The following is a 144,179-nucleotide window of genomic DNA, read 5'->3' as shown; positions in this document are numbered from 1 at the left end:
ATCTCAGTTATTTCCCATTCACAGTCCATTTGTAATTCTAGGTATATAAACATTTAACACGTGAGTTATTAGACCTGGATACTGGCAAGAGTTAGCTCTTGGTTGTGCAGCCTCATTTGAAATGACATACTGAAGCTGTCCAGTTCTTGTGCCTGACGTGCCTCATTGGGAACAGTACGTGATATTTGCCGTATAGGAGCTGAGCTGACACCTCATCCTCAAAATAGTCTGTAAAATCTCAGACTATAATAATTTAAACATGCTGCTTGGAGTCCATTGTGTTATGATGTTAACAGACTTGAAGGCATAATCCTGCATGGTTATGGTATTTCCTAAATGAAAAACAACAAAGTATATTACGGTTGTTAAAACCAGAGCACAGGCTTGCGATTGTGCACTTGCATTGACCGTGTTTTATCGGAATAATTCTCCATTGAAGGCCAAGAGGGTCTGGTTTGATACTAAATGCTTTCCCCTGCTTGCTAATTCCACAGGGAAGTTCAAGGGGTAAAAATGAAATCAGCATGCCCAGCTAGAGTAAATAATCAGTCCCCTCTCAATGGATGTCCAATGGCGGATTGATGTCATTTGTTCCTAAGAGCTAATTGTGCCCAATCAGGCCTTGGTGCCAATGGAGTGGATCGAGTGATTGACAGCTTGTGCTGAGTGTTGACTTTGGACTCAGGGTAAGGGGTTACATCACTCAGTTTTCTCTTAGAAGAAATAACTTGTTGGCAATGATAGCAGGCCAGGTGAGCTCTCGAAGACCAGCTTGTTGATGATGATCATTGTATGTAATAGCAGAACGAGCAGAACTTCGTGCAATAAATTACTGATATCTTGTATATTTGGATATGGATATATTTTTCTGATCCATAGAAAGCAAATTTAAATGGTCTCAACTATACTATTTAATAGAAATACACGACAATGTCTTTTTAATATATGTAAGGAATAAAACACTGTCGGTGCTGCTATAATGCAAAAATAATCCATGCTGGGGTGGTGTGCTGCAACTTGAGTTATTTTTCCTGGATTATTGTATTATAGTCAGCGCGGTCTGAAGAATGGCACTTTTTTTTTAATTATAGATTTTGGCATTTAATGTTGTAGAATGTCAAAAAAACAAACAAACTCTAGTTGAATTCTAAAGTCAGAATATCACATCTCATCATCTCTAGCCGCTTTATCCTGTTCTACAGGGTCGCAGGCAAGCTGGAGCCTATCCCAGCTGACCACAGGCGAAAGGCGGGGTACACCCTGGACAAGTCGCCAGGTCATCACAGGGCTGACACATAGACACAGACAACCATTCACACCTACGGTCAATTTAGAGTCACCAGTTAACCTAACCTGCATGTCTTTGGACTGTGGGTGAAACCGGAGCACCCGGAGGAAACCCACGCGGACACGGGGAGAACATGCAAACTCTGCACAGAAAGGCCCTCGTTGGCCACGGGGCTCGAACCTGGACCTTCTTGCTGTGAGGCGACAGTGCTAATCACTACACCACCGTGCCGCCCACAGTAGATTGGAGTTGAAATTAAATAACAAATAACAGCTAACATTGCAGACATTCGGCTTTTTGAGAACATTTGCATCTAAATCTGGTGACCGGTGTAGGAAGGACAGCACTCTGCATATGTCAAACCCCCCCCCACACACACACATTTCTCATCTCATCTCATTATCTCTAGCCGCTTTATCCTTCTACAGGGTCGCAGGCAAGCTGGAGCCTATCCCAGCTGACTACGGGCGAAAGGCGGGGTACACCCTGGACAAGTCGCCAGGTCATCACAGGGCTGACACATAGACACAGACAACCATTCACACTCACATTCACACCTACGGTCAATTTAGAGTCACCACTTAACCTAACCTGCATGTCTTTGGACTGTGGGGGAAACCGGAGCACCCGGAGGAAACCCACGCGGACACGGGGAGAACATGCAAACTCCACACAGAAAGGCCCTCGCCGGCCCCGGGGCTCGAACCCAGGACCTTCTTGCTGTGAGGCGACAGCGCTAACCACTACACCACCGTGCCGCCCACACACACATTTAAAATTTTTAAAGCTAGACAGTCTTTCGATTTCATTAAATTGGTGAAATTGGGTTCCCTCTGAAATTTGGTCATTGTGATATTATGTTTACTTCTGTAATATCTCACAAAATATCAGGCCATTCTGTGGCTGGGAAGTTATTTAATTTGAGGGGATTCCCGAGCAAATAATGTGCATGAAATCGCTTGCTTTGCGCAGTCAAGCAGATAGAGGAAGTCCGTGTGCGCATGCGCAGGTTTACCTTCTTCTTCTTCTTCTTTTGGGTTTTACAGCAGCTGGCATCCACAGTGTTGCATTACTGCCATCTACAGGTTTACCTTGACCGTGCACTGACAGTTACATCATTCTGTCGGTAAACGAACAGCTGATCTCACCGAGGTGCTCGCTGACCGCTGATATTTATTAGTTTGGTCCTGCGTTTCCTTTCCTTCACAACATAACGTCTTTTCTTCTCACTTTCCGTTACTGTAGTCGGTCTTTCACATTTCATTCGCACACTCACGTCCTCCATTTTTCTCTCTGGTTTCAAATTTGTATCCCACAATGCCTTGCGTGAATGGGGAAAGCCCACGATATGACGCATGATGTAGTATCTTGAATTGGGCCATGGTGAAGCAGGAAAAAATAGTGGCGGATTTAGGGCCACGTGGCCTTAAATTCATTAATTGTTCTATTTAAAAAAAATTGGAAGTCTGTGATTCAAATTCAGTAGCTTTCGGTCCATTAAACAAAAATAATTGGGTGTCAGGGAAAATTCTTTTTATGACATACACTTGAAAAATCTGAAAGACAGTCTAGTTTTAATTGCAGAAAGTAACAATAATATATTAAATTTTATTTTTTTTAATTCTTGGCAGCAAATCCATTTTAGTTAAGGACTCTTTCCAGAATTCACAAAAGGTTTTCTATGCTTTGTGGTTTTCAACTCTTTTCAAATCTCCCCTTCTCAATGTTCATTTTGCACTTTTTGTATGCAGCCATGACTAAATATTATTCAGTAAATCAAAATTATTTGCAGGCTTCGTCAGGGAAAAAAGGCTCTTGAATTTTAGCTGCTGTCACTATAAGGTGAAAGGAAAAATTGCAATATGTTGGCTGCTGGGCCACTTATCATACATTCTAATGGAGAAACCATTAACATCTGTCCACAGGCTGGATTTGACCCTGGGGCTGAACTTTGGACACCCCTGGCTTAGGAAAACATGTTATTTAAAAATACTCCACCAACTAAACAATAATGGGTTATTTCATTAAAAAGAGTTCATTTATCTTCTCCAGAAAACTAGGTCCTGCTAAGATTTAAGATTGACGACGATCCAAATTTTTGTAAATTTAGATTTGAGATTATTTCAGATTTCTGACATTATTAAAGTGCTTATGGTCTATATGAGAACTTATTCTCAGATTTGTCAAGACATTATTTGAAGTATCTTCCCACTTTTCTGAGAAAGTCTCGGCAATCATGGGCAGCAAATGAGCCAAATAATGCTAACGAGATTGTGGCTGGCTGGAGTAGAGCAGTTCACGCTACAACAACCCTGCAACAGCTGGACCGCCATTCTGTATGTAACTCAGCCATTTACAACTTAATCTCCTTAACAGAATGAAGTTTTGACTCTGCGGCATTAGTTTTTTGCTGATCTTTAGGAAAATATTCCTCTCTGACATTTAAATTTCCCTCTTTCATGCATATAAATCACAACCAATTATTAATATTCTTCTCAGTTAATACTTAAGATTTTAATAACCTAACATTAATAAATTTACAGTTTAGAATTTCTCTTTAAATTCTCATTAAAATGACAATAATCAAGACCAGGACCACTTTAAAATATTTGCAATGCTAGTTGCATGGTTTATGTCTTCCTCCTCTTATTGTTCTTTTTGTTGAATATCTTCAGTGTTTTCTGAAAGAGAAATGTAGTGGTGTTTCATAATTACATTTTGTGTGTGTGTGTGTGTGTGTGTAAGTAAATAAGTAATGGTTAGAGAAGTAGCTTTGGGACCAAAAGGTCACCAGTTTGATTCCCTGAACCAGTAGGAATGGCGGAAGTGCCCTTGAGCAAGGCACCTAACCCCCAACTGCTCCCCAGACTGCTCTGGGTATGTTGTACGTTGCTCTGGATAAGAGCGTCTGCTAAATGCCTGTACTGTAATGTGTGTGTTAGACTGCTTTGCTGGTGAGAGGATAAATTTAAATATTAAGTGAATACAAAATGTTGTGTATCACATAACTGATTATCAGCACATGTCCAGTTTTCCTTAACGATCCTCTTTGGCTTGTGACCAGCTTCCCTCTCCTTCAGGAGAGCATCCATTTCATCCACCCACACTCAAACGCACACGTGTATAAATTAAAGTGATATACATACAAAGATCGAATGGGGAGTGATATACAGTCAGAAGTTTGGACACACCTACTCATTTATAGGTTTATCATTCATAGAAATTATGTAGTAACCAAAAAAATGTCACATCACATTATCTCTAGCCACTTTATCCTTCTACAGGGTCGCAGGCAAGCTGGAGCCTATCCCAGCTGACTACGGGCGAAAGGCGGGGTACACCCTGGACAAGTCGCCAGGTCATCACAGGGCTGACACATAGACACAGACAACCATTCACACTCACACCTACGGTCAATTTAGAGTCACCAGTTAACCTAACCTGCATGTCTTTGGACTGTGGGGGAAACCGGAGCACCCGGAGGAAACCCACGCGGACACGGGGAGAACATGCAAACTCCACACAGAAAGGCCCTCGCCGGCCCCGGGGCTCGAACCCAGGACCTTCTTGCTGTGAGGCGACAGCGCTAACCACTACACCACCGTGCTGCCCCCCAAAAAATGTTAAAAACAAAATAGATTTCATATTTTAGATTCTTCAAAGTAGCCAGCATTTGCCTTGATGACGCTTTACACGCTATTGGCATTATCTTAACCAGCTTCATGAGGTAGTCACCTGGAATGCTTTTCAATTAACACATGCCTCATCAAAAGGTAATTAGTGCAATTTCTTGCCTTCTTAATGTGTTTGAGATCAAACAGTAAATAGTAAATAATAAAAAATACAGTAAATAGCCCTATTCCACAACTGTAGTAATCCATATTATATCAGGAACCGCTCAACTAAGTAAAGAGAAACGACATCCATCATTACTTTAAAGGAACGGTCCACCGTACTTCCATAATGAAATATGTTCTTTTTTGAATTGAGACGAGCTGATCCGTACCTCTCCGAGCTTTGCGCGACCTCCCAGTCAGTCAGACGCGCTGTTACTCCTGTTTACTCCTGTTACTCGTAGCAATGTAGCTAGGCTCAGTATGGCCAACGGTATTTTTTGGGGCTGTAGTTAGATGCGACCAAACTCTTCCACGTTTTTCCTGTTTACATAGGTTTATATGACCAGTGACATGAAACAAAGTTCAGTTACACAAATTGAAACGTGGCGATTTTCTATGCTATGGAAAGTCCGCACTATAATGACAGGCGTACTAACACCTTCTGCGCGCTTCGACAGCGCATTGATACCGTCACTCCTGAGTGCAGGTATCAATGCGCTGCCGAAGCGCGCAGAAGGTGTTAGTATGCCTGTCATTATAGTGCGGACTTTCCATAGCATAGAAAATCGCCACGTTTCAATTTGTGTAACTGAACTTTGTTTCATGTCACTGGTCATATAAACCTATGTAAACAGGAAAAACATGGAAGAGTTTGGTCGCATCTAACTACAGCCCCAAAAAATACCGTTGGCCATACTGAGCCTAGCTACATTGCTAACAGGAGTAAACAGGAGTAACAGCGCATCTGACTGACTGGGAGGTCGCGCAAAGCTCGGAGAGGTACGGATCAGCTTGTCTCAATTCAGAAAAGAACATATTTCATTATGGAAGTACAGTGGACTGTTCCTTTAAGACATGAAGTGTCTTTTAATGAATAAAAAAAAGAAAAAGATTGAATTAGGTGTGTCCAAATTTTTGACTTGTACTTGTTGTATGTTGTGAATCACAATCAAAAATATTTTAATAATCCCGAGGGGAAATTAAGTAATATAGAACATACATAAATGAAGATAGATATAAATGAGGGAGTGGTGGGTGGAGTTTTGTTTCCACATGGCCAAAGCGTCATCATTTCAATGCCATAATTGTTATAAATTAGAAACACATGGTATATTGCTTGAATATACACTGGTTACTACAACCACTTGAGACATAAATGAATGAATGAATGAATAATAATAATAAAAAAGAAAAAAAGATGTGCATGTGGGGTGGCACGGTGGTGTAGTGGTTAGCACTGTCACCTCATAGCAAGACGGTCCTGGGTTCGAGCCCAGCGGCTGGCGAGGGCCTTTCTGTGTGGAGTTTGCATGTTGTCCGCGTGGGTTTCCTCCGGGTGCTCCGGTTTCCCCCCACAGTCCAAAGACATGCAGGTTAGGTTAACTGGTGACTCTAAATTGACCGTAGGTGTGAATGGTTGTCTGTGCCTATGTGTCAGCCCTGTGATGACCTGGCGACTTGTCCAGGGTGTACCCCGCCTTTCGCCCGTAGTCAGCAAGCTGGAGCCTATCCCACTCCAGCTTGCCTGTGACCCTGTAGAACAGGATAAAGCGGCTAGAGATAATGAGACGAGATGAGATGAGATACACACTCCAGAGTCAGTAAGGGGAAGTGGACAAAAGTTATTAGGAAAGGAATAAAATGTATAGATTTTTAGTTAACTTTGTACTGGTATTCCAGATTGTGAGAATTTGAGCATGCACAGACACTCATTATCACACTTTAATCAATGTTCTTCATGTAGAAGTTCAGACCCTTTAGTAGAGATGGCAGAGTTAGCATCCTTGTAGGATCCTTGCTTGCAGAGCTGTGGGACAGTTAACGTTTGTCCGCTGGCTAATAGTTGGCTCTAGGACTGGACTTTGGAGATGTCTGCTGTAGTAACAGCTCATCAACAGAGACTTGTATGCCAGTATTCCACATAATTTAAGGCTAGTTTTATTCAAAATTAGATAATTGTTTTTTTGAAACAAAGAAAAACATATAATTGTTCATATGGTGAAGATTTCTGTTAGGAGATGTTTATGTAACATTTATGGAAGGAGTCTCCACTGTCAGTGCAGAAAATTGGAAATAATTTGCTTCCAAAAATGAGGTAAAGTTAGTGAGGACCAGTTTTACTGCCTTATTCTTGGGTTTCAGTCACGTGATTTTTCTTAGCGATTTCACTTCCGGTAAGACAGCTGGTGGTCAAGCAAACCAAAACGGTTGCCATTGTGCAAACAACTAGCGATAAGTTATCAGAGTACGCTCGTACTCTAGAAGCCACTGCTCGCTTTAGATATATTCAGAAGATTGCTATGTGCAATGGAATCGACCCCTACAGTCTGGGAAAGAAGGATTTGTCATACGATCTCGAAAACTACCCTTCAGTCGAGTTCCCCGACATCTCAAACTATCTGGTGTTGCAGACGTCCTTCTACACCGCAAAACAGATGAAAGCGTGGAAAAGTATGGAGGCTTACAACTTTTTTGTATGTGGCTGGGTAAAGGACCTCGGTATCAAGTCGCTGCCGAATGAATCCTGTATTGTTTTTGCCTGTGTATGTTTTTTTTTAAGCTTTTCGTTCACGTCTTTACAGTGAAGCGCTGCAAGTTGAAGTGTAAACAAACAACAGTTAGCTTGATTCTCACTTGTGTTGGCTCTTATCTCTCAGGTAAATCATTCACAAAGATCATCAGAAACCCCTTTAAAGACCTGGATCTTAGTTAAACAAGACGGAGAAGTGATCACGGCGCATTGTAACTGTATGGCTGGGTAAGAATTTTGTCATGACCTTCATGCATATGGACTTTGTGAGGAGTAAACAAAGAAACAGCTGGGGACTTTAGCGCTTCGTAACTAAAAAAAGTACCGTAAAATAACGACACATAGCAAGAAAAGTACTTGGAAAACACTAAGGACGTAGCTGAGAGGGAGATACAAACCTTTCACCAAGTGATCACTGCAAACTCAAGTATGCTTTGACTCGGCTCCCTTCAATTTCAGTGAGAGGTTCAAAAGCCACCTTTCTCGACGTCTTTTTGTGAAATCTTGTGTTTGTTCACCCATTTTTTATTCGTTCATGGGGAACCCTGAAGAAACTTTTATCAGGTTCACGGTTTGATCAATTCAAACAACCTAAAACAATGCAAGCGTAAGGCATTTTTCATGCCAGCAATGCACCTTCTTCATACAAATGCTTTGTCAACTGAGCTTTGGTTGACCACCAGCTAAAGTTTTGAATAACTAATGAGGCGGATGTGACGTCATGTGAAACCCAGCAATACATAGCCCTTGACTCATGCTGTTAAAAAGTGGTGTAGAGCTTATCATCCTAATAGCTGTCCAGGGTAACCTTATCAACTTGTGATCTAATATTTGCTTAACCCTTGTAATAAGTGGTAAAATAAACACTTCTACAACTTTCTTTTTCTCACAAAGTTAAAATGCTAATATCCACAGTGATGATTATGTGATGAAAAGGTTTTTCACTTATGGTGATTGACACTAAGAGGTGACACGGTTTCCACCTTCAAGGACCCCACGTCAGCGTCTGCAACCTCACAGCATCACTTTAACCTTGTGAATTCCTCAGATTCCCTCGAACGTGGGCCGCAAACCCCACTGTGGCTATGGCTAAGATGACTGATGATATTTACTACCATTAGACACTGCCAGGCAATTGACCTTCTGACTCCTGTAATTGACCTGTTAGAGTGGCTTTTAGACACATGTTTAAATCTCCATGTGAATGTGCTCCCAAATCCAGGATCAGATCCCAGAGCAATCAACACCTAGAGGTTAGAAAGGTTAGCTTAATGGTTGCTCTCAGTCTAGCATGCTAAATACCTTCTGTCTGTGTGCAGGTGTGTGTGTCTACAATTACTTGATCAGTGTTGCCTTTTGGGGGAACAGTGTGTTAGGTTAAACCTGGTAGAACCTATTAGAAACCAGTATTTTAAATTGGGATAAGATAATGTACTGGGCAGAATATGGAGCTTGCAAGTTGGCAAAAGGTTTTGAAAATTAATTAGCGCTGTCGCCTCACAGCAAGAAGGTCCGGGTTCGAGCCCCGTGGCCGACGAGGGCCTTTCTGTGCGGAGTTTGCATGTTCTCCCCGTGTCCGTGTGGGTTTCCTCCGGGTGCTCCGGTTTCCCCCACAGTCCAAAGACATGCAGGTTAGGTTAACTGGTGACTCTAAATTGACCGTAGGTGTGAATGTGAGTGTGAATGGTTGTCTGTGTGTCAGCCCTGTGATGACCTGGCGACTTGTCCAGGGTGTACCCTGCCTTTTGCCCGTAGTCAGCTGGGATAGGCTCCAGCTTGCCTGCGACCCTGCAGAACAGGATAAAGCGGCTAGAGATAATGAGATGAGATGAATTTTATACTTTTTTAAAATTATATACACATCACATTTTTTTGCATTGGTTGTTTAATAAATGTATGTTTTTTCCCATTATTTTTAACTTGTTGGGGTAATATGGTATTTACCTTTCAAATAAATATGACAGGTTACAGTTTTGAGATTTAAAAAGATCAGAACCCTAAATACAATTCTCAGAAATGTTTTACTGGAAATCCCAGAGCTTCATCTTTTTCTTAATTTATATAAAGTCTCAAAACCTTAACCTGTAATTTAGGTTTATATGTTTTTAATCTGGGATGGCACGGTGGTGTAGTGGTTAGCACTGTTGCCTCACAGCAAGAAGGTCCTGGGTTCAAACCCAGTGGCTGACGGGGGCCTTTCTGTGTGGAGTTTGCATGTTCTCCCCATGTCTGTGTGGGTTTCCTCCAGGTGCTCCGGTTTCCCCACAGTCCAAAGACATGCAGGTTAGGCTAATTGGTGGCTCAAAATTGACAGTGAGTGTGAATGGTTGTTTGTGTCTGTGTGTCAGCCTTGTGATGACCTGGCAACTTGTCCAGGGTGTACCCTGCCTCTCGCCCATAGTCAGGTGGGATAGGCTTCAGCTCGCCCATGACCCTGTAGGACAGGATAAGTGGCTACTGATGGATGGATGTTTTTAATCCAAATCTTACCCAAGATAAAGAAAGAAGTAAAATATTTACTAAATACACCAGAGAAATTTTTTTTTATCTGGCATATATATAATTCGCATATACGTACAAAATTTACCTTCCAACATATTTGTCAGGTTCCAAGCTCCATAACAAGAAGAGATATTTTGGAAATTTTAAAGAATCGAAATAAAATAAATGTGAAAAGTTAAATTGCACTGAATGAGCTTCATAAATTTGCTGTATGTATTATTAATCAATATGTAACGGCGTATATGTTTTCAAGTCAACTTTGCACACACTCAAGCAAAAAATTTATATCAAATTCATCAAAATGAGTCAACATGGTGTTTTTTTCTTTGTCTGATAGCCATCAACACACAGCCTAAACAGAAAAGATGCGTAGTATATTTTCAAGTACTGACAATAAGACACACAACAGCAAAACTCATCTCATCTCATTCTCATTATCTCTAGCCGCTTTATCCTTCTACAGGGTCGCAGGCAAGCTGGAGCCTATCCCAGCTAACTACGGGCGAAAGGTGGGGTACACCCTGGACAAGTCGCCAGGTCATCACAGGGCTGACACATAGACAACCATTCACATTCACACCTACGGTCAATTTAGAGTCACCAGTTAACCTAACCTGCATGTCTTTGGACTGTGGGGGAAACCGGAGCACCCAGAGGAAACCCACGCGGACACGGGGAGAACATGCAAACTCCACACAGAAAGGCCCTCGCCGGCCCCGGGGCTCGAACCCAGGACCTTCTTGCTGTGAGGCGACAGCGCTAACCACTACACCACCGTGCCACCCCCAACAGCAAAACTAGAAAATCTATTTTTTTAAACTTATTTTTCCAGCTAAACAAAATTTCAAGCAAAATACATGCATTTTCTATAACTAATGTTCGCATTTTGTCTGAATTTGTATTGAATTGACACAAAGATTTTATTTTACTAATATAACATTTATTAAATATTTATCAACTTTTTGGATCAATTCAAAGAAGATTTGTGGCGCTTTTATTGAATTTATAATAAATTAATAATTAAATAAATTTTAAATTGTATCATGGTGAGCAATATCATACATAGGGTTATGAAAATATATACTTATATATGTTTTAAACAGGGAGGAAACATACGAATCCATGAATTTGTTGGGATCTTTGGAAAATGGGGGAGGTGGGAACTGATATTGGCTGCAGTAAATATGACTCCAATAATTATATTCCCAACCTCCCTTCTCATCTTTAACTTAGCTGGAGAAACTTCCTTTTCCAGCCTGTTAGTGTCAAAGCACATTTCCGTCTTTCTCATGCGGGATTCAAATGAGGCCTGTCTCTCAAGAACAAGACAGGTTTTGGGTTTCCCCCAGAAGACCAGGGGCTTCACAATCAATAAACACTTTGCTGATTTTTATTGACCATAAAGCCCTATTTCACCTCTGCCACAGGTTATATATATTACGCGTAAAAGAGTTTTGACAATGAGCAGAGCATGCTGGAGGGTGGTAGAGTTCGTGAGCACATTGGAAACTGATCTTAAAAGCATGGTATTGTTAAGACGCAAAGAACCATGCAACCTTGGGAAATAGTTGGAACATGAATGTTTAATGGTCCTTGAAAAGGGTTCAATGGCTGCATTTATTTGATTGCATATATTTCATAAATTTGGATTTTCAGATGTGGTCTTTTCAAAAGCTGACCCATTAACATCATGATATGTTGGCAGAATAATGGTGTGTTAGTAAAACGTTCTCAGTCATGTTAATGCTTAAAATCTGTTTTTGGACTTTCCGTCCTAATAGTAAATATTAGAAATACTATCGGGCTGATAGTATGCTGCTGCTTCATGAGGAATTTGTAATGCAAATATGAATCTAGAACAATTGTTCAAATATTAATTTAAACACTGTTTCTAATATTAAACAAACACTCTGCTCAGTAGTCTCTTGGATTAGCCAATCAAATTCAAGTTCAAATTTTATTCATCACATACACAACTATACACAGTATGACATGCGTTGAAATACTGTTTATTGTTGTCCGGTGACCTTAAAACTAAAGACCGAAAGAATTTACATCAACCAGAAATTATTTGCATACAAGTGGAAAAAGATAAAAATATAAAGGATATAAAAGATAGATGGCAGAAAACGTATGAACTCTATGTGGAGTAAAGTGCAGATATGTGCAGCTGTATGTGCAATACAATGCAGTGCAGGAGGTCTGGGTGTTGTGCAGTGGTCGTGTAACATATTTTCACAGGCTTTCCCGGAAATCTATATCAAATTAGCAAAAATGTTTTCAGGGGCATGTTCTCCCAACACAGGTTTACTTTAGTTTGTCTGGTTTCCAATTGTCCAAAAAAACCCACCCCACACTGGATTGGCTACAATAAATTGCCTGAGTAAATTGTGAATGAATGTGGGTGTGTACTGTATGTGTGGTGCCCTGTGATGTACTGCCATCCCATCCAGGGTGTATTCCTGCTAGTTCACAGCCAGTGTTCCTGAGGCTTGGGATCAACCTGACTAGAATAAAGCGGTAACTGGAGATGAATGAATGTTTTCTGAATGTAACAGTTCTGTCAAGTTGTTTGGGTGTTCTGAGAACGTTCTCATTTTATTTGGAATGGTACCTAACATTTCCATAACATTAGTTCTTGTGTAACTGGATATGTTGTGAAAGTGATATTTGAATAAAGCAAGACATTGTTTTTCATCTGTCCATCCAACTGTCTGTCCGCCTGCCCGCCCATCCATCCATCCATCCATCCATCCATCTTCAGTAGCTGCTTTATCCTAGTTATGGTCATGGTGGATCTATGTTAGTTTGTACACCAGTCTATCAAATGGCACAAACCATTGTTATATTTAATATTATTTTAAAAAACATTATAATTTAACCTTCTAAGAATCTGTTGAATTCTTGGGTTTCACGTGACATCACATCTGCCTCATTACTTATTCAAAACTTTAGCTGGTGGTCTACCAAAGCTCAGTTGACAAAGTGTTTGTACGAAGAAGGTGCATTGCTCACATGAAAAAATGCCTTATGCTTGCGTTGTTTTAGTTGTTTGAATCGAGTAAACCGTGAAACTGATAAAAATGCCTTCAGGGTTCCCCGTGAACTAATAAAAAAAGGGTGAACGAACACAGGATTTCACAAAAAGACGTCGAAAAAGTTGGCTTTTGAACCTCTCACTGAAATTCAAGGGAGCCTAGTCGAAGCATGCTTGAGTTTGCAGTGATCACTTGGTGAAAGGTTTGTATATCCCTCTCAGCTACGTTTTTAGTGTTTTCCAAATACTTTTCAAATACTTATGTGTCATTATTTTACGGTACTTTTTTTAGTCACGAAGCACTAAAGTCCCCAGCTGTTTCTTTGTTTGCTCCTCATAAAGTCCATATGCATGAAGGTCGCGACAAAATTCTTACCCAGCCGTACAGTTACAATGCTCCGTGATCACTTCTCCGTCTTGTTTAACTAAGATCCAGGTCTTTAAAGGGGTTTCTGATCATCTTTGTGAATGATTTGCCTGAGAGATAAGAGCCAACACAAGTGAGAATCAAGCGAACTGTTGTTTGTTTACACTTCAACTTACAGCGCTTTGTTGTAAAGATGTGAACAAAAAGCTTAAAAAAAAAAACATACTTACACGGGCAAAAACAATACAGGATTCATTCGGCAGTGACTTGATACCGACGTCCTTTACCCAGCCACATACAAAAAAGTTGTAAGCCGCCATACTCTTCCACGCTTTCATCTGTTTTGCGGTGTAGAAGGATGTCTGCAATACCAGATAGTTTGAGATGTCGGGGAACTCGACTGAAGGGTAGTTTTCGAGATCGTATGACAAATCCTTCTTTCCCAGACTGTAGGGGTCGATTCCATTGCACATAGCAATCTTCTGAATATATCTAAAGCAGGAGTTTGCATGTTCTCCCCGTGTCCGCGTGGGTTTCCTCCGGGTGCTCCGGTTTCCCCCACAGTCCAAAGACATGCAGGTTAGGTTAACTGGTGACTTTAAATTGACCGTAGGTGTGAATATGAGTGTGAATGGTTGTCTATGTGTCAGCCCTGTGATGACCTGGCGACTTGTCCAGGGTGTACCCCGCCTTTCGCCCGTAGTCAGCTGGGATAGGCTCCAGCTTGCCTGCGACCCTGTAGAAGGATAAAGCGGCTACAGATAATGAGATGAGATGAGATGAGAACCTAATATTCACCAACATAATATAAAACTTTGAATTCTGTCAAAATGTTGAAAATATGAGCTACAATACTGTGGTACAGAATGTTACTTCCATTACAAATACCATATTAAATGCTGGCTTTGTTCAAGAATACATGTACCTCACTTTATGGTGGTTTTATCCCTTTCCTATGGGACACATTCATGCTATAAGTACTTGGGCCGAGCGTTTCTGTGTTAAAACACAGAGACCGTGAATGCTTGGCCAAACTTTATAAAGGTGTATGAACATATCCACCATGCTTGACATTTACAGACTAGTGGATCCTGATAGAATGCTGGCAGTATGTATGTGTTTGTGTGTTTGTGAGGATTGGCTAACCTGCAAGCAGACGTGCAACCTGTATGTCGTTAACGCTAAATCAAAATCTGTGCTCTTTGAAAAAACTCAGCTATTGAGTTATCTACTATCATTGCCTTTTGATGTACAAATACAGTGATATACCGTATCAAAAGGTTCTTTCCATGCACTTATAATTATAGAAAAAGAACATACTCAATCTAGACCCTTCCCATATGTTTCACATTTCCACCACCAATTGACTATAAAGCAAGACTATGGCTGCTGTCATACAAACTTCACGTCTAATGTATAAAAGAAGTCCAGAACTCTTATTATCACTCAGTCAAAACTCATACAAAGAGGTCAGACCTGTCTCGCAGCAACTCTCAGTCCTCTACTAAGGAACCTAATCTACAGTTAGTTAAACCCAGAACAAGCAGAGCTGCTCCTGCCACAACCAAAGCCATATGTTCTTCAGCGCTAACTATCGCAAACATCTGCGTACCACCACATCGCTTTATCCCTTGACAGACAGTGCAAAGCTGCTGGCATGGCTGTGACCTGAACAGCTTTGCAGCAGAGCACCTTCTCTGTCTCTTTGATTCGAGTCTGTGAAGATTAAGATCAGCAAGCAACCAGATCTTTGGTTCTTTGAATGAGCAGCAACAGTTCAGATGTGTTCAGTGCAGCAGGGTACGGAGATGCACGAAGATCTACAAGAATCTTTTTTTTCCTGAAAATGAAATGAGATTTCATTTAAAAAAAAAAACACCAAGGTGTAGGGGATTTTTTTGACAGAAAAGAAAAGCCATTGTCTTGTTTATTCCAATTCTTCTACTTTGGCAGAGCTTTCTATGAAAAATAATAGTGAAATCAAATCAAACTCCATAAAGCTAATCTTTCTCACGTCTAGGTCCAAATCTGGTCCTTCTCCTTGAAGACACAGGAGTCACTATTAGTAATGTTGGTGTCGACAATGCAGTGAGCTTGAATTTTTGCAACAGTACTATAGACTTTTCAAGTCATCTATTAATTTAATTCAATTCAATTAAACTTTATTCCATATAGCACTTTTAACAACAAAACATTGTCACAAAGCAGCTTTACAGAAGTATAGACGTACAGTGCCTTGAAAAAGTATTCATCCCCCTTGGTGTAGTTTGTCCTGTTTTGTCACATTACAAGCTGGTATTAAAATGGATTTTTGGGGGTTAGCACCATTTGATTTACACATGCCTACTACTTTAAAGGTGCACATTGTTTATTTTATTGTGACACAAACAATAATTAAGATGAAAAAACAGAAATCTGGAGTGTGCATAAGTATTCACCCCCAAGTCAATACTTTATAGAGCCACCTTTTACAATTACAGCTGCAAGTCTCTTGGGGTATGTCTCTAGTAGCTTAGCACATCTAGCCACTGGGATTTTTGCCCATTCCTCAAGGCAAAACTGCTCCAACTACTTCAAGTTAGATGGGTTGCGTTGGTGTACAGCAATCTTCAAGTTATGCCACAGATTCTCAATTGGATTGAGGTCCGGGCTCTGACTAGGCCATTCCAAGACATTTAAATGTTTCCCTTTAAACCACTCCAGTGTAGCTTTAGCAGTATGTTTAGGGTCACTGTAATGCTAGACCATGAACCTTCGTCCCAGTCTCAAACCTCTGGCTGACTCAAACAGGTTTTCCTCTAGAATTGCCCTGTATTTAATGCCATCCATCTTTCCTTTAGTCCTGACCAGCTTTCCTGTCTCTGCAGATGAAAAACATCCCCACAACATGATGCTGCCACCACCATGCTTCACTGTAGGAATGGTGTTCTCAGGGTGTTGGGTTTGTGCCACACATGGCATTTCCCATGATGGCCAAAAAGTTCAATTTTTGTCTGATTTGACCAGAGAATCTTCTTCCATGTGTGTGGGGAGTCTGCCACATGCTGCTGGGCAAACTCCAAACGTGATTTTTTTTTAAGCAATGACTTTTTTCTGGCCACTCTTCCATAAAGCCCCGCTCTGTGGGGTGTATGGCTTAAAGTGGTCCTATGGATAGATACTCCCATCTCCACTCTGGATCTTTGCAGCTCCCTCAGCATTATCGCTGGTGTCTTTGTTGCATCTCTGATTAATGCCCTCCTTGCCCAGTCTGAGAGTTTTGGTGGACGGCCTTCTCTTGTCAGTTTTGTAGTGGTGCCATATTCTTATAACCCAACCCTGATCTATACTTCTCTACAACATTGTCTCTGACCTGTTTGGAGTGCTCCTTGGTTTTCATGTTGCTTGCTTCGTAGTGTAGCAGAGTCAGGGTCCTTCCAGAACAGGTTGATTTATACAGACATCATGTGACAGATCATGTGACACTTTGATTGCACATAGGTGGATCTTAATCAACTAATTATGTGAGTTATGAAGTGAATTGGTTGGACCAGCTCTTATTTAGGGGTTTCCTACAAAAGCGGGTGAATACTTATGCACACTCTGGATTTCTGTTTTTTTCATCTTAATTATTGTTTGTGTCACAATAAAAAAACAATGTGCACCTTTAAAGTTGTAGGCATGTTGTGTAAATCAAATGGTGTGAACACCCCAAAAATCCATTTTAATTCCAGCTTGTAACACGACAAAACAGGACAAACACCAAGTGGGATGAATACTTTTGCAAGACACTGTACATTTAGACACATAATGAGCAAGCCAGAGGTGACAGTTGGAAGGGAAAAACTCCCTGAGATGGCATGAATCAGAAATGGTTTCTCTAAAATAAACTCGTCCTCTTCTCTGTGACACTGGATAGTGGAATTATATATAAACAGACATTTAAAGGCAAAAGAGTAGAGTAAAGGCAAACAGTACTAAAAAGGATATTCTATATGGGAATATTGTGAAAACATCTTTAAGATTATAGTAGCAGTTCTTAGGTACAAATCTACACTATTCAGGTTGGATTGTCCACTGAAGCAAGGGTGAGACTCGGTAATAAGCTAATTTTGGGAAGTGGAAATCTTTAGGATACCCATGTGTCATCATCTACAGCAGCAAAAGGTGAGTCACAAACACAGAATTTAATCAGTTTGACAACATTTTAAAGTGGAAGACAGTGATACCATAATTCACACTCATTGTACATTGTGGTGAAAAACAGAGTGAACTTGGTGCATTGTAGCATATTGTAAATATATTGATTGACTGGTTGATCAATGAAGGTATCCTGAGGGCTTAGTAGGCAGGTTTTCATTGCAGTTTTGTACAAAATGGAAGCAATTAAAAAAAAAAAGGTTGACAAAACACAATTGTGAATGGTCTGTTTCAACTGAGTGATGTTATGTGATTAAAGCTGGGTTTTCTTCTTTTGTAATAGTCATTCCAATTAAACATGGCAACGGTGGCTGGTGGTAAATCTTTTTTTGGGGTGGAGTGGGGGCACAGTACTGTGTGTGTGTGTGTATATATATATATATATATATATATATATATATATATATATATATATATATATATATATATATACACTGTGCAAAAGTTTTAGGCACCCTTTTTTCATACAAACTTGTTATAGATTTCTATTTTATAACTTCTACATTATCGAGTCAGTATAAAAACATTTTAGAGTTCCAAATGTTCATTTAAAAAACAAAACATAATGAAGACGACTGGGTTTTGCTGCCAAATTAAGAAGCAAGTGTGACAAAGTGTCCAGAAGAACTGTGGCTGGTTCTGGAAGATGCTCAGTAAAACCTACAGCTCATTTCCTTATCAAACTGCACTCACTGTACCTGAGACTACGATATATATATATATATATATATATATATATATATATATATATATATATATATATATATATATATATATAAAAGCAAAGGGTCGTCTCACACCAAATATTGATTATGGCTTACTGCTGTTTATAGTATTTTTTTAATGTTGAAACATTTCATAATTATAACTGCATTTCATCTGAATAACGATAAGAAGACAGAGTCATCTATATCCCCCGCCCTATATACCAACTATATACCCAGTTTCAAGATATTATTTGTCACATTTTTCAAGTTCTGCTGCAGGAAACCAACCCTACCTCTTTACACTGACCTCAGCAGCCCATGGCATAAGCCCATCAGACCTTTGGTCCAGGTGAGCTAGAAATTAAAATTTCTCACATTTCTTAGCATAAAAAAGCACATAATATATTACTTAATCAACACATATAGCAACTTTCCAGACCATACCACTCATAGTTTTCTAGTTCTGCTCCGGAAACAAAACCTACCCCAAGACTAACCTGAGAGACTAAGTCTGAAATCGTTTCCATGGAAACATGAAAAATATAAATTTCTCAAATGTCCTAGTCTGAAAAAGTGCATCTACATTGCCTTGTTAACATGTATACCAAGTTTCAAATCCGTATCATGAATAGTTTTGGATATATGCTCTGGAAACAAACATTGCTCTTTGAAACTAAGTCAAAATCTATTTTTTATGTAAAAATTTCAAAAATACATTTTCCAAAAATCCAAAATAGCAGAAGACACCAGTTCACATGTTGCTTGATATGTATACAAAGTTTCATGAAGATATCTTCAGTAGTTTTAAAGATATGGCCCGGAAACAAAAACGTGACCGGACAGGTGGACAGCCGGATGGACGGACAGAACCCGTTTCTATATATGGTACACAGAAAAATTGTAACCCTTTTGTTCAAACCAAAAACCGCTAAACTTACGGTTTTCTCATCTGTCCTTTTGTGTAATTTGTACTTTGATGAGACAATATGTGCTCAGCCTATCAACTCTCATTTTCTCCTCCAAACACTAGCAGAAAAATAATGATGAGAAAATAATCTACTTTGTTCATATTCATTACACCTGCAACTAAGTCTGTAACATGCCTACTGGTGACGTATTATGGAAATGTCATCCAAATGAACAAGAATATATTAGTCTATTGCAGCTCAAAAGTAGAGGGAGTGTGAAAGAAACCAGAGAGCCTAAAGAAATCCATGTAAACAACAAAAAAGGGGGAACGTGAAAATGCACACAGATGCTGCGTTCATGTGCTATGGGAAGATGATATTTTCCAGTTGGGAAGTGGTATTTACCAGTGTGTTGTGTTCACATGCTTTTGTTGTTGTTGACAAATTAAAGATGGTGGACCAGATTCAGAATCGTTAGCTATCGTTAGCAATAGCGTCTGCTCTGGATAGGTAAAAACAAACCATAACAACACATTTTTAAAGGAAACGGATTTCTAACGTATTATATTACACTTGTTAATGACGCAACATTGCATAGACACCAAAAACTACCCACTAGTACTAGTAAAAAAAACTTTAGTAGCGTATAATGCTTACCATTCAAGTGTCTTGTACCGCTCGCCGCCATGTTGAAAAGGTTAAAGTTCATCTCATCTCGGCAACTCGTGTATCGAAATTTTCTACGAGTTGCCCAGTGGAAAATACCACATGTGTGCTTTCCATGTCGGCGTTTGGTATTTACCATAATTCCCATAGCACATGAACGCACCAAAAGAGTTACCTGAGTAACAAGTATCGAAACAATATTTACAATATATTGCATACCAATATACAATATATAATTAACAGTTATTCCACGAATCGAGTCATACATGAGCTGATAGCTGACGAGGTGCTATTTTATTTTTTGCAAATTTGAGAAAAAAAAACTTTATACAAAACATCCCACAAAATAATTTCTGCTTAGAATGTAAACAAACCGGCGAAATGACCGGCGCAATTTGTGAAAAATGTGATAATAATAATTCTTGAAAAATAAAAAAAGATATGTTCTTACCATCAAATACTTTCTTTCCATATTTTGCTTTTTTTTCTTTAGGGTTTTTTTGGCAGTCGGCAAACCAACTTAAATGTGAATTACCACCACCGAATGGGCTGGAGTATGGAACAGGAGATATTGGGGGGGGGGGGACAAACAAACAAACAAACAAAAAAACCCTATATTCTTTTAGCTATTTCTGTGTCTTTGAAATACACTATAACAATTTTTGGGATTTTATTTTCAAGTAGAGTTTTTATTTCGTTTTCGGTTGGCCCAACAACACGCACTGCCATTTTGTTTTTCTCTACTCACAGTATATGAGCTGATAGCCTAGTAGTAGAGTAACCAGAGTGCGTGACTGCTCATTTCCAGTGAATGTGGATAGAATAATACAGTATATACACTGTGTGAAAGTGTTCATACATGCAGCATCTTCAGGTACCCATGCAAATCACGATACATTCTGGATATATTTTCCAGAAACATGAAACATGAAACCAATCCCAAAATGTTGATCAACTACAGTTACATTTTCGAACAAAAATCAGCATGTTATAGTCTGAGGCTCTGTGCATGTTTTTTATGCCCAAATCAGAATAGAAGTTAAAGAAACCACTACAAAATCCATAATGTCATTTGAATACAAGTTTAAATCCAAACCAGGCTCTAGCAGGTTCATTAGCTATTTCAGGTCCAATGTACCATTAATGGCTTTATAAAAAGAGCTGGTTGACACACAAAATGATTTTAGTGATTTTGGTTGGGCGGCACGGTGGTATAAGCGGTTAGCACGGTCGCCTCACAGCAAGAAGGTTCTGGGTTCGAGCCCAGTGACCGGCGAGGGCCTTTCTGTGTGGAGTTTACATGTTCTCCCCATGTCTGCGTGGGTTTCCTCCGGGTGCTCCAGTTTCCCCCACAGTTCAAAGACGTGGTTAAGTTAATATGGGACGGCCTTGGGCTGAGATGCCCTTGGGGGAGGCACCTACCGTAACTCCCAACTGCTTCCCGGGCGCTGTTAGCATGGCTGCCCACTGCTCTGGGTGTGTGTGTGTGTGTGTGCTCATTGCTCACATGTGTGTGCTCACTGCTTCAGATGGGTTAAATGCAGAGAGGAATTTCACAAGCATGTGATGAATAAAGTTCTTCTTCTTCTTAATTTCAATGTCAGAAGGCAGTAGTAGTCTTTTGGTGTGTTGTTAATGCAGATCCTTCCAGCTGGCACAGAATCAGTTCTGTTTCATTTATAACAGTTTTATGGTGCACTTACAGCTGGCCTTAAATCAGTAGTTAGTGTGCAGGAGTTAAGTGAGGCAGATTAACCTGCTGCCCTCTGTTCTTCTGTGGCCTACAGCTATCTAAATACACCAGTGCACTTTTCTCTCATGGGTTGACTCTGCAAACCTCTGTTCACCTCTCTGTTTTATCAGTTGTTTTCTGGGTCACTTATATTTGATGCTCTGACAAAAAGAAAAAGAAAAAAGACATCTTCAGGTCAGTGAACAAAAGAGCTGAAATCAGAGCAAACAGATCACTCAGACTTAAACCTGTTGCCTTTCCCCCCTGTCACTCTCATTTAGGTAACAGATGAATTGAGGAGATTGATCTTAGCCCAATTTCTAAAAAAATATTGTATCTGTTGCAAGTTTTAAAAAATAATGGTTTTACAATTAACCATCACATTGTTTTATACAGCAGTTCCATAAATATAAACTAAGTGACATTTCAGACAAAATATGGCCAAATATTCTGTTTAATTTAGCTCCGCTAGTGGAAATAGGTCCTGAAAAATCCAAACTCACTTTATAGCACATCAGCTAGCTAGCTCACATTTAATTGTACTTTCCTGTTGAAGGTGCTTCTGGTGAAATTAGCATCCCTTCTTTTTCATCTGGTAAACTTTCATATTTTATGTCAAAAGTTATATTCCTGACAAGTATCATTTGCTATGTCTGCTGATCATGGTGCTAACACTACTGTCATTACTGTTTCGAACTGGGAACTGGAATTTTACGTGACTGCCAAACCCGATCCGAGCTTGAGGCGAACCATGTTTGGTTGACTTGGCCAGCATTGCAGCAGTAGGGTGGTCAGTTCCTTTCTGCACACTCACACATGGGAAATTTAGAGTAGTCAGTTAACCTAACCACATGTCTTTGGACTATGGGGGAAACCGGAGCACCCAGAGGAAACCCACACAGACATGGGGAGAACATGCAAACTCCACACAGAAAGGCCCCTGTCAGCCACTGGGCTCGAACCCAGAACTTTCCTGCTGTGACGTGACAGTGCTAACCACTACACCACCATGCCGCCTGAGCAGAGTGATACACACAGTGAAATGTCCCTATAAGCACTCTTGGAATGCAGCTTGGGTGGCACGGTGGTGTAGTGGTTAGCACTGTTGCCTCACAGCAAGAAGGTACAGAAGAAGAAGAAACCTTTATTCGTCACTTTACAGTGAAATTCATCCTCTGCATTTAACCCATCTGGAGCAGTGAACACATGCACACACACTCAGAGCAGTGGGCAGTCACACCAGAGTGCCCAGGGGTTCAGTACCTTGCTCAAGGGCACCTCAGCCCAAGGCTGCCCCACGTTAACCTAACTGCATGTCTTTGGATTGTGGGGGAAACCGGAGCACCCAGAGGAAACCCACGCAGACACGGGGAGAACATGCAAACTCCACACAGAAAGGCCCTCACCGGCCGCTGGGTTCGAACCCGGAACCTTCTTGCTGTGAGGCGACTGTGCTAACCACTACACCACCGTGCCGCCAGGTTGGACAGGATAAGTGGCTACAGATAAAGGATGTATGTATGTATGTTTATAGCTGTCCCAATTAGTTTTGGATAATTTTATCCTGTCCTCCTATCAGTGACTTTAAGATGAGCGGTGTAGCAGTGGACACCAGAGGTGGAAAGAGTACTAAAATATTATACTCAAGTACAAGTACTGTTACTCTGATGAAATTTTACTTAAGTACAAGTAAAGTTACCAGACTAAAAATCTACTCAAGTAAAAGTAAAAAGTAGATCATTTAAAATGTACTTTGAGTAAAAGTAAAACGTTACTTTTAACAATGGGTGTTTTCTGCCTCCACTGTGTTGTGCAAAAATGAAAAAGAAGAGGAAACAAGGATATATGTACATCTCAACCCAGATGTTTTATTTAAAGGAAGTGTATCAAATTGAATGCTTAGGATAATGCTGCATTAAAACTGAGACAAACAAAAAAGGTCAATACACATAGTCATGTCGTTTACATCGCCCTGACCACACACAAAGCATCGTACACGAAATATGAAAGTGAAATGTTGCACTGAAATCTCGTAGCTTGCCTGTGTGCACTGTGTGTTATTGAACAATTCAATTCAAACATTATTTGTTTTGCTTAGTATTCCTTTCTGGCCTGTTGGATGTAGAATGGCAGGAGGACTGATCACGTCAGGTTGGCGAGCTAACTTGCTTGCATGATTAGCCAACCGAATAACAGACTAGTTACCGTTATGTTACAGTACCAACAGGTTGCTACTTCAACATTAGCAATGCCATCCACTATTTTTGGAATATAACCAGCCTATTGTCGGTTTTACTATGGAAAGGAAACATTATGATCAGGGGTGCAGATACGTTTTTTGAACTGGGGGGGACAAAAAACTGGGGGGGACAAAGCTGCCAGCAAACCAACCCCAACCCCGATATGCCTGTCAAACTTGTTGTGGGTAATCATAGCAACCAAGCTCGAGCTCGCAACCTGTGCAGTCTGCGCAGCTCAACCAACCGAATATCAGTCTTTGTTTTGTTTTATGTGAGTTGTTGCAACTATGTATACACTGCTGTGCACCTCAATAAACCGAATGGTAATTAGTCTTTTGATTTTTCCGTGAGGTTTGCCTTATGCAAAGAAAGACAGCATAGACGTTTTTTCCTCCCTATAAGTGGGGGGGACTGAACGAGGTGAATTTAAATCTGGGTGGGACGAATCCCACCCGTCCCACCCTCTATCTGAGCCCGTGATTATGATGCCAATGACAATACTTACCTCAACATGCTTGCGCAGATTAGACGTCGAATTTTTGTATGCCGCAATGGTTGTCTTCTTGGGCACACATAATCTGCATTGCATAATGAAACTGTCACCCCTTTTCTCTACGAAGCTGAAGTGATCACGTATGTAGGGCCAGTGGTGCACTTCATTACTGGAAGAAATTGCGTTTTCTGCAGGGTCGTCCACCACAGGTTCCTCGGTCTCCTCCATGTCCGCAGGGGCGCCTTATCAACACCCGTGGCCCAGGGGCTAGGCCCCTCATAGGCTACCTGTCAACCCTACCCTTACCGTTGGCCAGGAAAACACTCTTATTTTATTTGCAATACGTGTCAAGCATTTACAGTGTAAGCGCGTAATTAGCCTAGAAGCCTACGATAGGTTACGTTTGGCTCAGTGTAGCTGCGCAAGGCCCACGCTCACATCGCTCAGCACATCCGACCACAGAGGGAGAGAAGAACACGTGCATTATCATTACAGAGCCGGTTCTGATTATTACCACGGACAGGACAGTGATACTGCGTAACTTTCACGCAGGGGCGTGGCCAGAGATAACCACACAAGCGCACGTGCGCTAATGTAGACCTATGTGTTGTAAACATAAAACACACACACCTACAGACAAGTCCTTTTAAAAAATAAAATACATAAAAATAGCTCGGCGGCATGAAAACAAACATTCACTGCAAGACAAGGTGCCCTAGAATCGCCATCAGTTTTTAATATCTATATGGACTTTGTTGTCAGGATTGCAGAGCATGAGATATCAAAACTGTACCCAGATACAGGCTTCAAGTTCAGATATTGCATTCCAAATGAGGTATCCACAAGAGAAATGCGTACGAAAGCACGAACATCAGGAGAGGGTTGCATAACAGAGATTCTATACGCAGATGATCAGGCCATACTCGCTGGATCCATCGAGGAGCTTCAGAATATTCTTCAGTTGTATGATAAGACCTATACCCGCTTTGGTTTACAAATATCATATGTCAAAACAGAAACAATGGCTTTTAACGTCAATGAGGATATCAAATGTAAACCAAGTATCATTTCCCTTGGCGGCACTAATATTAAAAACGTCCGCACCTTTAAATATCTTGGTTTTAATGTCAGCAACTGTGATGAATCCTCACATTTCCTGCATGCTAGGATAAGTGCTGCATTCATGAAATGGAATGAACTGAAACACGTTCTAACCGACCACCGAATACTACTAAAAACCCGTATAAAGTTCCTAGTGGCATGCGTTCGATCTCGTCTCCTGTACAGCACACAGGCATGGCAACTATCATCCAGTGAAATTCACAAAATTGAGGTAGTGTGGCACGGCTTCCTAAGGAAAATGATTAAAGGTGGATATAAATGAAAGAATGCCCCTGACCAAAAGAACACTACAAATGAAGATATAGACTGGAGCTACAAGATGTCCAATGCTGACCTCCGGAAACTGACAGGAACCCAGGATATAAAACTATCCTGCTACGTACAACAACTAAAATATATTGCTCACGTTTGCCGGATGGGCAATAACCAAGTGCAAAAGCAGCTCCTGTTTGACAAAAATGGTTACAAATGGACGAAATGGGAAAATCTGCTGGGCATAGACACCCAACAGATAAGACGTATGATGATGGACAAATCAAACTTTGAGCAACTGCTGCAACTGCTACAGCAGAAGCACCCCTAGAGAGTTTAACTTTTGACAGGGGAACATGATGATGATGATGAAGGTACTTGGCTTGGCGGCCACATGAAACGTAAACACCATGGACAGCGGCCAAACTCATAACTCTACAGACAGAAATACACAAAACCGAGTCCTACTAGGGTCTATTTTACCGATCTATGTTCAAGCATCATGCAAGTCTTCCTTCTCCTTGAATAAGACCGTGCATTCAACTGCCTTTTTGACATGACTGCATCGAAATACCACTTGCAACAATATTTCACGCACTCCATCAAGAAAAAAGTTAAACATGATGAACACGGGCATACTGTTTTGAGCATACGATTTTTAAAAAAGAAACTAGCTACATCAAAGTCCTTCAATAAACCCATCCTTTAGCGCAAAAGAGCTTAACCTAGTTCAAAGCATGACGCTAGCAGTAGCTGCATAAGGCAAAATCATGTGGGCCTTTCATCAACAACAAGCCACGGCGGGCAAACATTAATAATCAAGCGTCCTTACCTTAAAACGTTGTCTTGACCACAGAACTTCAAGTATTTCACTTAAATCCACACGGGTTAACAACACACCCAGCACAGCTAGCGAGAAATGTGGATATGCGCTAGCTTTGTATTGCTATTCCCCTCAGTATGCTTACTCTGTCTGCTGCCCGAACTGTGAACATTATAGGCTACAATCTTTTCATCAATTTCTTCAGTAGATGCCGTTTTAGACATTTTATTATCCCCATCGAAATATGCTATTATACTAACAGGATTATAACTCAAATCACACGACACGTATTCAAATCACAACTGATTTATTTTACTGTTGGACAGATCATAGCATATCTAGCCTAGCTGCTGGTAGCATACCTGTCAACCCTCCCGTTTTTCCCGGGAAATCCCTTATTTTGACTTATTTCCCGCTGTCTTCCCGTTTTTTTATTTTCCCGAAAATATCCCATATTTTCACATTATATAAAAGTCCCGTATTTTCACAATATAAAAAAGTCGGTAGGTCCAGAATTCATGACGCGCCTCTGACAGGAGTTTACAGCAGGAAGTTGCGCCATGAATTCACGTCCCCGCCCTCTCAGGTATCAGTAATTACAGAACTCCGTCCGGAGGCGAGGCTGAACAAGTGATTAGGTCCAGTGTTGCCAGATTGGGCGGTTTCCCACCCAAGTTGGGCGGTTTCAAGTGCATTTTGGCAGGTTTTGAACATATTTTGGGCTGGAAAACGTCAACAGTATCTGGCAACACTGATTAGGTCTGAGGTGAAGATGGCGATGCTAATAGCTAAGAAAAACATTAGCCTCTCTTTCTTTGATGATTTCAACAAGTGCGTGGCTGGAATGTTCCCAGACTCTTCCATCGCAAAGAAATTTTCCATGGGGAAAATGAAAGCCTCCCAAATAATCAAAGGGAAGCTACACATGTTTAAATTAAGTATGTCCTGGCTAAGACCTCATAAATAGCCTAGTGTAAACTAATTGGTGTATTAACTGTTTTATCCACTCATTGTCTATTTTATTTTCTATCTGAAACTTACCCATTTTAAATCACTCGTGGTTTAATATCTTATATTACTCTTTATCTCTTTATTACTCTATCTATCTATCTATCTATCTATCTATCTATCTATCTATCTATCTATCTATCTATCTATCTATCTATCTATCTATCTATCTATCTAGTGTTCCGAGGCCATGACTATGGTAAAACCATAATAAATTGCAATGGAATTGAATTTATTGACTGGTTATATAATGACCTTTCTTATTTTAACATAAGATACGTATTTTAGCCCTTAATTTGGGAAATAACTGGTACCACTGAAAGCAAATAAAAATAAATGTATAGTTTATTCACAAATGCACTCTATAAACCATAAGCATATGGAGTTTGGGTCTTGGCTATCACCAACATGCACCAGAGTACAGGAAATCACAAATACTAGATAGAAAATTGCCCTCCATTCAACTACACACCCACTTTTGGTGAAGGGTATGACTTTCCGAAATTTTCCCTTATTTTGAGTTAAAAATCTGGGAAATATCCCTTTTTTTCAAACCTCAAAGTTGACAGGTATGGCTGGTAGGCTGATAACTGATAAGTAGCTGATATTCTGAACAGATTGGTGATCCTTACCTTAAAAAAGTCTGTGACTTTAGGCAACGATTCTATCATTACCTGCATCTCTCTCTTTTTTTCCTTTTATGCACCCCGCTAACATGTGAACGCTTCATCTTTCAAAGCCTCTAAATTTGTGTCTCAGTAGTCTGCAGTCTTTGGCGCGCTTTCGTGCGTGACGTTACATTTTGTTCCATTTTATTCTGGTCCAGTTGTGGGTGTTCGTTTCGCGAACCACATCCACCATGTCTCTTACAGCAGGCTACTGTGCGCTCATTTATTTCTAACCTTATTTCTATCCGTACATTAATGTAGGCCCACGATTCCGACAGTTTATTATTTTATTAATATTACAAGGCCCCTGATTGGCTGTGGCCCAGGGGCTTGAGCCCCCCGAAGCCCCCCCCTTAAAGCGCCGGTGCATGTCCGCCATCGTCTGCGTGAGACTCGCGCGCGCGACAACTGTCCTTCCCGTGATTCATTTCCAGAACGCATTTCCCCTTCTCCGTTTTAGCTTTTTTAAATTATTTATTTATTTATTTTTTTACTCAGTAACGGTTGTGATGTAAAATGTACCGAAGTACACTACTTAAAAGAAAACATACTTAAGTAAAAGTAAAAGTACACTCTTTAAAATTTACTTGAAAAAGTATAAGTACACAAAAAAGCTACTCAAGTACAGTAACGCGAGTAATGTAATTCGTTACTTTCCACCTCCGGTGGACACATGCTAATATTTTAATAAGTGTTGTGTTTTCTAACATATGACTGTGATTCGAGCCATTTTTCTTTCATTAGTTTGACCAAAATTCAAACTACTTTGTCCAGATGCCCCATAGAGACAAACTCCCATCTATTGTTGTGAATCAGCTTTGTTGGACAGTTGCTTGTATTTGTGCCTTCTTTTTTTTAAATCATCTTATGTAGTCCATGGAGTAACAGTGTGTCAGAAAGACAGAGGGCCAATCCAGCAGTGTCACACACATTCCTTTCCCTTGTTCTCTGGCTGTGTTGATTGCTTCCTCTTTCTTTACTGCATGTGTACCTTTGAAATTCTCACAGAGGCCATACACAAAGGGACACTCGACCTCTGACCTCTTGGAAAAAGCAAGTCTAATCTGAAAGTAGCATCGTTGGCTTGCTTTGTCTTATCCCAGACAGAGAATGAATGAAACTTTTGGCACTGGGGGTCAACCCCTGTGCATCTGTCCACTCTTTGCCAATATGTGTGCGTATGAGAGAGAGAGAGAGAGAGGGAGAGAGAGAGAGAATATAAATCTATAAACCTTTGGCCATTCACACACCCAGGCCACCCAAGGAACGTGGCACTAAGTATCTGTTGACCCCTTTTTCACCTCTGCTAAGCAGTGAAACTTGCCTTTCGTCTTACATGCAGAAAAGTACATAAATTACCCAGGTTACCCTTTTATCCCAGTACAACAAAAATGTCTACTGACTTTCTGCTTAAAATTTACTGTTTCCTCTTCGTTCTTCCAACTAGCCAGTTGACCTAGACATTATTTCATTATTAATGAGCCATATATCTTGGTATTGATCTTAAGACAGTGATTAATGGAGCACCACTTCAGTAACTAATTAACTAATCAATTCATCTTGAGAAACAGAATACAGCATCACATATCAGTTCTTGATTGTGGAATAGATAGACAAAAATTGTTTCTCAAGAGGTCTTTGGATGGTCAATGGTTCTAGTTGTAGAAGAATGAAAGAGTGCGAGATGGAACTATTTCACCACCAGTAACACTGTTTACACCACAGCGATGTTGAAGTTCCAAATTGGATTGGTCAGAAGAAGTTGATTCATTTTGAATCGATTAACAGCAGCTCTGGTTATATTTAACAGTTATTCCACGGAATCGAGTCATATGTGAGCTGATACGCACCTCGTCGGCTATAAGCCATGTACGACGAGATCGAGTGGAATAACTGTTTTATTCTACCCACATTCACTGGATTTTGAGAAGCGGATAATTTTTATTTTCATTTTTGCAAATTCAATAAATAAAAACTTTATACAAAAGGTCCGACAAAATCATTTCCTCTTAGAATGTAAACAAACCAGCGAAATAACGGTAGCAATTTGTGAAAAATGCGATAATAATAATTCTTGAAAAATATAAAAAAAAATGTTCTTACCATCAAATATTTTCATTCCATACTTTGTTGCTTTTTTGTATTTTTTGTTTTTTTTTCTTCTTCTTTTTTTGGATTTTTTGGCAGTTGGCAAACCAACTTAAAGGTGCATTACTGCCACCGACTGGGCTGGAGTGTGGAACAGGAGCTACTGGGGTAGCCGTTTCTGTTTCTTTCAAATACTTGATAATTTTGGGGGTTTTGTTTTCGAGTAGAGTTTTTATTTCGTCCTCGGTTGGTTCAGCAAAATGCTCTGCCATTTTGTTTTTCTCTACTCGTGGTATATGAGCTGATAGCCTAGTAGTAGAGTAGCCAATCAGAGCGCATAGTTGCTCATATCCAGTGAATGTAGATAGAATAATAATCAAATATACCATACACTGAGAGGCTCTGGTTGAAATTATGGATTCTCTGAGGTGACTGGCGTAGTACTATTTTGAGAGGGGTGCAGCCATGAAGAAAACAGTACTATGCCAGTCACCAAAGACAAGCCGTAATTTCAACCAGAGCCTATCAGTGCATGGTATATTAGATATATATTGCTCATCAAAAAATTCCAAACTCAAAGTGTTAAGGTTGAAGCTTGGCATAAACTCACTGGAGGCAACCATGTTTGTTATGTTGGAGTGACCTTCGACCTGTGCATGTGCAATGTACCATGCTATCAATTTTTTAACCTGTTTTTTTAAATTATTTATTTATTTATTTTTACCATGGTATCACCTGTCTCAATCGGCATGATCATGATCCGTAGATTTATGCACACAGAAATGCTCGCGGAGCCACAGCTGTGACTTTAGTTGGCCGTATAGCTTGAAATTCTAACGTCAGTACATGGTATATCCAAGATATACCATGACTGACTCACACCATATCCATTTTTTTATTTTTTATTTTTGACGCCACTAGATACATTGCTCAATAAATGATAAAATTATTTTATGTCACATGAGCCATCCTTGGCCAAACCCTGCATGGGAATTTTTTGATGAGAGGTATAATACTGGATATAATGAAAGTCACAAGTTTATATTAATTTGTTCATTATGGTTTCTATAGTAACAGCTCATTCACAGGGACTTCTATGGTGGACGATCTCTACATAAGCTAAGGATAAAAATAAGCTGAAAAAGTGCTGTTTAACAAAGAAAAAACATCTAATTGTTGTTGTAGTGATATTTTCTGAAAGGACACAGTTATTTAAAGGAGAACTGAAGGCAATTTTTTTATTATCAAAATTCTATTTATCTCATTTTATTAAATATAGGAATGCGTTTTTGATCGCTATTTTGTCACGGCTATAGCAAGTTATGAGTGTTTGAAATATGCTCTGTAATATATCAGTCCATATGTCAAAGCAATGGCCGTAAATGAGATTCGTTGAGACCTGTGCGAGACATCGTAGGACGGAAGTAAAACATACAGCAGAAATCAAAGTGACCAACATCTGCCAACGTTGTCAAAAGATGCGCGCGCCCTCTTTTGAATGCTGATGTAATCCAGCCGGAAGTTTTGTTCGTTTTGATAGCAATCAGGAAAGCTTGAAAAAAGTAGGCAGTAATCGTCATTTAAACTCGTTTTTGTGCAATATTTCATTTGGAAAACAGTTTTCAAAACGGCGGCACTGACACCTGGCTGACACTTCACGTTTCCAAGTCTCGCACAAGTCTCGTGAAGATCGCGTGGATAAGTGACGCCTGCCGTGGACCAAGCGAACTAAATTCAACATGGCTAAAAACCGAATAGGCCGATAAGGATAATATTTAATTGCAATTAATTGCCAATACGAGCCACGATATAAGATTACTAAAACCAAAAGCGTAATTGAATAACACATTAATTAAGAAATAAAGCAAGTTTAAAAATGACTTCAGTTCCCCTTTAACATTTATAGACAGAGTCTCCAGTGTCAGTGCCTTGGACAAATGACTTTGTGTCTTCTGGGTTCTTGGTAACATGACAAGCTGCTTTTCTGTCCATCTTCTTAACTTGAGTGGAGAGTTGAAAAGAGAACAGCTTCTATTTTTTATAGCTGCTGTAATGTAAGCAATAATAGGAATAAACTGCTATTGTGAATGGTTAAAGGTAACTATAAACAGATGAATAGCATGGCGTTCATTAATAAATGAATGTATTACTTTATAAATTATGTTGAGACTACTTTAACTAATTTATTCAACTTTGAGAGTAGTTCGAGCAGTTATAAACAAATAATCCACTTCAGCGTGGTAACACATCACACCATTCTTTCCTGGATTACTTTCCTATAACAGCACAACCCATTGTGTTTTATCAGTAAACGCAGCTTATTTGTGAGACCACTATCTCTTAAAACAAGCTGTTTGAATTATTAACACATTCTGTTTTAAACAGTAGTTTATTAGAAGAATAAAGCTTCCACATTTGGCTATACTATTTACAGGGATGTTGAAATAAGTCTTCCTCACATTCATATATCGAGAAACATTTAAAAAGCCAAGTTCTTCAATGAGGTAGATACACAACTGCAATCTACAAAAGTACATACAAAGTTATACCTGTATAATTGGTTAGAATAATTTAATACAAATCGACAATGAAATCAATAACTGTACAAGTTATTTACATAATGGTGAATATACTATGTTTTAGGCAGTTTAATGAGTATCTTATAGGGTGACAGTAAATGTATGAGGAAGTCGAATTACCTTGAAAATGATCTCTCTGTTTTTCTATTTTTGTCTGTTGTAAAGACTTGTATTTAAATCCACATATGATACAATAATGGCTTCAGATTGAATCTCACAGTTTCACCAGTGAATCCCATTATGGAATTGTAGCTACTGATGACTGGGCTACGAAATCTCTCTCAGCTCTAATCTTCAACTCTTCAATCATTTATCTTTGAGGCATGACTAAGTATTTGGACTCTTAGATTTAAGGAACACCACCAGTCACCTGCATCCACATGACTCTACCACCATGTCCTCATATTGTTTGTACACTACATTATTCCCAGCATCGATGTACAAGATACTGATAGGGCTAAGTTTGGAAGGCACACAGCAGCTGGGTGGCATGTTGCTGGGGTTCATAGAGTTCATCAAAGTCTGTATAATGGCATGATTAGTTGGCTCTAAATGAGACCGAAGTGGAAAGTCACAGATACCCTCACAATGATACGCCTCATAATCCAAAGGAGCGATAATCCAGTCATCCCAGCCCAGCTCCTTGAAATTGACATGCAGTGGCTTTTTGCTGCATCTAGCCTTGGACTTTCTGCCCTGCCGTTTGCCGTGACGGTTATTTAATGCTGTCCGTCGCTTCCGCTGAGGTTTTACGTGAGGGACTTTCTCCTTTCCAGCCTGGTCAGGATCCAATTTAATTTCCCCCTTTTTCTCATAATACAAGCTCTGCCTCTTCTTTGACTTGGTGAACACCACCAATATGGCTTTCTTCTGTTGTGGCCGCCCGTATCTGTGAAATCCAAGATGCCGTAAGTCGATTTCCCTCTCAGGCTTGTCGAGGGAAACCTTGAGTTCCAGACAGAAGAAGTTCCTTTGTGTGTGCAAATGCCGTTCTGCAAAAATTTCCCACACATCTAGGACTTCCCATCTTGGTTTGTGTGAGTCCTGCAAGTCGAAGATTTTGGAATCCAGATGTTTGTGAGTCTGGCAGGAAAGAAGCTGAATCTCCATGGGACCTGCATCAGAGGTCGGGACGTGTCCCGAGACTTTTGTGTAGATCCTTAGTTCGGCACCCAGCAGCTCGACTTTATCAGAAAGTGTTGAGATATCGAAGAGATACTTCTGGGTCCAGAGTGGAGAGTTTGGAGAGTCATCTAAAAGAGAAAGCAGAGATATGTAACTCGGTTCAGTTTCATTTAATTCAATTTGATTTGCATAATGTTTTTATAGACTGGATTACGAAGCAGGTTTACAGAAATCCAGGGCTTTTAGGCTTTTACACTTTTAGGAAAAATATTCTTTGACAGTTCTTCAAGCGGCTCTGTGTATAGTAGAGAGCATTTAGCTTCTTACAAAAGGTTTAGTTTGGAAAACTTTCCAATAGGGAAACACTTTACTATAGGGTTCTTAATAGAATCTGTATGTTTAACTTACTTGTTTAATCAAAGATAACCATTCCACATTGTTGATTGATATTTTTAGATACAGTGAATATGTATTTTAATATGACATATTTTTTTACATATCATATTATCTCCATTTTGTAAGAGCATTGAGATTTACATAGAATGCACTCAAGAAATAAATTATTATTATTATTATTATTATTATTATTATTATTATTATTATTATTATTATTTTCACCCAGATGGATGCCAAAGATGACTTAATCTTTTTTTTCTGAGTGTTCATATAGTACACACACACACACACACACACACACACATATATATATATATATATATATATATATATATATATATATATATATATATATATATATATATATATATATATATGGCATAAGGAAAAAATCTTGAGAGAATGTTCTTAGACACATTGCATTCACAATTATGCAGTGATGTATATAAACAAACAAACAAACAAACAACATCTTGCTGTATTGTAAAATATTATACTGTAGACTAATGTTATTATAAATGCACTGAAACTGTTGACATCTTGGGACAACACTGATATGCACCTGCACACTGTGAGCTTTATTCTCGAACCCTAAGCAGTTCTCAGGCTTGTCCCTATGTGAGAACCCTGAAAGATCTCTAGCTATAGAAATCTATCCAAAGAACCCTTCAGGAACCATTTGTTTTTCCTCTAAGAATGTGCACACAGGCTGTGATTCTGATCACTGACACGAGATAGTATCTTGTTATTCAAAATGATGATAAAAGCTAAAACCTTTCAGCCAGACACACTTACCTTGTCCATTATCCACAAAACTCGTGATGGTGTTTGCGGCTTTAGACGACCGGAAAAAGCTTGCGTTCAATCCCAGTTTCTCAGCAGCCGAAAAAGTTTTATAAATGGAAAGCATGTACTCATGAGGTTCCACGGAGACCTTTCTTGCTCTTGGGAAGCGCTTGGTGCTGGATGAGGCGAGTGTGTGTGAAAACGAGGCCGGTGATGTGGAGAGCCTGGCACCGGGGCGCAGCTCCACAGCCGCCGGGTGAACGCACAGCCAGTAGTGCAGCAGGAAGAGCAGGCACCCGTGCATGGTGGAGACGTACAGGGGTTCGATTAAAAAAAATCATGGCAAAGTTTTATAACAGCGACTGGAGGAGGTGTGCACAGCTGAGGAGAGAGAGAGAGAGAGAGCAGTATATGCAAGGATCCATCCCATTGCGCAAAGCCAATTGCGCAAACACACACAGTCTTATCAATACTCCAAGTTTCCACAAAAAGATTCATGTGCTTTAATTGAGATATTTAATGAAATTTTGTTTGTTTGTTTGTTTATAACCATTAATAGGTCTACTTCAGTTTGTACATACACACTGCAGGACTGCAGGAATAATAATAATAATGATGGGGTGGCACAGTGGTTAGCACTGTCACCTCACAGCAAGAAGGTTCAGTGGCTGACAAGGGCCTTTCTGTATGGAGTTTGCACACTGTAAAACATTTGAACTTGGAAATGCAAGTTAACTCAATTTGATGATTATCTTTGTTCCAAGTCTCAGTTAGTCAAAACAACTAAGTAATTCAAGTCTAACCTTTGAAAACTTGCACAGATTAGTTCAAATTAAAACACTTTTCAGAGCTCATTGAGTTAAAGAGAAAAAGTAAGTGGACATAACTAAACAAGGCTGAAATGTTTTACGGTGTATGTTCTCCCCATGTCTGCGTGGGTTTCCTCCGGGTGCTCCGGTTTCCCCCACAGTCCAAAGACATGCAGGTTAGGTTAACTGGTGACTCTAAATTGACCGTAGGTGTGAGTGTGAATGGTTGTCTATGTGTCAGCCCGAGACCAACATGTTTAATTTTTATTCATTATCAAAACTTGTAAGAGATGAACTGTATGAACACACAATGCTGGTACAGCGATAGAAAAATGTCAGTTTATCCAAAATCTGACTCAACTAAACAGTTTCATTCTCAAGAAGGAATGAAATAAGATTAATCCTCATGCAGGTACATGCTTGCATTTTTAACAAAAGTTTTAAACAATTGTATATTTGTAAACCACAAGAAAAAACCTGTAACATGAATTTCACAAAAAGAATTTCCCATGGGCGGCACGGTGGTGTAGTGGTTAGTGCTGTCGCCTCATAGCAAGAAGGTCCGGGTTCGAGCCCCGTGGCCGATGAAGGCCTTTCTGTGCAGAGTTTGCATGTTGTCCACGTGGGTTTCCTCCAGGTGCTCTGATTTCCCCCACAGTCCAAAGACATGCAGGTTGGGTTAATTGGTGACTCTAAATTGACCGTAGGTGTGAATGTGAGTGTGAATGGTTGTCTGTGTCTATGTGTCAGCCCTGTGATGACCTGGCGACTTGTCCAGGGTGTACCCCGCCTTTCGCCCGTAGTCAGCTGGGATAGGCTCCAGCTTGCCTGTGACCCTGTAGAACAGGATAAAGCGGCTAGAGATAATGAGATGAGATGAAACCTTACTGCAGTATCCAGCTTCATGGCCCAAAGGAAGTAGGTTACTCTAAGGGGCAACATCTAACTTCTGATGGAATCTAAAACCTGATTGGTTGAAATTAATTTATGGGAAGACAAACTGTCCCAAGTCTCCCTGCTTTCCCCTAATGTAAATATAATTGAAAAGTCAAAACATCCATCCATTATCCATAACCGCTTATCCTGTGCAGGGTCACAAGCAAGCTGGAGCCTATCCCAGCTGACTATGGGCGAGAGGCAGGGTACACCCTGGACAAGTCGCCAGATCATCACAGGGCTGACACACAGAGACAAACAACTATTCACACTCACGGTCAATTTAGAGCCACCAATTAGCCTAACCTGCATGTCTTTGGAGGAAACCGGAGCACCCCCATGCAGACACGGGGAGAACATGCAAACTCTACACAGAAAGGCCCTCGTCAGCTGCTGGGCTTGAACCCAGAACCTTCTTGCTGTGAGGCAACAGTACTAACCGCTACATCACCATAAGTCAAAACAATGATTAAATATTTACGTAAAAAGGTAGTCTAACAAATGTAATCAATATAACCAATAATGCATTTTAACCAATAACCAGCTACCAAATTGGTGAAATTGCTTTTGAAGTTGTTCACATTTATAGTGCAAATCATGGCAAACTAGTCCAGATTATGTCAGCTAAAAGTAAGATAGGCTATATATAAAGCAATAAAGTTGTTATTTTAACCAAAGTACTATAATTTCTATAAAAAAGGATGCCAGGCCACCAGCATCCAATCAGGACAATGAGGCAAATCTGCTTCTCCGTCACTCATGTTTGCTTAAAATTGACAAAGATCTGCATCTACATTCAGACGTTCTGTTTGAGCCGAGGTGCATGTTTTGTGGACGTGACTTTGGAGGCAACACTAAAGGGATGGTCTGTATTTGTAAAAATGAGTGACCTTCTCCAAAATCACTGACTAAATGTTTATATGTTTATCTGGTCACTTTTGGCTTGAGATCAGCATCATTTCCCCCAATGAGCTATAAGTTTCATTGTGCTTATCCACTTTGGTATATCACCACGAGCTAGTGGAGGCTGTGTTAAAGTAGTATGCCAACATAGGTAAGAAATGTACTGTGTAGAATGTAGCAGTAATTTTCATTATAATATGTATTGTAGTAATTCTCTGCGTCACTCCATACTCCATTTACAAGATGAAAAAATACACTTGCAACGATGGACAAATGAAATTCGTAGGAAAAAATTATGGAATGACATAATGGGAATACTATAAATAGGTGTGGAAAAATCCCTATTGAATTGTATTGGGGCGCAGAAAGTAGCACTGCTATGTCACAGCTTCAGGGATCCCAGTTTGAACCTGGGTTAATGCATGTGCAGGGCTTCCTCTGGGCTTACCAGTTTCTTCTTATATTTCAAAATCAGGCAGATTTAAATTGCCTCTATGAATACAGTAGGAATAAGTAAGCATAAGAATATGAATAAGTAATGAGGATGAATAAGTGTGAATGATGCTATAAATGATTGTTTATGATGAGCAGTTATTGCCCGTGAATCTGATTTCCTCTGAATGGTGTTCTTCGAGGTCCTGTACAATCAAAACTGTCAGGCGAGTCAGGGAGGGGAAACTGTAAGGCGCGCCAAGGCTGCGTGCAGTGTGTTAGCGTGAGCATGTAGCCTATGGGAAATGAATAGTGTTTTGGATTAGCACTTATCCCATGTTTTGGAAAATTGAAAATTTTGTCCTGGGCCCTTCTGGGGTGTCACCAATCCATGTGCAAAATATGGAGTCTGTGCATCCAGCTGTGTTGATTTGCAGAGGTGAACAGACAGAGAGACAGACAGCCTTCCTTTAGTAGTATAGATGTCCTGCAGTGAACTAGCATATTATCTCAGGTGTATTCCTGCCTCATGCCCAGTGTCCGCAGCGACAAGGATACAATGATCATTCATTCATTCATCTTCAGTAACCACTTTATCTTGGTCACGGTTGCTGTGGATCCAGAGCTTATGCTAGGAGCACTGTGTGTGTGTGTTGGAAATACACAGTGGATAGGATCTATGCAGATCATACTAACCCTAAAGCTGCAACATAACAGCCCAACCTTACAGTCTCAAACAGCCACCCCAGGGCCCCAGGAACATCTCCCTGTGGGCTCTGAGCCCCTCTAGTGGTCAACTGGTGCAAATTCAACAAACACATTAGACCTGCTCATGCCCCTTTTCCACCAAAGCAGTTCCCAGGGCTGGTTCGGGGCCAGTGCATAGTTTGGAACCGGATTTCCTTTACATTGTTTTGGCTTCAGATTTACTCCCATGTAGGCTCTTATTCTGTTACAAGGAGTCCATAATTTTAAAGTATGCAATTTTATTGGTAGTGCTAATTATAAATGAAGTCCATAATACAATGAAAATTATAACGTACCCAAGAGTGTCAAGAAAAAAAAAAAAACAACAACACAAAAATCATGAACATACATTGTGCGTAGTAATTATAAGGTAGTTGATACCTTAAAAGTATTAAATACTTGTAAAAGTATGAAATAAAATACAGAGTATGTGCAAATTAAATGAAAGATTAATGGATTAAAAATACAGTAGTCCACAGATATTAATGATTATCTATAGAAATATTTTAACATTTTCTGAAAGAACAGTTGTCATCAAGGTATTTATCACAGAGTTAGGTATTTCCTTCATTTGTTTTCTAAAACCACAATGTAGATTAGATGCAGAACACTCAGTAGCATTATTATATACACAGTGTGTATTGTGACAGCAGGACTGGAGTCAAAGATGCTGTTGTAGTAGTCGTTGTTGGTGGACTCTGTGGCTGGTGGAGAATTAGTAAACACATTAGATGATGTGACAGTGCATGCGCATAAAGTTAGAGCATTTGGTAATATGGCAATACATGATAAGAAAATTTGTAGAGAAATTAGTACTGTTAAAGGTAGGCTGCCTTTCAGATTTTTCACGTTTAGGTCATAAAAAGAATTTTCCCTGACACACAGTTTTTTTTAGTGGCGCGAAAGCTACTGAATTCGAATCACAGACTTCCGATTTTATTACTTTTTTTCCCTAAAAGAACAATGAATGTATTTAGAGCCATGTGGCTCTAAATTCTCTGCTATTTTTTTCTTGCTTCACCGTGACCTCATTCAAGATACTACGTCATGCATGATGTGTTGGGCTTTCCCCGTTTGTGCAAGGCATTGTGGGATACAAATTTGAAACAGGAGAGAAAAATGGAGGACGTGAGTGTGCGAATAAAACGTGAAAGACCGACTCCAGTAACGGAAAGTGAGAAGAAAAGCCATTAATGTTGTGAAGGAAAGGAAAAGCAGGACCAAACTAATAAATGTCAGCGGTCAGCAAGCACCTCAGTGTGATCAACTCTTTGTTTAGCGACAGAATGATGTAACTGTCAGTGCACGGTCAAGGTAAACCTGTAGATGGCAGTAATGCAACACTGTGGATGCCAGCTGCCGTAAAACCCAAAAGATGAAGATGACGATGACGACTCAGGTAAGCGTGCGCATGAGCACACGGACTTCCTCTGTCTGCTTGACGGCGTGAAGCGAGTGATTTCATGCACATTATTTGCTACGGAATCCCCTCAAATTAAATAACTTCCCAGCCACAGAATGGCCTAGTCTGGCTAACGCGACTTCAAAGCTCTGCGAGCTTTGTTGCGTCACACTTAGGATGGGCGGGCCCAGGCTAAGAATGGCCCGTTTTTTTAAAGATATTTATTTTTGTAATATATCACAATGACCAAATTTCAGAGGGAACTAAATTTCACCGATTTTATGAAATCAAAAAGCCATCTACTTTTAACACTAAGGGAAACAAACTTACCTGGAAAGTTGACAATGAAGGATCTGGACTGTGTGACCCACTCGTTCAGAGTGAAAGCCAGTGTCATGTTTATCCCTGTGAAAAAAAAGAAAAACGCTCAAGACAGATTGTATGTGGTAGCTGAAATGATATTACTTAAAGGAACAGTCCACCGTACTTCCATAATGAAATATGCTCTTATCTGAATTGAGACGAGCTGCTCCGTACCTCTCTGAGCTTTGCACAACCTCCCAGTCAGTCAGACGCAGTCAGACGTGCTGTCACTCCTGTTAGCAATGTAGCTAGGCTCAGTATGGCCAATGGTATTTTTTGGGGCTGTAGTTAGATGCGACCAAACTCTTCCGCGTTTTTCCTGTTTACATAGGTTTATATGACCAGTGACATGAAACAAGTTCAATTACACAAATTGAAACGTAGCGATTTTCTATGCTATGGAAAGTCCGCACTATAATGACAGGCGTACTAACAGCTTCGGCAGCGCATTGATACGGAGCTCAGATATCAATGCGCTGCCGAAGCGCGCAGAAGGTGTTAGTACGCCTGTCATTATAGTGCGGACTTTCCATAGCATAGAAAATCGCTACGTTTCAATTTGTGTAACTGAACTTGTTTCATATCACTGGTCATATAAACCTATGTAAACAGGAAAAACGTGGAAGAGTTTGGTTGCATCTAACTACAGCCCCCAAAAATACCATTGGCCATACTGAGCCTAGCTACATTGCTAACAGGAGTGACAGCGCGTCTGACTGCGTCTGACTGACTGGGAGGTCGTGCAAAGCTCGGAGAGGTACGGAGCAGCTCGTCTCAATTCAGATAAGAGCATATTTCATTATGGAAGTACGGTGGACTGTTCCTTTAAAGGAGTATTCCAGTGTTTTGAGAGAAAGTCTTGCCAAAGCTTTTTTTTTTAAATTCAACTTTCCATGATGGGGCAATACAAAAAAACAATCAATGATGTGCAATATAATTTCACTTTTCTAAGGTTTTATGATATCCATGCTCAATCAGACTGGCACTACTTGACACAATATAAAGTGCATTTTGACTTGCAGTGCATTTTTTTGGTATTTTAGTTATTTTCTCTGGAGAGGAAAACATGTCATATTAGTTTCTGTGATAAATATACTACAGAGATTAAGTTGAAAAACACTGAAATATTCCTTTAAGCTGGCACTAAAGAGATAACGATTCAGGAGAAAAATCGTATTAAAACAACTGTTGATGAACAGCAAACACAAAGAATGTTAAAATCTATAGTTATCCTGAAAAGCTTGCACTTTTAGCAAGAAAAGCAAATTTGAAGATCCTCACCAGCAGTATCAATGGCCAGGTCGGTGTAATTTGCCCAGCAACTTTTAAAGGGGATGGTTGTGTTTCCGTACAAGCCGTCTACTGGGTTTCCCTGAGCGTCTTTAAGCGTGGCTGAAATCATTAGAGTTGTCACCCCAACTGATACACAGTAACCCTGGAGACAAATATCAGAGGATAAGAGGATACCAGAGATAATCCAGTGTATAGACTTGTAATGTTTTCATTATCAGGGCCGTCATGGCTCACACACACATAGTGAATTATAAAGTGCTTCATGAGCTACAACCCCGATTCCAAAAAAGTTGGGACAAAGTACAAATTGTAAATAAAAACGGAATGCAATGATGTGGAAGTTTCAAAATTCCATATTTTATTCAGAATAGAACATAGATGACATATCAAATGTTTAAACTGAGAAAATTTATCATTTAAAGAGAACAATTAGGTGATTTTTAAATTTCATGACAACAACACATCTCAAAAAAGTTGGGACAAGGCCATGTTTCCCACTGTGAGACATCCCCTTTTCTCTTTACAACAGTCTGTAAACGTCTGGGGACTGAGGAGACAAGTTGCTCAAGTTTAGGGATAGGAATGTTAACCCATTCTTGTCTAATGTAGGATTCTAGTTGCTCAACTGTCTTAGGTCTTTTTTGTCGTATCTTCCGTTTTATGATGCGCCAAATGTTTTCTATGGGTGAAAGATCTGGACTGCAGGCTGGCCAGTTCAGTACCCGGACCCTTCTTCTACGCAGCCATGATGCTGTAATTGATGCAGTATGTGGTTTGGCATTGTCATGTTGGAAAATGCAAGGTCTTCCCTGAAAGAGACGTCGTCTGGATGGGAGCATATGTTGCTCTAGAACCTGGATATACCTTTCAGCATTGATGGTGTCTTTCCAGATGTGTAAGCTGCCCATGCCACACGCACTAATGCAACCCCATACCATCAGAGATGCAGGCTTCTGAACTGAGCGCTGATAACAACTTGGGTCGTCCTTCTCCTCTTTAGTCCGAATGACACGGCGTCCCTGATTTCCATAAAGAACTTCAAATTTTGATTCGTCTGACCACAGAACAGTTTTCCACTTTGCCACAGTCCATTTTAAATGAGCCTTGGCCCAGAGAAGATGTCTGCGCTTCTGGATCATGTTTAGATACGGCTTCTTCTTTGAACTATAGAGTTTTAGCTGGCAACGGCGGATGGCATGGTGAATTTTGTTCACAGATAATGTTCTCTGGAAATATTCCTGAGCCCATTTTGTGATTTCCAATACAGAAGCATGCCTGTATGTGATGCAGTGCCGTCTAAGGGCCCGAAGATCATGGGCACCCAGTATGGTTTTCCGGCCTTGACCCTTACGCACAGAGATTCTTCCAGATTCTCTGAATCTTTTGATGATATTATGCACTGGAGATGATGATATGTTCAAACTCTTTGCAATTTTACACTGTCGAACTCCTTTCTGATATTGCTCCACTATTTGTCAGCACAGAATTAGGGGGATTGGTGATCCTCTTCCCATCTTTACTTCTGAGAGCTGCTGCCACTCCAAGATGCTCTTTTTATACCCAGTCATGTTAACGACCTATTGCCAATTGACCTAATGAGTTGCAATTTGGTCCTCCAGCTGTTTCTTTTTTGTACCTTTAACTTTTCCAGCCTCTTATTGCCCCTGTCCCAACTTTTCTGAGATGTGTTGCTGTCATGAAATTTCAAATGAGCCAATATTTGGCATGAAATTTCAAAATGTCTCACTTTCGACATTTGATATGTTGTCTATGTTCTATTGTGAATACAATATCAGTTTTTGAGATTTGTAAATTATTGCATTCCATTTTTATTTACAAATTGTACTTTGTCCCAACTTTTTTGGAATCGGGGTTGTAAATCAAGTGTATCCATGCTGTCAAGATTAATATGCCTGAATAGCCCTATAAGTGGTAAAGTGACAGAATATTTATTGTACATATATAATACACACGTGCATATGTACATGTAGACAAATGTAACATGTGACATTCAATGATGCAGCTTGTAATATTTAAAATGGATCAAACCTCGAACTATGACGCATTTACAAAGATACTTTTGAAAAACTGTGATATTGTCAAACAGCAGGTTTGACTAGTTTCTCTATTTCAGGCTTCTGATTAAATTTTTCTGGCCCAGAAATGAGCTCCTCTTCTCATCAGAACAGATGCTCAGCTCTATCACTTTTCATTAAAAAAAGGTCATTCATGAGGCGTACATTCTGTTGCAGAAGAAGAAGATAGTGAAAAGGGAAAGACTTGAAAACTTTGTCATGCCAGTTGCAATTTGCCTAGCAGGCAATTTGCCTTTAGAAAGCACTAAAAATTACAACCTGTCCCATTAACCCCTTCAATGCCCTTGGACGAGTCACGTACTTCATTAAATCTTTTACCGCTGTGCCTTATGACGTACGCTACTTGTCATAAACACCTCCTTTTATGTACCTTACATGGCACATTACTTTTACTTCACAGTGGCATATATGAATTACAGTCAATGCCTAAAACATTCTTCCGTCATAAGGCACAGCGGTAAAAGATTTCATGACGTACGTGACTCGTCCAAGGGCATTGAAGGGGTTAAGTAAATATCCTACATCCCTTCATTTAGCTGATCATACCTTGAAGTAAACAAATGCAGACTTTTTCTTGACATTAGCATGTTTTTACATGTCTCACCTGCTGGTCTACAGCCATGATTCTAGGCTGCACACTGAGGGGTCCAGGGTAAAACCCTGCCACTGGCTCCACCATCACCAGTAGAGTAGACACACTGCTCACTGTCTGCACTGATGAATCCTCACGTGTCACCTCTTGACTTGCCACCTGTCCACAGAGAGAATTTCCCTAAATGTCTCAGATGTTGGTGTGTTATTAGATTGAATGACTGACTCGGTGATCACTACTGATCAGACCTAAAGTTGTGGATGCAGAATAATTTTCTAAAACTCAACACAGATAAAACAGAAATCATGCTTATCGGCCCCAAATCTTCATTGTCCAAATCCTCCAGTTTCAGTCTTAACATTGACGGTGCACTTGTTAAATCTTCACCTGTCGTTAGAAACCTTGGCATACTGCTTGACCCCTCACTCAACTTTGATCCCCACATTAAATCCCTCACCAAGACTACTTTCTTCCACCTCTGGAACATTGCCTGCCTTCACCCCTTTCTTTCCACTAGTGATGCTCAAACGTTGGTCCACTCCTTCATTATGTCCCGCTTAGATTATTGCAACTCCCTTCTTACTGGCCTCCCTACTAAATCCCTTCAAAGACTACAATACATTCAGAACTTTGCAGCGAGACTCCTCACCCATACCAAACCATCTGCTCATATCACCCCCATTCTTTCTCAGCTTCACTGGCTACCTGTTCTGTCCAGAATTAAATATAAAATCATACTACTCACCTTCAAAGCTCTGTGTAACCTTGCTCCTTCTTACATCTGTGATCTTCTGACCCCTTATACTCCATTCCACTCTCTCAGATCCTCTAGCTATAATTTCCTTGCTGTTCTTTGCACTAGACTCTCTACCCTGGGTGGCAGGTCCTTCAGTGCCACGGCCCCCAAGCTCTGGAATTCCCTTCCTCAACCCCTCCATGACTGCTCTTCTCTTCCTTTCGTCAAATCTCATCTCAAAACCTTTCTGTTTCATGAACATTTCTCCACCAGTGCATAAACTCACCCCTCTTTAGCAACTCCTTTTTTTCCCTTCTCTGACCTATGTAAAGCGACCTTGAGTGTGAGAAAGGCGCTATATAACTGTATCTTATTATTATTATTATTATTATTATTATTATTATTATTATTATTAGTGATTGGTTATAATGTTAAAAGAGAGTGCTAAAATCTCATGTCCATAATTAGCTTGACAATTAAATGATTAGGTTTGAGTAATCCATATCATGTTAGCTCATTGATGGTACAATAAAAATTGCTGTTACTTGTACACACCAACACATCCATTACACTTGAGACTGTATCTGTTTTTCAGGTGTGTCAACAAAGTGGGCTGAGAAATATCAGCCCAATGAGATACCAAAGCTAGGGAAATGTTTCACTCTGTGTAATCATCTGACAAGACCATTACTGACGAATCTACAGTCTGGGCTAGTCTGAGCCAAGTCAAGCCAATTTATCTGTATAGAACTTTTAATAATAGACACGGTCACAAAACAACTTTATAGAAAAATAAAGATTTCAAACATATGAACTAAATTTTATCACTAATGAGCTAGCCTGAGGCGATGGTGGCAAGGACAAACTCCCTCAGACAACATGAGGAAGAAACCTTGAGAGGAACCAAACTCAAAAGGGAACCCATCCTCATTTGGGTGATAACAAATAGCATGACTATAAATAACTCACTTCTATAATTGTGTCCTATATCGTCAAAATATGCAATTGTGGAACTAGGAAATTCATGATAGTTTTAGTATGAAGTCTATTTTGTTGAAGTTAATCCTAAGGTTATCATGGCAATTGTAGTCCTAAGCCATCGTAGCAAAACTAATTGTCCAGAGCCGTCTTCCAAGTGTATCATCAAGACATCTAAGTGCGGCTCTGCTACCAAAAATGAACCCTTACAGTGATACCTTTTTATTTTTGAGAGACAGGGAGTGGGTGGGTGCAGTTCAGGCATCTGATTTTTCCTGAAACAACCCTTGCGTGGTGAACTAAAAGTGCCCACCACCAAGATCTGCATGAAACACTTAACAGTTATTCCACGAAATCGAGTCGTACATGAGCTGATAGCTGACGAGGCGCATAGTGCAGAGTTGGCTATAAGCCATGTACGACGAGATTGAGTAGAATAACTGTTTCATTCTATCCACATTCACTAGATTTTGAGAAACAGAGCATTTTTATTTTTTGCAAATTTGATAAACAAAAACTTTATACAAAATGTCTGACAAAATCTTTTCCGCTTAGAATGTAAACAAACCGGTGAAATGACAGGAGCAATTTGTGAAAAATGCGATAATAATAATTCTTGAAAAATAAAAAAAGATACGTTCTTTTTTTTTTTAGATTTTTTTTGGGCTTTTTTGCACCTTTATTGGATAGGACAGTGTAGAGACAGGAAATGAGCGGGAGAGAGAGACAGGGACGGATCGGGAAATGACCTTGAGCTGGAATCGAACCTAGGTCCCCAGATTTATGGTATCTTATCCACCTGAGCCACGGCGCCCCCAAAAAGATATGTTCTTACCATCAAATACTTTTATTCCATATTTTGTTGCTTTTCTTTTTCTTTTTTTTTGGGTTTTGTTTTCAAGTAGAGTTTTTATTTCGTTCTCGGTTGGTTCAGCAACATGCTCAGCCATTTTCTTCTTCTTCTTTAGGGTTTTTGGTGGTTGGCAAACCAACTTAAAAGGTGCCTTACTGCCACTGACTGGGCTGGAGTGTAGAACAGGTGATATTGGGGGGGGGGGACGGACACACACACAAACACAACTATATTCTTTTAGCCATTTCTGTTTCTTTTAAATACTTGATAAAGTGATATATCTGACTTGATATGCTCCACCATTTTGTTTTTCTCTACTCACGGTATATAAGCGGATAGCCTAGTAGTAGGGTAGCCAGATGCACAATTGCTCATCTCCAGTGAATGTGAACAGAATAAATAATATTACTTAAAACTGACAATGCCACAAAGTTACATTTGGGGGTAAGAAACTCTATAAAAGCAAAGCTGGGTTGTGCTACTGTTGTTCCCCTAAAATGGTATTACATAATTTCATATGGATTTCATGCTGAATTTGGCTCATAGTTTGCATTAGCAGTCACACGAACTGTAGACTAAACCAAACCTTCATGTTTAGTCACAAAAAATAACATAACATAAAAGACTGACATTACTCTGTTCCTATCTTACCTGGCTCCAGGTTGGATCACTAGATGGTGGAGATGGAAGAATGAAACCCAGTGAGGTCACGTTGAAACCAATGGAATCACTCAGATTGCCCGAGACAGCAGCCTGGCCCAGAGTGTCAGCAATAGTCTGCAATACTGCGAACTGATCCGAGTCTGCAGAAGATAGACATACCACAATATGGTCAGTTTTGAGCACAGAGCAAAAAAGCTGTTTCTAAGTAAAGCTCTAGTATACAGGGCATTGTCGGTGCATACTGACTAATTTTTCATCACCCGTGTGACATATTATAGCTGAAAGTAATTTCAGGAACAACAATTGTGTGTAAATAGCATCCATGCAAAGCCAGATTTGTTTTCCTCCACTACTGGTAGCTGTTGAGTGGCTGCTCACCATTTGTGCTATTGGCAGATGTCTGGTTGTTGGGAGGTTGTTTGATCTCCACTTCCACTGTTATCCCAGTGGCGCGTTTCCGCCTCCGTGCCCTGCCATCCTCCCGGACAATATTGGTGATGCGGATCATGTTGGGAGGAACCTTCAAGAACACAGCCAGGTTGGTGACCAGCTTGTCCCCAAAGAACTCATCCTCTGTCATGGTTGGGAGGTTGAAGGAGATGAACAGCACTGGAGATGTAGTGATCTGGACAGGGGTAGAGCCTCGGAGGAGGACATGCATCATTTTATAATCAGGATCGAAGAAATTGGAGCCGTGCATGCCATTAAGTGTGGGGATGAATTGTCCTGAAGAATAGACAGTGGAGAAGTCAAAGGATGACATTAGAACATTGGTAGGAACTACGTATATTAGCCCAGCAAGCTAACTGCTGTCATTCATTGGGCTTCATTTATCAATCTTTGTAGTAATAATGTATGTGTAAGCTGTGTAAGCTAAAAACTCCCACCATATTTATGAATATATTTTGATGCTTGTGTGAGTATCTTGATAATCACTCATAAAATACTAAACAAGTTCACAGAATGGATGATTTATATTCAGTGCACAAAAAAACTGAGAATTGAAAGCAAAAACACTAAACAGAAAAAGAGCATCCCTTAAGCATGTGGCACGCATTAAATCTTCCAATAATGCAGATCAGCTACTGCAGAGCATTGGTTACCACTGACATTTGTGCATTTCCTCCAGCTGCATTTCTTTTCTTATAACGGAATAGCTAATCGGAAGCATGGTGGTGTAGTGGTTAGCACTTTCTCCTCACAGCAAGAAGGTTCTGGGTTCGAGCCCAGTGGCCAACGGGGGCCTTTCTGTGTGGAGTTTGCATGTTCTCCCCATGTCTGCGTGGGTTTCCTTCGGGTGCTCTGGTTTCTCCCACAGTCCCAAGACATGCAGGTTAGGCTAATTGGTGGCTCTAAATTGACCGTAGGTGTGAATGTGAGTGTGAATGGTTGTTAATCTCGATGTGTCAGCCCTGCGATGATTTGGTTACTTGTCCAGGGTGTACCCCGCCCGTAGTCAGCTGGGATAGGCTCCAGCTTGCCCGTGACCCTGCACAGGATAAGCGGTTATGGATAATGGATGGATGAATAGCTAATCTTATTTTTCATTAGTTATTCATTTGTTTTGGGTCACTTTCAGTAATATTATGAAATGACAATATTTGAAACATTTTTCATTAATTTCAAACTAACTGGATTTTCATGAATACCACATTTCTTATCTGCTTCTGCCAGTGATTTGTGAATAAATTTCTTCCTATTCGGCTTGATAAATGAAGCCCACTTTTAGCAATATGAATGCTTTTTGACAATACCAGGATAAGTAGGTTTAAGCAAAGTGTAGTCGGTTTTGTCCGCATTCCACTGAGCATTATTTGGAGGAACCAGTTGATCATTCACATAGATATCCAAACGCTGAGGTTTTGAGTAAAATACAGCCACTTTGACAGTCTGCAAAAAGAGCAAAAATATCCCAAGTCCCAAACTTGCTAGCTTGCTACTGACCAGTAAATTGTATCACAATCAGAGGTTTGCAACACCTAAAACCAGTAAGAGCTTGTACCTCAGTGGGTGGAGTATTGAGCATCATGAGCCTTAGTTTTTGGGGGGATACACCAGTGAAATAGATGTCAAAGGATTTGTTTGTGGCCACAATGCTGTGGAAGAGGGATAATCTCTTCTGACATGTATAACCAGCACACCAGCCATGGTCCTGTGGGCCTGTGAAAAGAAACCGAATGAGACAAACTGTTAAAAACATCTAATGATAAACAAGCAATAACTATGAGACCATCAAAATAGAGTTAATTAAAATATTTTCTAAATGACATTAATAAATACTGTAAAAATACAATAAGTGTAACATTGGCAGATAATTTACACCTTGCACTACATTACACGGCATTTAGCAGACGCTGTTATCCAGAGCGACGCACAACGAGTGCAAAAGTCAGGTACATGAAGTACTGAACTTCTAGACAAGAACGTTCTAGTGCCAGCTGAACAAGTGACAGCAATACCTAGTGTAATATTCTGTTTAAGTACCAATACTCAAACAGCCAAGGAAACAAACCAACCATATAAAGCACAACTAAATGAAGAACTCAAAACAGCTAAACCCAGGCTAGACAGCACACAGCCTGGGTTGGTCTAGACTGAAATACAGTTGCACAGTGGGCAGGGAAGAAGGGGAGAGGTGCAGCCTGAAGAGGTGAGTCTTCAGTCTGTGCTTGAAGGTGGTCAGGGAGTCGGCAGTTCTGACCTCAATGGGAAGGTCATTCCACTAACAGGGAACCAGGACAGACAGCAGTCTTGAGTGGGCTGGGTAGGAGCAGAGAGGAGGAGGGGCCAGGCGACCAGTTTTACACAAAGTGAAAACAGATAACATGGGGTCCAATCTGGAGTAGTAGCACAGATTAAGGGTCTAAAACAATGCCACTATCTCCAGCTGTATCTGTTTTGCATTAAAAACATTTAACGGACACCTTTATCAAGTGCAGTGGTTAAGGCTCTGGGTTACTGATCAGAACCACCATATCATGACTGACTGACCCTGCGCTCTGGCCCCAACTTCATAACAAGCTGGGATATGCAAAGAATTTCACTTTTTTCAAATGTAATCTTCATCTGTCCAGAGCAACTTACAGGAGTGCTTTGTAATCTCTAACAAAAATATATCCTCATGCTAGTTCACGGGCAGCACGGTGGTGTAGTGGTTAGCGCTGTCGCCTCACAGCAAGAAGGTCCTGGGTTCGAGCCCCGGGGCCGGCGAGGGCCTTTCTGTGCGGAGTTTGCATGTTCTCCCCGTGTCCGCGTGGGTTTCCTCTGGGTGCTCCGGTTTCCCCCACAGTCCAAAGACATGCAGGTTAGGTTAACTGGTGACTCTAAATTGACCGTAGGTGTGAATGTGAGTGTGAATGGTTGTCTGTGTCTATGTGTCAGCCCTGTGATGACCTGGTGACTTGTCCAGGGTGTACCCCGCCTTTCGCCCATAGTCAGCTGGGATAGGCTCCAGCTTGCCTGCAACCCTGTAGAAGGATAAAGCGGCTAGAGATAATGAGATGAGATGAGATGCTAGTTCACTACATCAGGGATTTAGAACAGTGGTTCCCAAAGTGGGGGGCACAGAGCCATTGCGGGGGGGCGCGGATGGAATGAATGAATGAATCAATCAATTACACTGCTAGCATAACATGGAGAAGTTTTTGGCGGGGGGCGCGGGGCTCCCACGTAAACGCAAATCAGAGGATGAAGCATCGCCAAATGTGCTTCCAAAGCAAGTTCATTCCAAGGCAAAGACAAGAAAATATGACGACATATATCTTGTCTTTGGCTTCACCTGTACAACGGTGGGTAATGAGGAGAGGCCGCAGTGTGTTGTCTGTCTTAAAGTGCTAGCTTGTGACCGCTTGAAGCCGAACAAGCTAAGACACCACTTGGAGACAAAACATCCAGAGCACAAAGACAAGCCAGTTGAGTTTTTCAGACAAAAACTCATAAACTGCCGTGCTCAACAGTCCCTATTTACTAAAGCTGCATCCGTGCCGGCAAATGCTCAACTCGCCTCATATAAAGTTGCCTACCGAGTGGCACAGTGTAAAAAGCCGCACACAATAGCGGAGGAATTAGTACTTCCCTGTGCTATGCACATGGTATCAACTATGCTTGATGACACTGCAGCCAGCAAACTAAGGGCTATTCCTCTGTCCAACAACACCATCGGCAGGCACATTTATGACATGTCAAAGGACATAGAGGAGCAGCTTAATGACAGTGCTTGACAGCCGCTTTTCTCTTCAGATGGATGAAGCCACTGACAGTAACAAAGACTGTTTATTAATTACTTACGTCAGATTCATAGATGGAGATGACATGAGGGAGGAATTGCTTTTCTGCAAAAAAATTACTGGCAGAGCCACAGCAGAAGAACTGTTTAAAATCATTGACTCTTACTTGAAAGAGGCCAACCTGAAATGGGAGGACTGTGTGGGGATCTGCACTGATGGGGCACAGGCTATGGCTGGGAAACGGGCAGGGCTGCAAGCGCTCATCAAGCGCGTCTCCCCCGATGTGCAGTGGACGCACTGCATGATACACCGCGAAGCACTGGCATCTAAACAGCTGAGTCCCGAGCTGAATGATGTAATGACTGACGTTATTGCCACCGTCAACTACATCAAAACACGACCTGTCAAAGCCCGGATTTTTTCGGTACTGTGCGAGGAAATGGGATCTGACCACACAGCTGTTCTGCTTCACAGCAAGTCCCGATGGCTGTCACGTGGGAAGGTGCTGTCCAGGGTCTTTGAACTGCGAGATGAAATCCACATCTTTTTGAAGGAAGAGGGCAATGATCTTGCCCACAAATTTTACTGTAACAAGTTCCTCATGAAACTTGCATACCTCAGTGACATGTTTCTGAAGCTCAATGAAGTGAATTTGCAGTTGCAGGGCACAAATACACACCTCCCACATCTGGCAGATAAAATCACATCATTCACCAGAAAACTTGAGATGTGGCTGCAGCGAGTGAAGTTTGGAAATGTGGACTCATTTGAGAACCTGAAATCATTCATTGAAGACAACAAACTGCAGAACACAGTGATCCCATGCATGAAAGCACACATCTCTGCCCTTCAGAACCATTTCCAGAAATATTTCCTGATGCAGGATCCCAAAGAATACGACTGGATCCGTGACCCCTTCAGTGCAACACCACCTGCCGACTCCAGCACATCAGAGGAGGAACAGTTCATTGATGTCACCTCTGATTCAACAATGAGGCTGCAGTTTCAGTCAAAGACACTGGCTGCATTTTGGATTGGAGTGGTGAAAGATTACCCACTGCTAGGTAAGAGCCATACTTCTTCCTTTTGCCACATCCTACCTATGTGAGAGAGGTTTTTCTGCTGTGGCCTCAATCAAGACAAAATACAGATCAAAGCTGGACATTGAAAATGAACTCAGAGCGGCAATCTCAAAACTGCAACCCAGATTTGAGAAGATCTGCAGCATGAAGCAGGCCCACACCAGTCACTGAAAAGATGCGAGGATTAAAGGTGTCATTTTTGCACAACAAATCTTTAGGTTTTTGTTTTTTTCTTCTCAGGGAGTTGGTCATGTTTTAAAATCCATTTTTGCAGAGAGGCAATGTTTGAAAACTGCATTGATAATGTTGAATATTAAAAAAAGAAACCTGTTACACAGTTAAGGTGCTTGAAAACAGTTATACTTAAAATAATTATATTGCAACCTGTAGTTTATGGCAGTTTACTTTTATTTGTTCAAAAAAGGTTGAGGTTTGTATTAATAAACTGCAATGGAGTCTGAAAACAAAATATGTGGATGTGTGTCCTGTTTATCTTTTTTTTTTCCCTCTTTTTGTCTGGGGGGGCAAAAATTTTCTTATCTACCAAAGGGGGGCCCAGCAGAGAAAGTTTGGAAAGAGAGAAAGAATATCTATCAGGGAATAGAAATATCTGTATCTGTATTCAGATTTCAATCAGAAGTGGAGTCGCCTAAACCAGAAAGGGTATTTTATCCTTTCCATGCTTTTCTCCCTTTTTTTTTAACTGGAAAATATATACAGATAGAAATACCAGCTATGTCAGCATGGACCTCAACCTCAGCTACTTCACTCTTTACTGCGGCTTTACTGCTCTACCACTGATGATTTTAAGTCAAACTTAAAGACCCACCTTTTTTCCTCTTGCTTTTAATTCAGTCTGAGGTGGCGCCATGGTTTTTGTTAAGTTCACTCTTAATTGTAATTTTAGTTCTCGTGTTTTCTAACTGTGTATAATCTATTTCTTATTTATCTACATATTTGAGCCCCTAATTTCGAGAAATTTCAATAAAGTTTAAGTTTTGTTGCATCTCTGAAGTACAGAATTTACCAAAAACTAGAATAGAAAGACATCACTAGTAAAGGTAAAATTTTTATGAATTACACTTATATGCCCCACCTCATAGACCCTCTAACTCATTTTTTTCAAAAATGTGGGATGGCCCACCCTGGTTCCTAGGGGCTCATTTATCACACTGCACATTAACTTGATTTTATTGGTTTTATATCCTCTTTTGATTTTATGATTGAGCTTATGATTTCATGATCGATTTTACGATTTTTGATTGATTTTACGATCTTATGTTTGATTTTTATGATTCTGTTTGGCTTTATGTCTTGCCTAATTATTTCTGTCTTTCCATTTTTCTTATTTATGTCCATCATGTATTGAATTGCATTTGCCTCGACTGTAAAGCGCTTTGGGTCAACTCCTGTTATTTTTAAATCCACTGTAGAAAAAAAGTGACTTGACTTCACTCAAGTTCATAATTGTTCTCAAATAGAGATGTGAGGGACTGTTTTTTTTTTAAATCCTGCACACTTATTACTTTGGTTTGCATCTGTTTGCAAGATTTTCAAACAAATTTAGTTCTTTCTATTTCCCAAAAGTATAAAATAGACAACAAGTGTTGCCAGGCAAAACAAACCTTGCCCGGTAGCACTTATGATGAATATGAAGGAAGATATCGTGAAAAAAACAATTTTGACCTTTTTGGTGACCTTGATCTTGACCTTGTGTGTGAACGTACTTGGCCAACAAACATGGTTCTGATTCTGATTCACATTCGCACACCATACTGCTTTCAGCCAATCAGAACACACCGTACTGCTCTCAGCCAATCAGAACACATCTGAATGAATATGAAGGAAGTTATTGCGAAAAAATTATTTTGACCTTTTTGGTGACCTTGACTTTGACCGGATGACCCTCAAAATGTTGGAGGTTCTATTTGAGACCAATGCCCATCCTGAAAGTTTCGTGAAGATTGGTCCAGCTATTTTCCAGTAATATCATTAACAAAGAAACAAAGAAACCCCACCGAAAACAATACTTCGCCCCCTGGTGGACTCCGTCCCGGGCGAGGTAACTAGTAGCCTACTTTAACCTAAGAATCACCCACGTGCAATGAACCGGTGCTACAGGTGCTCTAGCCCCTGCCCCTTTTCTGTTTGCTGTCCAAAGTGCCCTTTTCATAGGGACTGTTGTTGTTGTTTTTTTTTTTTTTAAATATTTGTAAAAGATAAGTTAGCTCCAACATCAATATTCTCTACAATTTGACAATAATATATGAAATTATAGATTTATAAAATAACGTTTTTCTATGTAAATGCGGCCATCAATCCGTGACGTCATGCATTCAGTGACCCTCCGTGCAGAAAGCGCATGCAGGCGGTTGACAGTGGGAGACAGTGCGAGGAACGGCATGGTAAGGTCACACTGAAAGTCTCCTTTCATTTCTTATCTGAACATGCAATATTGTGCAGCTTAGAACACAACAGTAAATGCGTAGGGTTGTTTATCATTTAATGAAGCCGCCTAGGCTATATTTAAACCGTTTGCTCCATCCATTTCATTAACGTGGCAGATTCGGAAACTTTAGTTTGAACGACGGCGTTAATAACATATTCTAGCAGCTTCGAAAACTTAAGGCTGAATGACGACGTCCACAACATATTGTATCAAGACTATTATGTTATAGTAGCTTACACACACACACACACACACACACACACACACACACACACACACACACACACACACACACACAGAATGTTCAGTTGCAATTGAAATTTAGTTTTGAATAAAGTTAACTTGTGTGAAAAATTTGTTCCAAGTGCCCTTTTTTGAATGTTGAGCCCCTGCCCCTCCAAAGGTCTTTGCACGGCCCTGCTAAGAATGAATGAATGACTGTTAGTGCATTACATAGCAACGTATATTCATATTAATCAAAGTGGTCTTTCTTTGTTCCTTGAGCTTCATATCTCACCGCGCCCACCCACATGAAACCTCCCGTTTGCATGTCCTACAGAATCCCAGTCCTGGTGGACACCTCTAATCTTAATCAGATGCTCTGTGAACCTTTAATGTCAACTTTTTTTGGAAAATAAACACAAACAAACAAACAAAACTAATCATGCGCCTCCTATTCGTATCTGCATTTGTTTAGAACACATGATCTGTTCATTATAATGTATTTGTATTTGGTTACACTCCTAGTACACATGTATTTACCATTCAGCAGGTCAACATAGCCATCTCCGAGCACAGCTACAGGGGACAGACGTCTGGTTTCAGTGTCTGAATCCAGACTCTCGATCACTAGCATCCTATAGTTCATCCCAAAGCACTTGTAAGCCTGCCAGGTGCTCATAAATGTGCAGGTTGAGTCCCGGATCACACCTGTATGCATAACAATATGCATTATTTCAGTCTACAATTAGTGCTACGGCTGCTAAGAAGTGTACTACAACAGTTGGAATTCTTGTACTGTATATTGACACATTGTTTACATGAAACAATTAACTCTACAGTTTACTTTTCTGAGCTATTCATCCTATGGATCATCCTCTTCCAGACTCACCTTTGTATGGGGCTATGTTATCCACAGGGATACGGCTGCCATTGAGGTAAGTGAGCATGACTTTGGGGATGCGATAGTCTCCCACCCCGTGTCGGGCATCCCCATCCCACTGATACTCAGAGAAAGGAATCACTGTCCCCACTGCTCCCAGGAAACTACCATCCAGGTCCTTTAGCATGGTCTTCTTCTTAGCGTCACAGTCCATGTCCACGCAGTCAGATGGGTTAACTTTGCTGCAGTGAATTCAAGAGAATCACAGATTGGGAAAACAACAGAAGGACAGCAAAAACATATCCACTGTGAAATGGCTGTTATTGTAGTAGTGGTTCAAATAATGTGGATCGAAATGTGGGAAAAAGATTTTGAGCAAATACTGTGTGCATGTCAGTCTGGGAAAACCTGCCTGTTATAGGTTAAATTCTAAAAACAGTAAAACAGTTTTTGAGCAAACTATTTTTTTGTGAGGAATATACTTTCATATTTCTACTTTAAGAAAATATATCAACATACTGTACAACACCTCTTAAACACAGCATGCACTAAATCATCTAGTAATACAGCTCAGCCACTGCAGTGCATTATCTACAATAGATATGGACTAGATCTTCATCCTTTTATAGGGTATTATTTTTGTTCTAAAGTCAATTGCCCTCATAATATACTGTACAATTATAAGTAGATTTTTCAATGAAATTATGACTAAATCTGTTCATATCCAGCTGGAAAAATGAGGCTTATTTTTTGTATTTATTTTGTGTGGGTATGGGAGGTGAAGGTCACATTAGTGTCTGAAAGTGCACAAAAAACAAAACTGCCATTTGATATTATTATTTTATTATTATTATTATTACAACCCCAATTCCAAAAAAGTTAGGATGCTGTATAAACTGTAAATAAAAACACAATGCGATCATTTGCAAATCATGGAAACTCTATATTTCATTGATAATAGTACAAAGACAACATATCAAATGTTGAAACTGAGAAATTGTATTGTTTTTTGAAAAATATATGCTCATTTTGAATTTGATGTCAGCAACACGTTTCAAAAAAGTTGGGACAGGGGCATGTTTACCACTGTGTTTCATCACCTCTACTTTTAACAACATTGTAAACATTTGAGAACTGAAGAGACCAATTGCTGTAGTTTTGAAAGAGAAATGTTGTCCCATTCTTGCCTGATATACAATTTCAGCTGCTCAACAGTTGGGGGTCTCCTTTGTCCTATTTTGCACTTCATAATGCGCCAAATGTTTTAAATGGAAGACAGGTCTGGACTGTTGGCAGGCCAGTTTAGCACCTGGACTCTTTTACTACAGAGCCATGCAGTTTTAATATGTGCAGAAAGCGGTTTGGCATTGTCTTACTGAAAGAAGGAAGGCCTTCCCTGAAAAAGATTTTGTCTGGATGGCAGCATATTCCTCTGAAACGTGTATATATCATTCAGCATTAATGATTTCTTCCCAGATGTACAAGCTACCCATGTCATGTGCACTAATGCACTTCCATACCATCACAGGTGCTGACTTTTGAACTGTGCACTGATAAGTCGGATGGTCCCTCTCCTCTTTAGCCTGGAGGACATGGTGTTCATGATTTCTAAAAAGAATTTCTACTTTTGATCCATCAGACCTCAGGACAAATTACAATAATGAACTGTGTTCACAGACGATGGTTTTCTGAAGTGTTCCTGAGCCCAAACAGTGATTTCCACTCCAGACCCGTGTCTGATTTTAATGCAGTGTTGCCTGAGGGACTGAAGATCACAGGCATCCAATCTCAATTTTCAGCCTTGTCTCTTGCACACAGAGATTTCTCCAGATTCTCTGAATCTTTTAATTATATTATGTACCATAGATGATGTGATCCCCAAAGTCTTTGCAATTTTACATTGAAGAATGTTATTCTTAAATTGTTGCACTGTTTGCCCACGCAGTCTGTCACAGAGCGGTGAACCCCTCCCCATCTTTACTTCTGAGAGACTCCGCCCCTCTGGGATGCTCTTTTTATACCCAATCATATTACTGACCTGTTGCCAATTAACCTAATTTTTTTTAAGCATTACACAACTTTTCAGTCTTTTGTTGCCCCGTTCCAACTTTTCTGAAATGTGTTTCTGACATCAAATTCAAAATGAGCCTATATTTTTCAAAACAAAAAAAAACTTCTCAGTTTCAACATTTGATATGTTGTCTTTGTACTATTTTCAATGAAATACAGGGTTTCCATGATTTGCAAATCATCACATTCTGTTTTTATTTATGTTTTACACAGTGTCCCAACTTTTTTGGAATTGGGGTTGTATTATTATTATTATTATTATTATTATTATTATGCAAGTTATTCAAATGATTTTGCACCATAAAAAGTAGTGATTAAGCAAAAAATGTAATATTAGTGCATATCTAACTCACCCCACATTTGGATAATGAATGAACACTTGAGCCTCCTCTGTGCTGTTACTCTTTGTGATCCCCTGAACACTGATGGGGTGTTGCAGGTCTTCATTGTTCGGATTGGTGAAAAACATGTAATTCGTTTCGCTTGAGCACACATTCCTAAACCCAACAAATGTGGTATCTGGGAGACATGAAAGCAGGTTCAAACCCCCACAAAGACTGCATGCAACACACAAACACTTTTACATACCACTTTGACATTATAAAAGTTTAAATGCATTTTGTTACTTGTGACAGTCAGGAGTCCACTAATTGTGTTGTAGCTCATGAGTCCATCAAAGGGCTTCAGTGGAGCTTTATTGTGATTAGATTCAAATGTTGGCCAAGATATTCCAGTCCTGCCACCTGCAACATACACAGAGTACAGTGGCAAGCCATTACAGGCAAGTTCTTCATTTTACAAGTTTTATATGGATATGTCAACATACAGAGTCTCTCAGATATACTGGCGTAGTTAAACTACTAAATAATGTTCACACTAGGTGCAAAAGCAAGATGATAAAGAACACAGCATTTATTCTCAAATATACTGTACAAGTACAGCAAAATTATTTCCTTTACAAGTCTCACCTTGCTCTCAAAAAAATGGTACCGTAACTTAGCAGATGATAATAAGTACACTACCGTTCAAAAGTTTGGGGTCACCCAGACAATTTTGTGTTTTCCATGAAAAGTCACACTTTTATTTACCACCATAAGTTGTAAAATGAATAGAAAATATAGTCAAGACATTTTTCTGGCCATTTTGAGCATTTAATCGACCCCACAAATGTGATGCTCCAGAAACTCAATCTGCTCAAAGGAAGGTCAGTTTTATAGCTTCTCTAAAGAGCTCAACTGTTTTCAGCTGTGCTAACATGATTGTACAAGGGTTTTCTAATCATCCATTAGCCTTCTGAGGCAATGAGCAAACACATTGTACCATTAGAACACTGGAGTGAGAGTTGCTGGAAATGGGCCTCTATACACCTATGGAGATATTGCACCAAAAACCAGACATTTGCAGCTAGAATAGTCATTTACCACATTAGCAATGTATAGAGTGGATTTCTGATTAGTTTAAAGTGATCTTCATTGAAAAGAACAGTGCTTTTCTTTCAAAAATAAGGACATTTCAAAGTGACCCCAAACTTTTGAACGGTAGTGTATGAGTACTACAAGAAGATTATTTCCTCTTAGTATTAATACGCAGGTGATTATAGAAAATCATGCACGCTGATTGGTTGAGAAATTCGGGCTATTTCTTGATAACCGCCTCGAGTGACTCAGCAAAATGGCGGCCAATCGCTTTGTCACTGTAAGTGAGGAAAAATTACAAATTATGAAAGAAAATGCTGTTCCAAAAAGCACTAAAGATGTTATGAAGTTTGGTCTAAAACTATTCAAAGGTAAGGTGGAATTGAGATTTATTTTCTCGATTTCAAAGAAAGTATTTTATGTGAGTCGGCATAGATAAGTGACACAAGTCCGTGCTGCGCCTTTATTACATTTACATGCCGCTTTTGAAGTTTGAAATAAATGACTTTTTTAATACAAATTTTTAAAAAATATTCACCTGTATATTTATACTAAAATTATCCATCTCAGGCTCAGTGAATATCGGTGAATAATGACCTTGACTTTGTCTTGGTAATTATTCATCGATATTCTCTTCGCCTTTGGCAAATAATTGTTAAATGTACGATTACAATAATCCAAATACAAGATTATTAAACCTATTTCTAGATGTTTTTTAAAAATAATTTCAAGCATTACATTAATTTCAAACGTGAAATTAATAAAATTTCTAAAAGAAATTTAATTTAATTTATTTAGCTTTTGCCATAGGAAGATCTCTCTCTCTCTCTCTCTCTCTCTCTCTCTCTCTCTGTGTATATATATATATATATATATATATATATATATATATATATATATATATATATATATACATACATCATGGCATGGGAAACCATAACAGCTTGCGCCAATTACAGTGGCCCCATTGTACCAAATCTGCATGTCTTTAAACTGTGGGTGTTATTATAAACCTTTTAAAGGAAATACTAGATAAATTTGACAATTAATCAAGATATTTGCACTTGTTAAGCTAATTTCTGACCCTGACCAGGCAGTTAGTATGGATCACTGCATGTTCATGTTATTTCATGCAATGTGTGCCCACCGTGCATGAAAGTAAAAATCTTCCACTTGAAGAACTTTTTTTATGACATCCCACAGGATCCAGTTCCTGGTTGGATCTAGTCTAAAATAGATGCAACTTCTGGCAAGCTTTCTTAAAATAAAAACAAAACAAACAAATCCAGAATATTCATATCAAACCTAATGTATTTTTTTGGCTATATCCCATGGAGCAGATAGATTTAAAGGCCTTGCTCAGGGGCACAACAGTGGCAACTTAGTATTACTATTGTGTAAACTCACAACCTTCTGAATGGTAGCCACTTTGGCACTAAATATCTGTAGTTTAACTATTTTCTACATTGTAGAACAATACCGAAGACATCAAAACTTGAAGTAACAGATGGAACATATATGGAATTATGTGGTAAACAAAAAAAGTGTTAAAAAACCCCCAAAAATATGTTTCATATTTTAGATTCTTCAAAGTAGCCAGCGTTTACCTTGATGACACTTTGCACACTATTGGCATTATCTTAACCAGCTTCATGAGGTAGTCACCTGGAATGCTTTTCAATTAACAGTTGTGCCTCGTCAAAAGGTAATTAGTGCAATTTCTTGCCTTCTTAATGCACTTGAGATTAAACAGTAAATAGTAAATAATAAAAATACAGTAAATAGCCCTATTCCACAACTGTAGTAATCCATATTATGTCAAGAACTGCTCAACTACGTAAAGAGAAATAACATCCATCAATACTTTAAGATGTGAAGTGTCTTATTTAATAAAAAATAAAGAAAAAACATTTAATTAGAAGGTGTGACCAAACTTTTAACTGGTACTGTATGAATATGAAAATGCAGCATAATATTGAGACTGAGATGATAATTGAAAAAGTGGGAATGTACCATTAAGAGGCCGGGTTGCCCTCTGTCCTTCACTGAGAGCCATGTTGGTATCATTCATAGACAGAGTGTCAGTGCAGTTGAAGTTGGGGCTACTGCCAACAATTAAGGAATCCTCAAAACAAACAAGCAAACAAAACAAGGCACATTATGATGATGAGATACATCGACTATTGTAATGGCATAGATTGGAAATCCATTTTAACAAGATATTAAATATGTTCATAAAATATACTCAGCTTCTTACCTGCACTCGGACAGTTTTATCTGAGTATGCATGAGTGATCGATGGGGGCTCATAGACTAATGGTATGATGCCCATGCCATTGTCAACAAGGGTCACATTAGAAATCACGACACTCATGTACACCTTAAGAAGAGCAGACAAGAGAGAGAAATAATGCAAACTAGAACTACTGCACATGTGAGCTGCAATAGCTATACACACACACACACACACATGCAGAGGTGGACAGTAACGAAGTACATTTACTTGAGTACTGTACTGAAATACACTTTGAGTATCTGTACCGTACTTTACTTGAGTATTTTTTTTTGTGGAAACTTATGACTTTAACTTCACTACAGTTGAAAGACATCGTACTTTTCACTCCACTACATTTCTATCAAGGTCCTCGTTACTCGTTACTATGAAACAGCTTAGAAAGTGGATGTTTTTTTCTTTTCTTTTCTAAAATGTGATTGGTTTTTCGCAGGTCACACTAAGACAGCCTGTCAATAATCACTAGGGTCATGTCACGTCCATAGACTGGATAAAATCAAGTTCAGTGATTTCTCCGCAGCGTTATTTGAACTCGATGAGTTGATGGCAGAATGAAAGGAGGCGGTTCTTCTGGAGAATGCATGCAGTCATGGCTATACTTAGAAATCATGTTTCAGTTTTCTGAAAGGAATAAAAATTTGTTTTAAATGTTTGCTTTGTTTGCCGAAAACAAACCACACCATGGCCTACAAAAACTCGCCGTCCAACCAACGGAAACATATTGAGGGATGTAAATGTTTTATTCCAAGAGAAAGCTTGCAATGAAGTTGTCTGTGCTTTTAGAGCTCGCGATAACGTTGCAATAGCTGTGCAGTCTGGTTAGTCAAATAATTTTCTATAGATTTGCCTGCCAAGTTGCCATCGCCTTGTCCACGGCTAACGTTAACACATAACTAGTTAACTTGGACACTGTTAGTTAGCATGTAAAAATGGAGTTACGCTGACATGAATAACGTTAACTTGTCTGAAGTCCTTTCAGAAATATGTTTCAGCATAATCTTGCCAAATAAACAGAATGTAGAAATATTTCTTTTCTAGTAGCATTAGCTACTCAATATGATTCAGAGTTTGAAAATAGTTTGCTAGCATGTCAGGTGGAGCTTCACTGACTAGCTAGCTTAACGTTAAACCACCATGATGGCACAGCATGCGTTCATTTTGTGAATTCACATTTCTGTCTTTGGTAACGGCATTAGGTTTTGTAAGTGTTGTGGCAATAATACAACGATATGTTGACAGAAATATATACTTTTAATACTTGAGTATTTTTAAAAGCAAGTACTACAGTACTTTAACTTAAATAAAAATTTGACTGGACAACTTTCACTTGTATTGGAGTAACATTCGACCAGTGGGATCTGTACTTTGACTTAAGTAATGAAGTTGGGTACTTTGTCCACCTCTGCACACACGGAGCCCCACTGGTGACAACCTTGCTAAATAAAAATAAATTAATAAAATACCACAAATTAACATGTTTATGGGATCCTAATATGTGGCCATGCCTTTGTAAAGTGAAGGAATGATATCAATAAGTTCTGGGAACCAATTAAATCATGGCTACAGCTTAATATGGTGTGATCACTGTGTTGGACTCCTCAGCTAATGTGTGATTATATACAGGGTTTTACGAAAACCTCACACTCTTGGGGGGAAAAAACCTCACTCATCTGTTTTGGTTAAGATGTAGACACTAGGAAAGTTTACATGCACACTTTTCTATTAGTGTACTGAATAATTAGTGTACTTGCTCGAAGTGTATGCAGTTTTTATGTGAATATACAAAAAACAATGAACATCTTACTTCTAGAATTTACAATAACTAAATAAAATAGATGACAGAGTAATGGTTTCTACTCTATGGTTCTTTAATCCTTCATACTTTTAATCATATTGTAATACTATTGAAACAACTCTTGAAAAATATTTTTCTTGCACAGTTGTCACAGTGATTAGAAAATATCACTGATTTAATATTAAATAATAAAAAGTAAAAAGAGTTTACCATTAATACGTCATCCATTTGGTCTCGTTATTGTCAACTGTAAAACTGAGATGTTCATTTTTTGTGTATTGTTCACTATTTACGATTTATTGTTCACTATTTAACTGAACAAGCTTATACAAAGCAAAACAATTTACAGAAAAAATATGTTCTATAAAAAGAAAACTGGGGCGGCACGGTGGTGTAGTGGTTAGCGCTGTCGCCTCACAGCAAGAAGGTCTGGGTTCGAGCCCCGTGGCCGGCGAGGGCCTTTCTGTGCGGAGTTTGCATGTTCTCCCCGTGTCCGCGTGGGTTTCCTCCGGGTGCTCCGGTTTCCCCCACAGTCCAAAGACATGCAGGTTAGGTTAACTGGTGACTCTAAATTGACCGTAGGTGTGAATGTGAGTGTGAATGGTTGTCTGTGTCTATGTGTCAGCCCTGTGATGACCTGGCGACTTGTCCAGGGTGTACCCCGCCTTTCGCCCATAGTCAGCTGGGATAGGCTCCAGCTTGCCTGCGACCCTGTAGGACAGGATAAAGCAGCTAGAGAGAATGAGATGAGATGAAAAAGAAAAATGTTATGGACAGTAATTAATAATAAAGGGTACATGTAAACTTCTCTAGTGTCTACATTTGATCTTAAACTGATCATTTTCCCCAAAGTGTCTGGTGGTTACCCCAAAGTTGGTGGTCAAACTACAGGCTTAAACATATTCCAGTTTGTGGGCACAACACAATGATCATGCCTTATGAATACTTTGCCGCACCTAATTATCTCATCCCCTTATGTTATATAGACATGCTTCGATCTGTTGATACATCATGGCCATAAATTATTTTTACAGGTAGACTGCCTTTCAGATTTTTCAAATTTAGGTCAGAAAAATAATTTTCCCTGACACCCAATTACTTTTGTTTAGTGGACCGAAAGCTAGTGAATTTGAATCACAGGCTTCCAATTTTATTAGTTTTTTTAAATAGAACAATTAATGAATTTAGGGCCAGTGGCCCTAAATTCTCTGCTATTTTTTCCTGCTTTACCATGACCCAATTCAAGTTACTACATCATGCATTACATAGTGGGCTTTCCCCGTTCACGCAAGGCATTGTGGGATACAAATTTGAAACAGGAGAGAAAAATGGAGGACACGAATGAAATGTGAAAAGACATTATGTTACAAAGGAAACGAAACGCAGGACCAAACTAATAAATATCGGCGGTCAGTGAGCACCTCGGTGTGATCAGCTGTTTGTTTAGCGACAGAATGATGGAACTGTCAGTGCACAGTCAAGGTAAACCTGTAGATGGCAGTAATGCAACACTGGATGCCAGCTGCTGTAAAACCCAAAAGAAGAAGAAGGTAAACCTGCACATGTGCACATGGACTTCCTCTGTCTGCTTTACTGCATGAAGCGAGCGATTTCATGCACATTATTTGCACGGGAATCCTCTCAAATTAAATAAGTTCCCAGCCACAGAATGGCCTGGGTTTTTTTTTTTGAGATATTGCAGAAATAAACATATATCACATCACAATGACCGAATTTCAGCGGGAACTAAAATAACAGGCAGTCTAGCTTTAAAATAGGGATGTCATTATTGAGGCTCTGTATGTAGTATATCAATTGTAGACAGAAATGAAGAAAGAAAAACATTAAAGAAGCAAAACATTGAGTCAGATCGTTATTGTCATTTATTATATTAACCAAGTGCATGGACTGAACCTACTATCGAATAGTATCATGAAGAAGAGGTTGAAGCTTGCAGTGTCATTAATTATACCTGGAAGTAAATGCCATAATCGAAACTTTTCCAAATGGTAAATCCCTGGATTTGAGAACAGTCAGCAAGTCCATCTTTATTCATATAGACTCCAAACAGACCACCATGAGCCTCGTTCTGCTGCCACTGAGCCACTGGATTCAAAGCTCCTATTGACATAGGATATCAAAATTTAATCACTTCATTCAGCTGGCTAGCAGGTTACAGTATATTATATGGAAATGAGTGTTTTACTGGGAAATACACCACTCATTTTTCATACGAGCTACATCCAGGACATGGATAACCAAAACCGTGGCATAAATCTCTATATGTCACTTGTGAGGAAATCGATGAATTGTTTTGGTAAATTTGGGTACTTTTTCTTTGTGAATGTGTCTATATAATAAGAAAACCACACATTAGCTTGAAGATATGAAGTTTATCTTCTCATCTTGAAAAACTCACATTTTTCATATGAAATGCATTGTAGATCTGAGTGACATATTTAAATAATATTGGCTGGCTTTTTTTCATGGTATATCAGATATATTCCATTCAGTGGCGGCTGGTAGTCTTTCAAACAGGAGAGGCTGGTCGGTTATGATATTTCCAGATTTTAAAAGAAAAAACACATCAGTTTTGCCCATACTCTTGCCTCTGATCTGGCTGATTGTTGGCAGGGTCACAAACTGTGAAATAACAGGTTCTTTTGGCCCATTAGCCTACTGTTCAATATACATGATGGTGGTGTTGGGGGGGTATATTTTAACATTTTATATTTTAAAATTGTGGCATGTTGTTTAAAAAGTGATCATTATTGAAAGCAGCTCTTTGTCAGGAACCTCAGCATTCAATGACACTTTCCCTATATTTTACTTATCTTGACTGAGAAATGTTTTATTGACAATTTTGATAACCCTTCACTTTTAATCCAGGTCTGTAGTGTGAAATGTTCTCGGCTGTGTTTTTGTTTAAAAATGTTTTCAGAATTGTAGCTGTGTTTAATTCATATCCAGAGAAATATATATTCCAATATAATATACTCAACATAAACATTTTAAATAGATTCTATATTTTTGGTCCATCCATGACATATTACTAAAGTAGCCTATTTACTGTTGTTGATGTGGGTCACTTGCTGTTAGCCAATTCACTTTCTCGTACCAGGAGAGCTGAAAGGAACGAGTATTATTCCCTACCTTTTTCACCAAGTCAGTTTGAGGCGTTGGTCTACCCTGCTCTTTAATTTTAATTTTTTCCTCGAAAGGAAGACTGGCAAATGGCTTCGCCAAAATTAAATCAGCAATGCTTGGCATCCGTGCGCAGCTTTCTTGCTAGCTGACTAGCCCCCTCAAGTTCAAGTTCAGTCACTCAAGTAAACGAAATTTCTGGAACTAAGATAGCAAACTTGACAACACTATATTTACACTTTATTTACAATGAAAATATATACAAACTTAAAAAGCTGGTAGAAACCGTATGTAATGAATGAAATCGAAATGTAAGCTGATCTCTTACAATACACCACAGCACTTCCGATTCCGCATGGGACTGAACTGAAATTCACTGCTGCCTGTCTATAGTTGAAACGAGCTGTCAATCAAAGAAAATATCCGGCCGCTTTCACCAATCACCAGTCTCCTCGCGGAAACTGCCATGTCCCTCCCATGTGAGGCTGGGAGTCCGTAGGTGGGCATTTTCACAGTATTTGTCCAATAACCGTCTTGCATTTTGATATTGAAAAGTGCATAGCTCCCAAATGCCATTGAAGTCCACTGAGGCTGGGAGTCCGTGAGACTCCGTGGGCGGGCATTTTCGCAGTATTTGTCCAATAACCGTCTTGCATTTTGATATTGAAAGCGCAGAGCTCCCAAATGCCATTGAAGTCCACTGAGGCTGGGCTGCATCGCGCTGTCACGAGGGGGAAAAACTCACGCACACATTAGGCGAACTGGGGAAAGTTATAACGGAATGATTTCGCACTGTAGTTGGGTTGAGCACATATATTTCTATGATTCGATGTTCGTCATTTTTAGAGGAGGCTGAGCCTCCCTCGTTGTCTTAGAGCAATCGCCCGTGATTCCGTTCAGCTAACATGATATTGAAGGAGTCGAAGACTAATTCAATATCATGCTAGCTGAATGGAATATATCTGATATACCATTAAAAAAAGCCAGCCAATATTATTATTATTATTATTATTATACATTCCTTTCAGGTGTTTGACACATCTTTCTCTTTCAAAATTCTCTCAAAATCTTCTGTTTTTAACGAAGCAAACCTGGCGGCCATGTTGTTTACAAATTGTCATAGTCGCTCACTAGCCTGGAAGTTTTATGTCTCCGACATGTGACGTCATGTTGTCTTGACAACCATGCAATATTGCAAACCATATTCAATGATCATTCTCCATTGGGTAGAGTGACGTAATACATGTAAGATAAGCGATATGCGAACAATATTGCATGGTATCAAACCAAATGAATGAACCCGCTAGAAGGGAATAGAACACGTTTTTATTCCATCGAAAAAGTGTCCTATATGTATAATAATTCCCGATATTTCACTCCAATGATGCCACTCCCAGTATTTTCCTGCTGAATAGACGTGTGTTGTCAAAATGGCAAACCGGTTCAAAATTAAAATACTTTTAATTTACTTGTGTATTTCTTTATGTGGATATGTCCATATAATATAAAGAACATAACACGGTGGTGCAAATACATGTAGTTTATCTTCTTGTATTGAAAATGTTCGTTTTGCTCACTCGTGAATATATCCATTTATCACTCAAAGATAAACTTCATATCTTCATGCAACCATGTAATATCCTTTATATACTGTACGTATGAGACAGGATATTCAATTCTATAACATTTTGTCCTAAATATTATCACATTTGTCAATGATCACATTTACTGGATAACACTGCAAACAATGATGTGAAGATCTCATCTCATTATCTGTAGCCGCTTTATCCTGTTCTACAGGGTCGCAGGCAAGCTGGAGCCTATCCCAGCTGACTACGGGCGAAAGGCAGGGTACACCCTGGACAAGTCACCAGGTCATCACAGGGCTTGATGTGAAGATATTTTGAATAAAAGGTTCTCTAATATTTGCTATTAATATTGTTGTTATTAATATTTGTAATTATAGGATTATTAAAGGGCGGCACGGTGGTGTAGTGGTTAGCGCTGTCGCCTCACAGCAAGAAGGTCCGAGTTTGAGCCCTGTGGCCGGCGAGGGCCTTTCTGTGTGGAGTTTGCATGTTCTCCCCATGTCCGCGTGGGTTTCCTCCGGGTGCTCCGGTTTCCCCCACAGTCCAAAGACATGCAGGTTAGGTTAACTGGTGACTCTAAATTGACCGTAGGTGTGAATGTGAGTGTGAATGGTTGTCTGTCTATGTGTCAGCCCTGTGATGACCTGGCGACTTGTCCAGGGTGTACCCCGCCTTTCGCCCGTAGTCAGCTGGGATAGGCTCCAGCTTGCCTGCGACCCTGTAGAACAGGATAAAGTGGCTAGAGATAATGAGATGAGATGAGGATTATTATATCATGAATATAAGACCATTAAGCCTATTTCTATACATGTTTACTAATTCCAAGTTTAAAATGGGCGGCACGGTGGTGTAGTGGTTAGCGCTGTCGCCTCACAGTAAGAAGGTCCTGGGTTCGAGCCCCGGGGCCGGCGAGGGCCTTTCTGAGTGGAGTTTGCATGTTGTCCGCGTGGGTTTCCTCCGGGTGCTCCGGTTTCCCCCACAGTCCAAAGACATGCAGGTTAGGTTAACTAGTGACTCTAAATTGACCGTAGGTGTGAGTGTGAATGGTTGTCTGTGTCTATGTGTCAGCCCTGTGATGACCTGGTGACTTGTCCAGGGTGTACCCCGCCTTTCGCCTGTAGTCAGCTGGGATAGGCTCCAGCTTGCCTGCGACCCTGTAGAAGGATAAAGCGGCTAGAGATAATGAGATGAGAAGTTTAAAATGGTTTTATTCTACTGGCATTTAATTTTGCTTCTTTCTCGAAAGAAACTGCCAATAGAGAAAGGCAAATATCAAGCTGGAAATGAAGAAAAATATTTACAAATCTAGATATGTAGAAAGAAAGCCTTTATATACATGTATATATTTTATAAACAACCTAATACAGAGAATTATTCATTGAATTTGCCTATATTCAAGATATCTTTACTTGCTAAGAAATCATTTTTAGCGTGCATATAAAGTACTAAGGACTCAACGATCATGAGAACGCTGATGGTCCATTATCTTTACCTGGACATGGTTCTCCATTGATTCGAAATCCGACTCTTTCATACCCAGCAACAGTGTTCCCTTGAAGAACTACATTCGTGCCCATGTTAGCCTTGAAAAATGAAAAACAAAATGTTAAACCCTTGACAGAGCACCTATTTTCGGATGGTTCGGAGACATTCCATTGTGCAACACACCTCAATAGCTGCAGGCCAGTTGATATTCATGATCTCTTTTCTTCCATTGTATGATCCTGGCCAGAGTGTCAGTGTAACCAGATTCCTCCGGAGTGTGACGTTATTGCCCCAGACCCTGATTCCTATCAGAACAAAGATATTTTACATATAATGTACAGTGTTCTTTAAAACCTCATTTGTTTTTAGATAAGCTCAGGTCAGACTGGTCTTGGAGAACAACTCTTTTTTTTTTTTTCATTGTAACATGCAAGCTTGAACTTCTGATTGTCGCTGTCAGGTCAAAACCTGCCATGTGACATTTTTCCTTTTTTACAGGAGATGTAAAAAACTGAATAAAACTCTGAAATAACAAGCTGAGAAGCCAGTAAAAGTTGTTCTATTATTAGCTTGGTCAGTTAAATATCCATCAAAATAGCTAATTGCAGCATTATATTAGCGTAAATTGCAAAAAAATCATCCTTGAGAATTGACCTAAATTGTCACAGAGCAGGTTTTGAACTGACAGTGACGTGATATACAAATTGAGACTCTAATTTTAGGAAATGCTTTCTTTTCTGCTTGGCATGACTAAACTTACGGTAGCAAGCTGTTGCACTACACATGTAACATTACCAAGTTAAGATCTGTACAAGAATGGCGAACGACTCTATGTCCTTTTTATAGAGGCTGTAATGGTGATTGAGGTATGATACCTTCTCCTACAGTGTGATGAATGACGTTGTCATCAACGTGCAGTCCATCTGTTCCAAAAATCCCGATTGCAGGGGAAAAGCCATGGTGAAAGGCACATCCTTTAATGTAAGAATCATTCTGACTCACCTGTGAAAATATGATATAAGAATTAAAACAACAACACAGCCTGCTGTTTTGGGAAACTAATCAGTGATTGGGGTAGCAGGAAAGGTATTACTGTTATCACAGCATCTGTGATTAAGAGACATCATGCTCATACATTTTTATCCATTTATGGTGACTTTTATGTTGCAGAAAATCTGCAAAATAAGTTAGTTCCTGTTATCAGCTATAAACAGTCATTCCCTCACCTGCATCTCTTTTTCTAAATAAAACAAACAAACAAAACAAACAAATGAAAAAAAATCGCTGTTTGTCATGTAACCGAAAAACTATAAATACTGCGTCCTGAAAAAGTTCCCACAGTTGTTGTTCTTCTTCTTCTGAAGCCTCAGGTGGGCAGCACGGTGATGTAGTGGTTAGCACTGTTGCCTCACAGCAAGAAGGTTCTGGGTTCGAGTCCAGTGGCTGGCAGGGGCCTTTCTATGTGGAGTTTGCATGTTCTCCCCATGTCTGCGTGGGTTTCCCTCATAGTTCAAAGACATATGGTACGGTTAGGTTAACATGGGGCAGCCTTAGGCTGAAGTGCCCTTGAGTAAGGCACCTAACCCCCAACTGCTCCCCAGGTGCTGTAGCATAGCTGCCCACTGTTCTGGGTATGTGTGTGTGCTCACTGCTTACTTGTATGTGTGTGTTCACTGCTTCAGATGGGTTAAATGAAGAGGACCAATTTCACTGTGCTTCAGTGTGCATGTGACAAATAAAGGCTTCTTCTTCTTCTTCTTCTTCTTCTCATGTGGCAGAACTTTTCCAAAGGACTGACATTGGAGACATTGCTTGTTAAACAAACAAGTGTCACCAAATCAATGATGAGACATTTTTCAACTCCAAAGGGTTCACCAATTTTTCTTTCAACTGTATCTCCAAATTGTAATTCTATCTCACTTTTCTTTAATTACGACCTGTGAGAAGTAGAATACTAGAATCAGGGAATGAGGAATATCTTGGCTCTCACCACTCCCAGGTTGAGGAAAGCCACAGAGTAGCGAGGATCTGTGTTGTCTGTCCATCCCTCCTGACCAGTGTGGTAAAACTCCACATCCCTAATCTGGGCCTTTCCTATAAGAATCATGCAGTCAAAGAAAAAAAAAAGTCATTGAAATGGTGTTAATACAGTGCCTTGCAAAAGTATTCATCCCGTTTGGTTTTTGTCCTGTTTTGTTGTATTACAAGATGGAATTAAAATGGATTTTTGGAGGGTTAGCGCCATTTGATTTACACAACATGCCTACCACTTTAAAGGTGCACATTGTTTATTTTATTGACACAAACAACAAGATGAAAAAACAGAAATCTCGAGTGTGCATAAGTATTCAACCCCCCCCCCCCCCCAAAAAAAAAGTCAATACTTTGTAGAGCCACCTTTTGCTACAATTACAGCTGCAAGCCTCTTGCGGTATGTCTCTATTAGCTTAGCACATCTAGCCACTGGACCTGGCGACTTGTCCAGGGTGTACCCCGCCTTTCGCCCGTAGTCAGCTGGGATAGGCTCCAGCTTGCCTGCGACCCTGTAGAACAGGATAAAGTGGCTAGAGATGATGAGATGAGATCTAGCCACTGGGATTTTTGCCCATTCCTCAAGGCAAAACTGCTCCAACTACTTCAAGTTAGATGGGTTGCATTGGTGTACAGCAATCTTCAAGTTATGCCACAGATTCTCAATTGGATTGAGGTCTGGGCTTTGACTAGGCCATTCCAAGACATTTACATGTTTCCCTTTAAACCACTCCAGTGTAGCTTTAGCAGTATGTTTATGGTCATTGTCCTGCTAGACCGTGAGCCTTCGTCCCAGTCTCAAACCTCTGGCTGACTCAAACAGGTTTTCCTCCAGAATTGCCCTGTATTTAATGCCATCCATCTTTCCTTCAGTCCTGACCAGCTTTCCTGTCCCTGCAGATGAAAAACATCCCCACAGCATGATGCTGCCACCACCACGCTTCATTGTAGGAATGGTGTTCTCAGGGTGTTGGGTTTGTGCCATACATGGCATTTCCCATGATGGCCAAAAAGTTCAATTTTTGTCTCATTTGACCAGAGAATCTGCTTCCATGTGTTTGGGGAGTCTGCCACATGCTGCTGGCCAAACTCCAAATGTGATTTTTTAAGCAATGGCTTTTTTTCTGACCACTCTTCCATAAAGCCCCACTCTGTGGAGTGTATGGCTTAAAGTGGTCCTATGGACAGATACTCCCATCTCTGCTGTGGATCTTTGCAGCTCCTTCAGTGTTATCTTTGGTGTCTTTGTTGCATCTCTGATTAATGCCCTCCTTGCCCGGTCTGTGAGTTTTGGTGGGCAGCCTTCTCTCGTCAGGTTTGTAGTGGTGCCATATTCTTTCCATTTTGCTATAATGGATTTAATGGTGCTCCGTGGGATATTCAAAGTTTGGGATATTTTTAATAACCCAACCCTGATCTATACTTCTCCACAACTTTGTCTCTGACCTGTTTGGAGGCTCCTTGGTTCTCATGTTGCTTGCTTAGTAGTGTTGCAGAGTCAGGGTCCTTCCAGAACAGGTTGATTTATACAGACATCATGTGGCAGATCATGTGACACTTTGATTGCACACAGGTGGATCTTAATCAACTAATTACATGACTTATGAAGTGAATTGGTTGGACCAGTTCTTATTTAGGCGTTTCATATGAAAGGGGGTGAATACTTATGCACATTCCAGATTTCTGTTTTTTTTTTTTATCTTAATCATTGTTTGTGTCACAATAAAACAACAATGTGCACCTTTAAAGTGGTAGGCATGTTGTGTAAATCAAATGGTGCTAACCCCCCCAACAATCCATTTTAATTCCAGCTTATAATGCAACAAAACAGGACAAACACCAAGGGGGATGAACAATTTTGCAAGGCACTATATGTGCATAACAATGGCTTTTTGTACATTTATTGAGATCAATGAGCAAACAAAAAAGCATTTTAGTGCTCTCCCTTTCTTTGTGTTAAGAATTTTGTTCATTGAGTGTTTTAGCTGTGTATACCTCTATAGTCGATTCCTCCTGCAGAGAAGGATCCCACTAGCACTCTGGCTCCAAATGATTCACTGGAAAGGTCTGGGTAATCTGCTCCAATGATCTTAATATTCCTGGTCAGCAGACCCACATCACCAGCCAGCTTGTAGCTCTTGGATGTTCCTGGCACTGTGTAGTTCTCCGCTACATCAGTTGCACAGATAATTAGGTTTCTTGGCTATACATCTTAATTATTGTAGACGATGTGTTTTCTGGCAGGTTATTATAGATATATGCTTTACTGTATACTGTACTGGACTAACCAATGTGTGTGTAAGTGAGTGGCTGATCCACAGTCAGTGTGAAGCCATTGTTGGAGACTGCCGATATAGTGCGGATCTCTGTCTGCCATGGATCATAACTGGTGGTGGACAGCACGATTTTATCCCCTACCTGGATAAAAAGGTGAGTGACAAACACAGCATTTTATTTCAGAATATCAGTGAAACATTTTAGTAATGCAACAAGAGCTACTGGTTATGAATCTAAGAGCACTGTAGATGTACAGATGATTGTGAATTTTGCAGTGAAGAAGAAGACAAAGATGTTTATTTTAAACAAGATGAAGTTTGTTTTAGTTGTTTATTACAAGTTGGTTGTATACATATTCTTTTATCATTCCACAAAAATGGTCCACTATTTTATGTTAAGATTTAATACTCGCAAAATTATATCAACTCAAAGGTTTCCATCCTCTTTTCTGAAAAAAAATTTGGGAAAATAAATTATATTTAGGGCGGCACGGTGGTGTAGTGGTTAGCGCTGTCGCCTCACAGCAAGAAGGTCCTGGGTTCGAGCCCCGGGGCCGGCGAGGGCCTTTCTGTGTGGAGTTTGCATGTTCTCCCCGTGTCCGCGTGGATTTCCTCCGGGTGCTCCGGTTTCCCCCACAGTCCAAAGACATGCAGGTTAGGTTAACTGGTGACTCTAAATTGACCGTAGGTGTGAGTGTGAATGGTTGTCTGTGTCTATGTGTCGGCCCTCTGATGACCTGGCGACTTGTCCAGGGTGTACCCCGCCTTTCGCCCGTAGTCAGCTGGGATAGGCTCCAGCTTGCCTGCGACCCTGTAGAACAGGGGTGTCAAACCTGATCCATAAAGGGCCGTGTGGCTGCAGGTTTTCATTCCAGCCATGCAGCAGCACCCTGATTTGGCTTATTCAATCAACTGACACACCCACCCTTTAATCAAGGGTGGGTGTGGCTGCAAGTATTTGACTGTGTGAAGACAGTTCAGTTGATTGAATGAGCCAAGTCAGGTGTGCTGCTGCATGGCTGGAATGAAAACCTGCAGCCACAAGGCCCTTTATGGATCAGGTTTGACACCCCTGCTGTAGAAGGATGAAGTGGCTAGAGATAATGAGATGAGATGAAATTATATTTATCTATTATACCACAGCATTGTTGAATTCTCTATTCTGATTGTTCGGAAGGTTATGATAAATTTTCTGTACCAGCAGATGTGCTGGTTGCAATTAAAACCTAAGTTTATATTAATGCTCTCATTCTAATTCATTATTGCTTCTATAGTTGCCACTTACGGTACACAAGGACCTGTATAGAGATTCTTCTTCTTCTTTCGGTTGCTTAACTGTTAAGGGTCACCACAGTGGATCTGTTCCACATATTTGATTTGGCATAGGTTTTACACTGGATGCCCTTCCTGATGCAACCCTCTCCAATCTATCCAGGCTTGGGACCAGCACTAAGTATACACGGTCTTGTACAACCCCAGTGGCTGGGTATTTTACCAAATCTGCATGTCTTTTAACTGCAGGGGAAACTGGAGCACCCAGAGGAAATGTAGACATGAGAGATGACATGCAAAAATTCGCTAGCACTGTCGCCTCACAGCAAGAAGGTTCTAGGTTTGAGCTCCACAACTGACGGGGTCCTTTCTGTGTGGAGTTTGCATGTGGTATTGCACTGTCACCTCACAGCAAGAAGGTTCTGGGTTTGAGCTCCACAACCGACGGGGTGTGGAGTTTGCATGTATGGAGGTTATTCCATATAATCTGAGACTAATATTAAATGGATTAAACAAAATGTGCTGCAAGATATATAATCACTGACCTGATGAAGTTTTCTGTAAGGAGACATTTATTTATTTATAAATTTAAAATTTCCATCGTTGGCAATTTGCTGTGGTATAAATGGATCAAAACATGTTGGAATGTGCTGTTATTAGACAATTCTCACTTTTGGGGTATTAACAGTAACTCCACTTCACCTCAGAGTACATCACACCACCACATCATTGATTATTTTCTTATAACTTTTGGATTTAGAATTGTTGTTTTATTGCAGGACACACTCAATGTTAGGGGGAAAAAAAAGGTGGTGCATTTTCCTTGTTTGACCAGAAACTAGGGGGTGAAAACTGTATATGATGGGTAAAATGATCGCAATGTGAATGTGAAGTCCAGGTATAATGCACTGATTTACTTTTGCATGCTGAAATGTACAGTACTCACCTGCCAGTCTACAGGCTCCTGAAGTGATAGAGAGCTGGAGCCAGCTATAGCAGTGCTGGCCAGTTTAGTGCAATAAACTTTGTGTGGCATTCCATAGAGGTCAAGAGCACCAAACACACCTAAACAAAAATATCAGAATTGTGTAAGCAATACCACTGCTTAACCCCCCCCCCCCCCCCCCCCCCCAGCTATCTGATAGTGGAGCTTAGACTAGTTAATACCAAAATTGTACCTAAATACAACAAATAAAGACCAACTCTGAATTCACACCAGACGCATCACGTAAGCACCAAGAGTCAGGGACGTGCACAGGATTATTGAGGTATTTCACTCACGTGACCAAGTCATGTGATGCTGCCATTTTGGACGGCATGGCTTGAATCAGTTTTAATGCGAGGAAGGCGACAAACGAAAAACATAAAAGAAAAAGGAGTGAGATGCAGAAAACACCTTCACTATCCAGCGACGTAGGGCATTTACAGGGCGAGCAGAGGGAGAGGTATTTGCAAAAATTGAGGTTAGCAGGCTTAGAGAACGACGTTTACCTGCTTCCACCAGGATTGTTCACTGACTTACGGAAGTACACGAAGCCCTCGTCTTTACCTGACTTCGGCCCACATGATCTGTATACCTATGTCGTTAAAAACCCATCGCCATACACAGGTATTGATCTGAAAGCGTATAAGAGTTTGGATACCTACAAATACTTTGTGTCAGGCTGGGTAACATTCCTACATCAGCGGGTCGTCCCTGGAGCCGGTGGTCACCATCTTATTACAGCTAAGGTTTGTTCACATTTTCATTTACTTTCGGTCCTCAGGATAAACAAAATGTTATTAAATGTCATTGAAATAACTTCTTAGTCTGTTGAGACATGGCCCGTTACAAATTTGCTGTTACCAGGCAATGACTAAGAACTGTATTATTAGGGTCGGTGTAGTTGTAGCAGTGTATTAGCAACTAGCTGTTAACACTAGCTAATGTCAACAACATCATAGCTGGTATGTTACTGTAGCAATGTTTACGTTCAGTCATTTGGATGACTGTTAAAACCTTTCAGTCTCAAGTTTTTCCTTTACTGGATTTACTAGTTTACTGAGCTAGCGCGCTCGGGCAAGCCGGGAGCTAGCGCGCGCTAGCCAGCCTGCCGGCCGGGAGCCTGGCTAGCACGCGCTAGCCAGCCTGCCGGCCGGCCGGCCGGTGCGCGCTAGCTCAGTAAACTAGTAAATCCAGTAAAGGAAAAACTTGAGACTGAAAGGTTTTAACAGTCATCCAAATGACTGAACGTAAACATTGCTACAGTAACATACCAGCTACTGTTGTTGACATTAGCTAGCTTGCCATCCAAAATGGCGGACACCGGGGCGTCACGTGACCCTGTGACGTCAGGTGAAATACCTCAGTAGAGGGGCAGGGGCTCAAAGTCAGAAAAAGGGCAGCAAGTGCATGATTTTTTTTTTCCCGGTCCTTTCCAAAATATGGAAATGTAGAATTAAAATTAACGTACTAATAGGAAGGTAAGTACTTAGCTATGTGTCCTGTGTTGGTGAAAGTGATATGCAATTGCCATTTCTTTTGTGCCAGCAAAATTGTCACTCACATTATCATAGGCTTGGAAGACATGCAAAGCAATAAAACACTGGTGCATTATTAGGCTTTTTTATTGTTAAAGATTTAACATTGAACAGTGAAACCTGAACTTTGAACAAATAAGTAAATAGCCTAATGGACAAAATGATAAAAATCAGTCCTTCCTCTCATAAGGTAGAAGCCTAACATTCCAGGGGCCTTAACGTGCCATTCCACCATTGGATGTATTCTTTGGCATAAAATACAATATATTTTGACAACATATATAAATGGTATCATTAGATAGAGAAATCTTTTAGCTTCAAAATGATATATCAAACATAATTTTTTGACAACGACAAGTATATTAATTTTGCGACCAAACTCACCTACCCTTTTAATTTCCGCGCGTGATGTCATCGGCAGGTTCCCCTTCTTGTGTACCACGTGACGTGTGACGTGGCACATATTATCAGCAATGGCGGATAGAACGCGATAAAAATAATACCAATAAATCTAGCTAATACCAATAAATCTAGCTAACTGAAAGATTAACTCAATTTTTCGCAATTTTTTTTGGCCCCCATATACGAGGAGAAATGACTCTCTCACTTTGGGGGTTTCCTGGTCTAAAAATAGACCGACACGTGGTACACAAGAAGGGGAACCTGCCGATGACATCACGTTTCACTACTGCACGGAAATTAAAAGGGTAGGTGACTTTGGTCGCAAAATTAATATACTTGTTGTCAAAAAATTATGTTTGATATATCATTTTGAAGCTAAAAGATTTCTCTGTCTAGTCATGTTGTCATAAAATATATTGTATTTTATGCCAAAGAATACATCCAATGGTGGAATGGCGCTTTAAAGCAGTAACCTTCTGGGGGCCATGTCCCTGTAGATATTAATGACCTCATTGTGATTTATGGGTATGTCTTTTTCAATCGAGAGGAGAAGGAGATCAGAGAGCCTCTCTTCTTTGCATAGGCTTCTGAGTACATTTTTCACAAGCTTTTTTTTTTTTTTTTCCGAAACATAACCCACATTTGATTTGAGCGCGTTGTGGAAGAGGTCGACGACTAGTTATATATACAAGAGGAGAATGTAAGCTTCCCGACGATATATGATACTTGCATGTACACCGAAGCACGGCCGAGGCAATCGATTGTGATCAGGTCACGTCAGTTAACAAGCAGATTATTAAACTACAGAGACTTAAATTACTCGCACAAATGTCAGTAGCCCTACAAACGCCCAAATGTCATGTACATACAGTTTGAAAGGGCTAACTGTTAGACCATAACTCACATGTTCAAGCTGCCTCACTGTCGCGTCTCCTCTGTTATCATTGTGGCAGCGCGCGCAGCGGCTTCTTCCCTCTCACTCAGTCCGCGCGCCCTCTCTCTGGCCGCACTCGAGCGGCGCAGCAATGGACAGAGAAGCGGCAGCTCAGCGCACACAACCACCCCGGATTACAGGAACATTGGTAGATTGCCGTGGAGTTTTTGTACCGCCGTTGTTTTAAACTTCTAACAGGACTGTATTATTTATTATTAGGGTTATTATTATTATATTTTAAAAGGGCAACATTTAATTCGAGGCAAAAAGGGCAGGGGCTCAAGCACCCCTAAAGCCCTGTGTGTGCACGTGCCTGCCAAGAGTTGCATTAAGTGCCATCTTCAATTCTCACTCTATCCATAGCAGCTACACTGTAGCTACATTTCTCCACAAGCCGAGTTGATGAATTTACATTCCAGATTTTGTTTTGAGAGCAACAGTAACGGATTAAAGTTTATGAATATAAATATTTAGGTGATTATAGAAAATCACTGGCAAGTGGCCTAGTGGTTAGTGTTTCTGCCTCTCGATTGGGAGATTGGGAGTTCTACTCACTGTCGGGTCATACCAAAGACCATCATAAAAATGGTGCCTTCTGGCAAGGCACGCTGCAATACGGATGTGAGTGGGGAGTCAAACTCTCGTGGTTACCAGAGGACTAACTCCCCACTGTAACCCTAGCTATGTAATATAGGCGAGAGGCCGAGGGCTATGGAGATTGGCGCCGCTAAATGTGCCATGAATGGTGCGGGAAAAACTTTGACTTTTTATTATAGAAAATCGCGTGCGCTGATTGGTTGAGAGATTCGGACTATTTCTCGATAATCACCTCGAGTGACTTGGCAAAATGGCAGCTAATCGCTTTGTCACCGTAAGTAAGGAAGAATTAGAAATTATGAAATAAAATGCTGTTTCTAAAAGCACTAAAAGTGCTACAAAGTTTGGTTTAAAACTATTCAAAGGTAAGGTGGAATTGTAATTTCATCTCAGCTCATTATCTCTAGCCGCTTTATCCTGTTCTACAGGGTCGCAGGCAAGCTGGAGCCAATCCCAGCTGACTACGGGCGAAAGGCGGGGTACACCCTGGACAAGTCGCCAGGTCATCACAGGGCTGACACATAGACACAGACAACCATTCACACTCACATTCACACCTACGCTCAATTTAGAGTCACCAGTTAACCTAACCTGCATGTCTTTGGACTGTGGGGGAAACCGGAGCACCCGGAGGAAACCCACGCGGACACGGGGAGAACATGCAAACTCCACACAGAAAGGCCCTCGCCGGCCACGGGGCTCGAACCCGGACCTTCTTGCTGTGAGGCGACAGTGCTAACCACTACACCACCGTGCCGCCTGGAATTGTAATTTATTTTATCAATTTAAAACAAAGTATTTTATGTGAGTCGGCATAGATAAGTGACACAAGTCTTGGTTATTATTCACCAATATTCGCTTCGCCATCTGTGAATAATTGTGAAATAATTATTGGAATAATCAAAGTTTGAGAGCTACCAGAAAATCACTAAAAAACACACCCCCTCTTATCTCAGCGAATCAAACTATCCTGTTTAGTAATTACACTCACCTGTCCCTTATCACCTCCTTATTTTTCTGTGTAAATGTCAGTTTATAAGCCACTGTCACACCCGCCCAGGACAGTTCATCACCATTACACCAGATAACACTTTCCTCTGAATTCTAGAGACTTCTACTCATTGGTCTCTCTCCCACACACACACATTTCTGGGTCATACTGTATATGAAGCATACTGTATGTTTACAGTAACACAATGTGAAGCCTTTATATGTTCTGGACCTTTGTGTGTATTCTGATTTACTGTATGACCCTTGTCTCTTTCCCTGTTCTCCCATTTAGGATATTGCCCTTTTTCTTGGATATACTTTATATTACTGTTCCTGACCTCTGCCAGGCCAACTGGTTACTCTTTGGATCTGCCGATTTGTTTTTGTTTTGGAAATACTATGGTCTATTTCTTTTTACCCTGGCTCTTCTTTTGCCTGTAGAAATTAGATTGTGGATCTGGTTTCTTATAAACCTCCTACAAAGTTTCTCACAACATCACTGAGTCTTGTTCCTTACACTCTCATTGCTATACAGGAACACAGTACACATGCTACATATACCGTATGTACATTATATATGAGCATGTTTGATTACTCCCTTACCCAGCACTTTAGATCCTTGGTTTTGTCCATTAGGCAGAGGCCATTCAGGTGTGTGATGGTTTCCCCTCAGAATGATTTGCAGTTGTCCACTGAAGGGCTGATCAGGCCATCCAGCAATCAAACGCCCTCCCTATATGAGAACATTACATTACATTATATTACAGGCATTTAGCAGACACTCTGATCCAGGATGACATCCAACAAGCACACAAGAAGTGCTGAACTTCTAGACAAGAAAGTTCTAGTGCCAAATGAACAAGTGACAGAATAACACCTAGTGTAATATTCTGCTGAAGAACACAAATGATATTGTTTTTCAAACATTACCCAGATGCAATATAGTGACCCCCTTGAGCCTTTAAGTTATTTGTCCTACATTCCCAGAAATAAAAGTACCAAACAATACTTTCCTTTGTGGCTAGGAGAAGGGGAGGGGGGGGGGGGGTTTCTATCAAGGGTGCATCTTTTATGGATTTTACTATGCATCTTTCACCTGGGAAGGTGCATGTGATATAATTTAATTACCATTTTGAATAAAGATTTAAAGGTAGTGGTCTGGCAGAATAATAACGAGACTGTCAATGACGGCGTAGCTCACTCCGGCTCTGTCTAGTCCAGAAGGAACGATCTAAAGTGGGTCACCTTGCACAATAAATGTTGCAAGCTATATACACTATATACAAACTAGACATTGAAGTGATATACACCCTAGGAATACCGACCTATTTACCAGAAAGAATCCAAAATGGCGAGGAATTGACCAAGAAGAAGTGATTTTTGTTGAACTGCTCATTAAGGCTTAATTAGTCCATAACTTCATTAATAATTTTAAATAAGCAAATCTGGGTAGAAGTTATATGCACCTTAGATACCCCACCTTCATGCCAGAAAGAATCAAAATCGGTGAAGAATTGAGGGTGAAGAAGCGATTTGTGTGGAAACTGCTTGTTAGGGCTTAATTACTCCATATCTTCATTATTAATTGTAATTATGCAAATTTGGATAGAAGCTATATGCACCCCAGGCAGACCTACCTTCCTGCCAAAAAGAATAAAAATTGGTGAAGAATTGAGAGAGAAGAAGCGATTTTTGTGAAATGTGGACAACGCCGGACGGACGCCGGACAACAAATGAGGCATATGCTCATTGCCTATTGGCTGGATGAGCTAATAATTGTAGAATGTATTCATGTTTCCAGGTAAAAGATATATTGTGAAGACACAAAACTTGTACCCTTGATGGTGCCATACCAGTGACAAGGAAAAGTACAGTTTGGTACCTTTATTTCTCAGGTGTATATGTTTTCAACAGAGGACTCTTTGAGCTAGTATTTGAACAGGTTTTGGTTTAAAAGTGGTGGTGGTGTTGGATAAATGGAATTATAATTGCAACCTGGTGGGTCGGATGATTTATGGGAACACTGACCTGGATGGAGATGTAAGTAGCATTGAGGACAATGCTGCTATTCTTTGGAAGACTGCGAGTGGTGCGGTTGGATGCAATGGCCATGTTGTCTGGAATTTCCAGGACTCCCATCACTGTGAGGTTATTTAAAGATGGAATAGGGGTGTCTAAAACCACCCACCTGCCTGTATATGCAGAATAGAGCATTCAAGGATCAACTTTTGTATTGTTGGTGTTTGATATACATAGTACTTGCACAGTATGTTATCCTAACAACTATAAGCTTTAAAAAATGTGTTGACAATACTTGGAAAGTAATTTTGTAATTGAAATACAATACAGTTTTTGCAACAGTTAAGGAAGTGAGCACAATACCTGAGGGAATTACAACATTGGCACCTTCTTGTGGTACAATGAAGTTGTTCTCTGCAGATGACTGCCAAAATGACTGATTGGACCAAGTTCTGCAAAGCATAAGACACATAGAACATAGTCTTTCTGATATTCACAAATGTTCTTTTCAAGAAAGGGCCATTCTAGCACAATCTATGACATAGCATAATCAAATCTGACAAAACTGGTTAAAGTTGGGCAGCACGGTGGTGCAGTGGTTAGCACTGTTGCCTCACAGCAAGAACATTCTGGGTTCGAGCCCAGTGGCCGACGGGAGTCTTTCTGTGTGGAGTTTACATGGTCTCCCTGTGTCTGCGTGGGTTTCCTCCGGGTGCTCCGGTTTCCCCCACAGTCCAAAGACATGCAGGTTAGGTTAATTGGTGGTTCTAAATTGACCGTAGGTGTGAATGTGAGTGTGAACGGTTGTTTGTCTCTATGTGTCAGCCCTGCAATGATCTGGCGACTTGTCCAGGGTGTACCCCGCCTCTCGCCCATAGTCAGCTGGGATAGGCTCCAGCTTGCCTGTGACCCTGCACAGGATAAGCGGTTACGGATAATAGATGGATAGATGGATGGATTGCTCAGGAACAGATATAAATAGAATATAGTTCATAGGTATAGGAATAAAAAAGGAAGAGGCCAACGTTACAAGGTGGGGATAGGGGTGCAGACCAAACGTTCAGCTTAGAGTAGTATCAAGACTGACAGTGGAACTGTAATTGGAAAGGAGATCTCTGAGAATTTAGATTGGATTGGAGCTTTGTATCAAGTTCTCCTGATATGTGTAAGAAGTTTACAGTGCACACTGAATTACTGTAACATACATGAAGTCGGCAGGTCGGTGGCTGGGCAGTGGCGTGGCAGTGACTGGTGGTGGTGGTACACAGTTGGGGAAGAAGCAGTTATAGGCTTTGAATGTCACTGAAATGTCTGTGGTCGATCTGTCCACGCTATTCCTCCGCTTTCTATTAGCAGTAGTTGTTTTGCTTGACACTGAAGGAATAACATAATACAACATGATTGAGATCAGAGCAGAATCCAGGAAAGCAGAGTTTTTAATTCTTTCCAGGTCATAGATCACAAATAATATGCATCTCATGAGGATGTATACAACAGCAAATTTACCAATGTAGTAGAGGTTGTTGGATGACTTGTCCATATACCAGTCTCCATTTATATTCATTGTAGCATTCAGGGGATTGGCTGAACCGTTTCTATTGTCCACCACAGACACCTGGTCAGGACTCTGAGTCAGATTGTGATTTACAATCACATAATCCTGAGACTATTTGGAGAGAAAGAAGAATAAACACAGGACAATTAAATGAATCGATATACTGTATAGAATATTACATTGTAATGGAATGTTTTATGAGTTAATTTCAAATGTCAAATTTATATCTGGATTTCTGTAAAGCTGCTTTGTGAAAACGTCCATTGTTAAAAGTGCTATACAAATATAATTGAATTCATTATTTAGCACATTGTGTGACCATAATCATGACTTTACCTTGAAGCCATAGAACACTGCGCTGTACGAGATGTTGCTAATTTGCAAAGTATTGTGAAAGTACCAGTTGTAGGTTTGGTCAGAAGGAAGCAGAGCCATCCAACCACTGTGATGGGTAACCAATTTATCAACAAAAGGAACGACGCTTGACCCTAGAATAATATGAGAGTGTTATATAAATCAGGTTGCATTTTCTCTAAAAATACACAAGAAACAGGGTTCATGAAATAACGGTTACTTGTATAAGTTGACTGAAACTTTCTATTATTTTGAAATGCAGTCATTTGTACTGTATATGATAATGAGAAGCTAAACTCACAAAAACATACTGTCTTGCCACCATGCAACACAATTCGTAGGTGAATGCAAGCTAATTATTTTCCATACCATATGTATTGGTGAGTATGAGATCCTTAAACCAAAGTGAGGAGGGTAACGAGGAATGAACCCCCAGTCGGTGGAAGCTTATTGTGTTATCACACACTGTTCCAGGGAAGCCTATGCTCCATGAAGCATTGTCAGAACAGTGAACTGGATCCAGCAGGTTACTCTTTGGCACGATCTTGTAGTCAGGATTACCTGTTGACATGAAATGGATGGGGAATAATGAAAGCTCAGGAAAAAAAAAATGCTAATTAGCATAAGTATCAAGGATTTTTTTTTTACATGCCATTCAATTGCTTTGGATAGTCACTAAAAATGTTTTTCAAGAAGAAGGCTGAAAAGCAAATCATTCCTTGGCAGGTCTTTAAAATAGATCAGAACACAGAAATCCTTGTCAGCTAGCTGACTATTTCATTTCAACAAATGTTCACTATGGCATTTTCAAAGCTTATTGATAATACAAAATAACATTAACTCATAGAGGATGGGTATGGTTAGTTAAAGAGTCCCATATACGTTTTCGTACATTGGGGAGTGCCTGTTAGAGAGCACACTTGTCCTGGGCCATCGGCATAGTGAGGTAGGGTGGCCAGTTCCTTTCCTCACCGCCTTAACTTCCCCAGTGTTTCCACCAGGTCCCCATTCACTGCTGGGTGGACAGGAGGCGAGCCCCAGATCACCGTCCAAGGCGAGGCTCGAACCGGGGACCGTTAGCTTAGTGGTCAAGCGCTCTAACCACTTGGCCACTTCGCCTCATGGGTATGGTAGTTTTACAAGGCAAATGATTTTTGTCATTTTCTTGACAGGATATACTGTATAGCAGCTTTACCAAAGTTGCTTGTAGACTTACAGTAGATGCAGAGTAAACACCAGTAGCATCCAGCTTTACAAAGTTTTGCCACTTTGAACTGTGTTTCTTTTTTCTGTCTAAGTACCTTTTAAAACACACTCTATGAAAAATATCTTAAATATAGGTCTATAAAGGGTTCTTTGGGTTGCACCTCTGGGGGAACCTTATGAAAACACATACAACAGAATATGTCTGTTTCAGAGAGGTCTCCTTCAGGAAAGGAAAATCTATCCAAAGACCCCTTGAGGAACCCTACACTGTCAGAAACAGGGGTACAGTAGGAGTCCATTTCTGTTCCCCAAGGTACAATCTACACTAATGTACCACCTAGAGCTCATTATTAGACCTTAATGTAATTATGTGTACCTTTTAATGGCCAAAAAGGTACATATATGTTCCCAAGCAGTAAAGGGTAAAAATAAGTACCATAGATGGTACTGCCCCAGTGACAAGCTGGTGTACCCCTAAAGGTGCAATAATTGACTTTATTTTCTGAGAGTGTCATAACTTTGTCAGAATGCTCAACAGAGAAAAAGAATGTTGTATCATGCTATAATTCATAAACTGTTCTGTACTGTCTAGAGATATCCTAGAATTAATACCTGTCAGTGATCCATCAACATCCACCAGAACAACTTCATGTTCCCATCTAAAGGTAGCCTTGTTGGGTGACTGATAATATTGGATTCCACTGAATCTGACAGTCCAGCCCCCAGAGAACTCGTCACTTGTTCCTTGGATAGTGGTTACCCCAACTGCAGCACAACTTGTCCGGTCAAAGTTAATAAATTTGGTGTTGAGGACACTCATACCATCGTCCAGGGGCAGAACAACCCCATGGCTGGTACAGTAATCTGTACCCAGGCCAAGCTCGTCGACGTGACCCACTAAGGTGCTGTTGACCAGTCCAGCACCAGAGTCTAGCCCCCATCCACTCACGTGTTCCTGGAGGATGCGCTTAGTTTCCACTCCTGCCAACTCATTGTTCACCATGAGAAAGTCATGGAATTGCACTGCTCCTACATTCACCCACTCTGCTCCCTTCTCGTTGTTCCAGGAGGTGAGTTTGCGAAACACGGCTGGCTCAGGTATAGTAGAGCTGCACTTTCCTTCCTTCTTGGGGAAGAACTCCTGGAAGATCCACAGGCCAAACCAGCCTTGTGAGTGGACTGTATTGTTATAAAACTCACCCAGAGGCACCAACTTCTGGCAGATGCTCCTGTCAAAGGATGGGCCATCTGGATGGTCATGCATTCGGTACCAGAAGCCAAAGTGTGTTCCTCCAGCAGCTGTATTGTGTCTGATGGTATTATTAGGATTGGTGACCCAGTAGCCAGCTGGTGTCACATCATCATTTAGTAGGCTGGTGCTCTGACGAACAAACACGGCCAGGTTGTACTGCAGGACATTGCCAGTCTCAATGCCATCCTCAATGAAGAAGGCTCCTCCCATTATGTTGTAGATGACATTATGCTCCACCAGCAACCTGTGCGTGTTATGGATGGTGACTGCACGGTTGTAGGTCTGGTGGATGGCACAGCCACGAACGTAAGACTTGAAGTTAATGTCTCCCACCATGTGCCAGTGGATGGGGTAGCGACCCAGACGATAAGCCTGGCCAGCATTGAATATCTGCCACAAAGGACACAAACACAGATACAATGAAAAAAACAAAAAACGCAAGGCCTACAGATGGTATAATTTCAATAGTCCAAGATGTCTGTTAGATTTATTTATAAGATATTAATAATGCAGCGTGATACCTCAACATATTCAATTCTTCCTATAGCCAGGTTTTCATTAGGCTGAGGTGCATGGAACATAATGCAGCCACCGAACTCATTACTTCCGGCTTCTTCCCCGAATTTCCCTTGGAAACAAGTCTGGGTGGTAAACTCTCCTGAAATAAAATATTTGCATTACACTTCACATACAAACCAATATTATGCATAAATAAGAAAGCAAATTTGCATATAAAGGCCCTCTCTCAATAAAGAGACCAAACTGTAATTATATACAACCCCAATTCCAAAAAAGTTGGGACACTGTGTAAAACACAAATAAAAACAGAATGTGAAGATTTTCAAATCATGGAAACCCTATATTTCATTGATAATAGTACAAAGACAACATATCAAATGTTGAAATTGAGAAATTGTATTGTTTTTTTAAAAATATACGCTCATGGGTGGTGTAGTGGTTAGCACGGTCGCCTCACAGCAAGAAGGTTCTGGGTTCGAATCCAGTGGCCGGCGAGGGCCTTTCTGTGTGGAGTCTGCATGTTCTCCCTATGTCTGTGTGGGTTTCCTCTGGGTGCTCCGGTTTCCCCCACAATCCAAAGACATGCAGTTAGGTTGACGTGGGGCGGCCTTGGGCTGAGGTGCCCTTGAGCAAGGTACCTGACCCCTGGGTGCTCTGGTGTGGCTGCCCACTGCTCTGAGTGTGTTCACTGGTTCAGATGGGTTAAATGCAGAGGATGAATTTCACTGTGCTTGAAGTGTGCATGTGACGAATAAAGGTTTCTTCTTCTTTTGAATTTGATGTCATCAACATGTTTCAAAAAAGTTGGGACGGGGCATTTACCACTGTGTTGCATCACCTCTCCTTTTAACAATGCTGTAAATGTTTGGGAACTGAGCAGACCAACTGCTGTAGTTTTGAAAGAGAAATGTTGTCTCATTCTTGCCTGATATACAATTTCAGTTGCTCCACAATTCAGGTTCTACTTTTTCATATTTTGAGCTTCATAATGCACCAAATGTTTAAAATGGGAAACAGGTCTGGACTGCTGGCAGGCCAGTTTAGCACCCGGACTCTTTTACTATGAAGCCATGCAGTTTTAATATGTGCAGAAAGCAGTTTGGCATTGTCTTGCTGAAAGAAGGAAGGCCTTTCCTGAAAAAGATTTTGTCTGGATGGCAGCATATTGCTCTGAAACGTGTATATATCATTCAGCATTACTGATTTCTTCCCAGATGTACAAGCTACCCATGTCATGTGCACTAATGCACCTCCATACCATCACAGATGCTGGCTTTTGAACTGTGCACTGATAACAAGTCGGATGGTCCATCTCCTCTTTAGCCTGGAGGATGTGGTGTTCATGATTTCTAAAAAGAATTTCTACTTTTGATTTGATTTTGATTGAGACCTCAGGACAATTTTCCACTTTGCCTCAGTCCATCATAAAAGAGCTCGGGCCCAGAGAAGGTGGCGGTATTTCTGGATATTTTTTTATATATGATTTTAACTTGCATTTGTGAATGCAGTAATGAACTGTTTTCACAGACAATGGTTTTCTGAAGTGTTCCTGAGCCCATACAGTGATTTCCACTACAGAAGATCACAGGCATCCAATGTCAGTTTTCAGCCTTATCTCTTGCATACAGAGATTTCTCCAGATTCTCTGAATCTTTTAATGATATTATGTACCGTAAATGATGTGATCCCCAAATTCTTTGCAATTTTACACTGAGGAACGTTATTCTTAAATTGTTGCACTGTTTGCCCACGCAGTCTTTCACAGAGCAGTGAACCCCTCCCATCTTTACTTCTGAGAGACTCCACCCCTCTGGGATGCTCTTTTTTATATGTTACTGACCTGTTACCAATTAATCTAATTTTTTTTAGCATTACACAACTTTTTCAGTCTTTTGTTGTCCCTGTCCAAGTTTTTCTGAAACGTGTTCTCAGTTTTCTGAGTTTCAACATTTGATATGTCATCTTTGTACTATTTACAATGAAATATAGGGTTCCCATGATTTGTAAATACTCACATTCTGTTTTTATTTATGTTTTACACAGTGTCCCAACTTTTTTGGAATTGGGGTTGTATATATGTCTATATAGACTGTAATTATTTCTAAGGTACCTAATTGGAAATTAAGGACACATTTACTCCAAATACATCTTCTGTGTAATAGATACACACTTCAGGTATAAAAGTTAGAAAAAGAAATGTACAGTTTGGTACCTTTTTATTCTGACATTGAATGGTACAGTTAGTATGAACCACAAAAATCACTGATTTCATGCTAACTTTGTAACATATGACCTGATATAAACCACGAAATTTTGCATTGATCAACAGTCTCTTTGTGAGAACATGAAGAGTAATAAATATAGAATGAAATTCCCACCTGTATTAAACCCATCGGGACATGCCTGGATTTTATCATTCCATTCGTTGTTATTGGACCCACGGACAACAATGTTCCTGGTGAGCACGCCAATCTCAGCCCTTGCCTCAAACACTGTGCCATCAGGTAATGTGACAACAAGCCCAAGGTGGGTGTAATTAAGAGGACTGGTCAGCGTTAAGGTTCGACCATCAGATGACACAGATGCAATTTTCCTCACTTCATTCTGCTGCTGGCTGTGCCTGCAAAGTTACCCACAATCCACATTTAGTATATGTTGGAACACTATTTACACTCACCGGCCACTTTAATAGGAACTTGTTCTTGATTCTAAGATTCCTGTTCTTGACTGGCAGGAGTGGAACCCAATGTGATCTTCTGCTTTTGCATGCTGAGATGCTTTTCTGCTCACCATGGTTGTAAAGAGTTGCTATGAATTACTATATCCTTCCTGGCAGCTCAACTTAATCTGGCCATTTTCCTCTGACCTCTCTTATCAACAAGATGTTTGTTTCCACCCACAGAACTGTTGCTCACTCAATGTTTTTTGTTTTTCACACCATTCTGTGCAAACTTGAGAGACTGTTGTGTGTGAAAACCCCAGGAGATCAGCAGTTTCTGAAATACTCAAACCAATCCATCTGGCTCAAACCAACTCCCATGCCACAGTGAAAGACACAGTTTGAGATCACAATTTTTCCCATTCTGATGTTTGAAGTGAACATTAACTGAAGCTCTTGATTTGTATCTGCATGATTTTATGCATTGTCCTGCTGTCAAGGGATTGGCAGATTAAATAGTTACATAAAACAGCAGGTGGATGGGTGTTCCTAATAAAGAGGCTGGTGAGTGTATGTAGTCAGCTGAAGATTGAAATATTCTAATATTACATTTATTGTATATATTTTTATGTAGGGAGAGCATCAGCAAGACGTTGCCTGATGCTCTGATGTCAATGAAGGCAAAAACTTTGCATTTATTTGGTATTACCAATGAGGTGTCCATATTTCCACTGTGGGATATTAGATTTATAGTATACTGTTGATGAAAATGCCTGTAATGATGATCCTATACCTGCCACCTGTTGAGGCAATGACAATTTCATCTCCAACTTTCCAGGTAACTGCATCCATCAAAGAGAGAGTACTGGAACCACTGTTAGCAGTTTGGGCAAGGCGAGTCCAAGTGATAGGGATTGGGATACCTGAAGAAACAGATTTGAAATTGATTCTATAGACCAGGGGTATTTAAATAACATTTGTAAAGCTCCAGTTATATAAAATGACATAGTTACAAAGGTTCAGATCAAAAACTAACATGTTTAACTGGTGACACCTTTTAATGCTTAATCATTAGTGATTAAATGGCTATAAATAAGACAATTCAGTTGTTTTGTTTAGTAGTAATGCTACTTCATATATATATATATATATATATATATATATATATATATATATATATATATATATATATATGAGTGATTCCACGCTTATGGGTACTGAAATGGGGACATGAACTTATTCACCTAAAACCATTTCTTTTTTTACCATCAGGTCACAAAACATGTAATCTTTAATGAATGATATGTTAAAAGATAACTTTAATTTTCTGAGATGTAATAAAAACATATTTATATGCCAAAGTCAAGCCTATGAGTTCCAAAATGATGTCTGTTACATTACTTCTGTTACGATTGTCCATCTCGCGTCTGTTACAAATTAATTACAATCTAGCTATATACCATGTTAATCTTATTGAAAGAATGTGTATGTTTATTCTACTGCACATGTTTATTAACCCCGCCGACAGTAGTCGGAGGGGTTATTATTTTCACCTGCGTCAGTCTGTGTGTGTGTGTGTATCTGTCTGTCTGTGTGTCTGCAAGATATCTCAAGAACCAATGGATCGATTTGGACCAAATTTTGTACGTGTTGCCAATCACCCAGGAAGGAAACCATTAAATTTTGGAGGTCAAAGGTCAAGGTCATGGCAGAACTTCGAAATTTTCGCCCAATGTATTTTAATAGGGAAAAGGCGGGGTTTGCACTCGTTAGAGTGTCCCTGTCTAGTTAATTATATTGGCTAAAACATCACCTTCCTATGTTTCAAAAAGTAATTCTACATTGTTAAAATTGAGAATATATATGTCCACAACACTTCTGTTACGTTCTGACTTTGGCATATAAATATGTTTTATTACATCTCAGAAAATTAAAGTTATCTTTTAACATATCATTCATTAAAGATTACATGTTTTGTGACCTGATGGTAAAAAAAAGAAATGGTTTTAGGTGAATTTTTAAAAATAAGTTCATGTCCCCATTTCAGTACCCATAAGCGTGGAATCACTCATATATAAAATGGGGGGGGCGGCACGGTGGTGTAGTGGTTAGTGCTGTCGTGTCACAGCAAGAAGGTCTGGGTTCGAGCCCCGTGGCTGGTGAGGGCCTTTTGTGCGGAGTTTGCATGTTCTCCCCGTGTCCTCGTGGGTTTCCTCCGGGTGCTCTGGTTTCCCCCACAGTCCAAAGACATGCAGGTTAGGTTAACTGGTGACTCTAAATTGACCGTAGGTGTGAATGTGAGTGTGAATGGTTGTCTGTCTATGTGTCAGCCCTGTGATGACCTGGCGACTTGTCCAGGGTGTACCCCGCCTTCCGCCCGTAGTCAGCTGGGATAGGCTCCAGCTTGCCTGCGACCCTGTAGAACAGGATAAAGCGGCTAGAGATAATGAGATGAGATGAGATATATAATGGGACAGTGTGTGAGGAAAATAAATGCATATTTCTCTGTCCAATAAACTTTCATCACTCAAGCTATATCCTCAGTTCACTAATCAGACTAGAAAGTGTAAAAGAAATGAAAAATCTATGACAAAACTCAGCCTTGTATCTCGTCTCTGGTACAATGAGCTGCCTTCAGCAAAAAACTTTACATACAGTCCATACATGCAATTGTCCACAACTGAGGATCTGAGCTGAACTGGTTCTTATTTGGAAAAATGAGAACTGGAGTCTGAACTATGACCATTTAAAAAAATATATGTTCATTAGCCGTGTCTGCGTGGGTTTCCTCCGGGTGCTCCGGTTTCACCCACAGTCCAAAGACATGCAGGTTAGGTTAATTGGTGACTCTAAATTGACCGTAGGTGTGAATGTGAGTGTGAATGGTTGTCTGTGTCTATGTGTTAGCCCTGCGATAACCTGGTGACTTGTCCAGGGTGTACCCCGCCTCTCGCCCATAGTCAGCTGGGATAGGCTCCAGCTTGCCTGCGACCCTGTAGAACAGGATAAGTGGCTACAGATAATGGATGGATGGATTATATAGTTGACTGGTGTACCGTGCAAGTCCAGCACGCCCTCTCTGACCCCCAGGGTTTTAGCCCCATAGACAGGGAGTTCTGGAGCACGAAGATAGCCATGCAGTGTGATGATGGCCTTGTGCTGGAATGGATTGTCCTCTGTTCCAATCTGAAGAGCTCCACCATCTGTGATGAGAATGTTCTCTGCCTGCAGCTCGATATCTGCTTCATCGAATATCAACTTTCCACCTGAGCATAAGAAGACACATTTACAAAGTGAATTTGGGAAAGCTATAGCTTAACATGGTGGTATGTTGGCACGGCAGGTAGCATTGTCATACCATAATTCCTGTGTTTGAGTTACTATCTATGCAGAATTTCACATTTTTTCACAGTGTCTTTGTGAATTCCCTCTGGGTTTGCTGATTTCCTCCTATATCCTAAAAACATGCCAATAGTTGACCTGGTTATTCTAAACTGTCCCTAGGTGTAAATAAGTGTGCAAATGTGTGTGTGTGTGTGTGTGTGTGTGTGTGTGTGTGTGTGTGTGTGTGTGTGTGTGTGTGTGTGTGTGTGTGTTGTGCCCTGCAATGGACTGCTGTCTCATCCAGGATGTGTTTCCAGGATAGGCTCTGTGTGTTGACCAGAGGAACCCATTTAGATCCCGATGGCCTGATCTGATATGTTTAATCTACAATTATTTGTCCACGGTACTGGTTCTTCCTCACAGTACCTTGGATGAGAAGCATCTTCAGTACTGGTGTGCTGACATCCAGGAGGATCGTCTGGCCTTTAGTGATCACAGCAAACGTGCCTGCTTCAGGGGGTGACTGACCTCCCCATGTGTACCGAGATGACCATACATCAATGTAAAAGAAGTCAGCGTTATCCTGGAATGAAAGGTGAACATTATAGAATTTACATGGTAAAAATGCAAAGATCATTATATTTTTACTTTGTTATCTGCTGCAACAAGCTGGTCAGCTAAAGGTAGATGAATCAAGAGAAAAACATTATGTTTAACATCGAATTACACCATTACACTGACATTATAGCTTATCTATTCAGCTTAACGGCACTTTCTATGATCCGCTAGATCAGGGATGTCAAGCTGAAATTCCCCCAGGGCCACATAAGTATTTATGTTGACTCTTGAAGAGCCATGAAATAAGGCAATTCATTTTTGCTGTAAATGGTGGTGTAGTGGTTAGCACTGTCTCCTCACAGCAAGAAGGTTCTGGGTTCGAACCCAGTGGCTGACGGGGGCCTTTCTGTGTGGAGTTTACATGTTCTCCCCGTGTCTGCATGGGTTTTCCCCACAGTCTAAAGACATGCAGGTTGGGTTAATTGGTGGCTCTAAATTGACCGTAGGTGTGAATGTGAGTGTGAATGGTTGCTTGTCTCTATGTGTCAATCCTGCGATGATCTGGCAACTTGCCCAGGGTGTACCCCACCACTCGCACATAGTCAGCTGGGATAGGCTCCAGCTTGCGCGTGACCCTGCACAGGATAAGTAATGATGGATGGATGGAATTTTTGCTATAATAACTATTCTGTTGATTAACTCCAGTAACTTGGGCTATGAATATAGAATGAGAAATTTTTTACAGAAAAAAGGGGTGAATTAATTTTTTTAACTGTATGCATTACTTCAGGATAGTTTAGTTATATAGTATATATTTCCAAATATCTAAAATCTATAATGTTAAGCAAGAGATTATATATTTAAATAATATTGGCTGGCTTTTTTTCATGGTATATCAGATAAATTTCACTCAGCTAGCATGATATTGAATGAGTTGAAGATGAGTAGCTGAATGGAATATATCTGATATACCATGAAAAAAGCCAGCCAATATTATTATTATTATATATACACATTCCTTTCGGGTGTTCAACACATCTTTCTTTTTCGCAATTCTCTCAAAATCTTCAGTCTTTAACGAAGCAAACCTGGCGGCCATGTTTATTTACAAATTGCCACAGTTGCTTGCTAGCGCATAAGTTTTACGTTTCTGACATGTGACGTCATGTTGTCTTGACAACCATGCAATATCGTAAATCATATTCAACGCTCATTCTCCACTGGGTAGAGTGGCGTAATACATGTAGGATAAGCGATATGCTAACAATATTGCATGCTATCAAACCAAATGAAACCAAGTGCTAGAAGGGAATAGAATACATGTTTTTATTCCATCGAAAAAGTGTCCTGTATATATCATAATAAAGAATAACTCACACAGGATTATCTCTGCTAACAGCATGCTTATCCTTACTCTCCTAGTTCTACCAACTTCTATTTTTTCATCATCTTTGGATTTTTATCATTGGAGTCGATCATTTTCTCACTCTAAATGCCAACACCTGACACTAGAATTCTAGATATTAGTAGAGTATTAAGGTCCATTTCAATTCAAAGTTTGCAGGCCAAATAAAATGAGACAGAGGGCTGTATTTTGCCTGTGGGCCTTGAGTTTGATACCTGCAATGTTGATGCCACAACACATTCATTACAGGCTGGTACATAATTACTATAGATTTACCAGCATTAACTGACTGTTAGTTTTGAAGTGAATGTTGCTTTAAAGAGTGACTTTACTTCCAATTATAAGACTAACTCCACCCAATGCAAAATTCTGAAAAATGCTAAAAAGTGGTCAAGAGGCTGAAAGGGATGGGGGTAGTTAGTACAGGGGGCATGATGTGTGAGGCAGGAGTCTCGATCAACATATATTTGAAAATGAGCACGGTTTCACAGACTCCCACCAAAAAGGCCGGGGCTGGGGGGAGGTGGACTGTCCACCTCTGATTAGTGGACATTATCATTCTTTTTTAAAATAAAAATATCTTAGCGTAGAGAAGTACCAAATGGTTAACTCTCAGTATCAGCTTTACAAGGTTCAGGATGAACTAACCAGTAGATGGCGTTTTGAGCCATTTTCAACTCATAAAATCCATCCATCCATTATCCATAACCACTTATCCTGTGCAGGATCGCAGGCAAGCTGGAGCCTATCCCAGCTGACTATGGGCGAGAGGTGGGGTACACCCTGGACAAGTCGCCAAATCATTGCAAGGCTGACACAGACAACCATTCACACTCACATTCACACCTACGGTCAATTTAGAGCCACCAGTTAACCTAACCTGCATGTCTTTGGACTGTGGGGGAAACCAGAGCACCCGCAGGAAACCCACGCGGACACGGGGAGAACATGCAAACTCCACACAGAAAGGCCCCCGTTGGCCACTGGGCTCGAACCCAGAACCTTCTTGCTGTGAGACAAGAGTGGTAACCACTACACCACCGAACTCATAAAATGCTGATATTTATAAAACTGGCAATAATGTCAATCTTAACACTCGCACTGACGTGTTTCATCATAGTACTGTCATATCATTTAGTTCACACATTGAAAAACACATTTAAGTATGTAGTACCTGTTTAAAAATGACCACAAGATGCATTTTTTACCTAATAGTTGTAACATATGTGATGAGAGGTTTACCGTCTGGGCCATTCCTCTGTTTCCAACACACAGTAAGACCTTGGTTTGCTGGGACCTGGGCTGGGCATTGGTCACACAGATGACCTGTGTTTCATTGGCTGATTGGACATCACACACCGACCCTGCGATTATCACACTAACGTTCCCTCCACTGTGTGTACATAAGCAGGGAACAGAGACAGAATCTGTTTATTTATATTACATCAATTGCAAGAAATTTACAAATTCTTGTTAGTTATTGTCGACAGAACAGTGGAAAATGTTATAACCTTAAATACAATGTGACCAATACAACAATATTACACTACTCTAGTACAGTTGCTGCCCTGGGCAAGCTCCAGCCTTTCATCCCATGCCACAATAGGTTTCTATTTTTTTCTCACTCTATTTTGATATTTTAATACATGTTGACAGCATAATTCCAGACCTGAAACCATAGCCGGTGACTGTAAGCAAAGTGCCTCCAGCTGTTCCTCCTCTGCGAGGTGACACATCCAGAATAACAGGCGTTAGGCTGGTTTTATACGCGTAGCCTTTTGTAATGTTGGCTGATCCATACCTATTCAGCACTACCACTGGGCATAACAGCTCCGCCTGAGTTCCTGTCAAAACCATGTAAATACTCTTTATCTCTCATTTTTTTTTCACTTCTCACTTGCTTTGTTTGCTTTTTTGTCTTTGATCAAATATGTGCTATTAAAGACATTAACATATTTTACTGTCGTGCAAGTATCTTTTTATGGTGATGAACATAAAAGGGTCAGTAGATATGCAATGACGTGTAGATATTCTCCTCACATACCATTATTGGGCGGAACCTTGCAGTACAGATTTGTAGAACTTGATGCATGTTGGTTGATACTGCATTCTATATTACAGATCAGAACTTGAGAGGACTTAGGGTCAAACCCAGAACCTTGGACTGAGACTACTGCACCTCCACCATAGCTTCCTGTAGCAGCACCAAGCAAGAAAAACAGGTTTATTGCTGTAAAATACTGCCATATAATATCTATCTAGGCCTCAGTTAGAGATAAGTGCAATGATCTAAGCTAATATTTGATTCGATTCAATTCAATTTTATTTGTATAGTGTGTTTAACAATGGACATTGTCACAAAGCAGCTTTACAGAAATATATAAATTCCAGATATAAATTTTACATTAGTATATGAATTTATAAATTTATCCCTAATGAGCAAGCAAGAGGTGATTATGACAAGGAAAAACTCTCTGAAATGACATGAAGAAGAAACCTTGCGAGACTCAAAAGGAAACACATTCTCATCTGGGTGACAGTGGATAGTGTGGTCATAAATAACTCGCTTCTATAAATAACAGTGTGCTACATGGTCAAAAAGTGCAATTGTATAACCAGGAAATTCATTATAGTTTTAAGGTTACCTTCATTAGGCACAACTTGTGTCAGTTGCAACTCGTAGCTGAAGTTAGCCTGGGTCAGAGCATAACCTTTGACCTGATGATCCAGTGAAACTGGGAACATTCCTCCTGCATGTTCACCCACAATGCACTGGATCGTTGTATCCGTAATGGATGATATATTACATGCTGCACCATCTATCAGCACAGAAACAAGACCAGCGACCGAGCCAAAACCAGAACCTGAGACTGTGATCGCTGTTCCACTGGGACCTGAAGCATAATAAAGAAATATGTAGACTTGAAGAAGATTGTTTGATATTGTATTATCTTACTGTATTTTGTGCAACTGAGTTAAATGAACAATATGTAGATACAGGGAAAAAGACAGGTGACAAGTTAAAGGGACAAAAATGGCAGCTTTGTTATGCTGCTGGTGAGAATGCTTTGATTCCATGTGTCCCCTTTGGCCTGGCTTATACTTGACATGTAACTTTGTATGTATGTGTATTGTTCACATACTCCATTCATCCATGATCCGTAACCGCTTATCCTGTACAGAGTCGCAGGCAAGCTGGAGCCTATCCCAGCTGACTACGGGCGAGAGGTGGGGTACACCCTGGACAAGTCACCAGATCATCGCAGGGCTGACACATAGAGACAAACAACCATTCACATTCACACCTACGGTCAATTTAGAGCCACCAATTAGCCTAACCTGCATGTCTTTGGGGGAAACCCACACAGACACAGGGAGAATATGCAAACTCCATACAGAAAGGCCTCCGTTGGCCACTGTGCTTGAACCCAGAAGCTTCTTGCTGTGAGGCGACAGTACTAACTACTACACCACTGTGCTGCCTTGTTTACATACTCACCTATGTAATTTATTTAAAAGCAACTATAAACCAGGCTTCAGAGTCACTGTATATCAACACAAAACTATTCTTCCAAAGACTTGTAGAATCAACGTCAAAATATTTTAAGTTGTTGCTCTGGCAGCTTGTGTTGGGCAGCCAACACTTTACTAAGACACATTGTGTTGTGTTTTCCTTTAATTTGTCACCTTATTCAAATCATATAATTTGACATTTACGTCTTCTTCAGACTATTCAAATCATTTGATTTTAATGATCAAATAACTAATGCCACTTAATGGCATTTACTCATTCTTCGTACCTGTTGAAGGGCTAACCATGGTGATGTTTGGAGTTTGACTGCGAGTATAGTTGAAGCTTAGTGGTGGGTAATTCACTCCAAACACCTTAATATTGACCTGTACCTGTGTTTCTTTAAAGGCATGTGTCAAACAAGTCACCATGGAAGGAGTTAGAGTCGTTATGGTGCATGGGTATGGTCCCAGCATCACGTTGGTGTTTCCTGCTGCAAATCCATTGCCTGTGATTGTTAGCAGTGTTCCTCCTGCTAGGCTGCCAGAGCTGGGCTGTAGACTGGCTTGTGCCTGGCTGGTAAGTGTCTTATTTCCAGATGCTAGCCCTTTACTCATAACAGTCACCTTCAGGGTATGAGGTCCTGCGGGCAGAGGGCCAACCGACAATGTGAGCCTGCTGTCCGTGACTTCTTTAACTTCTAATATGATGTTGCCTGCATACACCCTGAGATCTTTAAGATCGCTGCCAAAGCCACTTCCAGATACTAAGACAGTTGTTTGGTTCCCACTAACAGAGCTGGGGGAAATTGAAGACACTGTTGGAACCAGGGAGGCAGAATATTCAAATGAACAGTCAGCACTGCAGGGTGAAGAAATTCCACCCACTTGAACAGCAACATTTCCAATTTGAGCTGGGGATGGAGATGTGTCGCATATGATGTGTGTGTAATTCCTGGACACTGTGATACATGGATAGCCAGCCACTGTGACTGTGCCTGCAGTGAGACCAGAGCCAGAAAGAAGGAGGCGTGTGTGACCGGTCGTGCTGCCCATTGATGGTGAGACTGAGTCCAATACAGGCACCACTGCGAAACACCGGGCGGACTCACTTGGCATTGTGAGCAGGGCAGTGCCCAGGTTGTTGACCTGGACTTGGACAGGCAAAAGTATGCCCACAGGTGCTCCACTGTCAGGACTGAGGAGGCACTGAATTGTAGTGGAGGTGCTGTTGATGACCTGGCATAAGGTGTTTCCAATCATGACCTGTAAAAATGCATGAGCCAAAGATGCTAATCAGATTGGTTATTCCAAAAACCTGTTAATGTGTGTGAAGGATCTGGATGGAAGAGGCTCTCACACAAAACATAAACACTAGCTTTGTTAGGGCTAGCTTGCTTAATAAGTATTGTACTGAATTAAACTGAACTGAATAGAATTGAATTAAACTGAAATGAAATTAGATAACTAGTGAACACTCAATTCATTTGGTTTTGAAAAACCTCCAATTCCTGAATCTTTACCTCATTGGCGCAGGTGATGTTGCTAAAGCCAGAGCCTTGGACGGTGATGGGGTCATGATACGTGCCATGATTGGGTGAGGTGGATTTGACAACAGGGCTGGTACAGCTGGCAAAACTGAAGACTTGGCTGTTGGAGGTTGTGTTAGTGCCAGAGCACTCAGGAGCGGCCACACAGATAGATGCTGATCTGCTCAGACGTGTTGAACCTACAGGGCCAGTTTTCAGGATGCAAATTAAGCCTAGCTCTTGACTTGAGTGTTACATTTTTCTGGGATTCCATCACATTATTGAGTCTTCATTAAAAAAAAAAAAACTAAATAATTTGGATATAGCCTACAAATGCTATGCATATTTGGTTTGGAAGTATTTCCCATTTAAACTACAATCATCAAAAGATTAAGGATTGTTTGAAGCATACACAGATGCAGTTTGAAGGAATGAAACCCACTTGGGTAAATGGATGGGCATAAAACAAATTTGTACCTTGATACTGTTTGGCCTGAAACCCTGCTACAGTGATGTTTAGCTCAGTACTTCTCTCCTCTAATGGTCTGACGTTCACCACACCCTGCATGCTCGTCCTGTTTGCTGAGTCAATGTAGCCACTGCTGTAATAGTACACACCAGGAGCTGTGAAACAATAACTGAAGAATCCTGTGGACAAAAAAGGACAAGAGACAATCACGCATACATGTTCCAGCAGATTTAGATTTTAAAGTCAGGACATGATGCTACTTTTCCATTGTTCTATTGTTCTCAGTTCAACAAGTGGTAATTAAGAATGTACTGCATTTAAAGTAGCTAAGGAATGCATTCAACCTGTGTACCATCAGTCATCAACATATTTAAATAAAAGTACATAATGTATTATTCTTCTAAGATAGTATTTGAGACCTCTTTCAAAAAAATACCACTAAACTTAGTAGTAGTATCCCGCAAAGGTCAGTGATGAGCATAACAAATTTGTTCCTAAAGTTTGTTATGCCTGCCAGTTGTGGTGTCCCACAAAGGTCACTGTTTGGTCCAATTGTATTGTCATTGTATGTTAACAACAAATGGTATTAAATACATATCATTCATATGCTGGAGACACTTTATTCTTGTGCAAAGTTAGGAGCAATCTATTTCACATTTACTAGAAGGTTTTAATATTATGCAGTAGAACTTGAAATAATAAAAAATGTCATTTTTGAAATAGTAAACTAAAGTATTAGTTGGTCCTAAACTCTTGACAGTGCTGGTTTATAGATTTTTACCTTCCATGGTAATATTATTCATGACTTTCCATAGATAAATATTTAGGTTTTACATTAAACAAGAAGTTTTCATTTAAAACTGTGGACATAGAATGTACATGTCATAGTCTGTGTACCAGTGGCTGTTTTGGAATTTCCGCTGTTGAAGGCCACTCCATCGAACTCAGTGCTGCTGGGACTGTCCACGCTGAACACTCTGTAGCCCAGGTCCTGAACAAAGGCTGGAGCCTGCCATCTCCAGACCACTGTGTCCCCAACAGATGCTATCACCGTAGCTGGGCTCCAGGAATACCCCTGACCATAGACTGAACACATACACATACAAGACACACACACACACGTGTGATTGACGTCCAGCTAGACAGGAAAATTTTGCCTTTTATACACATTTAATGTTAATAGCAAAAAAATTAAAAAGTGTTATATGCTCAAACCCATCAAATACCTACTTAAAAAGTATTAACAAGTAAAGACACAGTGGTAAATTTCTAAGGATTTTCCACATGAAGAGATTAGATTAAATTCTGAAAATAGCTGTCTTTGAGATCCTAATTTCACCTGTATTCACGCACAAGCACAAATGATTCAGCATCTCCTAGCCCCAACAGTACAATCTGCAAAATCTAAATCTAGAACCCTTAAAGGTTCCTAGGCTTGCCTCTCATGGGGGACCCTTTTCAATTTTACAGATGACAACAGAGTGTTTTCCTAAACTAGCTTTAAAAACACCTGGTTTGTACTTTTCCGACAGACTGTTTAAAGAAACACTGTCAGTGCTGCATGCTTTAGTCTCAGCCTTTAACACTGAGATGGTTTGAATGTAAACTTACTTGGGTCGAAGCCTTTGTTTGTAACGTTATATGTTTGCTTCTCCAATTGGGTCACACATTGCAGCTGATTGTTTGAGGCAGCAGCCACATTGCAGCGCATGTCACCTGTGAAAAACACACAAAACTTACTCCGTTAAGCTGCCAAAGTACAATGACTCAATCACATACCACAGCACTTTTGAGTTATGGAATCTGTTTGATCAGACGATGTTAGTTTGTGATAACGGCGGCTCTGACAGTTTTGCTGCTTGTAATTCAAATGGCAAGTGTATATTTATGCACTTGTTATAATACCTTATCATTTCTATAGTGACAGCTAATTCACAGGAACTTGTATGGCAGACACTCAACATAAAGGTTAATAATAAACAGATTCAGAATGTATCTTTATTTAGCAGCGTATTGATATAGTCAAGCTTTGAGTAAGGAGATGTTTATCTAACGTTATGGAAGGACTCTCTAGTGTTGGAGATTTGTAACAGTCAGTAATTTTCCAGACAACTGAGAGTCTTTAGAACAAAGATCTCTGTACTTTCCGGTTTCTTAGTAACATGACAAACTGCATTTTTGTTTTATTAAAGAGAGACTGACAAAAGTGAAGAAATGACAATTTATAACTGTTATAAAATAAGTGATAACTGGAATTTGTTTTGAAGGCATTCCACATGTATAAATAGATAAAAATTCTTATGTGTTGTTCATTGTAACTTACAATTTAGAACCATTGACAAGTTACTATGGTATAAGCTCATGGTATGTGGTATAAAACACTCCACTCTTTACTGTTATTGAAAAATAATCAACTTTGATGTGGTAAAAGTAACTCCATATTGCATCAGGCTTGTGACTTGACTTGGACTTGAGCACTGATGATTCGGACTTGGACTCGGACTCGTGCATTAACTGCATTCGGACTCGTAAATTGGAGACGAGGACTCAGATTTTTTCTTTATGTTTTTGCAACATGCCATAATAATTTGGCATAAGATATTTATATCTACATTAATTTTTGTAATTCCATGCAAGAGAATGCACATTCACCTGTTCATACGTCATGTCCAGGAACAAGCTAACATTAATGGTGCTTAAATGCCTGGAGAGAACACCCCTAGGATTGTCCGCTTTGCTTATACAGACTTCTCATGCAGTGGGAAAAAAATACACTGCTATGTGTTCCATATGTAGAAGAACTATTGAGGAGACAACGGGGACAACCTCGAACTTCAATCGTCATTTAGCAAGACTACACCCAGAGAAGTAAGTGACATGCTATGGTATTTGCCCTGTTGATAGCGGGGCTTGTTGAGCGATGAACTAGCTAGTGTTAACCTTCTCTTATGTTATTTGCCCTGTTGATAGTGGGCGGGGCTTGCTGAACGATGAACAAGTTTTTTTTATCTGTAGCCTATTAACTAAACTGGAGCAGTCGAGCAGTAACGTTAGTCCAACACAGTAGCAGAGATAGTTTCACATAAAGGCAGCAACAGCCACTGAACACTGGGGACTTGACACTGGACTCGGACTCGAGGTTTAGTGACTCGACTACAACACTACATCAGGCCATATCTTGCCATGTTGTCCTTGATTGTTTTCCTATAACAGCCCACTCTGTACTGTTTTATTCCTTATTAACTGGCTTAACTGTTACACAAAGTGTGTAGGTAATAATATACATTCTGTTCAATCCTTCTTCCAGTGGTTATGCAAGTGCTGTTATGTCCAGGTACCATACCGATTGTAACTTTATTGTCTTCCAGAACAGGGCTGAATCCAGAACCTGTGATGGTTACTGTGGTTCCACCATAGAGAGAGCCGTGCTGTGGGTTGACACCTGTCACATGTAAGATGTACTCTATGGTGGCGTTCACACCAGAACTGTGTTCCAGGTAAACATGCAGATAAGAAGAAAGGAATACTTTATTTTAATAAATCAAGTGAGTATCAATAATTGATTTTGTTTTGTGTGTTTGATATTTATTGCACAGAAATTCAATTGCATAGTTTTAGATAAATGTTTAAAGATTGCTACCTGATTAGGGGGTAGCCCTGGTTCCCCAATATAACTTTGATGCCATACAGCCCAGGGGGAAGTGTTGGTAACAGGCAAGTAATCTTAGTATTGGTCCACTGCTGCACCTCACACATTACACCACCAGTGAGAACTGAGCTGCCGTTGATCTGGTCACCAAAGTTTGTACCCACGATGGAGAGAACTCTGTTTCCTTTACCACACAACATAAAGTGGTTAATCTTGTTTTTACATCAACTAAGCCTCCATGAAATGATACAAATGCGCTCTAATTTCTGACTGACACTTTCAATTGTATTTAAGCACATTTTGCTTGAAAAACAAAAAGGACAGGTTGAACAATTCAGGTTGTGCAAGGCGTGGTAATGACAACTAACATCCTGTCTAGATCTGAGGATTGTAATGACAGCATGGATTTTTTTAAAGGTATCTATATTAGAAGTAGAAAGGAAGATTTTCAAGAATGAAGTCTGATGAGGGATTAGTAGGTAACATGAATACAATAGTGCTTGGAGAAAATAGAAACTGCACGATATGATCTGAGCAAATTTTTAGGATGAGATCTTACCAAACACCGTTGTAGTTTGTGGGCTCACTCCAGTAATTGTGGCTGTCAGGGTGGTGTCATATGTGAAAGAGTTCGGAGATGTGACCTGAATGTTTCCCATTTCCAGGGTCACTGCTTTTGCTCCTGCTGATCCCTGAAATATAAAGCAGCTCTCAGACAAACAAACAAACAAACAAACCAACAGATGGAACAAACCAACAGTGAAAATTGCCTTCATTCTGTTGATCTGTTGTTGATCTGTTGGTTGAATGCACAACCATTTCTATACTACTAAAGGAAGGCTGTCTGTCACTTTGTCTCTCTGTCTGTTCACCTATGCAAACTGACATGGCTGGACACACATACTCCATACTTTGCACATGGATTGGTGACACCCCAGAGGGGCCCAAGACAACAGTTTCAATTTTCCAAAACATGGGATTTATTACTAATCCAACACACTATTCACTTCCCATAGGCTACATGCTCACGCTAACACACTGCGCGCAGCCTCGGTGGGGAACCCCCTCCCCAACTTGCCTGAGAGTTTCGATTGTACTGGACCTCGCAATCAGCACTCCTTGCCGGAGACTTCCACTAGGGCCAAGTCTACGTCACTGAGGAGACGTGGGGAGCGATTTACATAATTTTGACAGAACACAGCGAAAATATATATAAGGGAATAAGCCCTTTCGGGTTTCATACCTCTCCTTCGCACATCTCATCTCATCTCATCTCATCTCATCTCATCTCATCTCATCTCATCTCATCTCATCTCATCTCATCTCATTATCTCTAGCCGCTTTATCCTGTTCTACAGGGTTGCAGGCAAGCTGGAGCCTATCCCAGCTGACTACGGGAGAAAGGCAGGGTACACCCTGGACAAGTCGCCAGGTCATCACAGGGCTTCCTTCGCACATCTCAATCATAATAATTGTTTACATTATTTTAAATGATATGCTTGTACATAAATGAATAAATTTTATATATATATAAAATGTCCACTCAAATCTCCACTGGGCCTTCTAGACCTGTGTTATACAAAGGTATTTGACGTTCGACTCCCTTTTGTTAATGGTGCAACTCCTCAACATTCAGAGGAAATCAGGCTCACAGGCAATAACCACTAGTTACTTAATAAAACACCAGAGGATAGTTATTAGTAAAAATAATTTTTATGAACCAATTAAACAAAGCAGGAAGAACAAAATAGACAAATATATAAGCAATTAATTCACTTACAGCAGGAACAGTGCACAAGAGCTGGTTGAGGTTCACATCAATTACATCACACTGAGCACTCCCAATAGTAGCTGTGGTGTTCTGGCTGAATCCATAACCAGAAATGGTCAGGATTGTGCCCCCTATGGAACAACATAGTGGAGGAAGCTATATTAAAAGCCTGAGATACCCAACTAAGATGTTCTGCATTAGTAGTATCAATACAATTATTTATATAAAACTGGCAGAATAACTGCTAACAGCATAAACAGAACTGTCAGGAGAAAAATTGTCATTCTTAAGCTTTTTGATGTTTCTTTTCCCACTCCTTTAATAATATGTAAGGTCATAACTCTAAAGAAGTACAATGAAATACATATCTGTGTTTTTATGTTGTAAACGCATGGGTTGAGTTTTTTACATGTCGTCTTTACCAGTAACACTGCCTGCAGTGGGTGCTATGGAGGTCACCCCCATCTGGTAGGTGAAGTTGAAAACGTTACCACCATTATTGCGTGCATTACCCAATGTAGGGAAACTCACAGTGACTGGGTACAATCCAGCACATGCAGGGCCTACATTGCAGGTTAGTGATGTATCTGAAACACAAATGGATTGTTGATTGAACCCCTGTCTTGGCTGCTAACAACATGACTGCTCTGTCTTAACAACTACTGTACACTTCAACTTACTTGTAACCTGGAGAACTGAGCATTGGACATCTCCAATCTGTACTATAGCATTTTTCTCAGCAAATCCTGATCCTGAGATGGTGACAACAGTTTCTAAAGCACTGGCTCCTAAAATACATTGAACAAGAAGAACATTTTATCACTGATACATACATGACTGAAGTGACAGTCAAGTTTCCATCACAAAATTACATCACATTTTCTACCTTGCATTGGGGAGATGCCTGTTACAATTGGGGTCTTGGATTCAGTCCATGTAAAGCCACAGTCACCTGAACATTTTGATGGGATGCCATTGATAAAAACTTGCACCTGAAAAGGCATTAGATATTTATTTAGCTATGTTGTTTAACTAGGTTCTTATCAGTGCCAGCTGGTATTGTAAAATTAGCTCAGTCCTCCCTCTGCCAGGCTAATTTTTTGACATACACATAGACTTATTTGGTTAAAATATTTTAAAAAGAATTATTTTGTAACCATCAGCAACACAAACATGGGATGTAATAAAGTATACCCTGGGCTGATTTCCTGTTAGCCCATACCATATATTACAGCCTATTACTGACTGGGGTGTACGGGGTGTACAGGGTCAGGTAACACCTCTGATCAGGGGTCTGGCTGAGCCCTTTCTAGGGCTGCTCGTCCACCTTTGATTCTCACCTGACACCCAGTACGTTCTCACCTTTGGCTCCAAGTAGTTGTAGTGTGCACAGCGGCCACTCCTCGATACACTGTCTCGATAGACTAGCTAAACCTTGTGAGGGCAACCAATGAGTCTAAAATTCCTAGCATGTCCTTGCATATGAAGGCAACATTGGCTGAGGGGGCAGAAGAGATCATCTTGGACCCAACAGACATGAAGGCATTGTTACAATGCTATATGGAAAACAAAGGGCGTAATAAGGTTCACAAGCAACTACAGCCATCTACACAGTCTGGAGAAGGATGGGCTTTCAAATCTGGTCCAATACACATCACAAAAGACAATGGAAAGGCTGATAGATAGTTGGTTTCCTAGTACACAAGGATATCAAGAACACTGTATAGGCTCTCAACCAATCTCAGGAAGGCTCATTACCACCCGCCTCAGTGCAGTCCCTTTCAACATCACAGTCATCCAAGCTTATGCACTCATCATGCATTATAATGATGAGGTCATTGAGGACTTCTATAACCAAGTGCAAGATGTCCTCAACAAAGCTCCAAAGAAAGGTGTTATAATCCTTTAAGGGGATTGGAATGCCAAAGTGGTTGTTGGTGCACAGTCAAATTGTAAAGACACCTGCAACAGAGCTTGGAACCCTGAGACCAAAAGCAGGGGAGAAAGACTACTGGAATTTGCCACTTATAACAATCTCCATCCATCCATCCATCCATCCATCCATCCATCCATCCATCCATCCATCCATCCATCCATCCATCCATCTTCTACTGCTTATCCGGATCTGGATCGCGAGAGTAGCAGCCTAAGCAGAGCAGCCCAGACTTCCCTCTCCACGGCCACCTCCACCAGCTCTTCCAGGGGAATACCGAGGCATTCCCAGGCCAGCCGAGAGATGTAATTTCTCCAGCATATCCTGGGTCTGCCCCGGGGTCTCCTCCCGGTGGGGCATGCCCAGAAAACTTCCCTTGGGAGGCGTCCAGGGGGCATCCTAACAAGGTGCTCAAACCACCTCAACTGACTCCTTTCGATGTGGAGGAGCAGCGGTTCTACTCTGAGTCTCTCCTGAATGACCAAGCTTCTCACCCTGTCTCTAAGGGAGAGCCCAGCCACCCAGCGGTGAAAACTCATTTCTACCGCTTGTATCCGTAATCTCATTCTTTTGGTCACTACCCATAGCTCGTGACTATAGGTGAGAGTGGGAACTTAGATGGACCAGTAAATTGAGAGCTTTGCCTTTTCGCTCAGCTCTCTCTTTACCACAACAGACCGGTTTAGCATCCGCATCACTGCTGACGCTGCCCCAATCCTTCTGTCCAACTCCCGCTCCCCCTTACCCTCACTTGTGAACAAAACCCTGAGATACTTAAACTCCTCCACTTTAGGTAGCAACTCCCCCCTGACCTGGAGTAGGCACTCCACCTGTTTCTGGCTGAGCGCCATGGCCACGAACTTGGAGGTGCTGATCCTCATCCCAGCTGCTTCGCACTTGTCTGCAAACCGTCCCAGTGCATGCTGTAAGTCATAGATTGATGAAGCCAACAGGACCACATCATCCACAAAAAGCAGAGACATGATCCCGATGCCACCAAACCAGGCACCCTCCACCCCTTGGCTGCGCCTAGAAATTCTGTCCATAAAAGTTATGAACAGAACCGGTGACAAAGGACAGCCTTGGCGGAGTCCAACACGCACCGGGAATGAGTCCGACTTACTGCCGGCAATGTGAACCAAACTCCTGCTTCAGTCATACAGGGACCGAATGGCCTGAAGTAGTGGGCCCTGGACCCCATACTCCCAAAGCAACCCTCATAGGGCACCATGAGGGACACGGTTGTAAGCCTTCTTCAGGTCCACAAAACAGATGTAGACCGATTGGGCAAACTCCCATGCACCCTCCAGTACCCTTGCAAGGGTAAAGAGCTGGTCCAGTGTTCCACGACCAGGACGAAAACCACATTGTTCCTCCTGAATCTGAGGTTTGACTATAGACCGGACTCTCCTCTCCAGCACCCCAGCATAGGCTTTCCCAGGGAGGCTGAGAAGTGTGATCCCCTATAGTTGGAACACACTCTCCGGTCTCCCTTTTTAAAAAGGGGGACCACCCCAGTCTGCCAATCCAGAGGCACTGTCCCCGACCTCCATGCAATGTTGAAGAGGCTTGTCAACCAAGACAGCCCAACAGCATCCAGTGCCTTCAGGAACTCAGGACAAATCTCATCCACCCCTGGAGCCTGGCCACCGAGGAGCTTTTTAACCACCTTGGCAACCTCAGCCCCTGTGATAGGTGAGTCCTCCCAAGCACCCTCAGACTCTGTGTCCTCTTCGGACAACATGATAGTGGGATTGAGGAGATCCTCAAAGTATTCCTTCCACCGTTGGATGATAGTTGAGGTCAATAGCACTCCATCCTCGCTGTAAACAGTAGGGACAGAGCACTGTTTTCCTTCCCTGAGCCACCAGATGGTTTGCCAGAATCTCTTCGAGGCCAACCGAAAGTCACTTTACATGGCCTCTCCGAACTCCTCCCACACCCAAGTTTTTGCTTTAGTGACTGCCAGAGCCGCATTCTGCTTGGCCTGTCGGTATCTGTCAGCTGCCTCTGGAGACCCACAGGCTAACCAAGCCTGATAGGACTCCTTCTTCAGCTTGACGGCTCCCCTCACTACAGGTGTCCACCAGTGGGTTCGGGGATTACCGCCATGACAGGCACCAACAACCTTGCAGCCACAGCTCTGCATGGCCACCTCAGCAATGGAGGTGCGGAACATGGTCCACTCGGACTCAATGTCCCCATCATCTCCCGGTATGCAGTTGAAGTGCCGCCAGATGTGACAGTTGAAGATCCAACGAATGGGAACCTTTGCCAGATGTTCCCAGCATACCCTCACACTCATTTGGGCCTGCCCGGTCCGTCCGGCCTCCTCCCCCGTCATCTGATTCAGCTCACCACCAGGTAGTGATCAGTTGACAGCTCTGCTCCTCTCTTCACCCGAGTGTCCAAGACATACGGTCGCAGATCAGATGAAACAACTGCAAAGTCAATCATCGATCTGCGGCCTCATACTGGCAAACTCACCATGAAACCATGAGAACTCCCATAAATGGATATGGAACATGCCAAATGGAATCTACCACAATCAGATTGACTACATCATGATCTCACAATGGTTCAAGAGTGGAATCAAGCAAGCCAGCACCTTTCCTGGAGCAGATATAGGAAGTGAGCATGACCTTGTCATAATAATAATAATAATAATAATAATAATAATAATAATAATAATAATAATACTTTATTTCTAGAGCTCACTTATATACAGTACTCTAAGGCACTTTCCAATAAAATTGAAAGAAGAAGAAAAAAACATATATAAAATTTCCTAAAAAACATACAAATATATCATAATATGTATTATATAATAATTAAATTATTATTTACTAAATAAAAATGTTTAAAGTCCTTTTTTAAATGAATTTAAATTGGTTTAAAAATGAAGAGTTTCTGGTAAGTCATTCCAGAGTTTTGGAGACGAGAAACTAAATGTTCTTCCCCCAAATGATTTCTTCTTTATGCTTGGAATATTAAGATAGTTCTTCCCATCCCATGATGACTTTCATGTTTGTCTCAAGAAGACCAAAATACAGCAGAACCCTTGAATCAGATTTGACATGGAACAACTTACAGACCGGGAGGTCATGCAGAGTTTCCAAGCTTTCACTGGCAGAAATTTTGCCCCTTCTCATCTTGGAGGAAGATGTTGAAAGCCTTACCACTAAAATTCCATCAGCAATGATAGACGCAGCTACTGCCACACTGGGGAAACATTGATAAAAGTGGAAGCCCTGGGGGTGGCATGGCGATATAGTGGTTAGCACTGTCTCCTCACAGCAAGAAGGTTCTGGGTTCGAGCCCAGCGGCCAATGGGGGCCTTTCTGTGTGGAGTTTGTAAGTTCTCCCCGTGTCTGTGTGGGTTTCCTCTGGGTGCTCCAGTTTCCCCCACAGTCCAAAGACATGCAAGTTAGGTTAATTGGTGGCTCTAAATTGACCGTAGGTGTGAATGCAAATGTGAGTGTGAATGGTTGTTTGTCTCTATGTGTTAGTCCTGCAGTGATCTGGCAACTTATCCAGGGTGTACCCCGCCTCTCACCCATAGTCAGCTGGGATAGGCTCCAGCTTGCCCATGACCATGCACAGGATAAGCGGTTATGGATAATGGATGGATGGATGGATGGAAGCCCTGGGTAATTGATGAGATACTCCAGCAGTGTAACAGAAGTTATAAGCTCAAGAGAGGAAAATACACCATTGATGGCTCAGCCAAGCATAAAGAAGCCAACAAGAAGGTCAGAATAAGCATTAGAGAGGCAAAAAATGGACTGAAGATCAGTGCAAATTGAAAACTGCACCAACAACAAGAACCACAAGAAGACTTTCCAAGTAGTCTTTCCTTCGACCTAACCAAGAAGAAAGAAGAAGAAGAAGTCAGCAATATATAGGATGAAGTAGGAAACTGCCTGAGAGAGGAGATGGATATTACAAACAGGTAGATTGAATATTGCTCCAAGCTTTACAATCACACAGTTCAGGGAGACCCAGAGGTACTCGCTGACATAGGCCCAGGAGAGAAGTATTACTTTCCCATCCTCTGAGAATGAAAGAAGGAAAGGCTCCAGGAATTGATAACATCCCCTCCAAACTCATTCAAACAAGGTGGGAGTACTACCATTGAAAAGCTAACCAAAATTTGCAACTACACCTAGCAAACAGGGGCGGCACGGTGGTGTAGTGGTTAGCGCTGTCGCCTCACAGCAAGAAGGTCCAGGTTCGAGCCCCGTGGCCGGCGAGGGCCTTTCTGTGCAGAGTTTGCATGTTCTCCCCGTCTCCGCGTGGGTTTCCTCTGGGTGCTCCGGTTTCCCCCACAGTCCAAAGACATGCAGGTTAGGTTAACTGGTGACTCTAAGTTGACCGTAGGTGTGAATGGTTGTCTGTGTCTATGTGTCAGCCCTGTGATGACCTGGCGACTTGTCCAGGGTGTACCCCGCCTTTCGCCCGTAGTCAGCTGGGATAGGCTCCAGCTTGCCTGCGACCCTGTAGAAGGATAAAGCGGCTAGAGATAATGAGATGAGATGAGATGAGACCTAGCAAAGAGGACAATGACCTTCCATATGAAATCATTTGCTGGTAATAACTTTACCAAAGAAAGACAATCTTCAGCAATACAAAAATTATTGTACCATCAGCCTCACTGGCCACCTCTGCAAATTGATGCTTCAAGTCCTGCTCAACAGTCTGAATCCACAGGCAGAAAATTTCATTGCTGAAGAGCAAGCAGACTTCAGAGAAAGAAGGAGCACAGTTGAACAAATTTTCAACCTGTGTCTACTCTGTGAAAAATATTAGCAACCTCAAAGACACCCTTGCCATGTCTTTGTAGATTTCAAAAAGACGTTTGACAGGGTATGGCATGCAGCTCTTTAGACCACCATGCAAAAGTATAACATGGGCAAAATATTGTCCATACAACTGAACAACTGTCCAATGACACCACCAGTGCAGGACTTGTCAGTGGCTCCGTCAGAAAATGGTTCCGAACCACAGTCGGAGTGTGTCAGGGCTGCCTTCTATCTCTGGCACTTTTCAACATCTTCCTGGATAGAATTATGACAGAAGCATTGAAACACCACACAGGAATTGTCAGCATTAGAGGGTGCAACATCACCAACCTTCATTTTGCAGATGACATCGATGGGCTGGCAGGATAGAAGAACAAGACTCAAAGGACCAGGTGGAATATGTGAACATCTTCCAAATGTGGAATGGAAATCAGTACAGAGAAAACCAAACTGATGACAAATGGTCCCAAGGTATCACAGCACAAGTAACCATCAAGAACCAAAGCCTGCAAACAGTTTTGAAGCTCAAGTACCTTCGTGCTATAATATAAGAAGAAGGATCCAAACTAGAAATCATGGCCAGGATAGTCCAAACTACAGCAGCACATGCCAGATTGAAAACAATATGGAAAGACAAGAACATCACTCTCAGATCAAAGCTCAGGTTCATGCAAGCAATGGTTATCTCAAGGCTCCATTTGAAACATGGACACTCACAGCAAACTAGGAAAGAAAATTAAGGCCACGGAAATGTGATGCTTCCAGGGCACGGTGGAAGGAACAAGAAGAAGAGGCAGACTAAAGAAGAAATAGGTGGATACCATCAAAGAATGGACTGGGTCTGACTTCTCCTCAACATGAGTCGAGGCTAAGAACCATCAGAAATGGTGAGAGCTGTTCAGACATGCATCTGTTGGGGTACCATGACAATCCAAAGGCTGATGGGACTTGAATCAGAAAAACCATTGACAGACATATCAAATGATTCCACTTTGTGAAATCCCCTTTAGATTGTGCATGCAATGTGGTATAATTATCTCATATGTCATCAACAATATAAAAAGGCAAACATGAAATACAGTGCTTTGGAGAAAGTAGAAGTAAATGGACTATGCAAACTTTATCCAACCAAAGTATACAAATTACACAAAGGGATGGCAGATACCTATGTTTTGTGTGGTTTGAACAGAAGAACAGATTTTCTGTTGAAGAAGAGCCATGGCATGATTAACAACTTAAAACATTTACCTTAAAAAGAAAAACAATCAAAGATGGCATTGCTTATCTGCTATTCCATGAGTGATGATTCAATGTTTCTAATAGTTTTATGGCTATGACGAGGCCCTGTGCTAGAAGGCTCAACCAAACATTACATTAATGGCATTTAGTGGATGCTTTTATCCAGAGTGATGTATAACATACCCAGAGCAGTCTGGGGAGCAGTTGGGGTTAGGTGCCTTGCTCAAGGGCACTTCAGCCATTCCTGCTGGTCCAGGGAATTGAACGGGCAACCTTTTGGTCCCAAAGCTGCTTCTCTAATCATTAGGCCATGGCTTCCCAAACAGGTTTCATAACAGTAACACTGATTTACTGATTAATAGTCAAAATTTTTAGCACTCCATCCTGCCACTTTGAGCACTTGTTGATATTTTTTCGAAGAAGAAGAGAAGAAGCCAAGCTAAGAAGCCTTTATTTGTCACATGTACACTCAAGCACAGACTTAAGCACACAGTGAAATTTAACCTCTGCATTTAACCCATCTGAAGTAGTGAACACACAAGTGAGCAATGAGCACACACATACTCAGAGCAGTGGGCAGCTATGCTACAGCGCCCAGGGAGCAGTTGTGGGTTAGGTGCCCTTGCTCAAGGGCACTTCAGCCCAATCTCAGGCCATGGCCACCCCGTGTCTTTGAATTGTAGGGGAAACCGGAGCACCCGAAGGAAACCCATGCAAACACAGGGACAGCATGCAAACTCCATACAGAAAGGCCTGCGTCAGCCGCTGGGCTCAAACCCAGAACCATCTTGCTGTGAGGTGACAGTGATAACCACTACACCACCGTGCTGCCCAGAAGATCTTAGAAGCACTTCCTTGACAAGTCTTCTGAAAGGACAATTATAACCATGCTTGTACAACATCAGTTATTAAAAAAATATTGTAAGAAGTCCACTCAGCATCCCCCACATTTCAGAAATTGTGCACATACTACAAATAGCACAAGTTAGACAAACTAATGTTTACTACACTGTCTAGAACTAAACACCCCACTTAGAATCATACAACAATGTGAAGGCAGAAAAGCTAAATGCCACCACAACATAAACACAGTCCAGGAGCACATTTTACTTGATCCAACATCAAATTCTGAAGAATCCTAACATGCAATTTTGGTGGCTTTCATATGACTGACTTGTAATAATAATAACAATAATTTTTTTAAGAAAGCTGTAAGCACTAACCCTCCCCCTTGCTCAAAACTTATTGTTCTGTAATCCTATATCCTGGTTGCCCTGGGCAATACAAGTATACAGGTATTGTATTCTAACAATACTGAAATATGAGTTACAGGAGGAAACTATTATAACAAGAAGCACCTGTGTTTTATTTATAGGCACACGCAGGGAATCTCCCATAATGCTTTGCTTCAGAAGGCCTCCTTGCTGCTTAACCTGAGCTTTCACAGAGGGGTCCACACCTACTACAGCAGAGTCATTGATCTGGTAAAGAACAGAAAAGGCATTCATTAAAGTCGGGTAACATTATCTTCTCTGGAAATATCCTGAAAGAAAGACATTTTCAGAATGGATAAAAGGAAAAAAAACAACTTAGTTAAGCCTTTCGAAGTTGCTAAATATTAAACGTCATTGAATTAAATTAGCAGTGTACATGAATTGCTGCTTTTAATGGAAGCTTTTTTTTTTTTTTGGAACCCCTACATAAGAATTTACATTACATTAAAAAAATTATGTTCAGACGAATCTGGTTTTGATTACATCATATTTGAGATATTCTGTATCCACTGACTCTAACATTAAAAAAGTACACAGAAACATTATATAATTCCAGTCTTGTATTGAACCATTTCATAGAGGTATTTACAGAGTTATTTAAATGTACCGTAGTGTAACAGTCCACCAAAAAAAAGTAAGTAAATAAGTAAGTAAATAAAAATAAAAATGAAAAGTCGTAATGAATGCAATTTAATTTTAATGAGTAATCATTAAAATATTTGCTTTACCCAAATATTAATAAAGCGAAATTGAATTGCTGTCACATTTCCATGAATATCTTACTTTACACACACCTGCAACTGAAGATCTTTTGTATGTCTATAACTACAGTATTAGCATTCTTTATACTGATATTTTTCCACTATGCTGTTGAATGCTCAGATCTGACTGATTAAATTTCCATAACAGCAGCTCTGACAATGGTGATGGCTGTAATTCATTCACTGGTTTATATTAATTAAAGGTAGACTGCCTTTCAGATTTTTCAAGTGTAGGTCATAAAAAGAATTTTCCCTGACACCCAATAATTTTTGTTTAGTGGACCGAAGGCTACTGAATTCGAATCACAGACTTCCAATTATTATTATTATTATTATTATTATTATTATTATTATTATTTAAATAGAACAATGAATGAATTTAGGGCTACGTGGCCCTAAATTCTCCACTATTTTTTCCTGCTTCACCATGACCCAGTTCAAGATACTACATCAAGCATCACATGGTGGGCTTTCCCCGTTCGTGCAAGGCATTGTGGGATACAAATTTGAAACAAGAGAAAAAATGGAGGACGCAAATGAAATGTGAAAGACCAACTACAGTAACGGAAAGCGAGAAGAAAAGATGTTATGTTGCGAAGGAAAGGAAACGCAGGACCAATCTAATAAATATCGGCAGTCAGCGAGCACCTCGGTGTGATCAGCTGTTCGTTTAGCAACAAAATTATGTAACTGTCAGTGCAAGGTTAAGGTAAACCTGTAGATGGCAGTAATGCAACACTGTGGATGCCAGCTGCCGTAAAACCCAAAAGAAGAAGAAACAGGTAAACTTGCGCATGCTCACGCACAGACTTCCTCTGTCTGATTGACTGCACGAAGAGTGGGAAAAAAAACAGGCCATTCTGTGGCTGTTTTTTTTAGATATTACAGAAATAAACATATATCACAATGACCAAATTTCAGAGGGAACTAAATTTCACCGATTTTATGAAATTGAAAGGCAGTCTAGTTTTAATACTAATGTGCTCATTCCACAACATTAAATCTATAAATTATAAACTATAAATGGATAAAAAGTGTGATGTGGTGTCATTCTTTAACATATAAAACACTGAATTCAATGGCAATTGGTTGTGATACTAGAGGAAATAAAACACTTGGAGGTGTGCTATTATAGGAAAATAATCCATGATGTTGTGATGCTTTTTATATCTTACAAAATTGGAATTATATACAGTATTGGGTTTATGTCCAACTGTATTATTATTATTAGTAGTAGTATTATTAGTATTAGTATTAGTAGTAGTCGTAGTAGTAGTAGTAGTAGTAGTCGTAGTAGTAGTAGTATTTCTTTTAGTTGTTGAGTTGATGGTGTTTCACCTGCAGTAGGGGTTGCTTTCCTGGTATGGTGAGCCAAGTAATTTCCCAAAGGTAGCCTTTACAGTCCGCTATACTATTTACACTCAGCAGGCCCAGGTCTGGAATGCCTTGCAGAGCATATTTCAGGTCGTCTGCACTGATGTTTACAGACAGATCTACGACACACAGAGATAAATCGGTACATGGCACATTGCACATGTAATTCTGCTTTCACTTTGTCAAAGCCTGGTTGAAAGAGTACTATAACATTCATGAAAGGATCAGATATACAGATTTTTACAAGTTGACTGTGGCTATGTGTCAAATATACTGAAATTGCACAAGCAATTAAAGACAACACGCCAAAAATTACAACCCATTAAAAAAAGCAGCCAGCATAATCTCACCTTTCACCGTCTGGCCGAAGATCCCAATGCTGAAGGTGCCGCTGAGAGGAGGACTGGCATGTTGCAAGCGTGTCACAGTGACAGTGGTAGCGCCCTGAGCCAGTACTAGCATGTCCTTACTGGTGTTTATTTGCTGAAGTATTTTAACAAAAATATCAAGAAAGCATAAAAAAAGAGTTAGCTGAAACACTATACACTAGACGCTATACATTTCTTCTAGAAAACAACTTATTTCTATTGTTTTTCCTAATTAAAACAAAAAAATTCTCTCTTTTATTTGACTGCATAGCTGGCTTATTTTGGCAACTACTTCTAGGTGAACCACTGAATGATAAGAAGTGAGACAAGATGAAAAAAGGAGGGCAACTCAGAAGAAACTGTGCAAGAGCTCTGGAGACAATTTTGTTGGAAAAATTTTTCACGCCCCTTCATCTGGTGCTCACTGGCTTCAGGTCATATCCTTGGTCTAAAAATATATGTGTTGTTTTGCTGTTGGTAGTTTTCAGAAAAGGTGGGGAGTGGTCATGTAAAGTGCCACAGTTTCACCCTGACCTGGAAGGCCTGAAACTCTTAACTTGCTTCATTACCGTCCAAGTACAAATATACTGACACACACACACACCTGGAGGAAGCCGATCTCTAGTAGAGGGAAATCAAAGCCACAGTTATATGGAGAGACAGTGATTGTGTAGCAGATATCAGATGAATTGGACAACTTCTGCACTGAGAGCTTCTCAATAAATTGACCAGAATCAGCCAGAGCCGGAGGTCTTCTCTTCATTATAGCAACTAAAAAAAAAAAAAAGATTAAGTTCATAGGTTAAAGTCAAAGTCAGCTTTATTACAAATATGCATATTGAACAATGAAATGAAGTAGTGAGCAGGCTTGTAGTACTCGAGTCTGACTCGCGCCCTAATTTAACGTGACTTAGACTTGAGCACTGATGACTCGGACTTGTACTCTGACTCGTGCATTAACTACATTCGGACTTGTAAATTGGGGACTTGGACTCGGCTTTTTCCTTTATTTTTTGCAACATGCCATAATAATTTGGCATAAGATATTTATATCTACATCAATTTTAATACTAATTTCGTGCAAGTGTGTCACACCTGTGGACAGCGCGTGTACCAAGCGAACTCTCGCGCACGTGCCATAAATGACTCGCACCTGCACAGAATTAAGGTGCAATCAGCACGCCTATATAAAAACGGTGAAAACACACTCACTTTGCAAAGTATTGAGTTGCACTGCTGAGCCTTATTTCCTTGTTTGGTTTCCTGATCCCTGATTTCCTGTTTCTCGTCTTTGATTCTGCCGAGTCTACGATAGCCTGTTTGTGCCTCGCTCGACCTATTGCCCGTTTCACTGTTTTATGATTTTGCCTGACATTCTGGATTGTTTACCGTCTTCACTTGTATTAATAAACACACCTTCTGCACTTACATCCATCTCCCAACCATCTCTGACAGAATACTTCACATTCCCTGACAAAGAGAAGCACATTCACCTGTTCATACGTCATGTTCAGGAACGAACTAATGTTAATGGCGCTAAAAACAGCCACCGTCAAATGGTGCAGTTGGAGTCCTGTTCTCGGACTCAACTCGAAATTTTTTTAATGACTTGGACTTGAACACTGGGGACTCGAGACTGGACTCAGACTCAAGGTTTAGCCCATGTTTACATTAGACCGTATCAGCGGATCATCAGATTAACGTTTTTAAAATGATTAGTGTGCACACAGCAACACCAATACACGATTTGCGTGCACACAGCAACACCAATACACGGATACGCTCGGCTCTGCAGGCATCCTGCGCTCCAAATCACTCCGCCCTGAACAGCGAGTGCCCTCTGGAGGGTGCGCACTCCGGCCCTGCGCAGCTCACACAGCGCGCGAGTGAAGTGCACGAGCCACGATTCGGGACTGAGCCGCTGTGTGTGTGATCCCAGCGCATATCACTTACCACTTGCAAGTGGAAGGATGGCAAGCCTATAGACAATCATAACTACACAATGGGCAGTATTTGCATCAGTATTTGCAGTATTTTCATACTTTTATACTCTTTAATGAAAGGTGATACAAGGCGGATGTCCGCGCCGTTTTTCAGCAGTCGCGTCACATGACCAACGCCAGCGAATCAGGAAGGTGGATGTCACAGTGACGTTGTCCAATGATGACGCCAGCTAGAGCTCAGCACAGCGTATCCGCGTATCTCAATGTTTACACAGCACCAGAGCTGACACGATCTGGATTGAATACGTGGACGCTGGCGGATTCCCGTTTCCCGGCGTTTCCAGGCGGTTTAATGTAAACGGACAGTGCATCCGCGAAGAAAACGAGACAGATACGGTCTAATGTAAACTTGGCCTTAGTGACTCACCTACAACACTGGTAGTGAGTCTTTCAGTGCCTCATTATAGACTTTGAAATGAACAAGTGGAAATAAATGAATCTTGTGTAAAATTCACCTTTTAAAATGCCACATGAAAAATTTGTAGTGTCGAAAAGCCACATGTGTAAACGGTGATCAGTGTGAATTATATCATGTGACTCTTCTTCCACAGGTTTTCGGTTGGTTTTCAGTTTTTACATTTTTAGTTTTAGCTCTTTTGGACTATTTTTCTGAAATTAGAAAAAGACAAGGAACTTTCACGAACCTTTTGGGTCGCTCACAGTGGCCGTTTTCCCAAGCTGAACTGTGTCTATGTAGTAATCTCCTGTGCCTTTGTACATACATACTTGAAGAAGTTGGTAGTTACTACCCGGGTAGCTTCTCTGCAGACCAGATAAAAGGTCTACGCACATATATTTCCATCTAAAAAAAAATCATGTTGCAATAGTACAGACTCCAGTGCCTCAAAGAACACGATAAAATCAATCAAAAATTGGAAAAGGAACCATTTAATTACATTAGGGATTTTTGTAATGCATCAGAATTATCTGAAAGGTTTTTTTTTTTTGTTTGTTTGTTTTTGTTTTTCTGCTTTTTTACTTGTACTGCAGTTAGAACTTACACATCCCCTGGTTCAAACAATGCGGAGATTACAGTGGTCTGTTGGGAAACAGCTCCTAAACTATTCTTGTACGTAAACACCAATTCCAATCCATTCTTTGGGTGTCCTTTGTATGCAAAGCAGAGCTTTAAAAAAAGAAAAGGAAAATTACATAAAAGTGTAATTACAAATTCAAATATCCTTCCAATTATTCCTTAGAATCTACAAACTCTAAATTCTATACATTTCTCACATCGAGAGTTAAGACTAACACATACTGAACATAATGCTGGTTTTATTTTAGAGATCTACTGACCAATGAGAGCACAGATCAACTTTGAACCTGACTGTTTTAACTGTTTACGCCTATCAATTACGTAGTAGTACAGCTGCTTACTGTGCCATACTGCTGAAGGGACACAGGCCCATATGTTGCTCCGGACACAGTCACATCATCTGATTTAAACAGAAGGGTTGGGTTCATCAGACACCAACATCCACAGAAAGCCTCGGTGTCAGAGACCCTCGTCCCTCTCAAGCTCACATCGCCTGTAAACTGAAATGGTGGGAAATGCCTTTAAACCACCTCAAACCGAGCAGCACTTCTGAGACCTGTATGACTGATTATGCTGCTAAACAACACCACCGTAATGTCCACTGTAAAAGACAGAATCCTACCATACCGGGTTTTCTTTCAATTGATCTTCTCTGTAACTGATGCTAAAACCTACAGAGATGCAAGGATTGGGGTTTTATTCGCTCGATATTTTTGTGTACTTACCCCAGTAATGTTAGTCTCATAGTCTCTGAAATATTTAACAGCAGAATTTTCCACATTTAACAGCTCCTTGGGGCAATCAGCAGATACCATGGCCTTCAGTGCAGTGGTCACCTATAGGCAGAAAAATTATAGATATGTATTTACATTAGGAATTATTATAAAATCATTATATTATGAAAGGTCCCCAGACCTTACACATTTTACAGCATAAAAAATAATAATGTGTGACCTTATAAGCTTTTATCTGGCATTTTGACCAAGAATAATTAACTTTAAAGTGTAACTGGGGGCTGAATATCAGTACGTGTGTAAGACGTGGTTGTGTTCTTACACAGAATTATAAGTTTTAATGTATTTTTATATTGTTGAATAGTTTACAATTAAATGTTTACTTTTTAGAAAAGAATTTCAGATTTAAGTGACATATGTTATGTTTTAGATGCGCCTTGGGGCGGCACAGTGGTGCCGTGTTTAACACTGTCGCCTCGCAGCAAGAAGGTTCTGGGTTTGAGCCCAGTGGCCGACGAGGGCCTTTCTGTGTGGAGTTTGCATGTTCTCCCCGTGTCTGCATGGGTTTCCTCTGGGTGCTCCGGTTTCCTCCACAGTCCAAAGACATGCAGATTAGGTTAATTGGCTACTCTAAATTGTCCATGACCAAAAGCAGTGCAACAGAGGAGTGGCTAGCCAGTTGGACTTACTTAGCCAAGAAACCCTAGGAAAGGGACCTAACCCAGAACACACTGGGTGGGCAAAGAAGAAGATGTGTCTTAGAAAATATATCCATCCATCCATTATCTGTAGCCGCTTATCCTGTTCTACAGGGTTACAGGCAAGCTGGAGACTATCCCAACTGACTATGGGTGAGAGGTGGGGTACACCCTGGACAAGTCACCAGGTCATCGCAGGGCTGATATTAGAAAAAAAAAAAAAAATATATATATATATATATATATATATATATATATATATATATATATATATATATATATGAAAAAATAAAACTTTAAAAGCAATATTTTATCATAATGTGGCTCAAAAGATCTTTCTCTGCTGAGTTTAATACCATTCATTATCTAGAATGCTTTTCCATTACAAGTCATGTGTGAACCGCATCCAGTCCCAGCCAGTCACACTCACATTCACAACTATGGGCAATTTAGAGTAGTTGGTTGACCTAGTCTGCATATCTCTGAATTGTGGGAGGAAACCCACGCAGGAATGAGGAGAACATACAAACTCTGCACAGGAAGGCCCCAGCCGACTGTTGGACTCAAACCCAGAACCTCCTTGCTTTGAAGTGATAATACTAATCACTGCACCACCATGCCACCCTATTATCATTTATTAATAGTAAAAGTATTTGATCTTACAGTATAATAAGGTTGTATCTGCATTTGCCCATTATTAACATTTACTTACTAATTGTCTCCGAATTTCAATAATGTAAATGTAAAGTAACTTGAAAATATAGAACTTGTTGAACTATAAATGTAAATTTCAGATATTTGCTAGCTGGTTTGATGTCCCATATCTCAGAAAAGCTTTTCACCCAGACAGAAGCTAACACTAAGATCACAAACAGAGATGCAGTTATAGTATGTTGATGTTTTTGGATTCTAATGCCAGAGAACTGCTTCGTCAAGAAGTAAATTTCTGTCTCTCTATTAGCAGCACAAGAAAGACAAGAGACCTCAGTCACAGATGCATTGTAAGGTAGAGGGCTGGATGGGATTCCTCCCCACACCAGTGTGAAATTTTTCAAATCTGCTTTTCCTTTCGTCTTCTCTGTAATGGTGATGTTCACGTTTGCTCCATTTGTCCAGTACTGAAGATCCTGAAAGTCACCTGACAGGGAGACATGATGTCATGGCTTTGCAGAAATTATAGTGGCTTACAGAAAGGTATATTTTGCTTCAAAATGTGTTAAAAGATAATCATCACCCATTAAACTTTTTATTTTGGTTTTATATGCTTATGGTATAAGCAGGTATAAGCAGAATAACAAACGATGCAAAAACTGCAAAGCACACAATCCATGAGAGTTTTCTGGGTCAGAAAACCAAAAAGAAACAGTTGTACCTCGGATTGTTACAAAGCACTGACACTGGAGATTCCATCCATGATTGTTAAATAAATGTAAAATTAATTATTATAATTAACCTTAGATTATGTGTCATGTCCATGATACAATTAATTACTTGTTACTATCCTTATCCTTAATTTCCTTCAGGATGAATAAAGTATCTATCTATCTATCTATCTATCTATCTATCTATCTATCTATCTATCTATCTATCTATCTATCTATCTATCTATCTATCTATCTATCTATCGAAATGATAACGTATTAGAAGAGTCCATAAATGTACACTTGGGACCTGCTGTAAGATTAGAAATTTAATCTTACAAACAATCAATCAAACAAACAAACAAACAAACACCTTCTGACCAATCAGAGTTGAGAATACAGTATTGTGGTATAACATTTTTAACACATTGTGTGTCATATTCTGTTAAATACTGTAATACTGTAAGCCATTGCCCAGTCACTTTCTGGATATTGACATAACTATTTTTGATTTTTCTTCACAGTGTTGTGTTAAAACAGTGCTCTAGTATGGAACAACTGAATGATTTTGAAATTTATACACATTACATTATACTGTAGGCATTTAGCAGACGCTCTTATCCAGAGCAACCTGGGGAGCAGTTGGGGGTTAGGTGCCTTACTCAAGGGCACTTCAGCCATTCCTGCTGGTCCAGGGAATCAAACCAATAACCTTCTGGCCCCGAAGCTGCTTCTCTAACCATTAGGCCATATACCGTTGACACAAGCTAAAATATAGCTGTTCTGAAGTTTGTCCAAGCATAAACAAAGATGACTCATCCCATGGTAACTCTTACCTCTGTTAGAAATGAAAGTGATGGTGTACTGTGACTGTTCGCCCAGCTGCTGCTTTGTGACACTGACTGTGTCTGGTTTAATGGACCAAAGAGCATTCAGTTCAGCCTGTACCACTTGAGCAGGTGCACTGACCGGAATCAGCCCTGTAATAGAACAGAACCGGATTAGTCGTGCCAGCATAATGATGCAACTTGACACTATTGAACATGCTGAAATAGGAAGCTTGATCTAAAGATAGACAGTTTAGAGACACATTCTGTATGTATTTTATACTATTCACTAATTCCATCGAAGTTTTACCACAAATCTCTGACTAAACCTGTTTTGCTCGCTCCGTAGACAAGACCATAATAGGTGTAGTCACAACTGCCAAGAGAAAAGCAGTTACTGCTTATAGTCACTGTTTGCACCTCCTGGACTGGTGTCACTGTGCTCCAGCCCTTAAAAGCAATCATCTAAATGTACAAACAAACAAAAAAACACTCAAATAAATCAGAAGTAGATCATTCAATTGTTTATTTCCATTTCACTAAGATAACTCATTTACTGCATTAATTAAAATGAGCTGGAAATAAACAATCAGCTTAAAACACCATAACCATACTTATACTATGACCCACCTGAATCTCATCCAGCACGTCGTAGCTGGCGTTTATAACTTGTATCTCATTAACAGCATCGACAGTCTGCTGAGCAGTAAAAGTGCTTTTCTCTTTGTAAAATCCCACATCAACTGAGGCAATATGTCCATAATCTTGACACAAGACCTCAATGTAGTACCTGCATGAATATGTTTGAATAAATCAGTTTGAATAAAGCAGAAAAATATATTTGAGGATACGTACAAAGTAGAAACAAGCATCAAGTATATACACAGAAAAGAAAAAAAAACAGAACTGAAAGGTTCTGATGATGAGCAATGGTGAGTTTTTTTGGTTTATAAAGGATTAATTGGAGCCCTCTTTGAAACACTGGGAAACACTGAAAAGTAGGGTTCTACGTAAACGCTTAAAGGAGTTTTTCAGAGGAAAAAGCTGAAGAACACTAGGTTCTACAGCTAAGTGTACCATTTCAGTATCACTGCTGCCCTCAGAACAGTCAACCACCCAAACATCTGCTTTTATTCTACAACCCCGATTCCAAAAAAGTTAGGACAAAGTACAAATTGTAAATAAAAATGGAATGCAATAATTTACAAATCTCAAAAACTGATATTGTATTCACAATAGAACATAGACAACATATCAAATGTCGAAAGTGAGACATTTTGAAATTTCATGCCAAATATTGGCTCATTTGAAATTTCATGACAGCAACACATCTCAAAAAAGTTGGGACAGGGGCAATAAGAGGCTGGAAAAGTTAAAGGTACAAAAAAGGAACAGCTGGAGGACCAAATTGCAACTCATTAGGTCAATTGGCAATAGGTCATTAACATGACTGGGTACAAAAAGAGCATCTTGGAGTGGCAGCGGCTCTCAGAAGTAAAGATGGGAAGAGGATCACCAATCCCCCTAATTCTGTGCCGACAAATAGTGGAGCAATATCAGAAAGGAGTTCGACAGTGTAAAATTGCAAAGAGTTTGAGCATATCATCATCTCCAGTGCATAATATCATCAAAAGATTCAGAGAATCTGGAAGAATCTCTGTGCGTAAGGGTCAAGGGCGGAAAACCATACTGGGTGCCCGTGATCTTCGGGCCCTTAGACGGCACTGCATCACATACAGGCATGCTTCTGTATTGGAAATCACAAAATGGGCTCAGGAATATTTCCAGAGAACATTATCTGTGAACACAATTCACCGTGCCATCCGCCGTTGCCAGCTAAAACTCTATAGTTCAAAGAAGAAGCCGTATCTAAACATGATCCAGAAGCGCAGACATCTTCTCTGGGCCAAGGCTCATTTAAAATGGACTGTGGCAAAGTGGAAAACTGTTCTGTGGTCAGATGAATCAAAATTTGAAGTTCTTTATGGAAATCAGGGACGCCGTGTCATTCGGACTAAAGAGGAGAAGGACGACCCAAGTTGTTATCAGCGCTCAGTTCAGAAGCCTGCATCTCTGATGGTATGGGGTTGCATTAGTGCGTGTGGCATGGGCAGCTTACACATCTGGAAAGACACCATCAATGCTGAAAGGTATATCCAGGTTCTAGAGCAACATATGCTCCCATCCAGATGACGTCTCTTTCAAGGAAGACCTTGCATTTTCCAACATGACAATGCCAAACCACATACTGCATCAATTACAGCATCATGGCTGCGTAGAAGAAGGGTCCGGGTACTGAACTGGCCAGCCTGCAGTCCAGATCTTTCACCCATAGAAAACATTTGGCGCATCATGAAACGGAAGATATGACAAAAAAGACCTAAGACAGTTGAGCAACTAGAATCCTACATTAGACAAGAATGGGTTAACATTCCTATCCCTAAACTTGAGCAACTTGTCTCCTCAGTCCCCAGACGTTTACAGACTGTTGTAAAGAGAAAAGGGGATGTCTCACAGTGACATATGGCCTTGTCCCAACTTTTTTGAGATGTGTTGTTGTCATGAAATTTAAAATCACCTAATTTTTCTCTTTAAATGATACATTTTCTCAGTTTAAACATTTGATATGTCATCTATGTTCTATTCTGAATAAAATCTGGAATTTTGAAACTTCCACATCATTGCATTCCGTTTTTATTTACAATTTGTACTTTGTCCCAACTTTTTTGGAATCGGGGTTGTATTCATTTACTGGATATGAGCAATCGTGCACTCTGATTGGCTACTCTACTACTAGGATATCAGCTCATATATCATGAGCAGAGAAAAACATAATGGCGGAGCGTGTTGCTGAACCAACCGATTCATTACATTATTTTTAAGTCATTTATGGTCTCATTTCTTTACATGTGCCTCAGATTTTTGCACAGTACTGTATGTATTCACTCATTTATTTCAGTAACCCACCCAGGGAACACTGGGTATGAGATGAGAATGCACCGCCACTGCGTCGAAACATGCACACACAGCTAATTCACCAATTTCCTTTTTTTTTTTTAGAGGTGGGAGAAAACCAGAGAACCAGACACTACAGAAGCTCCACACAGACAGTAACACACATATACTGCATATGTTATACAGTCAGAAACTGGGTTTCCATAGTCACATATACTCCAAAAAGCAGCAAGGTTACAAGCTTTTAATTAAAACAGACGATTCCTCACGTTATACATTAAAATCATTCCATCTACATACACACAGTACAGAGGAATGGTGAGAAGAATACACCGACTCTCACTTACGGCTTTCCGCTCTCCAGCCTCATGACTTCAGACTTCTGTGTTGGACTGTGGTAGAAACTATTGGTCCACCTTGTATTATATGCAATCATGACCTTGTGAAAGAAACAGGACAGCTTAATTGTAAAACTGTATTATGAATCAAACTCGTTGTATAAAGAGACATTCTTATTTTATATACACTGACATGTATATTATGTCTATGAATGATTTTTTCAAAAAACATTGCAACTTTACATGAATTCATGATATGAATTCTGATATGGCTTGCTATCAATTAAACAGAAATGCAAGCAACTTACAATTGGAACAGAACAAGCAGATCCAGTATTGTCATTATTATTACAAAGGATGTAATAAAAGAAGTGCTTTCTAAAGTGTTTGTGTAATACCTTATCTTCTGGCTGGCCTGTTTTACTGAAATACAGCTGAACTAGGTCATCTGCTTTAACTAGAAAATAGTAGTTGTCAGTCTCCATGGGAACAAAAAAGCCGCTGAGTCGAGCCACAAAATATTTCAATTCTAAGGGCCACACATAGGACAAGGAGTCCACCCACTGGACTGAGTACTCCGGCTGATTGGAGGTATAGCTTAGAACCTCCTCTAAACGCTGTGGTCTGCTGTTATTCCATATCTCCATTTTCAACCCCCTGCCACCTGCAAATACACAAATTTTGTGAATAATGTCAGAAACAATGTCAGAAATACTGTAAAATTGGCAGAGATATATGAATAAAAGTTGGAATGTTTACTATTTGCATTCAGTTTAGTCACTGCCCATTCTTACCCTATAGCTTGTTCTCCCTATAACCACATGATAACACAATCACATCCATAAGTATAGCAGGTGTATAGTAGTTGCTAGTTACATAATTAGAATTTATAAGTTATAGTCCACTTGCATGTGACGTCACAGCCGATCCAGATTGTAAACAGACGCCATCTTGTCGGTCAAATGCCATATTTCCGCCATCGCAATTTACCGACACTGACTTTCATTGTTTTTCGCCTAAATCTGCAAATATTACCATGCCACAATGCCGGAGAGTTGTATGGCATATAAATGCCACAACAGGAGAGGTCAGAAATCGGGAAGAAAGTTTCATAGGCTGCCACGGGACCCTGACAGGCGTGCAAAATGGATTGCTGCTATCAGCCGGGCCGATCCAAACAACAACAACAAGGCATGGGTACCGACTGGAAAGAACGATCACTGGTGCCTGTGCAGTGACCATTTCATCTCAGGTTCGCCATGTGTTTATTCCAGTATATCCATGTGGTATCAGTACTAGTACTCAATACTTAAGTGACTTATCCGTCCAATGAGGATTGTTATTTTCTTGTTTACAAGATGCCACATCTGAGGGCGGCTGACAAATCCTGAATTTCTGTAAAGATAACTGTCCAGAGATTTATAAGCACGCAGTGCTTCACCACTGAACAGCGAGGGAAAGTTAATGGGGTAATTATACACATCGGGGTATCCCACCTCTGGCAGTTCAATATCCACTGACACGGTCGTGAAAACTACGTCCAGTAATCGATAAGGGTCACTAATCTGTAGGTCGTTTATTTTAGACATACATCTAGTTATCTGTTCATTAGAAAAATGAGCCGTGTAGTCCGTCAGTTGAAATTGATCCATTTTGTACACGAGTGCAACAATATTCAGCTGTGTTGTTGACCGACAAGATGGTGGCTGTTTACATTCCAGCCGGGATTCGGTCACGTGACTGCAAGAGGTCTATAGTACTTGTACATTCATAATATTTAAAACACAATGTTTATATAATAAACATTATGTACACAATATCGTTCTATTATTTAACTATTATTCCACAAAATCGACTCATACGTGAGCTGATAGCCAACGAGGCGTGTGACATCTTGTTGGCTATAAGCCATGTACGACCAGATTGAGTGGAATAATTGTTTTAATCTATCCACATTCACTGCATTTTGAGGAACAGAGCATTTTTTGTAATTTTTATATTTTTGCAAATTCAATAAATAAAAACTTTATACAAAATGTCCAACAAAATCGTTTCTGCTTAGGCAGACTTCTTAAAAACCTATCGATGGCTGCAGGAATTGACTTTAGTGTTGTTTTTTTGTAGAAAGTGCCGTCTCGCTGTCATGCTGAGGTATAGAATATCTTTAGACATTTATTTAATTATTCCTTGGACATTTCAGTTATGTAATTTTCAAACTTCTTTGAGCTTTTGAACCAGTCTAAAAAAAAAACCAACAAATTTTAATGCTTAAAGATGAAGGATGTAAGCAAACCAGTGAAGTGACAGGAGCAATTTGTGAAAAATGTGATAATAATAATAATAATAATAATAATAATAATAATAATGGGCGGCACGGTGGTGTAGTGGTTAGCGCTGTCGCCTCACAGCAAGAAGGTCTGGGTTCGAGCCCCATGGCCGGCGAGGGCCTTTCTGTGTGGAGTTTGCATGTTCTCCCCGTGTCCGCGTGGGTTTCCTCCGGGTGCTCCGGTTTCCCCCACAGTCCAAAGACATGCAGGTTAAGTTAACTGGTGACTCTAAATTGACCGTAGGTGTGAATGTGAGTGTGAATGGTTGTCTGTGTCTATGTGTCAGCCCTGTGATGACCTGGCGATTTGTCCAGGGTGTACCCCGCCTTTCGCCCGTAGTCAGCTGGGATAGGCTCCAGCTTGCCTGCGACCCTGTAGAACAGGATAAAGCGGCTAGAGATAATGAGATGAGATAATAATAATAATAATTCTTGAAAATAAAAAAGATACGTTCTTACCATCAAATATATTTATACCATATTTTGTTGTTTTTTTTTGTATTTTGGGGGGTTTTGTTTTCGAGTAGTTTTTAATTTCATCCTCCATTGGTTCAGCAACACACACTGCTATTTTGTTTTTCTCTACTCACAGTAGAGATAAAGCAGTAGCATCATTCTCTGGGGCTGTTTTGCTGCCAGTGGAACTGGTGCATTGTATTGTGGATGGAATAATGAAGAAAGAGGACTACCTCAGAATAATTCAACAAAACCTCAAACCATCAGAAAGTTGGACACAATTGGGTGTTTCAGCAAAACAATGACCCCAAATACACATCAAAGCTGGTTGTGGAGGATAAAGCAGACTAATATTAAGCAAAAAAAAAAAAAGTCCTGACTTCAACCCTATTGAAAATATGTGAACTGTGCTTAAAAGTTGGGTCCATGCCAGGAAACACACAAATCTAATTCAACCCTATCAATTCTGCCAAGAAGAGCGGTCAAATATCCAGCCAGAATTCTGGCAGAAGGTTCTTGAAGGCTAAAAACATCTGGTCAAGGGGACATTTGCTGAGTGACATTTAACCATATATTAGGTGTGGTGTGCGCATATTTTTGACCCTGTACATATAATTTTGTTTCTGTGTCAATAAATTGAAACTTGTGCACAAAGTTCTTTTTTTCAATTTAAATTCTATGTTGTACAATCACTCTGCCACAGACAAAGAACATGTCCATGACGAAACAGTATTCATGTCTGTGTATGTAAAATTCTGACCGCAACTGTATATTAAGGAATATAAATATAATCACTTAGGTTTGGGAACCTATTTCATTCAAAGTATCATCTGCCAATATAATGGAAATATAATCATAATCATAATGAAATTCATTATTTATAATTAAGTATAATTAATTGTTATACATACAGGACGCTTTTTCAATGGAATAAAAACGTGTTCTATTCCCTTCTAGCGGGTTCCATTCATTTGGTTTGATAGCATGCAATATTGTTAGCATATCGCTTATCCTATGTGTATTACGTCACTCTACCCAATGGAGAATGAGCGTTGAATATGGTTTACGATATTGCATGGTTGTCAAGACAACATGACGTCACACATCGGAGACGTAAAACTTCTGTGCTAGCGAGCAACTGTGACAATTTGTAAACAAACATGGCTGCCAGGTTTGCTCCGTTAAGTATGGAAGATTTTGAGAGAATTTTGAAAGAGAAAGACACGTTGAACACCCTAAAAGAATGTGTATGTATAATAATAAAAGTTATAATATTGGCTGGATTTTTTCATAGTATATCAGAAACAAGGAAGGCCAAAGAGAAGATACATGGATGTGGTGAGAGAGAATATGAAAGTGGCAGGTGTGGTCGAGAAGGATGCGGAAGACAGGGAGCAATGGGGACGAAAGATCCGCTGTGGCGACCCCTAATTGGGAGCAGCCAAAAGAAGAAGAAGAAGATATCAGATATGTTTCATTCAGCTAGCATGATATTGAACTCATCTTCGATTCATTCAGTATCATGCTAGCTGAAAGGAATATATCTGATATACCACAAAAAAGCCAGCCAATATTATATGAGAGACACAACATGAGATAACAATGCTGTCACAGAGACATTGTAAAAATCTTTTTAATAAAATACTGCACTTTGTATTGCCTATACAAAGGCTGTACCATGAATGCAACTACAACAATTAAGTAAAATGTCACCTGGAAACAGTGTCATGTTGCTCCATTCATCTGCCGGAGTTGCGCAAATGATTGTCTTATCTGTTACATTCTGTACAGTGCACTCTTGACCTTGAGAAAAACAAATTGTAAAAAATCTCATGCATGTACATTCATCTCAAATGAACAAAGAAATTAAAAAAAAAAAATCCAATTAATACCTCCCACTAAAACCATTGCCGGACAATCTGTCTCATCAAAGTGGTTCCCCTGAATTGTGAGCAAGGTGCCACCAAGCATACTCCCCTGAGAAGGGTACACTCCAGTAACCTCTGCAAGAAACAGTCCAGGTTATCGAGAGTCAAATTAAGGAGTGCAACCTCCTACATCATACATGATTTAAAGTTTCGAGACTTTTAAAAATTTTATTTGGACAGATGCATTGAACATGTACTAGTAATTGTATGACATGAATGGTGTTCATTCAGCACTCACTGGATTTTCTACAGTGGTAATTGAAAGTTTGGGAACCCTTTAGAATTTTCTATATTTCTGCATAAATATGACCTAAAACATCATCAGATTTTCACACAAGTCCTAAAAGTAAGAGAAGGTGGGTTGTGCAGCAAGAATAAAGTTAATGTTTTGGAATGGCCAAGTCAAAGTCCTGACCTTAATCCAATCGAAATGTTGTGGAAAGACATGAAGCGAGCAGTTCATGTGAGGAAACCCACCAACATCCCAGAGTTGAAGCTGTTCTGTATGGAGGAATGGGCTAAAATTCCTCCAAGCCGGTGTGCAGGACTGATCAACAGTTACCGGAAATGTTTAGTTGCAGTTATTGCTGCACAAGGGGGTCACACCAGATACTGAAAGCAAAGGTTCACATACTTTTGCCACTCACAGATATGTAATATTGGATCATTTTCCCCAATAGATAAATGACCAAGTATAATATTTTTGTCTCATTTGTTTAACTGGGTTCTCTTTATCTACTTTTAGGACTTGTGTGAAAATCTAATGATGTTTTAGGTCATATTTATGCAGAAATATAGAAAATTATAAGGGGTTCACAAACTTTCAAGCACCACTGTATTTGCGATCTATTTGCAGGGGATTTAAGATAAGATAAGTTAAGCTTTATTCATCCCTCAGTGGGGAAATTTACATGTTCCAACAGCTCACAGATAGAAAGAGTAAGGAATAGACAGTAAAAAAAAAAACCTTTAAAGATTCATTTAATTTGGCCTGTTTTGAAAGCAACAAAATGTACTTTAATTCATATATACAGTATCTATTTGATTTTATGGGCGACATGCACAGTGGTGTAGTGGTTAGCGATGTCACCTCACAGCAAGAAGGTCCTGGGTTTGAGCCCAGCAGCCAACGAGGGCCTTTCTGTGTGGAGTTTGCATGTTCTCCCCATATCTGCATGGGTTTCCTCCGGGTGCTCCGGTTTCCCCCACAGTCCAAAGGCATGCAGTTAGGTTAATTGGTGGCTCTAAATTGACCGTAGGTGTGAATGTGTGTGTGTGAATGGTTGAGAGGAGAAAACCTCTATAAAAATACTGTAGAAGGCAACGGGAAACTACTACTGTAATGTTCACTAGAAACTTTGATGGCTGAAGCCGTCAAAGTGGCCACATTGCTGTAGTGATATGCCTGGATGGATGGATTTGATTTTATACTACACTTGCTCTGTGAGCTTATCTCATTGAATATTAGTGTGGCTTGTAATAGGAAGGGTGTTGTTATTGATTGATTGGACTAAATGTGTCCTGCTGTCTAATTATGGAGTCTTTGTCTTCCATCACACTAAATGGTCACGTGGCGACGCTCATGTGTTTCTCATCTCATCATCTCTAGCTGCTTTATCCTGTTCTACAGGATCGTAGGCAAGCTGGAGCCTATCCCAGCTGACTACGGGCGAAAGGCGGGGTACACCCTGGACAAGTCGCCAGGTCATCACAGGGCTGACACATAGACACAGACAACCATTCACACTCACATTCACACCTACGGTCAATTTAGAGTCACCAGTTAACCTAACCTGCATGTCTTTGGACTGCGGGGGAAACCCACGTGGACAACATGCAAACTCCGCACAGAAAGGCCCTCGTTGGCCACAGGGCTCGAACCCGGACCTTCTTGCTGTGAGGTGGCAGCGCTAACCACTACACCACCATGCCGCCCGCTCATGTGTTTGAATTTAGAAATATACAGTTGTTTGTGAGATTTTTTCATGCACTAATGATGGTGCAACCACATTTTATCCATGTCTATGTCATATAAAATTCATGTTTGTGGAAAAACTTGGCCAATTCAGATTTTATTCAATTTGGGAGTCTGAGTTGGAATTACATACCAACCTTGCTTCAGTGGAAAATAAGAAACATTCACTCAATCAATCTACTTAGTATTATATGACATTAAGCAGACACTCTTCTCCAGAGCAATGTACAATATACCCAGAGCAGCCTGGGGTTAGGTGCTTTTCTCAAGAGCACTTCAATCATTCCTGCTGGTCTAGGGAATCAAACCAGCAACCTTTTGGTCCCAAAGCTGCTTCTCTAACCATTAGGCCATGGCTTCCCCGTAGTACTATTTGAATTTATACAGTAACAGAAGTGTCACTTATAATTCCACTGTATAGTATCAACCAGAAGAGTGTGGGTTCCTCTCAAAATTTCTTCCTCGTGTCATCTCCTTGCCACTGTCTACTGTTGCTTGTTCGTTAATGATCTGAATTTGCATCTACAGTTGCTTTGGGACAATGTCCATTGTTAAACTATTATACAAATAAAATGGCATTGAATCAAATTGAATTGAACTGAAAGTACTGGCTAAACTGAACAAGCTGTGCTTATTTTTTTCTTGTTCATTCAGTACACTGACTCGTTCCCCTTTTACCTTCACTTCCACTCATTTACCTGCATATGTTTGAAACATTGCAAGCTTATTCAGTGCTGACACATAGTAGACCTTGAAGTCTGGCAAGCTCCTGAAACACAGAATATATTTTGATTTGTCATTTTTGATACACAATAGACGTTTCAGTCTTTCAGCATTGCAGAGATGCAGTAAGCTGTAAGTATTTCACTGACCTTCCGTAATCACTGTCAAGAATGTAGCTGAGGTTGTGATGTCCTAGTAGGGGCAAAAACCATATTGGATCATGTTGCAATGGAAATAACTAAGTGAACACTAATACAAAATGAGCAACATGCTCCCTTACCCACATACGTTCCAGTCACTTTACAGCTCATGTATCCCCAGGTGCTTGTGTTAGAAAGCAAAGTCAAGCCATACCTAAGGAAGAAAGGCAACTGTGTGATAAATACTGAAATAATATTATAATTTGATTTTCAACTCCAATGATGTGTACTCACAGTGTGTCTGAGTTAGGTATCAAAAGATCACATGGCATTCCACCCATATATGCTCTGCATTCCAGAAAACATAAAAATACAAAATCAAACATAATATTTTACATACCACAACCTCAGAAGCATATATAAATATGTATATAATGTATATAAAAAACTGCATTATTAAAACCTGGAAGGAAACTTGACTGACTATGATCAGAGATCAATTAAGTGCTTGGTGAAATTGAATCGTAAAAAAATCTACAATTGAACTGATGGCTATGTTTAATAGTGAAAGTAAGAGCATTTTCACATGCACAATGTGACAAGAGCTCATAGGATTGGGATTAAACAGCTGTGTGTCCATAAGAAAACTATGTGTTCGGCTAATCGGGGGAAAAAAAGGCCTCAGTTTGCTTGGAAGTATAAAGATCGGACTTTGGAGCAACAGAAAGAAGGTCATGTGATCTGATGAGTCCAGATGTACCCTGCTCCAGAGCGATGGGCATTTCAGAGTAAGAAGGGAAGGACATGAAGCGGTGTCCCTACAGTATCATGCATATTGGCCACTGTACAAGCCTCTGGAGACAGTGTGATGATCTGGGGTTGCTTCAATTGGTCAGGTTGAGGCTCAGTAATGTTATATGGTAATAAAATGAAGTCAGCTGATGACCTGAATGTACTTGACCAGGTTACCACATCAGTGGGGTTTTTCTTTCCTGATGGCACGGGCATGTTCCAGGACAACAATGCCAGCATTCATCAGGTTAAATTGTAAAAGAGTGGTTCAGGGAGCATGTGGAATCATTTTCACACATGAATTGGCCACCACAGAGTCCATTGAAAGTCTTTTGGATGTGGTGTAGAAAACTTTACAGAGTGATTCGATTCTCCAATTGTCAATACAAGACCTCAACAAAAAACTAATGCAACTCGGCCAAAATAAATGTTGTGACACTGCATAAGGTTGTCGAAACAATATCACAGCAAATGATAAATCACGACTGACAAATCATGGAATATTTATTTACCTTAGAAATCTTACATCAAGCCCATTGGAGCTTGTTGCTGTGTTGCTGCCATATACATCAGTAAAAATTCTCCCACGGAGAGTAACTACAGTGCCTGGATTATTTGACAAAGAAAAACAAATCATTTTCACCAAATTATTTTCCCCCATTCATATGATTACAAATAAGGTATGTAGCGTAGATGAAAACTGCACCTGGAAGACCAGTTAGAGGGGTGATATACTGGATGGAAGGTGTCCTGTACGAACGAGTCTGAAGTGCACAACAACACAACAATGCACAATAGGATATGAGTACTACAAGTTATAAAATAAAACAATAAGCCACAGCTAATGCTGAGAATGAAATAAATGAAACTTACATAGAATATACATTGATAATTCCATGGATTTCCTCTGCACATTTCACTAGTGGGAATGGGAACACCATCCACTTTGACAATGAGCATGTAATTATCTTGTGGCATTGGTCTGGAAAAAAAGACAAGTAGCTTTTTCAGAAATTCAACAAATGCTTCCGGAGACTTTAAAAATGGATGTAACTCAATGTTTATAACCTATACATACTTAGTAAAACACAGACGAAGTTTCACCAAGTGGAACAAATCAACACAACAGCAATAGTCTTTGTGAATCTATAGTCTGGGCTAGAAAAAAATTAGCCTCACCCTTTATACTAGTTTGTGTGTATAACTGTTCATATAAATTAATTGTTATATATCCATCCATCCATTATCCGTAACTACTAATCCTGTGCAGGGTTGCGGGCAAGCTGGAGCCTATCCCAGCTGACTATGGTTGAGAGGTGGGGTACACCCTGGACAAGTCACCACATCATCGCAGGGCATTGTTTTATACAGTATATATATATATATATATATATATATAGTTTATATATGTAACAATTATTCTACGAAATTGAGTCATAGATGAGCTGATAGCCAATGAGGCAAATCCACATTCACTGGATTTTGAGAAACAGAGCATTTTTATCTCATCTCATTATCTCTAGCCGCTTTATCCTGTTCTACAGGGTCGCAGGCAAGCTGGAGCCTATCCCAGCTGACTACGGGCGAAAGGTGGGGTACACCCTGGACAAGTCGCCAGGTCATCACAGGGCTGACACATAGACACAGACAACCATTCACACTCACATTCACACCTACGGTCAATTTAGAGTCACCAGTTAACCTAACCTGCATGTCTTTGGACTGTGGGGGAAACCGGAGGACCCGGAGGAAACCCACGCGGACACGGGGAGAACATGCAAACTCCGCACAGAAAGGCCCTTGCTGGCCACGGGGCTCGAACCTGGACCTTCTTGCTGTGAGGTGACAGCACTAACTACACCACACCATCTACAACTACACCATCATGCCGCCCCTGAGCATTTTTATTTTTAGTAAATTTGGTAAATAAAAACTTTACACAAAACGTCCGACAAAATCATTTCCACTTAGGCGGACTTCTTAAAAACCTATGGATGGCTGCATGAATTGACTTTAGTGTTATTTTTTTGTAGGAAGTGCCGTCTCGCTGTCGTGCCGAAGTATAGAATAGCCTTAGTCATTTATTTAATTCTTCCTTGGACATTTCAGTTCTGTCATTTTCAAACTTCTTTGAGCTTTTAAACCAGTCTAAAAAAATTCAACAAATTTTAATGCTTAAAGATGAAGGCTGTAAACAAACTGGCGAAATGACAGGAACAACTTGTGAAAAATGCGATAATGATAATTCTTGAAAAATAAAAACAAATATGTTCTTACCATCAAATACTTTCATTCCATATTTTGTTGCTTTTTTGTATATTTTTGGGGTTTTGTTTTCGAGTACAGTTTTTATTTCATCCTCTGCTGGTTTAGCAAAACGATCTGCCATTTTGTTTTTCTCTACTCACAGTATATAAGCTGATAGCCTAGTAGCAGAGTAGCCAATCAGATTGCACGATTGCTCATATCCAGTGAGTGTGGATAGAATAAATGTATCTATGTATATATATAAACAGTTTTATCTTGTATAATTATCCACTTTAAGACAAACAGTAAATAAGATGATTTATGATTTGGATTCTCTATGTATTATGGGTGATGGGCTTGGACCTTGTAGTATCAGTTATTAGAGATTGTTAGTAGTATTGTTCGTACCTCGTGTAGCATGTGATTTTGGTGGAAAGGGTGGCGTCTTTCTCTACATCGCAGGGAAATGATGTGGTCCTGGACACCAAAGTCACAGTGTTGCCAATGTCTGGGTTGCTGGCATCAAAACTGAACTGACTCTTCTGCGCAAAACCTGAGAAAAATGCATCAACATTTTGTAAAATATCAATAATGATTTTTATCATGGGCGGCACGGTGGTGTAGTGGTTAGCGCTGTCGCCTCACAGCAAGAAGGTCCTGGGTTCGAGCCCCGGGGCCGGCGAGGACCTTTCTGTGTGGAGTTTGCATGTTCTCCCCATGTCCGCGTGGGTTTCCTCCGGGTGCTCCGGTTTCCCCCACAGTCCAAAGACATGCAGGTTAAGTTAACTGGTGACTCTAAATTGACCGTGAGTGTGAATGGTTGTCTGTGTCTATGTGTCAGCCCTGTGATGACCTGGCGACTTGTCCAGGGTGTACCCTGCCTTTCGCCCGTAGTCAGCTGGGATAGGCTCCAGCTTGCCTGCGACCCTGTAGAAGGATAAAGCGGCTAGAGATAATGAGATGAGATTTTTATCATTTGTAAAAATCATTTCAGTTCAGTATATCCCCTTCGGAAATAATGTGTAGAATTGTACATGTGACGTTCCATAGTGTTTTCTCTTATGTCCGAAGGGGTTATGTACAGCAGGTGTCAGCTAGCCGAAGTAACCCAATAGCCTTTTAAAGCAAGTGCAACATTGCTGTTTGTACTTATGCCTACCTTGTCCTTCAATCGTCAGCCGTGTTGCTCCATTTATGCTACCCAGTTTAGGGCTGACTCTCTGGACAAGTTGGGCTCCTAGAGAATGGTTTGAAAATTGTTAATTTCTTGGCTGATTATAACTTGGCAAATGTAAGCATACTGTAGGTTTGCTATCAGCACTGAAGATTAAAGTGGGATGCTTTTATATCTTGCCTGAAAAGTTGAGCTGGAGAATCCAGATCAGAATGCACAAATGCACTCCTGTCTTTTGCATGTTGACTAATCCAGGCGTACGCTTCCAGTGTCTTGGTCACATATGGAAGGACGACTGACTTGAAACAGGATGTTGCTCTGTGTATTTGTGAGATAATATATTTGGATTTCGATAACACCAACCCCGTACTGTTGCACACCTTAAGACCTGTTTGTAGGAAGAATGAGACAAAATAACACCTGAAATGCTTCATCACTTGGTGTCTTCAGTCCCTAAACATCTTTTAAGTCTTGTGAGAAGAAATGGCGACATTATAAACTAATAATTACTTGATTGTCACAAACTTTTTTTTTAATGTGCTGCAAGAATCAAAATTTAAAGAAGGGTTTATTAAAAAAAAAAAAAGCCACACACACAACAATAAAACCCATGAGGTGAAGCATCAAATAATGTGCTACTGTACTGTTTTGAGTGTAATACAGGTCAAAGATTATTTACACATTATTAATTTCAGTTTTAATTTCATTTTTAACACACCGTTCAAACTTTTTCTGATTTTGGGGTTGTATGTAGTATTAGTCTTTATTCATAACAACATCTTTTGCTACATTACTATGCATCTGTTACGTAAAAATCACAAATTATTACCTCTGGTAATTCTCAATAAATAGTTGATAAAAACCTTGTGATACAAACTATTCAGCATGAATTATTAAACTAAATTCACATCTTATTAACACTCCAGCCAAGTATTAGTGACTTATTCAGTGTTTATTATGTTAAGGCCATGAACAGCACTCCCCAAAGAGGATAGTATTAATTCATTCACTATTAATTAATATTTTGTGCCACCATGGAATGTTCTTTATATTATATGGACACATATACGCAAAAATATATGCAAGTTAATCAAAAGAATTTTAATTTTGAGCCAGTTTGCTATTTTGACAACACACGTCCAGTCAGCAGGAAAACACTGGGAGTGACATCACTGGAGTGAAATATCAGAAAATATGTCACTCAGATCTGCAATGCATTTTGTATGAAAAATGCAAATTTTTCAAAACAAGAAGATAAACTTCATATCTTCAAGCCAATGTGTGGTTTTATTTTTATTATATAGACACATTCACAAACAAAAAGTACCCACATTTATAAAATAAATAAATAAATAAATAATCATTGACTTCCTTACAAGTGAGGATATTGAAAAACAAGTTACTCAATGTCCCGGATGTAGTTTGTATGAAAAATACGAGTGGCGTATTTCCCAGTAAAACACTTGTGTCCATATAATATAATAATATATTTTATTATATAAGGGTGGCACAAGCAAGAAGGTCCTGGGTTCAAGCCCAGCAGCCGGCGAGGGCCTTTCTGTGTGGAGTTTGCATGTTCTCCCCGTGTCCGCGTGGGTTTCCTCCGGGTGCTCCGGTTTCCCCCACAGTCCAAAGACATGCAGGTTAGGTTAACTGGTGACTCTAAATTGACCGTAGGTGTGAATGTGAGTGTGAACGGTTGTCTGTGTCTATGTGTTAGCCCTACGATGACCTGGCGACTTGTCCAGGGTGTACCCCGCCTTTTGCCCATAGTCAGCTGGGATAGGCTCCAGCTTGCCTTGTATTTCAGACTGATATTTCCAAATTACATAATAAAATCCATCCATCCATTATCTGTAGCCACTTATCCTGTCCTACAGGGTCGTAAGACAGGATAAGTGGCTACAGATAACGGATGGATGGATTTTATTATATAATTTTGACATATCAGTATGAAATATAATTTTCATTTGAACTACATCCAGGACATTGAGTAACATATTTTTCAATATCTTCACTCATGAGGAAATTGATAAATTATTTTGATAAATTTGAGTACATTTTGTTTGTGAATGTGTCTATATAATAAAAAGAAAACCACATGTTGGCTTGAAGATATGAAGTTTATCTTCTCGTGTTGAAAAACTCATATTTCTACTACTCCTACCAATAATAATAATAATAATAATAATAATAATAGAATTATTATTATTGTTGTTGTTGTTGTTAACAACAACAACAACATTATTATTATTATTATTATTATTACATTTTTGATGGCACATACCTTTAAAAGCTGCACTCTCAAGCACACGATCCTGTCATGGCCACCAACAGATGAGTTTGGACCTTGCTTCGTCCTTTTATAGTCCCAAAGCCTCAAAAAAAAAAATGCAAAGCAGATCTCTAGCACCATTGTGCGTGATTGTTTGTGGATATTTTACAATGTCAAGTACACCTGAGTCATGTTTGGTCTGGACGTTGTCAAGCATCTTATCTAGAGCATCTGTTTTTGTGAAAAACCTGTTGGACCACTTGATGAAAGGGAGCTGAGTTCAAAGACATCATCAGTCTGGGAAAACATCAGCTGTCTCTGTGACTGAATTCGAGAAATTTAGAATATGGTATTTCGAGACAAAAATGGCAAAAAACCAAAACAACAACATAAAAAAAATCCTGTGGATTTGATCAAAACTGAGTTCTGCCAAATAGATTCAAGATTCAAAGATTCAAAGATGTTTTTATTGTCAATTCACTATATATCCAGGACATACAGGAGAATCGAAATGCTGGTTCTTTCTCACCTTACTTAGAAGAGCAGCTTATGAGGTGTATAGTGCAAATGAGCAACCGCAGCAGATACAACAGTAATGTAAATGATTGTAGTGTGATGTGCAAACGGCTGGTGTGTTTTTTTTCCTATACTTTCTTTCTGTCTGTACTATGAAAGCTAAGTCGAACCGGAGTCATATTCCTCGTGTGTGTAACATACCTGGCAATAAAGTGCTTCTGATTCTGATTCTGATGAGATAGAGTTTCTTGTGTGAATGAATGTGTTACAGACCAGGGGAAGGGGGTAGGGGGTAGGTAGTGGACAGAGTTCAGCATCCTGAAGTAGAGACTAATAAA

At 40.2% G+C, this 144,179-nt stretch overlaps 2 protein-coding genes across 2 annotated transcripts; both read right to left on the bottom strand.

Moving 5' to 3' along the window:
- Positions 1-33,391: 33,391 nt before the first annotated feature.
- Positions 33,392-35,636, bottom strand: gdf6b (growth differentiation factor 6b). Its single transcript, XM_060942242.1, has 2 exons — positions 35,342-35,636; positions 33,392-34,278 (listed from the first exon to the last, which is right to left on the bottom strand). Exons 1-2 carry the CDS (start codon positions 35,634-35,636, stop codon positions 33,392-33,394), a joined length of 1,182 nt encoding a protein of 393 aa, XP_060798225.1.
- A 3,969-nt stretch (positions 35,637-39,605) lies between these two features.
- Positions 39,606-143,380, bottom strand: pkhd1l1.1 (PKHD1 like 1, tandem duplicate 1). Its single transcript, XM_060942686.1, has 78 exons — positions 143,338-143,380; positions 141,231-141,438; positions 141,036-141,113; positions 140,285-140,429; positions 138,503-138,611; positions 138,336-138,393; positions 138,142-138,235; positions 137,132-137,185; positions 136,978-137,051; positions 136,847-136,889; positions 136,673-136,743; positions 133,964-134,074; positions 133,785-133,874; positions 129,688-129,953; positions 129,299-129,390; positions 126,627-126,786; positions 126,326-126,461; positions 126,006-126,149; positions 124,792-124,946; positions 123,102-123,212; positions 122,718-122,876; positions 122,342-122,466; positions 121,985-122,142; positions 119,942-120,108; positions 119,320-119,452; positions 118,934-119,088; positions 116,919-117,041; positions 108,473-108,578; positions 108,267-108,374; positions 108,009-108,173; positions 107,596-107,717; positions 106,375-106,507; positions 105,807-105,999; positions 105,510-105,652; positions 103,778-103,882; positions 103,064-103,252; positions 102,175-102,345; positions 101,692-101,897; positions 100,459-101,434; positions 99,304-99,552; positions 98,703-98,852; positions 98,328-98,502; positions 97,901-98,051; positions 95,122-95,278; positions 94,428-94,637; positions 92,165-92,294; positions 91,091-91,332; positions 88,715-88,851; positions 87,554-88,583; positions 86,105-86,296; positions 85,718-85,869; positions 85,333-85,492; positions 85,032-85,200; positions 84,190-84,278; positions 83,836-83,999; positions 82,411-82,540; positions 77,311-77,429; positions 75,105-75,234; positions 74,812-74,985; positions 72,776-72,879; positions 71,661-71,787; positions 70,969-71,090; positions 70,793-70,883; positions 66,540-66,688; positions 62,737-62,859; positions 62,493-62,604; positions 59,691-59,807; positions 59,418-59,583; positions 57,004-57,236; positions 56,655-56,822; positions 50,138-50,295; positions 49,890-50,025; positions 48,514-48,861; positions 48,124-48,275; positions 44,918-45,064; positions 42,206-42,359; positions 40,892-40,966; positions 39,606-39,863 (listed from the first exon to the last, which is right to left on the bottom strand). The coding sequence occupies exons 2-78, from the start codon at positions 141,289-141,291 to the stop codon at positions 39,727-39,729; spliced, it is 12,618 nt and encodes a 4,205-aa protein (XP_060798669.1). The 5' UTR covers positions 141,292-141,438; positions 143,338-143,380; the 3' UTR covers positions 39,606-39,726.
- Between the last annotated feature and the right edge of the window lie 799 nt (positions 143,381-144,179).

This window comes from Neoarius graeffei, chromosome 16 (genome assembly GCF_027579695.1).
Source record: "Neoarius graeffei isolate fNeoGra1 chromosome 16, fNeoGra1.pri, whole genome shotgun sequence".
NCBI lineage: Eukaryota > Metazoa > Chordata > Actinopteri > Siluriformes > Ariidae > Neoarius > Neoarius graeffei.
The sequence above is the reverse complement of the archived record's forward strand: the minus strand, read 5'-3'. Positions and strand labels throughout refer to the sequence as shown.

What these genes read in the sequence shown, in the direction of transcription:
- gdf6b (XM_060942242.1), bottom strand. Translation starts at nt 35,636, where the DNA reads ATGCACGGGTGCCTGCTCTTCCTGCTGCACTACTGGCTGTGCGTTCAC. An exon ending in TTTTGTGGATAATGGACAAG is followed by an intron (nt 34,279 to 35,341) that starts GTAAGTGTGTCT and finishes TTTCTCTTTTAG; the next exon opens with ATGACTCTCCAAACTCTCCA.
- pkhd1l1.1 (XM_060942686.1), bottom strand. Translation starts at nt 141,291, where the DNA reads ATGCAAAAGACAGGAGTGCATTTGTGCATTCTGATCTGGATTCTCCAG. An exon ending in ACAATGCATCTGTGACTGAG is followed by an intron (nt 123,213 to 124,791) that starts GTCTCTTGTCTT and finishes TTCTGCCTATAG; the next exon opens with GTGACCACTGCACTGAAGGC. An exon ending in GCTTAAACCTACTTATCCTG is followed by an intron (nt 48,862 to 49,889) that starts GTATTGTCAAAA and finishes TCTATTCTTCAG; the next exon opens with GACAATTCATCCCCACACTT.